Raw genomic sequence first — 144179 nt, forward strand, 5'->3', positions numbered from 1 at the left:
CACTTAACACTGTTTCATCATTGCAACAATCTTTACGCATTCTTAATATGTAATAGCATTTGCTTAATTTTTTGTTAAACATTTCTGTGTACTTTTTCCATGTTGGATGTTCATCCAGCCATAGTCCTAAAATTTTTATGTGGTTCTTTAGCTGAATTTGACTATTCTATAATGTAAACTTCATATTGGTCCTATTTTGTTTCTTATATGCTTGAAGTTAACCCATACTGTTTTTTTGTCATTAACAATCACACAGTTATCTTTAAACCATTTTCCACCACTTCTATTGTTTTATCAATTTTTGTTGCAGCTCATAACCATTCTTTCCTTTCACAAGGAAGCTGGTATCATCAGTAAATAATATAGTATCAGCTATTGAAAATTGATGTGGTATGTCATTAATATAAACAAAGAACAACAAGGAGCCCAATAATGAGCCCCAGGGCACCCCATAATTAACCTTTTTATATTCAGACTAGTACACGTTACCATCCTGAAAAATTCGCTCTCTTTGCTTCCTATCTGATAAATATGACTTGAACCACTCATCGGAAACACCTCAGACACCATAACTATATAGTTTAAAAAGTGGTAGATTATGATATATATGGTCAATAGCTTTGAAAAGTCCAAAAACAATCCACAAATTAGTTCACTGCCCTCAACAGCTCTGTAAACAAGTTTTAGGAAATTGAAGAGGGCTGTCTGTGTTGATTTGCCTTTCCTGAAACCATTCTGTGTATTTGCAAAGAACTTTGTTTTTGTTTAGAGAGTCTAGCAATCTATCATACATTATTCTTTCAGTTATTTTTGAAAATACAGATAATAATGATAATGGCCTAAAATGTCTAATTATTTACTCCTCAGTTTATTCTGAAATGTCAGATACAATGTCAGTTGCCATGGCTGCTATGTACTCACAAAGTGGCCTAGTCGTAACACAGTGGTGATGACAGTCTTTCACTATTCTTTCAACTCTCAGTAAAATCTGTCAATGGCTCCCACAGGAATACAGGGACCGCTGTTTTCTCTTAGTCCCCATGAACTGACTAATATTGGCTCCAGCTGCCAATCAGTTAGCAACTCTGTCAAATGCTAACTTCAGCTTCAACCTTAACTCTCCATCTGCAACTCCTGCTTGGTGTGTCCAAGCTGCAATTTTTGTTTGCTTTTCCTCTCACACTTCCCCTGCCTTAGCAGTGACGTAAGATGAAATGCTTCTCTCTTCTTCATTAGCTACAAAGAAGTAATGCTGTACCTTCCACTTTTGGCTATGTCCAAGGGCTATATAGAGGTAGGAGGTGCTCTTTTTAGTATGGGCTATGGATGAAGTAACACTGCTTCTCAGTTCTTTCCGAGTTCATCAATGGTGTGATGGATTCCCACCGTGAGCCTTCTCTCTTTGTCTCTCACCTCCCACACCCTCTGTATCACCAAGAATGCTAGCTTCAGCATTATTGTGTCGTAATAGTAGTTGGTTGTGATAATCTTTTTCACAGTAAACATTAATGCATTGACTTCCAGAGCCCACTGCCCCAGTAAAGATGTGGCCCTCCACTGTTAGACACTGTGTTTGTGTCTTTTATTGTGTGCAAATTGTCCAGCAGCCTGGGATCTCTGCACTGTCATGGCTTGACTAAAAAATGCTCCGTGGCTTAGCTTGTCTTGCTGCTCAGACACTTGTCTTTCATTTCTAGCTGTTACTATGTCTAAGAATTGGCTTTTTTCCTGTCGACTTGGCACTATGTTACAACATACAAAGTACAGTGTGCCATAGGTTTATCATTATCATCATCTGATCAGCACAATACAAAATAAATACTAACAACAAATAAAAAATACATTCATTCTCCTACACACACATTCTCACATTAAAATGAAGTTTTCAGAAACTTCTTACAATAAAGTCGTGTTTTGCAATATTTACATCAGTCTTACAGTATTGTTTATAATAGAGGGAAACATTCCACGTGGGAAAAACATATATAAAAAACAAAGATGCTGGGACTTACCAAACGAGAAAGCGCTGGTAGATAGACACAATAAAAAACACACAAACACACACACAAATTTCAAGCTTTCGCAACCCAAGGTTGCTTCATCAGGAAAGAGGGAAGGAGGGGGAAAGAAGGGAGAGGGTAAGGAGTCGTTCCAATCCTGGGAGCGGAAAGACTTACCTTGGGGGGAAAAAGGACAGGTATACACTTGCACACACACACATCCATCCGCACATATACAGGCACAGGCAGACATATGTAAATGCAAAGAGGTTGGGCAGAGATGTCAGTCGAGGCAGAATTACAGGAGCAAAGATGTTGTTGAATGACAGGTGATGTACGAGGGGTGGCAACTTGAAATTAGTGGAGGTTGAGGCCTGGTGGGTAACGGGAAGAGAGAATATATTGAAGGGCAAGTTCCCATCTCCGGAGTTCGGGATGGCCACAAACTGTGCCCACTGATAAGACTGCTCGAGTTTACCAAATGGTGCTGGGGAGAAATGCCAAAAAATATTACAGTATCATACTAAGTGACATTACTTGACAAGCTGAAACTGAGGAAAAATTGGCCCCATTTACAAATGAAAAAAAAAAAATTATTTCACCAAGATAACATGTTGTCTCGTACCTCAGCAGGTGACATGGCAAAAATTCACGAATTGTGATTTAAGCTTCTTGACTGCTGCCCTTAATCATCACATCTAGCCCCACAACTTCATATTTGTTTCCTTTGCTAAAAGATGAGTTCGGAGGGCAGAAATTTTCATCGAATGAAGAGTCCATCACCTTTGTACGCAACAATTTTGCAGAGAAAGACACTAATTATTATTTAGATGGGTTAAAGAGATGGGAGAATCACTGGGAGAATCAGATAGACTCACATGAAGATTATGTTGAAGAATAAAAATAAATCTGAAGAAAATATGTCTTTTTTTAGGTTGGAAACTTTTCAAACCATCCTAATGTATCTAACTTCAGCCTATCCATTTCCCTTGATAAATTTTCTAGCCTACCAACGCAATTAAAGGATCTAACATCTGACACACTGCCCAACAGGGTGCCAGCTTTGTTTTTCCTTATGAAAAGATCCTCCTGAGTAGTCTCTGCCTCTAGATCTGAATGGGGAACTATTTAACATCTAGAATATTCTACGATACCGTCGTAACTACTGAAAAGATTGCTGCCCCTCTTCAGAAACCATAGGTTAGTATGATCTCTCCACACTTACCCCAACAATATAGTTGTACCTGTCATATGGTTCTCTGCATCACTGAAGCATGAAAGCAACCATACATCTGCAAGTTTCATGATTCATGGGAGTATCATGTGTGGTACCAAACATTATTTGTCACTGGACTGAGGAAATATTGGTATGTAGCACACAGTATGTTATCTCGGATGGAGGGTCATCTACAGATGTAGAACTCATCGACAGATGTAGAAGTAACATCAGGAAGTGTGTTGGGACCCTTGCTGACTGTTGCATACTAATGACATGGCTGGCAGTTTTAATATTAATCCCAGACTTCTCGCAGATGATGCAATTATCTATAAAGGGGTTGTTCATGGATATTGTCTGAGTATTTTGGTGTAAGGAACCAGCAGTCTCCAATGGCTACTTGTAGAGTAATTTCATTTTGCGGATTTCTTACTCCCATTTATCCTTTTATCTGTACTGCACTGTAAATATCTGTTCAACAGTGGACATGTTGACAGTATGTGTTGTATGTCTTGTTTGGAAACAAACATGTTCCATTTGCTCACAGTTCTTGCTGTTGATACCAGTAATACCACTTTACTCTTCGCACTGAAGCTTGCATTCAGTGCTACTCAACTCTTGTTTCACATTTGTCTTTCTGGCAGTTTTAGCTGTTGATTAACAGTGATACACAACAGTACAATTAATATTACTCTTGAATTGTTGGCTAACTCATGGGTCCAATGAATGCAATTGAAAAGCAGCACAACAATACTATATTGAGCTGTTTCTGCAGCAACAGAAATCACATTCAAGTACTTTTGCATCTATCTCAGGGTTACTGTCTTGTGTGTTCTACATTTTTGTGATTCCATATTAAGGCTCTTTTTACTGTTGTGAAGGTAAAAAAAAAGTTAACTGGATAACAAACCAAATAAATTATGATTACATTATTGCTCTATAATAAGCCAGCAGAGATCTTACACAAAAAGTCAGAGAATATCGCTAAACTACCCCCAAGATTTTGTCACTTGAGTTTGGGTTCACCTCATATATACTTGCTCCTTGTGGTTTCAAAAAATTATCAATAATTCCTGATGCAGGACAAATTGCATAACTAACTTCTGCATTTCTCCCCCCAGGGGACTTCATCTAGAAGTAACGTGGGTGGCATCTGCGGGGCCCTGAGGTGAGTCTGACATTGCTTCCACTTATTTTTGTCTGGCTCCTTGTTTCTCCTTCCCTGTTGGCCTCCCTTGGCCAACTCTTGCTTTTTTGAGCCCATCAATATTAGGTTTCGAGGCTAGATGGCGTCTTTCCAATTTTCTTATTCCTATCTCTAACCCAACTCCTGAGAGGAGCCCACCCCTTAAGGAAAGTCAGCAATCCTGTATGCTGTGAGGGTAACACTGCAGGTTGAACAAGAGGCTAGCACCCTCTCTTCATAATAATAATAAAAAAAAAATAATAAAAAAACATGCTTTCAAGACTACAACTAAGCCTTGGAACATTACTGATAAAACTAGATGACGTCAATGGCAAAGAAACGGTATACGATTTGGAACGTGGAATGTAAGGAGTCAGTACAAGACAAGAGCTGTAATCAGTGTTGTCAAAGAAATTCAGAGGTACAAACTAGACCTAGTTGCACTGCAAGAAATCCGGTGAGAGGATGCTGGCAGCATAGATGTTGAAAGCTGTACTATTTTGTATGGAGTCTGCAAATAAGTTCATCTGTTAGACACTGGTTTCTGGGTCAGTAAGACTTTGGCCACTAATGTTTCAGAGTTTGTGTCAGTCAACCCAAGAATATCTGTTTCCAACAGTGGACGTAAAGCATGTTAAGGCAGCTTTTGTGAACTATCATGCTCCTACAGAAGACAGCAAAAGTGAAGTAAAAGACGCATTCTATGCACAGATAGAGGCAGTGATGGACGCTATACCAAATGGGCACCCGAGGATCCTCCTTGGTGATATGAATGCCAAGGTGGGAAAGAACAAATATTCCAAGACATACCAGGAAGGCACAGTCTACACGACCTAAGCAATGACAATGGGGTGAGGTTCATCAGCTTCACTACATCATCAGGGTTGTTCATCTCCATCACTAACTTCAGTGGAAAAACATACATAAGGGAAACTGGGTGTCACCAGATGGGATAACTATAAATCAAATAGACCATGCTATCATTGATCTACGAGCCAAGAGATGGGTGTTAGATGTTGAGACAGCACAGGGTGCCAAAGTTGGGAGTGGTCATTTCCTCGTCAGAGGCCTTTTAAATGTGCAGTGTAAAGGAAGAACAAGGCCTAAGTTAAAAAGACTTGAATGGTACCATGTGGAGAAACTAAAAGAGGAAGCAATGACGACCGAATACCAGGTACAACTTAATAACCACTTTGAAGCACTCACTGAAATGGATACGAATCAGGACCTTGAATTAATGTGGGGAAACATACAGAGCTCAGTTAGGGATACAGCAAAGGAAACACAGTGCGCAAGAAGATCTGGTTTGGAAAGGAATGTGCACATGCTCTGGAAAGGAGGAAGGAAGCCAGGAACAAGTTGCTGAAGCGGAGAAATCTGGCACAGGGCAAAGCTCAATTTGAGGTGGTCTGAAAGACTACACAAGCAACTCAGAGAAGAGCAAAGAGGAAATATAAGGGGTATCATCATTGAAGCAGAAACAGGCTTCAGAGGACAAAAGGCTAGGAAAATGTGTCCGAAGGTGAAGTACCTATGCAAAGGTCAACAGGCCAAGCAGAAATTTGTCAAACATTCCCACGATAAGATCCTGACGAAAGATAGCATTATAGCTGAGAGATGAAAAGAGTATTTTCGACAGCTGCTAAATTGTTATGAACCTGAACTGCAGTTTCATTCCCAGTACCCAACTACAGCCGATGCAGATTATCCTCCACCTACCCTGGATAAGATAAAAACCAGAATCACACACTTAAGCAGAATAAGAGTCCAGGTGAAGATGGAATACAGGCTGAAATGATCCTGGCAGGGGGAGAGAAACCTGCAGAAAGAATACACTGACTGATGCAGGTAAAATGGACCAAAGAAGAACTACCAGCAGAATGGAAAACAGCTCCAATTTGTCCAATACATAAGAAGGGCGACAAACTGAAATGGGACAACTATTGAGGAATCACCCTGCTTAATGTCTGCTATAAGATCCTGCCTAATTGACTCATAAATAGAATTCAGTCAGTGGCAGAATCGGTGATTTTGGAGTACCAGGGAGGTTTCCAGCCACGGCGGTCAACAGTAAATCACTTTTTCAATCTGTGGCAGCTCACTGAGAAATTGGGTGAATATGGTAAAGATGTGCATATTTTTCATTGATTTTAAGAAGGCCTATGATTTATACATTGCAAGAGCCTCCTCAGCTGTTTAAGGGAGTTTGGCATGGCAGAGAAACTCATCAATCTGATAAAGATCTGTCTGAGTGAAACATGTGCAAAGGTGAAGATGGGAAATCGCGTTAAGTGAGGAATTTGAAATTGTGGCAGCACTCAGGCAAGGAGATCGTTTGTCTCCTATCCTGTTCAACTTTGCCCTTGAGAAGATCGTACGTGAGACCTTCCAAGGGAATAAAGGGATTGAAATCAAAGGAAAGAGACTGACATACTTAGCCTATGCAGACAACATCTGTTTACCCTCTAGGTCTGGAGAGGAGTTGGAGCAAATGACCAGAGCACTAAAGGAGGCTGCAAGCAAATTTGGGCTAATCATAAACAAAGTACAAAAAATAAAGAGTACCTCATTATGACACGTGGTCAAAGCCAGACTTCTGGTCATCTACAATCACTGCTGGTGGGAGACCAGTCGTACAAGGGAGTGCATGAATTTAAATACCTAAAGGCACTTTTCACTGAGAAATCGTCATTTGTAGTGGAGATCAATGCGAGAATATAAGCAGGAAACCAATCTTGCCACGTCCTAGCACAACTGCTTCGGTCCAGATATATCTCCAGGCAGTCCAAGATTCGACTATACAAAACCCTGATCCAGCCTGTTGTTCTATATGAGACATGAAGTATCCAGAACCAGGACTTCCACAAGCTCCTCTATCCAGAAACAGGACTTCCACAAGCTCCTCATTTTTAAGATAAAAGTGCTTTGGAAAATCTTTGGTCTGGTTCTGGGTGCAGGCACAGGGGAATGGAGGATCAGACACAACCAAGAGCTTGAGGAACTATACCAGCAGCCCAACATAGCAGGAACTGTCAAAGCCAAACAAATGCAGTGGGCCGGCCATGTGGCCGGGATGGAAGATCACAGATCGCCTCGGAAGCTGCTGGATTTCACACCTACAGGAAAGGGATCCCCAGGGAGACCCAAGAGGTGTTGGAGGGATAGCCTTCATGATGATTTAAACCAAGCACGTGGGCAGATAGCAGGTAGCAGAATACAGTGGAGGAGGAAACTTGTAGCAGCATGCGGTCCACTGGACCTGATCATGTAGAAGAACTACTCCTGTATTTCAGGTCCATCTGCATGCCACTTTAGATCTGCTTCTATAAATCTGTGTAAACTTTGACCATTTACTTGCTATGTAATCCATAAATTCATGTTAGCCAGGGGGGACCTTGACTGCTTTAGATGATCTGGTGAGTAAAATACAATCAGGCTGAAAGACAAGACTTCATACAGGCTGCTAAAGACACTTAACAAGTTGAATCTTCACTAGCGTTTTTTTTTTTTTTTCTTTCTTTCACGATTAAAATAATATTTTTACTTCTAAAAGCTGTTTTAGCTTTTCAACAAGCTGATGTGTAATAGCAGAGTCTCTTTGCAGCAGGAATTCTAGAAATTCACATTTTATAGCAAACAGAATTTCTCTGTCTTCCACTAAAACAGTATTTGTCACTAATTATTTGATGGATCCTAAAAGGTCTTGGGACTTAATATCAAGCTTCATTATGCTTTGATTAAAATTACTTTGTGACTGATGTTTCAATAAGCCAAGCAGCGCGAGCCAGCTGCCATCCAATTGTAGCAATGCTTTGAGCACCACATGCTCACCATGTTGCAGTTAAGTGCAGCACCTTGAGAAGTGTGGCCGGCTGCACACCAACAACACTGCATGTGTCAGTACATATTGTGGGGCATTTCTTTAGATAAAACATCCATAGATAAGGAGAGACTGTATGACAACATTCAGCAATCATAACATTTCATTCCATGCCCCACTGTACATGACTAACATGCTTTCTCAAACTTGGAGCAAGGGTACTTTATTTGTCATTGTCAACTAAGCCTGCTGTCCAGGCAGAGTCCCACTAATTTCATCAAAATTTTCACATTAAACAGAAAAGGGCCAGGATAAAGTCTGCATGAGCCACACATCAAGCATTGTCTGGTAAAGATAAAAAATGATTCTTAAATTACTTGGGTTAGAGTGTTTGCAGTAGTTAATGGCAACTTCGATTTTTGCTGCAATGTTCCTTTTTTAGATTTCTACATCCAGTCTATAGATGCCGTTCACAGTCAGGCTAAACTGCTGATCTAAATCAGTAACGAACACGATGTATAGGTGGCGGCTCAAGATTTCGCCTTTCGAGGTCCTCTTACTATAAATCAGGGTTCATATAATTCATTATGTGCTCACTTTACAAGACAGAGCACTGGTGTGAAATCTGCTAAAGCACTCAAAGATAAATATTTTAGCCAAAGTAGACTTAGAAACAGTGATGCATCTGCTTTGTCATATGCACTTCCTACATCCAGGACGATAGTAGTAGTAAACCTTGAATAGCAAAGGCAATTTTGACATCCAATGTGAAAATGTTCCCTTTTCAAAAACAAAATTCTGTAGTTGTTGACAACATAATATAATTGGATGGAAAAAATCTACTCACCAAGCAGTGGCAGGAAAATACACACATGGGGGGGGGGGGGGGGGGGGGCAAAAAAAAAAAAAAAAAAGGGAGAAAGAAGGTTTTATGAGTGCAAGCTTTCAGAGCCAGTGGCTCCTCCTTCCAGCATAAGGGCTGAAGGGGAAGGAAGAAGATGAAGGAAAAGGACTGGAAAAGCTTTGTATAGTTGGTAACGGATCTTGTGTTCTACCCCTCACTTGAGGCAGTTTTATTACGCATCCAAATGTCTAAATCACAGACAAAGGCAATGTTAATGGTTGATATAATTAAGCAAGGCTTTGGTCTTTACCCAGATTGGATATCAGAGTAATTACATATGTGGTCCATTCAAATAGTGTGTTGTCTTATAACTAAATTTCATTGAAATGTTCTAACAGAATTCTCTGGTCATGGGCAATTTGCTTAACTGCTTAGCACAGTTTAATGACACTCAGAGTTATTTCAGGCTTCACCCAATTCTTTTGTAAAAGGTTCCAAACAGACACATTTTTGATGACCTGTTTGTTGATCCTTTGTGACATTGCCAACTAAGAGAGGTGGTGTGGAGGAGGGGGGGGGGGGCAGAGAGGTGGGACATGCCCCCCCCCCCCCCCCCCCCCACACACACACAAACTGAAGCACAGAGTGTTTATTCTCACACAGTTGTAGGAGTGAGTGGATAACCACCCTATCTCTGGGGTAAAAGTGATTTTTGTATGATCTAAAACATTTAAGTTTTTGTGGCATGACTTGTTTAAAAACTGACAAACTCATTTGTATCAAAATTGTCAATTTTAGAATCTTGCCTCCCACCCCCTGGATACATTTCTGGGGCATCCATGTATGGAGGTACACACAGTCCATTTAAAAATTAGTTTTACAAAACAAACCTTTAGTAATTGTGGAAAAAGTAAACAACTTATAGGAATGAAACTTCCTGGCAGATTAAAACTGCTCGACCGAGACTCGAACTCGGGACCTTTGCCTTTCGCGGGCAAGTGCTCTACCATCTGAGCTACCGAAGCAGGACTCACGCCCGGTACTCACAGCTTTACTTCTGCCAGTATCCATCCCCTACCTTCCAAACTTTACAGAAGCTCCCCTGCGAACCTTGCAGAACTAGTACTCCTGAAAGAAAGGATACTGCGGAGACATGGCTTAGCCATGTGTGAGTACTGGGCGTGAGTCGTGCTTCGGTATCTCAGTTGGTAGAGCAATTGCCCGCGAAAGGCAAAGGTCCCGAGTTCGAGTCTGGGTCGGGCACACAGTTTTAATCTGCCAGTAAGTTTCATATCAGCACACACTCCGCTGCAGAGTGAAAATCTCATTCTGGAAACTTAGAGGAATGTTTGATACAACATTGTCTTATCTGTAATCAGTTTCCCGCCAAATCCTAAAAGGGAAATCTTGATGTATAGCTTGTCTTATCTGCTGTGGCAGTTCGTTTCCCTGATCTGGAGGAACAGACACACTTGTCTTTAACATAATCCCTTACACAGAAGACCACTGGGGTTAAATCAGATGATTGTGGTGACCAAGATACTGCTCCACCCCCATTCAATCCAAGTCAGCATATTCCTACGGAGATACACAACAACGTCAATGACAGGCATTTCATAATACCTTCCACACTGCAGCATTAGACATATTTAATTATAATCTGGCACATCTCGCTGACTTACCCGTGCTACGAATATAAGACTAGTTCAATTGCTGCATCAGACAACTGGCTTACCTTGACACGGCATCTTATGTTACACACAGACAGTTCTGGTGAAATGACTGTGTCAATTAATAAATACCCTGTATGTTTGACTTCCTCTTTATACTGCTGTTGGAGAAATCTTATTAGAAAAATCTTCTAACCATTTGCTCATGCCAATTCTAAGGGCACATATATCTTGCGTTTCACTGAATATATGAGATACTGTCATGCATCTTGATATCTTTTTACAGTACTCTCTCCAACTGGGTTTTTTAGGTACCTAAAAGGAACACTCATACATTTTTGCCATTTTCCTAATTGAAATATTTTTCACATGTATTGTTTCATTCATATTTTGTATAAGCTAATCTTCATTGCGCTATCACACGCGAATATTCTGAACTGCTATAGGATGATGCTGGTTCTTACAGATTTTGAACAGTTGCCTGCAGGAAGAAGCTTCATTTAAAATGTTTATAATTTTTTCTTTCAGAACATGGTGTAATGAGATTTTACTACTAATTGAAATAAAACTGCACATCATATTTCTTTCAAACAGGCAAAACATTTTATTGTGTAACAACATAGTCTTAAATTCATAACAGTCACATGATTGACAATAAACAAATGCATGACAAATACATCATGAAACAATGTATTCAAATAATATAAATACAATAACTGAAAAATTAAACTTGTGTACTTTTTCTCATAAGGGCTACACATTTACCTAAGTTAAAGCCCATGAATGATACATTTGAACTTTGTTCTTAACACCAAACAAACATCACACTAACCAAAGAGCACCATGAAGAGTAAAACAAAATTTATTATTATTGCTAAGTAAGAGAATCTACTACTTCCTGGTGCGCAAAAAAAAAAAAATCTCAGCACACATTACAAGAACTCTTTAACAATTTTGAACAAAGCGCACAAATTTTTGAAGGGTTAATTATCATTTCTTATAAATAACTGGAAGACAAGGCACTGGCAAAAACTGTTCACTATATTATGCTCAAAATGCAGTAAAATAGCTGTGCAACATCTCTTGGAATAACTAAAATAACATTTTAAATACATATAAATTGTGTACAAAATATAAAATAGAATCATTACATACCACTATAAGGTGTTGACAAACAAAAAATTCTCTGCTTTATGGGCTCCCAGATTCATACATTTCAGATGAAGGCATTTCAATTCCTTCCTAAATTTCAGCCTAAGCCTTAACATCCCAAAGCTTACATGTTTTCAGGCATAATGCAATTGTCAACCTAAATGGATGATCAATAATATATGAAAATGTAATTTACATAATTTTTACACTATTTACACATAAATACCATATTTAGAGGAAAGTTATATGTACAATTCTTACACTGTACACATGAATCTATAACATGCACAGAAAGTGAGGGAAGCTTTCAGTGCATTGAGCATTTATATTTGAGGCGATCTCTTTTTGGACACACACACACACACACACACACACACACACACAGAAGGGCAGGGTACAGAAAAGTGAATTCATGAATTAAGAGGTTAACACTGTAAGGCAAATTAATTGAACGCACTTTCAAGCTTACTCTGTCAACGAACTCACTTCAGAAAACACACTTACACAGACAATGTGTAAACAGAATGCACAGGCAAGGATTAATAGTTTATGTATATTGCTGAGTCACACAAAGAAACACACATTATTTATGTAATTTGTGTAACTTGGATGCTTTTACTCGGATGAAAACAACCAACCCTAAAGATAACAACAGAAACAATGCACATACTATGTAACAATTCTTTTGTCCAGGACACATAGATACTGACACTAATTCAATGAACAAAGTTAAACTGTTCTTGAAAGTTAAGTGTAGAAACACTGTGGTAGTCCTGATATTAATTATAAGGCAGTCAGTATTAATTCTATCATTAAAACAATTATTTTAAAATATCTCTTAAATTCTTACATTTAACTGTAATACCACCACTACAGTAGCAGTGTCTTACACCTAACTGACATTAGAAAGTTAAAACTTTACATACACAATGGTAGCTTAATATTAACTTTATACCTAAAATCAGTCTTATTATTTGTGAAGTGTAAGAATGCATCAGATTTCAACAGCATGTCATATTACTTTATGAATGCAACATTCCACTTAAGACCCATGTGCATCACAAATGGACACAAATTGATGCAGCACATTCAGAAATTTGAATGAAAATATACTGAAAAGTAACAACCATGGGAATAATTCATATTTTCCAAAATTATTGGTCATAAATCTTCATTTATGGCAGTAATGTACTGTATTTTCACAATTATTGTACAATGATTAAAAAATCCTAACAGAAGATGAAGGGCTTTATATGTACTCCATCAATACACTGATTGACAGCAAAAAAATCCTTGTAAATTTTGAATTCTGGATGAATGCTATATGTCTGATCAGTAAGATACACCGGCAAGTGGAAGACATAATTATCAGTAAATTTTTATGCATGCTGCCATTATCTACATTTTCAGCAATAATACTTTTAACACAGGAAGACATCATTTGTAAACGTGCAATGGAATTAATGGGTCTCTGTCCTTAACTTTCTGGTTCCAAATTATAAAGCACCTGAAACCCTATAAATAACTATGTAGGTAAGTAATCAACAACATTTATGTTTAACTGCAATACAGTCATTACAAAATTATGTTATTCTTCATTACGATGACATTATGAATGGTTTTAGAATACAATATTTGTAACTGTTTCAGAAGAAAAATATGCACAGTGGAACATAAAGGCGGTACAACAAAAGTGATATAACATTAAGTTTAATTACTTGTATCTCAGTACATATATTTCCATTTCTAGAGTACTATATTAGACACATTCACAAAGCCCCTCCCCTATACACAAACAGCATCTCTTGGAATCTGGGAATTAACAACTTCATTTAAAACATCGGTAAGTCACTTCAACCTGAATATCAAATGTATAAATTATTTTAACAAATGCATGTAAAAATACAATTTATCTTAAAAGCAAATGAGAAGTATTCAATGATTTGAGAATGGATCAAAAAATACTACATATCATAAATGATGCTCTCAAGAAAGTGACATATGGTAATGAAATGTATAAGCAGCATTACCAAAAGTGCCTACGTTATTAATTGGTATGTACTGACCTTGACTAAGTCATCTGATGAAATGTGGATTAAATTTAAAAAAAAATTGAAAATCAATTATAACGAAACAATGTCAGCGTTCTATTATAAATTTCAAAGATTAATTACTCTCTTACTTGGGTACATAATTACCAATGGCATGTTATATGTACTGAAAATGGTGTTTCATTATGGTGTTTCATTATTGCCAAAAAGCAGCTTACCATAAATGTCTGACATCACAATGGGCTCAGATGTGACTTACTTCAAAAGTGGGCATATGTCTATGGTGGACAAGATGACAGTTTCGAGTGTTCTATGAATTAAACAGGTGAAAAACTCAGTCACCTGCTTTTATCTGCCACTCATTTAAGGCACAATTTAGTACCACGACAGGGATGCACAATTAGGTATATTTACTAATCTGAATCGCCATTATTTAAATTTCTTGAGGCTTAAATAGTTTATTCAGTGTTGTGCAAATAAACCAATCTGTTTCTACATTTGCTCCAGTCATAAATTACAACAATGTGTAAAAGTTACCATCCCAACAAAGTGGAAAATATTTCTTACACATTCATTACGGAATGTCCAAGTAAATGCATTGAACATGGAATGTTTTCCTCAATGTCAGTTCAGTTTATTCCGGGGATGGTTTATGATGAATGTGGAAGAAAAAATTTTTAATTGATTTGAACTATAAGCTTTTGCTGAGTCGTAATGTTTCTTGAAAGTGACCAGAGGGATCTGATAACTAACCAAAACAAGGATAGTCCAGCTGGATTTCTAGTCTGAAACAAATTATCAGAGGAATTAAATGCACACTGAATAAAGATGAATGGTTTTTAGTTTTTCATTTGCTTCAATCCTATACTAGACATTACTTTCAGATTTCCTAACAATGCTTATCTATCTTCTTGATCTTTACTTGTCAATTTTCACAGTTTTCCCTTTCACTATGTTGTAAAACATTTTGGTACCGCAGTACAACTACTGTTACATTCAGCAGGAACTATCTACAAAAATATCTTACAAATAATAATAATAATAATAATATTAATAATAATGTAGTCATAAAAATGACAAGAGGTGGCATTTAAACCACCTGCTATCAAAAATAGATTGTATGAAACTAAAAAATAAATGCCAACAATTGTAAAATTTAGAAACAAGACATTTCAAGTAGCAAATTACTATCCCGTGATACAGTATTAAAATTCATTTTTTTAGGATACAATTTAACTGAGTGAAACAAAAACAATTTCAATATTAAGTTTCAAATGTGGAATAAATTCAGCCATTTAGTTCAATTCTTTTAATTTAGTATGTATATCTGAATTCTAATTTAGCACAGAGGAGTAAAACTACTTGAAAACTAGCTCAGATAAAAATCAATATTATCTCTTAGAAACCAGATCTTTGAACACATTTCTTTGAGCTGATCTCCATAAAACACACTTAATATTACAAAAATAATAAAATTTAATTGACACAACTGACAAAGAGATGACAACCTAGATTATAATGGTTACATTTAATTCTAGTGCTGAAAAGTAAGGCATCTCATGAGTACATGTGAACAGTTCACAGTCTCTAAAGGCACTAATTAAGACCATTTTGTAAATAAGTTAAATGCTATTTCCTGTCAAGTAGTCATATTAAAAGGCATCACAACAGAACTGGTTATCGATACAGATGTTAGTTCTGATAATTTACACTAGCCATTTAATGTTTACAATTTTTGGCTTAAGCTTTGGTCTTTGAAAGTTATCGTTGAGCTCACAAAATAAGTTATTCATGAGCTAAACGAAGATTCTTACATACTCCAGTAAGGAGATTCTCAAAAATAGTATGTTGTAAGCTTAAAAATATTACAAAACATATTATGAAAACCTTCTACAAAAATTCAGTACAGAAATGTTCTTTTATGACAGCACTTAGTAAGGCACTTCATTTTTAAAGTATGTAACAACACTTGCTTACACGGTTTCTTTCCAACATAAAAAAATGAACATTTTTAATGCTTCAATATACAATATAAAGTAGTCCCATAATGAATATACAGTGCAGAAACTCGTATTATGCTCCCTGATAAAAACTAAGTTTCAGTGGAGCATAAGAGATTCCAAATTTCTATGTAGGATTGTATCCTTTACGGCATTAAACACAACCTTGATGTTTTCAGTGTCAACAGCTGTTGTAAAATGATGAAAAAGTGGCTTCCTTGGATCACGTTTCACATTAGAAAACATGTTTAGAATAAATGTCTGTACACTAACCAAATTATGTGGGTCTCCTACATACTGTGGAAAATGTTTTCTAATGTCCGTTTTTCTGGACTTCAGTTTTTCAATTAACAAATCTGTTTTATTCATGAATAAAATGATTGAGACACCACGAAATACAACATTGTTAACAATTGTATCAAAAATGTTTCGAGATTCTTCCAACCTATTTGTTTTCCTGCAAAAGAAGAAAAATTAAATCTGAATTAGTGACCAACATTCACTGAAGAGCTATATTTAAGTGTAGCAAAAATATAAATGAATCGTGTATAAATTAACACTGACAAGAAACATCACACAACAAATTCAAGTCATGTCATTACAAAAATTTAACAGATTATACTAGTTAAGATTTTTACTCAAAACTGAAATAGCAATAACAGTACAGATGTTGTCACAAAAAAGAATTTTTGTTACAACTATCTTTTACTCTAAGGCCAGACAAAGGTTCTTGCAATATTTCCTTCAGGACATTTTGTCACAGCATCACCCAACTGCATGTCAAAGAATGATGTATGTTACACATGATATTGGTATGAGCAGCAACACTATGTATTTCCTAAATCTATATGTAGAAGGGAAAACTGATAATACTTATGCAGTCACTTATTTTGAAGTCTACTTGACCCAGTAAAATCAGAGCCAAGAGGCTCATCTCTTGTATACAAACCGTCATTCTGCAATAAGTTACTTTAAAACAGTATTCAACTAAAAACAAAAGTTCAAGTTAGGTGTTACTAATTTTGTAATGATGATTAGAAACATAACATTGGCATTATTTGAAATATAAAATCTATTTTGGATGAGTAAAATTTATGCTGAGTAGTAATAACTGAAAATGAAGGAAGCAAATCTGTTTGGAACTAGTGAATTTTGCTTTTTATGATCCAATTCGAAGTATTTACACATCCATCATCAAACGGTTAATTTCATACATTACATAAGTTGTCAACTTAAACAATTTCTTTAGACAACATGAGGGGTTTAATTCTCAAAATCCATTCTCAAAATTATGCACAATTAAACGTTTCAGTTTCTGGGTGATACTGTTTTTGCATTGCGCATTGTGCCATGGCTACAACTAAAGGTAAATTAATAGTGGTATAACAAAAAAAAAAAAAGCATTCAATTTTTAGCATATCTGTAAAATGTGGCTACATTAGATGATAAGTGAATCACAAATACACAACATAGATTCCAGATCAGACTTGTGGTAAACTTCATGAAAGAGAAGGTGGAGATGAAATTGTGATGACTTAATTTACAGAACGATAAGAAATTAAAAAAGAAAGAAACATGCCGAAAAACAAATAGAACAATGGTCTGATTTATATACTGGACAATAAGGACGGGTTAGCCACTGAAAGGAAAATTTCCACAGGTAACATAAGATGTTCCACACTCCTCTTGGAAAGCAATGTTGTCCTGGATAACATGGAAATCACTGAGAAATTGTTTCAGGGATGGGTAGCTGTAGCAGCGGGGTAGTTAAAGAATGTTCTACAGTTTTCATAGGTACCAGTAAACACCCCCCCCCCTCTTAAAAAAATCGGTGTATAAAAATCATATCACTTTCATGACACCACATCTCCTGAATACAATGATATAATTTTGCAAGTACATTCAGTGACATGCGTGGATGCTGTATGCAAAATGAGCTGAAAATAGATTCAGTTGTATAGAAATAACAAATTAAAACATCATTTCTAATGCTGAAGTTTTACTGCATGGACAGGGAAAATGCATTACACACTTTTCCTTTCATTATTCTGTGTGGGTTGTCAGGGAAAACAAGTTTTGAAAAGGTTTGGTATTATACATGAAGTTTGTTGGAAGTCACCGAATGCTCTCATTCTCAAATACAGGATGAATATAGTCTGCCTCAAGACACGTACATGGTTTCTAACCCTAATACTTGAATTGCTGTGTTGAAAGTTTAACGTAAGATTATACTCCTAACGAGCTCATTATGATAGCATTAAATTTTTTTAAATTCAGTCAATTATACAAAATACTAAAAATTATGGTTTTGTTTACCCTGGAAAACATTACAGGGAACTGGGGAACATGAACTGGGATAGCAGTTTATTAATTTAGATTGCCAAGAAATTAGCTAAATCAGGTACTGTGCTACACTCATTACAAGTTTTAGTTAGCTGGGTAATATTATTGTAAAATAATCTGTGGATGTGTCAATTTAATATACAAACAAACACAACAAAAAGTAAAACAACATTAAAAGTTAATAAAACCATTCCTGTAGGCAATTACTAATACTAAATAGGTCTAACTTCACAGTGATTTACACACTGTGACAATGCTCTTTTCTAAACAGCCCAGTCACATTAATGTGACCACCACCTACGTTTGACATCAACGTGCAATAACCACTTACAGATGGCAGTACTAACAGTGGAGGGTATAAAACATGTCGGGAGGATGCAGAAAACAGTGCAGTCGTCATCACAATACAGAAACGCAGTGACTTACATGGTTTGGATAAAAACTGATGGCAACACTGTCATCACACAAATGATGTGTGTCACATGGCATGCCTGCTGTCTGTGGCTGATAGTAGAAGGTCCGTTGAAGTAATGCAGTGAGTGCTGGCAGCTGTTTAAATGGCTCTGAGCACTATGGGACTTAACATCTGAGGCCATCAGTCCCCTAGAACTTAGAACTACTTAAACCTAACTAACCTAAGGACATCAAACACATCCATGCCTGAGGCAGGATTCGAACGTGCAACCGTAGCGGTCGCACGGTTGCTGGCAGCTGTATTTGAGTCAGTTACTGTGTGTACTGTCTGAAAGCATGGAAGACCAGTTCAAAGACCTTAACAATATGTTTAGGAAATGCGAACTATATGCGTGGTTCATGATTGATGTGGCAGGTGCTCGAAGTGCAAAACGTTGCCTTCCGGCACTGTTTTCCATCATCCTTTAAGACAGTGCATGATGCCACATGACAAATCCTATGCAGAAGCTTCTGCATTAGTAGAGGTGGGAGATTATGGAACATCCAGCATATTCACCCAATATGAGTCTGTACAGTTATGGAATGTTTGCCAAAATGAAGGAACCTCTACGTGGCACACACTATAACACAAAAAAAAGACATCATCCCTGCCATTGGGCGACCGTGCAAGATGTCGTCAGAGATGGATGTGCCAAAGATGTACGATGCCTTCCATTTGTGTGGAAGGAGGTGATTGAGATGCAGTGTGATTATACTGAAGGCATGTAACAGTGAACGCCTGACAAAATGTGATTTGAATTATAACCGTGTTCCCATTATTTTTTATCCAACCATGTAACTGACATCCAAGAGGGCACAATCAGTGGCTTTTGGGCCAAAGGTGAAAGCATTTCCAAAATGGCTAAGTTTGCAAAGTGTTCATGAGCCACTGTGGTTAAAGTATACTGATGGCCTATCCCGAACCAGCACAGAGGCAACTGTGGTGTACCGCAAGCTATAGATGACAGGTGAACGATGGCTGCAGAGGTGTGTATGAGACAAAAGATGCAACTGCCAAGTAACTGATTCTCCAAGTGAACGAAATAGTACCAACAGTGTCTCCTCAAAAACTATATAGGGTAAGGGCCCCTGCAGAAGGCATCTGGTTAAGGCAGTCTTGTTGACTGCTGTTCATCAACAACAAAAGCAGGAATTTGCATTCCAATCTGCGACTGGACGTCCACTGAGTGGTGACAGTAGGCCTTTTCAGATGAATCACGTTTTATGCGCCATTGGAAAGGTGGTCATTGGTTTTGTTTTTGTTTTAAGTGCCCACATATCAACCTTAAAACACTAATACAAAAAGGAAGTTAAAAAGAGACAAAGTTAAGCCCAACTGACAGAAGAAAATAAGAGCTAAGAACAAGAACTTCCTCTTGGTGAAAGGTTCACAAAATACACTGTAGAGACAACAGAGGTCCCAAACCAAAGATTAAATGTCCTTTACCATATCACTTTGATGGATAACAAGTAAAATACGATCAGCAGCCCACATGTTGTTCACTGTAACGGCCAATAGCTCACACAGCAAACATACACTAGAAAGTAAACAGTTAAGAAACAGCATTCAGTCAGGAAATGGCAAATGACAATGAGCACAAACTAGTGTGGATCACCATTTAATAAATGGCAATGGCTACAAAGACTGTGTACAATACACAATGAAGCTAAATTGGTCTCCTTGTGGCGAGAGGAGGTCGGCTAAGTCGCTGGGAAAGGTTTAATTCCCCGAAGCTTTTTCCCATGAAGAGGAGACTAGTGGTGATGCCAAAGTGACACCACCTGCTGACAGACGGCAACATGGGGATCATCCGAAGGAATGGAAGAGCTAGCAGGCCAAGGGGGCAAGGACTGCAACTTTGGCAGCAACCTCATTTCCCATCAGATCAATGTGACCAGGAACCCAGGTGAACATCAGAGCAGCTCCCTCAACAGCGAGCAAGTGGAAGCTTTCTTGAACCTTTTGCACTAAGGGATGGACTGTGTACAGCACACACAGGATCTGAAGGGCACTGAGCAGAGTATACAACACAATTAAAAAGCCTGTGTCATTGGATATACTGGGCGGCGTGATAGAGGATGAAGAGCTCTATTGCATATATTGAGCAGCTTTCTGGAAGCCAGAAAATGGGTCAGTGCCAGTGACGAAGGCACACCCGACACCAGTCAGTCAGTCTTAGAGCCATCAGTATACACAAAGGAGCTATTGCTAAGTTGCGTGTGAAGGTTGAGACACTTACAGCAATAGACTGGATCCAGCGTAGAGTCCTTAGGAAGCAAATAATGTCCAAGATGGATACAGGCCACCGTATGAAGCCAAGGTGGTGAAGGGTTCACACCCTTTGGGAATGTGGCCGGTATCATGCAGTTAAGCTGCAGGAGCAGGAGCCGAAAGCTAACTGTGGGAAGTGAAAGAGAAGAAGGGCGCAGCCCATACTGAGGCGGTCAAGTGAGTTATTGAAAAATGAGGCGTAGCATGGGTGGTTGGGCATGGCAGACAAAAGGCATGTATGTTGGCTGAAGAGAACATCGCTCCGGTATGACAGTGGTAGTTCAGCAGCTTCTGCATACAGCCTTTCAATTGGGCTAGTGAAGAAAGGGCCATTGGCCAAGCGGCTTCCACAATGGTGGATTGTATAAAGACGGTGTAAGATGGATGGCCATATGGACGAATGAACAAAACACTCAGTTTAGTTTGGAAAAGACATGGAGTTAATACAAACGGAACAGGGTGGTCCAATGAACTCGCTAGAAAGTAGTGCTTAGGAGACGGTCACTAAGGGACCACCTATAGTATGCAGCCAGATAAGACATGTAGGAGGACCAACACAGAATGGGTGCTCCACAGAACTCACGGACTTCGAACGTGGTCAGGTGACTGCGTGTCACGTCTGTGCGCGAGATTTCCACACTCCTAAACATCCCTACGTCCACCATTTCCAACGTGATAGTGATGTGGAAACACGAAGGAACATGTACAGCACAAAAGCTTACAGACCAATCTCATCTGTTGACTGACAGACTGCCTACAGTTGAAGAGGGTCATAAAGTCTATTAGGCAGACATCTATCTAGACCATCACACAGGAATTCCAAACTGCATCAGGATCCACTGCAAGTACTATGTCAGTTAGGCAGAAAGTGAGAAAACTTCGATTTTATGGTCGAGCAGCTGCTCATAAGCCACACATCAAACCGGCAAATGCCAAACGAGGCCTTGTTTGGTGTAAGGAGCATAAACATTGGATGATTGAACAGTGAAAAAACCTTGCGTGGGGGTGATGAATCACGGTACACAATGTGACGATCTGGTGGCAGGGTGTGGGTATGACGAATGCCCGGTGAACGTCATCTGCCACTGTGTGTAGTGCCAACAGTAAAATTCGGACATGGTGGTGTTATGGAGTGGTGGTTTTCATGGAAGGGGCTTGCACCCCTTGTTGTTTTGCATGGCACTATCACAGCAATGCACAGCCTGTGGCAGAGTGGTTACGTGACAATAACATTCCTGTAATGACTGGCCCGCACATAGCCCTGACCTGAATCCTATTGAACACCTTTGGAATGTTTTGGAATGAGGACTTCATGCCAGGCCTCACCGACAGACATCGATTCCTATCCTCAGTGCAGCACTCCATGAAGAATGGGCTGCCATTCCCCAATAAACCTTCCAGCACCTGATTGAACATATGCTTGAGGGAGTGGAAGCTGTCATCAAGGCTAAGGGTGGGCCAACACCATTTTGAATTCCAGCATTACCAATGGAGGGTGCCACGAACTTTTAAGTCATATTCAGCCATTTGTTCGGATACTTTTGATCACATAGTGTAGCTTATGGGAGAAATGGTGCAGTAGCTAGAAGGAAGGTTTTCGTCCTTACCGAGCTTAAGTATAGGTGTGGCAGTGGCTTCACGCCAGTGTCTGGGACACATGCCACCTGCCTAAATGAGATTGTATGTATGAATCAGAAATTGCTTGCCTGAACAACATATGTGTTGCAACATCTGAATGTGAACATCAACCAGCCCTGCGGCCGGCAGAAGATCGAGATGAAGTGAGAGCATGATCTAGCTTGCTCATAATAAAGATGATGTTATAGGATTCATGATTCTGAGAGGATAAGGGTATCGCCCGAGCTGTCTCCACTCGCTTTCGAGGGAGGGAGATGGGGAGATAGTGGGTATAGTTCATAATCTCTACAGAATAGTGGCATGAGGTGTTGGAAATAGCAATAGGGTCCACAATGACATCATCTGCTAAGGTTAGGACGGGTATCAGGGAATGGACCTTGGTCCCAGAGAGCTGACTGGAGATTGCCCTAAACAACGGAAATGGGAGTGAAACTGTTAAAGGAATTAGTGAATTAAGCTAGATATTTTGCTATCCCAAAGAATGCGAAGACACTGCACATGAAAGTGTTGATGATGAATACAGTTTGCCATTGTAGGATGATGGTTAGAAATGCGGAGAGCACGTCTCTGTGTGCATGCCCGAGTCCACCGGGTGAACAAGATACAGAGCGGCAAGGATGAAGTGCGAAGTATGGAATGTTCTGTGGCAGTAAGGATAATGTTCATAAGGTACTCTACATGGTCATCACAAGTGGGGAAATGTTGTTTGTCAAAGATCACCAAGGAGGCGTGAAGCCTCCAGTTGGCCTTAGAAAACTAACAGCTGGGTGTACACGTAGGTGGGGTAGGAGTCATCAAGCGGGTAGCACGCAAGAAATGGTCACTTGAGCACATGTCACAGACAGAGAACAGACCACTCGAGATGATTTGGGCAAGCTGGGCACTGCAGAATGAGAGGTCCAGATGGGGACAGGTGTGTGTGTGTGTGTGTGTGTGTGTGTGTGTGTGTGTGTGTGTGTGTGTGTGTGTGTGTGTGTGTGTGTGTGTGTGTGTGTGGAGTCTTAAAGAAATGTGGGTGCTCCAGTGTTAAGGCAGATGAGTTTGAGTTGACTGAGGTCAGCCAAAAGGAAACCTCTTGGAAACATGCTGGAAGAGCACATTAAAGTCACTGAACAGAAAAAGGGGTGATGGAGTTGACCAACAAGCTGGAGGAAGTCTGCCTTGGTGACACTGAAGGATGGAGGGATGTAGACATTGCAAAGAGAAAAGGTGAAGCAAGGAAGGATAATGCTGACTGTAACAGCTTGCAGCCGAGTGTTCATTGAAATGATATGGCTATGACTCCCCCACAAGGTCAAAGTGTGCTGGAAGGAAACGCGAGAGGTCAAAGTGGTCGTGAAGACATAATTTTGTTTCTTGGAGGCAGAAACAAGTGGATGCTGCGATTTCATGAGCAGCTGTAATTTCTCCTTGTTGGATCTAATGCCGCAAATGTTCCATTGCAGAAGAGTCAGAAAGGGGAATGGGAAGGAAAGAACAAATGAAGAGAGTTTACCTTGGCAGCTGCCAAGTGCCAGCCTTTAAAGACTCACTACTACAGGGCACAGAGGCTGGAGGATGCTGTTCCATGAGATCTACCGAGGCATTGGCATACTACCTGAGTCACTCTGGGGATTCCAGAGCAGAAAAATGGTAGGCAGTACAGACTAGTGATACTGAGGTTGGTTGGGTAAAGAGTATCATGTGGCGACACCTTTGAAGATGATCTCCTAGCCTGTGAAAGAGAAGACCGTTTGCCTTTGATTGATTTCTTAGAGCCTCTGCAGTTGGACGGATGAAGACTCAGATGTCTGTCAGCTGGAAGGATGCAAAAAGTCTTCACTGGAGTAGCCTTTCTGTCCTTTCCGGCCTGCTAGTTGTGTAGCAGGTAATTTCGCCACCAGGGGCGAACATTTGGTAGCTTGTAAAATTTGAAATTTTCCCGGTGAATCAATTGTTCAAATAGATTTCGGGCTTGCAGCCGGTCGTCGTAAACTTCTTCGCACGATATTTCGGCTGGACAACTGCCAGCCATCTTCAGGTGAGCCGAACGAGGACTGACGAAGACGTTCTCCGTTCAGTCTTATATAGTACGCTGATAGTACTGCCGCGCATGCGTTGCAGTCGCGGAGACAGAAGAACCACACCGCCCAGCAACAGCGCCCTCGCTGGTGTAACTGCGAAACTCAGGTGCCGTCGGTATTGTCGCTGGCCGCAGGTATCGATGTCTTCTGGCGTCTTCGTCTCGAGAAAATTTCTGTGATGACGAGATTCCATTCATTATTCAATTGGTAACCACTGTCCCGGTTCAATAAATTTCCAGCACTGCGTATTTCAACGGATTCTTTAATAATGGAGTCCCAAAAAGTTGTTGCTGTGGCCAAAATCGAAGTTTTGTCGTACTCCATTGAATGGACGTTAGAAATACAATGTTCCGCAACTGCAGATTTACTGGGTTGCAGTAGACGGGTGCAACGTTGATGTTCTATACAACGCTCTTCCAAAGTACGTGTTGTCTGTCCTATATAGGTCATACCACATTGACACGGTATTTTGTAAATTCCCGCCTTCCGCAGCAACAGATCATCCTTCACCGAACCCAGCAAATCTGAAATCTTAGAAGGCGGACGAAAAACAACTTTCACATGAAAAGTATTTAGAATCCTTGCTATTTTAAAAGAGAGATTACCAACGAAGGGAAGAAACGCTAGAGACTTGGCTGGCGCACTCTCTTCTTTATCCACTTCCCGGTTCCTGGCTCTAGTTGCGAAGGCCCTGTTAATTTGCCGGGTCGAGTAACCATTGTCCCTGAACACCGTTCTTATATGTGCAAGTTCCTTAGGCAAATTTTCTGCATTCGACACCGTGTGTGCCCTGTGCACAAGGGTTTTAAGTACACTCATGGTTTGGGATGGGTGATGGCAACTGGAAGAATGCAGGTACAAATCAGTGTGAGTCGGCTTACGGTAAACAGAGTGTTCCAACGAGCCGTCACTCTTCCGTTTAACCAGAACATCCAGGAATGGAAGGACACCATCTTTCTCTAGTTCCATGGTAAATCGAATATTCTGATGAATGGAGTTAAGATGATGAAAAAACTTCATTAACTTTTCTTCTTCTTAAAGTGCATCCCCAACGCAATAATATAACCGCTCAAGAAAGGGCTGCACTACGGAACCTTCGAGAAGATCCAAAACTAGTGGTGCTGAACGCTGATAAAGGTAATTCTACCGTTTTGTTACCTCGTGGGTTGTATTTAGAGAAGATGTATAGTCTACTGAGTGATACCATGTACAGGAAGATTGATCATGACCCAACAGCACGTGTGCAACGGAAGACGTGTGCACTTTTAAACTCTTCATCGTTAGCTCCAGAGACCATCAAGCGGTTAAGACCACATGGCAACGTACCACCGAGACTGTATGGTCTTCCTAAAGTGCATAAAGAAGGTCTGCCTTTACGACCTATAGTGAGTAATATTGATGCACCCACATATGATTTAGCCAAACATCTAGCTTCCTTGCTGAGACCATTTGTGGGCAAATGTTCACATCATATACGGAACTCTGCTGATTTTATCGATAGACTGGGGTCTCTCCACTTAAGTAGTTCGGATCTTCTAGTGAGTTTTGATGTAGTTTCCCTTTTCACAAAAGTACCTCTTAGGGATTCCTTGTTTCTAATTGGTCAACAGTTTGAATCGTACATCACTGCATTGTTTCGACATGCTCTTTCCTCAACTTATTTTATGTTTAACCAGGAATTTTTTGAACAGTCTGACGGTGTCCCCATGGGCAGCCCTCTGTCCCCTCTGGTGGCTAACCTTTTCATGGAGGATTTTGAAGAGAGAGCACTTGAATCAGCGGTTTGTACACCAACTGTTTTCTGGAGGTACGTCGATGATACTTTCATAGTCTAGCCCCACGGAGAAGAAAAGTTAATGGAGTTTTTTCATCACCTTAACTCCATTCATCAGAATATTCGATTTACCATGGAACTAGAGAAAGATTGTGTCCTTCCATTCCTGGATGTTCTGGTTAAACGGAAGAGAGACGGCTCATTGGGACACACTGTTTACCGTAAGCCGACTCACACTGATTTGTACCTGCATTCTTCCAGTTGCCATCACCCATCCCAAACCATGAGTGTACTTAAAACCCTTGTGCACAGGGCACACACGGTGTCGGATGCAGAAAATTTGCCTAAGGAACTTGCACATATAAGAACGGTGTTCAGGGACAATGGTTACTCGACCCGGCAAATTAACAGGGCCTTCGCAACTAGAGCCAGGAACCGGGAAGTGGATAAAGAAGAGAGTGCGCCAGCCAAGTCTCTAGCGTTTCTTCCCTTCGTTGGTAATCTCTCTTTTAAAATAGCAAGGATTCTAAATACTTTTCATGTGAAAGTTGTTTTTCGTCCGCCTTCTAAGATTTCAGATTTGCTGGGTTCGGTGAAGGATGATCTGTTACTGCGGAAGGCGGGAATTTACAAAATACCGTGTCAATGTGGTATGACCTATATAGGACAGACAACACGTACAACATTAACGTTGCACCCGTCTACTGCAACCCAGTAAATCTGCAGTTGCGGAACATTGTATTTCTAACGGACATTCAATGGAGTACGACAAAACTTCGATTTTGGCCACAGCAACAACTTTTTGGGACTCCATTATTAAAGAATCCGTTGAAATACGCAGTGCTGGAAATTTATTGAACCGGGACAGTGGTTACCAATTGAATAATGCATGGAATCCCGTCATCACAGAAATTTTCTCGAGACGAAGACGCCAGAAGACATTGATACCTGCGGCCAGCGACAATACCGACGGCACCTGAGTTTCGCAGTTACACCAGCGAGGGCGCTGTTGCTGGGCGGTGTGGTTCTTCTGTCTCTGCGACTGCAACGCATGCGCAAGCCCGAAATCTATTTGAACATTTGGTAGCTTCTTGTGCAGAAGTAGGAGTAGGAAGAGGAGGACATGGGGATGCTATCGAGATACTGGGTGATTTTACAACTGCAATGCTGAACTGGAGGTCACAAGTACAAGTATGCATGACCATATCCTTCATGGGCTGAGTCATACCAGGAACTATACTGTAAGTGCCAGATGGTAAGATGAAAGGCTTTCGATTAGCCAATAACTTGCGAGTGACAGGGTAATATACTTTTTTTCTTCAACCCGTTCTGGACTGCCTGCTCATTTAGATACAATGGACATTCACAGGATGAGGTGGAAGGGTCGCTATTACAATTCATACAGCGGTGAGGAGGCGGTGGGCAATTGCCCCCTTAAGCATCCCTACCACGACAACACATTTGGCCATTTTGAGAGGACATGTGAGTGGGTTTGGGATATATGGTTGGACCATAATGACTTCATAGCCTGCTTTGATCGTTGGTTGAAGAATTAATCAAATGTGAGAAAACGAGTGAGTGTGGGCACATCTCTGATGGTGTGATCCTAACTAGCCCCTCCCTCCCCCCACTCAGAGGGAGGCTCACCTGCCTTAAGTGATTTTTCACACCTGAGGTCATAACTCCCATACTCCTGACAAAAGGGACCAATTGGCAGTTACCCCTCCCTGGGCCTGGACTGTACCGGGGGATACATGCAAACCCTACCCGTCGATCCAGTGCTGTGAATTATGCATTACGCAGTCACCTGTTACATGTGTAACATGTGGGCCGGTCTTCAGGAGTGCACAGGGAGGAGGAAGAAGAGGAGGAGGAGGAAGGAGGAGGAAGGAGGAGGAAGGAGAAGAAGAAGAAGAAGAAGAAGAAGAAACCTCAAATGCTGAAGTGGAGGAAGGGTAGGAGATGAAGAACGAAGGAAGAAAGAAAGAAAAATCAGATGAGGGACTGTTCTGAAGGCAAGCTGGAAGGGTCTCGAAACTTCAGAACACATTCCTCAAAATATCCCAGACATGCTCCCCAAGGGAGAAGATACATCTACATCTACATTTATACTCCACAAGCCACCCAACGATGTGTGGCGGAGGGCACTTTATACGCCACTGTCATTACCTCCCTTTCCTGTTCCAGTTTCGTATGGTTCGCAGGAAGAACGACTGCCGGAAAGCCTCCGTGCGCACTCAAATCTCTCTAATTTTACATTCGTGATCTCCTTGGGAGTAAGTAGGGGGAAACAATATATTTGATACCTCATCCAGAAACACACTCTCTCGAAACCTGGACAGCAAGCAACACCGTGACGAGAAGCGCCTCTCTTGCAGAGTCTGCCACTTGAGTTTGCTAAACATCTCCGTAACGCTATCACGATTACCAAATAACGCTGTCACAAAACACTCTGCCCTTCTTTGGATCTTCTCTATCTTGTCTGTCAACCCGACGTGGTACAGATCCCACACTGATGAGCAATACTCAATAGCAGGAAGATAGACATGAAGCATGGCAAGGGAAGAGGTGCTGCAAAGGCTGGGACACTTTGGCAGCCATGTACGAACTCACCAAAGAGTAGCGAGACCCCTGGAGGGATATGGCCATTGGCATGTACAATGTTGAAAGTCTGAAATCATACACACAGCAACAATTGCTGGAAGTGATCATGCCAGAGGAGGGATCGTTATGGTCTGGGGAATGTTTTCGTGGCATTCAATGGGTGATTGTCATTCTGGAAGGCACAATGGATCAAAACATGTATGCACATATCCATGGGGACTATGTCTGCCCTTATATGCAGTGTGTTCATCGACATGTCGATGTTGGCATATACCAGCAGAACAATGCTCTACATATGCAGATCGCTTCATGAGTGTGTGGTTAGAGAAGCACCTCAATAAGTTTACCTTACTCGACTGATCACCAAACTCCCTGCATTTAAACCCAATCAAGAATCTGTAGGACCATGTCAATCGGACCATTCGAACTTTGGATCCTCAACTGAGAAACCTAGCACAGATGGCCACGGCACTAGTCACCATGGCTCCACATGCCTGTCGGTACCTGCCAAATACTCAATGACACTCTTCCTGCACATTTCGCAGGCAGTTATTCGGGCTTCTGACGGGTGGCCACATTAATGTGACTGGGCGGTGTGTGTATAAACTTCCAAACACACTAGCTGATAATGCTAAAAATAATGTTTCAATCCTAATTTCCATCTCATAAGTTGCCACTGCAGTTACTTCACACACCCCTTTTAGCTAACATCAGTGCCAAACAAAGGACACACATGATCTTGTACACGTTTTGTTGATTGGTTTCAGGATGTCTGAACTTTATACTTGTCATGCTGCATCAAATAATGTAACTATTGTAAGGATCTGTATAATATGTGACTGGAGAAGTTTGTAGTAAATTGTTAAGACCACAGTATGAGAAAGAGCTTTTCCTATATGATATGATCGCCAAACACTCTTCTTAGTACTTCAAGAATGAGGTGTGGATTACAAAACACACACCCTCATCAGACAGACACTGACAGATACAGCCTCTACAGTGAAGTTCAGAGGAGAACTATCTCAGAGTTACAACATCAAAATTGGAGCACAACTCCCATTCTGTTTAATCTAGAGCCTGAGAAAGTCATCAAAACCTGGGAATGTACACTAAGGGATCAAACCAGTTACCATTGGAGTTGAGACCTAAAGAATCGAGATAATGTGCCTTGCTTTCACAGATGACATTGCAGTCTTAATCAACAGCTCTAAGGATGCTGTCACTGCTGTCCAAGCCTTGCATGAGACAGCGGTGAATTCAGGGTTACAAATATCGTTTGACAAGACCAAATACTTTGAGAACCGGCACTCCACTAACATACCTTTGATGATCATACATGGAACGAATGGGAGCATCAATCACATTCTTTACCTTGGTGAAAGGGTCCATCCCAATGGTAGAGAAAGCTCAACACAGCATACCATCTGTCCCACAATCTCTACAGTAAGAAGTGCATTTCTTTGATGAACATAAGAGGCACAATGAATGACCTGGAGAAGACGTATTCTCAGAAAAATTCATGGCCCAAGATTGCTCCCACATCAAACCTATCGACTGAAGCCTAATCCTGAACTGTATCAACAGTTAGAATTAGCCAACACCAGTATGCGACATAGGAGGCTCAACTTCTACGGCCACCCACAATGAATGAACAACAATAGGCTTACCAAGAAAATCTTCTCATTGGTTAAAAGCTAGAAGACTGGAAGCTTGTGGCTTAATGAAGTACTAAAAGACTTGGATTCAGCTGAGATCTCTGATCTTGAGGTAGAAGGTCATTCCAAATTTTGTGCTATGGTAGAGTCTTGGACCCATCGCCTAGAGTCCCTAAACATCGGAAGCCCTTTTCATGGGAGAGGAAGGAGAAATTATCGGCACGGCTCAAGACATATTGGGAACGGAAGGGAGCATCGAAGATTAACAAGTCATAAGCACTCCTTAGTGGGCTTAAATCAATAATAATAATAACCATTTATACTCCATTTAAAATTATTTTGTGATTGACAGATTGCAGTACTGGGGGACAGTGCTGCTGGTGCACAGCCAGCCACGCTTCCCAAGGTGCTGAATGTGTCTACAAAACAGTCAACACAGTGAGCACATGGTACACTGAATGATGGATGGCCCTTACTACTCAACTCACTGAAACATCAATCTAAGTATTTTTAATTGGTGTACATTACACCTACGTGATCTCTTATAATGATTATTAATTTATCTTTCATTTCTTTTTGGAGAGTAATGGGTTATCAGTGGCAACCTGCGGTAAAGTTAATCACCATAATGTTCGGATATGAGGCAAACAGAAACCATGTCACATAATTGAACACGCACGGGATTTGCCTAAGATAAATGTTTTTGCACTTTAAATTGTAACAAGATTTATAGTCCTTTCTTTTCTATCAAGTCAACTGTGACTGGCACATCGTACCGGGACATACCTGAACATTATCCGATTCCTCAGTCCCAACAGGACATGGGCAAAGAATTTATTTTCCAGCAGAATGGCACACCACTACATTATCATATGGAAGATGTCACATATTTCCATAGGAATGCGTGGACTTAAGACTGGATGTGATGGAACAATATCCTGGCCACAATGATCACCAGATTTAACCCAATGGTCTTCTGTGTATGGGATTACACTAAATACAGAATGCTTGTTCCTCTGCTTCTGGGAAACAGCAATTATCTGTGGCAACAGAAACAGTTGCCACAATACATCAATACCTACTTCACAAGATTTGGCAGGAAACTAATTAGAGGTGGGGCATTTGTCATGTAACAAAAAATAGCCACAGCGTACATTTTCCAATAAAACTTGATGATATATTGCATTCGGTGGTGTATCAAACAGTTTTGGAAGCTGTTTATCTTTTTCACAATTAAAAGATACTTTTGTACAACTAATTTATAAGTGTTCTGTATGTATGGATGCAGCAACTCAAGAAACTTCTTTTCCCCCACAGTGACTTACAATAACATGGCTGCCAGACCAACAGAAATGGCATTTTACATGACGGAGTACTGCAAGAGTGAGTCCCCAACTGCGGCGCACCGGAAATACAGGTCCACATAAAACAAGGCTCTATCTACCAGATGATTCAGTTATCAGTGGATGCAGAAGTTTAAGGAAACATGATGTCTTTGTAAACACACACGTATCAGGGCACAGCATATGAAGTGCAAAGCTGTGAGTACTTCATATGGTGCACGACAGAGTTTCTTTCCATGTGTATTGAGCTTAAATTGAAATTGGTTTATTGTAACTGAAAAATGAATGATTAATAAAAGAAGTACACAGAGTACTAGCCTGTCAATGTTCATTTCTTAGTTTAGGGTCATTCCATGTAAAGTCATCCAGTTCATCTCTCCCACCACCTCAGATTTGGATGAAACTTAACTCATTTATTCTCACTATGGAGATAAACAACCACAACAATTTTCAGCATTTTTATTTCTGTTTCTATTTCATGACACTTAAAAGTTTGGATACTTTGTCCTTTACAACACTGTTATGACATAAAATGACTTGTTAATATTTTGAAAGTGAATTACCATTTTATTTAATTTTCATCCAAACACATACAATTTCAGGTTTCACACACTATAATACAAGGATTGTATGAAAACCCCTCATCTATTTAAGTATAAGCATAAAGAAAGGCACAAATAAGGCAATAATATTTTATTTTCCAAAAAACATGGTTTGCCATTACATTGAATATCCCATAAATGAAGAGAGAGAACCTGTAAAAAAACTTTTATAAAATAATCATCAATGGTCAATCAAATGAAAAATAAAATTAATGGTTTTTCCTTTGTTAGTTTTTTGTTATGTAATAAATGATAGCTTTTAATTTTTCTTAAAATGCTAAAATAAACAATTGAAATTTCAAATGTCTTGAATAATGTACTTTGACCCAACTGAAATTTTAAGTTTTAAACTTATAGAAATATAGATGCAACCAACATCTTTTTAGAAACAGCTCAAGTTAATTCAACTTTCTGAGCAATACTAGACACAGTAAACTCTTTTTTCCTGAATGAAGCAGATACAGTAATCTAAAAATTGGAAAATACTTTCAGTTGATGTTTTAGGACATTCAATACCGAACACACTAGGAATGAAACCTGGGCAGATATTCTCCCATTTCAGACAACGGAATTATGGCTAATCTTCTGAAGGATACAGAAATTTTACAGTAACATCATGTTCTATTTCATTTAATTAAATGATTGTGTTAAAGTACCAAAGATTGGAAATATTTACAAGCTATATGTCTTGATGGAATATGGACTTGCTGACTGGTAACATAACCATAACAAGTTGCACTTAGGTACAAAGAAGAAACAAATTCAGTTGCTGACTATCCCCAGGTAAATGAATTGCTCTCACCAAAAATTTCAAAATACTTCCAATGTTTCTGAATACCAGCACATCAAGCGCAAAATATATTTAACAAAAAGAGTTCTAGCAGAACCAAGCCTGAATAACAGAAGAAACTAAAAACTGAAGTGCTAAATATTGTTTGTTACGCTGCTCATGCTGTACTGGTAGCGAATAGTGAGGGCAATTTACAAGGTTACTTCACCAATTTAATAACACAAAAGGAGTACAACAAGGAAATCTCATCTAAAAAAAACTAAAATTAATATCAAAAGCACCTGTAAAATGTAAATTAAAATTAGATAGTGTTGGTTGGTTGATTGATTGATTTGGGAGAGGGGACCAAACAGCGAGATCAGCGCTCCCATCGGATTAGGGAAGGAAGTGAGCCGTGCCCTTTCACAGGAAACATCCCAGCATTTACCTGATGCGATTTAGTGAAATGACATAAAAACTAAATCAGATAATGTGAAGAGGGTTTGAACCACAGTCCTCCCGAACGTGAGTCCAGTGTGCTAACCACTGTGCCACCCTGCTCAGTAGCAGATAGTGTGCCAATTGAACAAGTGATGAGCTTTAATTAACAAAGGACTGTTATCACTTGCTAAGAAGACTCAACCATGGAAATGGAAAATCAAGTGACAAAGGCAGTAAGGCTGGCCGGATGCCGGCAAAATACTGTATGGAGAAACAAATTTATGACAACTGAGGTGAAAATAAAAATACATATAAGCATGGTACGTCCTGATTTATCATACGCAGCAGGAACTACAGCAGAAACAATAAAGATAAAACAAAAGTTAACGGCAGTGGAAATTAAGGTGCTGAGACAGATCCAAGAAGTAATCATGTGCGGCAATAGGACAAATGTGTTGATAAGGGAATTGCGTGGGATACAAAATAAAAATAAATGTAATTGGAATCAAACAATGGAAAATCCACAATGGAATGTAACAATATTAGAGAAGGAAAGTTACTACTCACCATATAGTGGAGATGCTGAGTCGCAATAGGCTTTTGGCCATTAAGGCCTTTGTCAGCAATAAATACACACACACACACACACACACACACACACACACACACACACACTCGTCTTGCACACGTCTGCAGTCTCAGACAACTGAAACCGCAATTACTGAAAGTAATTGGAAGGATGATATGGAAATGATGGACCCTTCAAGACTAGCTACAATTTGTAAACATGGACGACCACAAGGGAAACAACTATCCTCATGACCACAAATGGGACAGCAGTTTGTCCAGTACATGGAGTAACACAGACAAACATGGCAAACTTAGTCAGAAGAAAAAGGAGAAAAGAAGAAGAAGAAGAAGAAAAAGAAGAAGAGGAAGAAGAAACTGCAAGAGGTTGGTTTTAGACAATTTATACAAATCTTACTCAAATTTTAAAAGTGAATATCTAAAACGTAAAGTAGATTTTTCTACATTTGGTTCACTTTGCCGAAAATGATGTGTTTTGCCAGGGGCTAACAGTATCCTCTCAGTATGTGCCTGCACCATTTATCACAACATAAATGTATCATTATTTCAAGAAAGCTGTAAACATCTCACAAAAATGGCAGTATATGAAAGCACAACCTCTGCATGTATCTACTGTGCTATAACATGAGTCCAAAACAAATGTGCTGAAGATGAAATCATCGATTTTCATTAACAGATTTTAACAGGCAAAACACAAACAATTACATACACAGAAACTTTACTGACTTTCTCATCTAAATTGGAAAAGGTTGCTCCACATTATATATTACCAATTCTCAATCAAAATATTGTACGACACTTGAAGACTCATCTGATGCAAAAGTCGCTGTACAGTATCAGTGGACTTTAGTGAAAATTACCCTTGTACTACCCAGGATGAAGCCCAATGATACCAATGAACATTCTTGCACTGCACCTGTCTCTACGGTCCACAAATCCAAGAAACTGTGTCTGAATTTGCCAAAGAAATATCCAAATGTTAAAATATCCAACATTTTGGAATGGATGTGCAGGCTAATAAAAGAATAAATTTAATTTTATAAAATTTAGGTCTTCATTAAAACAATTTTAATACCAGTGCTGAGTGGTCATTCTTCACAACTAGCCATGGAAGAACTGAATGTGAAGATGTAGAGACAGTTACCAGATTAGCACAAAAGGGGAATTTTACAAAGATCTCTAGGAAATCAAATACTATCTGCGTCAGACTTGTTCCAGTTTTGTAATATTAACATCATCAAAATTAAGTTTTATTTTATTTCTGAAGATTATGTAAATCTGAAACATTCTGAAGTTGCAGAACACTTTGCAGAATTTCAAACACTTCCCAGAACCAAAAGTTTCCTAACTTTCAGCCATAAGTGTAATTGGGCAATTTGGAAGCACGGAGGATCAGTAGTAATGTGAAGCCCACCTTGAAATAAAACTTAAGCATAAATTGGCATTCTTTGCAAAAGAAGAGAATTTGACCCCATCAAGATATATATTCCAATCTGTGGTACTTTAGGATAAACATTTAACCAAACCCAACATAATGTGTTGTTACTGTACAATTTATGCATCCTTCAAAATCTTCACCTGCATTGGCCCATTCCATTGGCCCAAATGAGATCGTATATGGCCCAGTTTCCATTCTTGATGTGCTTGCTGATGAACATCCTGAAACATCAAGAAAGAACTTGAAACAGTTTCCAGATGAGTGTACGTGCTTTATTTAGAAAACAATTAATGTTATTTAATTATGCTACTGTATCTAACATTGTTTGAAAAGTTCAATTAACTTGAGCTGTTTTTAAATACTGTTGGTTGCACCTGTGTCTTAGTTTACCCACTTAAAAATTTTTAGTTAGGTGGAAGTATACAAAAAAAACCTTGAAACTTCAATGCTCTATTTTAAGTTCTCAAGAAAAAAATCAAAAAGTAGTACCATATTTGTTATGAAAACATAAGCAGCCATTTCATAACTTAAAATGGTCGACTACCGAATGAAGTTGAAGTCGAGAATACTCTGAGCCTACTCAATTACATCAGAGGCACAGTTAGAAACAATCACCTCCCCTTTTGAAGGGGATGCTCAAACGGCTGAAAAGTGAAGTTCCTTTGTGATATTACCATGACATACAAAACATAAAATGTGATCTACATCTTGTGCTTTATCTGCTAAAATATCCGATAATTCAAATGGCAAACATACATTAAAACGTAAACAGTTATAAAATCGGCAATGGATCAGAAAACAGCGCACAGTCAGTGGATGCTTGCAGTAAGCACAGAGTGGTGTGGGGTCTCCACTTAACCAATGATGGTGACTGATACGACAGTGCCCAGCAAACAGGTGAGCCAAATGTATCTCCTCACAATGAAAAGAAGTCATCCAAGCTGTTAGGAAATGTTTTAATTTCCTGGAATTTGTTCCCTTATAGAGAAGACCAGTCATCACGCCAGAGAGACACAATGGTCCTACATGCATCAACACAGAGATCATCTGAAGAGACAGAATAGCTAAAAGGTCAAGGTAGGTTGACTGTAGCCTTGGCAGCAGCATTGACAGCTTCACTCCCCAACTCTCCGACGTGACCAAGGACACACAAACATCACTCTGCCTCCATCATCAGCAAGGGAGTGGAGGCATTCATGGATTCGTTGTACTAAGGGATGGTACATGTATAGCGCAAAAATGTTCTGGAGGCTACTAAGTGAATTGGAACATAATACACAATTGAGAAGCCTGTGTCATCAGATGCACTGGGTGGCCTGATAGATGGTGGAAATCTCTGCAGTAAAAATCAAGCACTCTTCTAGTAACTGGTATCTAAAATGCTTGTTGTCAATGACAAAGGTGTATCCAACACCACAGTCAGTCTTTACAGCCACTTTTGTACACGAAGGTGCAACTCCAAGTTGCACGCAATGTTCGAAAAACTACAGCAATGGACTAATCTAGAGCGCTGTTCTTGGGAAGCAAACTAAGTACAAGATGAATGCGAACCTCTGCATGGTGAAGGGGTCTCACTCATCAGGAATGTGGCAGGTATTGTAAGGTTAAGCATCTGAAGCAATATACGAAAGTGAACTGCGAGAAGCAACAAAGAAGTTACTCTTACCCTGTATTGGCAGTCAAGGGACTCATAAAAAAGGACACACAGGATGGATGATTGAGCATGGAGGACAGATGGCACATGTATCTGCTGACAACAACATCATGCTGGTATGACAGAGGTAGTTCAGCAGCATCTGCATAGACTCAATGACACATACATAGTCCACTTTTGATCATAGAAGGGATTTGTCCGATCTGTTCCCCATGAAGTACTGCTTAAAACACACAGTATATTTAGGTATTGTGTACAGAATGCTGCCAGATAAGATATGTGAGAGGACCAATGGAGTTTCCTAACAAGTGTGGTTTCAGCAAACAGAAGTGCAACTGGACCAATATGTTTAGACAATAGAAGACACATCTACTCCTTACGTTGTCAGAAGTTCAAGCAGACAGATTTTTCAGTGGAGAAGTGGAAGCTGTTGTCAACGCTCCACGAGTAAAGACGGTCAAGACATCACTGAAGTCATTGCTCAAGTAAACAGGTCGATTGAGAGCTGCAGTAGATAGCAAACTCGTTGACAAAAAGAGCCCGAGATGTCTGATGGGACAGTCCACTTTAGTGTTTATTACTAAGGCAAATACGGATCACAGAACCCTGAGGCATCCCATCCTCCTGAATGAAAGAATTTAACAAAACTGAACCCACACGTACATTGAAAATCCGGTCCTCTAAAAACTCCCGAGTACAATGAGGCAGGCAGCTTCGGAAGCTCCATGTGTGCATTGTACGGAGGATGCCTGTCCTCCAGCAGGTATCTTAAGCCTTCTCCAAATCAAAAAACTAACTAGTCTGGCATTTCTGCAAAAATTGTTAACAGGATGATGGGATGATCAACCAGAAAGCAGTGCTTATGAAACTGACATTGCTCATTTGTTAGCAAATTCCAGGGCTCATGCTACTATACCATGTGACAACTGATCATCATTTCATGACTTTGCAGACACTATTGTTGAGGGAAATTTAATGGTAGCTAGATGGAAGGCATTTATCCTTACCAGGCTTGGATATGGAGATCATAGTAATGAATCGTATGTTGAGATGCGATTATACGTACAAAGGAGAAAATGCTTGCCATCAACAGAGAGGTGCTGTAACATCTGAACATGAATATTGTCTGGTCCTGGAGTGGAGGATCACAATGAGGTGGGAGCATGTTGAAGCTCCCTCATAGTAAAAATGGTATTTGTGATTCTGAGAGGGGAAAGATATCTCCCAATCCTTCTCTGCTCGTTTCTGAGGTAGGGAGACGGGATGGTAATGGGCAGGGTTCAAGATTTCTGCAAAGTACAAATCCAAGGTGTCGGAAATATCAATAGGGTCCACAATGACATAATTTGCTACAGTCTGGCCACAACATTTGCTACAGTCTGGCCACAAATCGAGAGATGTACCTTGTTTCCAGAAATCCAACTTAGGTTACCCACAACAGAAGAGAGAGTAAAATGGTTAGAAGAATAAGCCAACAAGCTTTTTTGCTATCTCTGACAAAGTGACAACACTCTGCATACAATTGTTCATAATGAATACAGTTCTCCTCTGTGTGATGGCGTTCAAAGATGCGTGTGTGTGTGTGTGTGTGTGTGTGTGTGTGTGTGTGTGTGTGCAAAGCCCATCGCGGCATTCCTCAGTCCACCAGGGGATTGTGATATGTTGAGGTAGAGAATAGGATCAAGAGAGCGAACATTCTGAGGCAGTAAGGACAATATTCGTACGTGATCGTCCCTGCCGCGGAAATGTCATTTATCGAAGGTTGCCAGTGAAGAGCAGAGCCTCCAGCCAGCTCTAGCATGCTGACAGCTGGTCTTGCACACAAATGGGACACACTTTAGCAGATGGATTATGCACAGATAATGGTCACTGACATATGGGTTTGAGAGGATGGACCACTCTAGATTGTGGGCAAGTTGTGCATTTCAGAATGAGAGATCCACGTGTGTGAAAGTTTGTGTGGAATCTGAAAGAAATGTGGATTCACCAGTGTTGAGAAAATGAGAGTACACTGGTTGAGAGTATCTGACAGGAAAGAGCTTCTCATACAGGTTCTCAGAGAGCCCCAAATGGTATGGTGGGCAATAAAATTGCCGAGTAGAAGAAAGTGTTGAGAGAGCTGAGTGATAAGCAGCAGTGTGTGTAGTGTGGTGAGATCGGATGACGAGTGTATGTAGATATTACAAAGGGAAAAGGTATAACTGGGGAGATAAAGACAAAATGGCAACAGCTTGTAACTGGGTGTTCAAAGAAATGGTTTGACTATGGATGTCATCCAGAATGAACATCATGACTCTCCCATGAACTGCAGTTCCTTCCTCTGAAGGAAACTCAGAACATAACTGGAGTGAAGTGTAAGAGGACAAAGTGGTCTTGAGGGTGTAATTTCGTTTCTTAGAAGCACAAATCAACTGGGCACTGCGATTGTAAAAGGAGTTGTAAGTCTGCTATGTGTGATCTGATGCCACAAATGTTCCATTGGAAAACAGCCAAGTTAGATGATAGGAGATATTTCTCTCCTAAGGGACAATTAGTTCGGTCATTGCAAGGTGCCAGATTTTGGCTGCATACTTCTACAGGGTCCTGAGGCTGGAGAATCCTGTTCCATTATTTTTTCAGAGGAACTAGTAACCTTCTAGGTGGAGAATCTGTTGGTGATTCACACGTGTGAAATGGAGGTGTGGCGGATGGATATGTTGTGCGGTGTCAACATTAGAGAGGATCTCTGATTTGGAGACGGGGAAGAACATTTTATCTTTGTTCAACTTCTTAGTACCTTTGCGTTTGTCAGATGTGGACCCAGATGTTTGCTCACTTGAGGTGCGCAAAAATTATCTCAAGATTATTTCTTTTTCAATTTTGGTTGTTCTGGTCGCACCACACCACAGGTGACTTCACTTGTGTGGGCAAAGGTTCTTTCGTGTGTTGAGCAGCTTTAGTGGATGGAGATGAGAATGCACCTTAGCACCAGGCAATTTCACAACTGTAGCACGAACTGGAGTTGAAGGGTACCTTATTGTTCCCCTGAATCTCCTGAATGGCTTGCTCATTGAGGTACAAAGGGCATTCGCAGGATAAAGTGGCACAATTGCCAGGGCAGTTGATGCAGCAGGGAAAAGGTGGTGGGCAGTCTCCCTCGTGGACATCCTTGCTAAAGTTAAACATTTGGCTGTGTTTTTACAGGACATGCAAGATTGGTTATAAGCTGACATTGTAGGGTCAGATGATGATGATGATGACTTCATAGCCCACCTTGATCTTCGATGGGAGCTCTAAGAAAGAGTGCTGGTAGGCACTAATTCTGCATCAACCCTATTCATAACCTTGTGGACTGTTGTTGTTATGCCCTGATCAGAGAGATAATGTTATGTATCTCCCTCAGTCACACCATCAAGCAGCCAGTGTCTATAACACCATGTGAAAAATTCAGTGTTCGATAGACCTTTACATGAATAGATTATCCATGAAGGAGCGCTGCTTTAAGCAGTTTTTGAGCTTGAAAGGCATTGTCTGTCTAGAAGCAAAGATAGATTGTGTACGCAAGTGCAGGACTTTGGTGGGTCTGCAATTGTATCCACACCTTGCTGAATGATGAACAGGTTCACTGCAGCAAAGTTCTGACCTCCTTCTGAGCTTGACACCATGAGGTGGTGGGGTGCAACTAGAAAATTCATAGGGTCTTCGACCTCATTCCATTTCCATTTAATAGACAGAAGCATGGGTGAATCCCCCATGACTATCAGTGCCTCTGATGGTGCGCTCCTTTCTTCTGGGAGGGTCCCACAGAGGGAGAACATACTCATCTCAAGTTTACTGTTGCCATCTCCGGTCACACCTCCTGAACTCCAGACAGGGAGAAAAGTATGCATGAGCTGTACCTCTTGATCTGCATGCTGGGAGTTACGCATTACCCAGTTGCCCTTTATGTATCAAAGTCATGAGCCAGTCTTCAGGCGTACACACAGGGAGCAAAAAAGGCAAACAGGGAGCTCACAAACACCAATGCGGAGGAAGAACAGGAGAGGTTGGAAAAAGAAAAGAGAGAGACAAAAATGAAATCCACCTAAGTCTTCCGATACTTTCACAAGTTTCAGTTTCCTTACTGTACACTAGACATGGTCCCTACGGGAGGGGAGAAAGAATAGGAGGAGGATGGACATGCAACATGGAAAAAGGTAGGTATATTGCAATGACAGAGGCCCAATGTGTGCCACACACATACAAGAGAGTTGTGAGTTTCCTAGTGTATTTAGCTGGGGAAGGCAGATGAGAGGAAGGAGAGACTTGGACAGGGGAGAAGAGGGTTTGGGTGCAGGATAAGTGGAGTTAGGGTCTTGGGAAAGGGGAGATGTAGGTGCAGGGTGGGGTAAGTGGAGACTGAAGCCAAGAGGATTACAAGAACAAAGGATGTGTTGCACGGGTGATTCCAATCTACGTAGCTCAGCAAAAATCGTGCTTTGGGAAAGGGAGAGATCCAGATCGCATAGGTAACGAAGCAGCTATTAAAATCGAAACATGCTGAGCACTGTGTTCAGTGACTGAGTGGCCGACTCTGCTTTGTTCACAGTTTGGTCATGGCCATTCATTCGGGTGGAAATTCTCATAACTGCAGCAGATCTACTAAATGATGTGGCTGCTTTCACAGGTGGCACTGCCTCTGATGGAATACAATAAGCCCATGCTGGAACTGGGGTAGGTTGTGCTGGGTAGGTGTATTCTACAGGTCCTGCACCTGGGCCTTCCACATGGATATAGCACATGTGAAAGGGGCTGGGAGAGTGTGTGATGGACTAGGATATTGTATAGATTGGGTGGGCAGCAGACTACCACTTTAAGAGGATTGGAAAAGCATTATAACATTCCTTATTTCCTGGCAGAGGACATGGTCAGTTGTCAGGAGTTGCTCCTTTGCAGCTCGTTCTTGGGGACAACAGAAGGATTAAGGATGCCTGAGGCAGGAGATGGGAATCAGATTGCAGATTAGGTTTCGGGGATAGAGTGTCTGGGATGAGCTTAGTGAAACCTTAAGCATACTGGGCAAGGAATTTCTCATCACTGCAGATATGCCATCCACAGGTTGAAAGACTATATGAGAGCAGTTTTCTGGGGAGGAAAGGGATGACAGCTATCAAAATGCAAGTATCATTGATGGTTAGTGGCCTTGCTATGAATAGAAGTATGTATGGAGTCATCACAGAAGTAGAGGTCAACATCAGAAAGATGACATGTTGGACTGAGGAGGATTAGCTGCAGCGAATGGATGAGAAGTTGTTGAGGCTGGGAGGAATGAGGACAGTGTGTCTTTGACTGGCTAAAGATCATCATGATATCATCAATGAACCTCAACCACACAGGGCTTTGTCAGCACATTCTGCCCGAACTTTCCATACCATATTTATAAAATATAACTAAAGGAACTGCTGACCTGTCATTAACAACATGGTTCTCTATTTCAAGAAGTAATTTAATTATTTATGCATCAGGCTGCCACAGTGAGTCAACAATTTGTACAGCACATGAATAATAGACGGGGTCTTTGTTTTAATTAACTTTAAACAACTAAATATCTCGAAAATGGCACATTATACAAAAGAAATGTTTGAGGTTAAAAGTTGATATTAGTAAAGAGGACATCTGCCTGTGCTGCAACTAGCCTACCTCCTAACTAACCCGGAGTTGGTGCGATCAACTTTGTATTTTCAAATTGAACCCCCCCCCCTTTTCCCCATTTTATTGCATATTTTGATTATACGCCAAAAATTATGTTAATTTAACTTATACAATTGTTTCCCATTCATGATAGATGGTACTGTAATCAACAGGCATCAAGTGTGCCTGTTTTTGGAACCAATGCATTTGAGTCTACATTTCATTTATGATGTAAATGTAAACCTATGTTCACTTTAGTGATGCAAAGTTGATTGTACACTACAATATGGTCAGCTGTTTTAATGCCTGGTTAGAAACTACATTTAGTGTGATCCTGTCACAATGACATAGATGTCCTGGTTTTCTGTGCCAATTGGGAGTCCGACCCCAAACAGTAGGGGTAGTTAAGAGGTGGCCAATTGTAGCATAGACAGATGTCCCCTTTGCTGATACTAACTTTTCACCTAGGACATTTTTCTCCCCCCGTAGGATCATCATTTTTGAGATATACAGTTGTTTCACATTAAAACAAACACCTTCATAATTCTAATGATAAAAATGTTATGTGGATTTATGAAATGTCTTTCTTCTTAACATTAAGAAATTTCCTCAGTTCATACTCACTGAATGTGAGTAGTAAAATCCAACAGAAATGACAAGTATGGTGTTAAAAGAAAAAAAAATTAAAACAAAAGATAAGTTGTTGACTGGCCAGATAAAGGGTGAGAAACAAAGCAATAATACCAAAAAGAAGACGAGATGGAAGGAGGGATGAGAAAAGCATAAATTGTTTACAACACGGCAGAGATACTTGTTCCCTGTTGGACAGCTGAGATATGCTGGGAGGGAAGTTACAATGATGGCAACAATTGAAGCTTTGGGTAAGTTGCAGATTAATTTGTTCCCTAGTTGTATGGCTTAAATGGAAATTGAGATGAAGAAAGACTTAATTTTACGCAAAAGTATGGCCAAGGTACTGGGTATATCTGATCTGGAACTGCAGTTACGGAATGATGATAAATCTGATGTGTGTGAAGGAGAGGTACTGAGGATACCAGAGACTACGAAATGAAAGAAGCGAACAAAGTGTGTGAAAACTGAACCGCATATCAAGTCGCACACAACATCAGAATAGGAAAGACTGATTTCATTTAACACTTGAATGTTGCAGGCATCTTTGGCAAGTATTCATAGTTTGCTCGAGTCATCTACAGTTTTCACTATATTAAAGCAGTAAAGATTTCACAGGACTAAGGACTGGACTACTTTTTGTTTAATCTGAAGAAAAAATATTTTCCTACATTTCTGGATTGTATGTAGGCAGGAAAGAGTTTTCCAGTATACTGCAACAGTTTGTTCTTCACAATTTAGATGCTCATCCAAGATTATGCCGTGGCCTTTTACCGTTTTTTTTTTTAATGTTAACTGGGTGCAGGTGAGGAGTGATGAAGGAACTGTTTCACAAAAAATGTCTGCTGATCAACTTTCTGTGTGATATGAGTATGACCTGTCACCTCCTAGGATTCAGTTGAAAATCCAGATTTTGTGACCTTTGTGATACTGAAGAAAAACCATCACTGTATGTAAGTGGTTGTTAAAAGAGTGAAGAATTGAAGACATTTCACTGATATACAGCAGATATCAGTTTTCTATCCAAACTGACACAATGTTTGAAGCACTAGGATGACATTCTAAAAAAGTGTCAAAGTTTCTGTAGCAGATTTTGATTTCGTGCCTACCCTGTGAATCCCTACAGGTAAATATCAAAATGCTTCCTCCAATCTCAAAAAAGCATTGATAAGATGATGATGATGATGAGTGTGAATACCTATTCTTATTAGTCAACAGATCTGAAAAATTATTTATTCGCCAACTCAAGTCCATTAAGAACACTTAGTAAAGAGCAATAAGAATTGAAATCTCCAAATCTTTTAGTTTGTATTTCTTTTAGGTCTGTACAAAATAATAATACTGCATCCTCCAGCTTCCTGAGAAGCAATATTCATTTCTGTAGTTCCTGATAGTTAAGGACACATTAGGCATCTTTGACTGGTTTTTTAATGTGCTACTCTTTTGTAATGTTATTTCACATTGATTTTAAACAGTTAAAAAAATTATGTAAATAACCTTTTAGCTGGTCACTGTGCTTGACTGTATCTCACTGAACTTTCACACAGTACATGTTATGCCCTGTCATACTCTTCTTAGTTGATCTGAGGGACAATGGTATAAGATTAAAACTAGTGGTATATTGAAATTGTATAACTTGCTTCTTCAACAGTGAAAGAACAAAATGCAATGAACAAATAGTTTATAGTGAGATACAATCAGCAAAATATTACTTGTACAGTATAAAAGAGAGAAACCAAGGAAGTCTGGAATTCAAAAATCAAAATTCAACAGCATAAAAATTTAAAGAGAGATTTGAAAGATAAAATGCATACTTGTGTAGGACTTCATATCACCGGGAGAGCCAAATCCTCCTCATTTATGACTGAAAATTGTACTAGTAGCAGAGCTTGAAGTATTCGATACAAAATGACAAATATAAGAAGTTCATCTAATTCACACTAGCATGTATCCAAAACCATAAGAGTGCTTATCTCTAAGCTCACCTATCTTCCAACAGAACTTGGTCAAATTCTGATGATGATACTAGAAAGAGTATTGATGTGACACAGTCAAAACACTGAAACCATTTTTGTCTTTGAGATCGCTGGCCCCCAACATCAACAAATTGGAATGGAATGTTATTGATCAGAACTACAAACTCTGAGATTCCTTTGGTTGCTTTACGACAATGCAAGATGTCTTGATGTGTGGGTACATAATCCTGAAAAAATAAGAAATAAAAACATATATAAACTAACAGTTGGCTGAAATACAGATGGAACAGAATTTATTTGGTAAAGTAACAGTCAACCAACAATTTTCTAGAGGAACTGACTTTTACACAAATGCTTGTCATTATTAAAGAAACAATACCACATAACTGAATTTTCCGATTTTCCTGGTTTCGGTCAGTTGGAAAACTTGCCTGCTTTTACCACAGAATGATGAAATTTCACTTCTTTACAATAAAAATGAAGCTGGAAGAATACTATGTACACCACACAAGTAGTTTTTTTTTGTAAATTCTGTGAAAATGCAAAAGAATAAAATTTTGCGTAACACCAATGTCAGAAGCATTGAGAGGCTTTTGCCTATAGGGAGGATGCAACATCCGTAGACTATAACAAAATGCCGGAGGAGCTGCAGAGAGTAAAAAGTTCTTGGCTTATTTGCCACATCAAATTCGGATAAAATCACAGGCTTTTGTTGATCGCCTCCATCATTATCATTGTCATCACCAGGGACTAAATTTGACTGGAGTGAAACAGGCAAGGCTCCCACTTTTACAATCTGAGGAAGGCATGAGATTGGCTGGATTATGTCATGACAACAACGTGGAGATAGCACATACGGAAGTGGGCCTCTCTACGTCCATAAATTGCTTGCAGCACCATCCACGACAACAAGTGGTAGACTTCCTCTTTGCTTTTCCTTTATCAACTGCAAGCTTCCATGCATTGCTAAGTGAACAGCAAGTACATCTACCTACGTTGTTTTCACACAGTCTAATTTTAACTGCTGCCCTGACCACAGAGTCCCAGTAGTTCAATTCATGAGCAAGTATTCTTATTTGTTCGAACCAAATTTTGTGTTTATTTAACTGGCTGTGATTGGTCACCACAGATTTTTCCAAATACATGTATTTAAGATGACACAGCAATGGTTAATAGTCCCTACAGAGTGGCACAGTAACTTTTGCCACAACTGGAAAGACTATTACAAATTTCTGGCACTCTCAGGTCGAGATTATCTCCAACGGGTTGCAATATTTCTTTAAGTTTCTTGGCTGTTTAGAACTCTACCTATCTCAGTAGCTGTTGTGCCATTGAATGGAAACTGTGGTACATGCTGGTCTTCTCGGCTTGTTTGAAAGGTGTCATGCCTTAGTTTCCTCGACAGCACTGACCTAATATAACTGGCAGAATACCGTTCCTTCTGAATACTGTTGTCATGTGGTTCATCTTGAGCCGATATGATCCTAGTCTGAAATAATCCTGCCTAAGCTATGCAGCATAGCTAGCTCTCTTTTGAATTGGATGATGGGAGGTACACTCATTGGGATACAGGTCTGTATGCAACAGTTCTCTATGCAGAATGCCAAATTGTCCATCAGCTATTTGTTTGATTAGTACACCTAGGAAAGTAACTTTCCACCCTTTTCCACCTTCAGTGTAAATCTTATGATTTATATCTATCATTCAAATAGTCAATGAACTGCTGCAGCACCTCACTGCCATGTGATCAAATTAAAAATGTTTTATAAACATATCGAAGGAAAAAAAAAAAAGGAAAAAAAAAAAAAGGATGGACAGAAGGGAGCATTTTTTCAATGCTTGTTCTTCAAAATCCTCCAAGAATCCTTGGGATTTTATCCAAATTTGAGGCAACAAGTAAAGCACGAACTTTTTATGCAAGGACACTGTCACAAAAGACATCATAGCCAGGTCTGCTGAGAATTGATGACTGGGTACTGACTGGCAGCTGTCAACAACTTTCAAAACAAATCTTCACTTCCTCATGTCACTGTCAAGTGAGCCACAATTTATTTCCCAGTGTACATATCATATAGTGAAATGCTGTTCATACTTATTAATGAAGGCCTTGACTTTACAACTGCTTTCTAACATGGTATTGTTTCTTAAATAACAAATTCTGCAATTATTTTCCTCTAAGTGACAAAATGCCAATTTCAAAGACTTTATTGTTCTCTGTAAATGGCCAGTTTACTCACCATTCTTGCTATCCTCTCCAAATTATCAAAGAAGTACTGAACAGAATCGCTCTGGAAAGAAGCAGAGGAATATCAGCTAATTACTCCGAAACAGGTAGCACTTCTAAATACAAAAAAGTGGTATTGTATAAGAATCAATCTGATACAGCCAGTGTTGGACAACATACATGCTGACAGTTTCCATGCATCTAAATGCACCTGCAACAGTGTTGTAACAACTAACTACAATTATTTCACAGTGTAAGGAGAGCTTAAACAAGCCAATTGGTAAACATGAACAGCTAATTCTGGGATTTCAGACACTCAGACTCTTCCACAGTGAAAAACCTAGTATTTTGACCAATGTCTCCAACATTTCAACACTTCAATTCAAACCAAGAACTTGTTAGCTGCGGTACATCGCATCATTCTAGATACGAACCATCTTCCCAATATCTATACTCGTTTACATCTGGATCATTCCATGACAATTAACCAATTCTGCCTAATTTTTAGAACTTTTTGTCTTACATTTCTCTAAATTTTTTTTAATGCAACCCATATAGTTAAAAAATACTGCAAATTTGAGAACTTGTTAGCTGCGGTACATCGCATCATTCTAGATACGAACCATCTTCCCAATATCTATACTCGTTTACATCTGGATCATTCCATAACAATTAACCAATCCTGCCTAATTTTTAGAACTTTTTGTCTTACATTTCTCTAAATTTTTTTTTAATGCAACCCATATAGTTAAAAAATACTGCAAATTTGAAGAGCTTTTGATCATGCCAATGTTTCATTTTTGAGAAAAACTGGTCAAATTTTCCAAACATTTTGAAGAATTAATTGGAGTATAGCTCCTAAAATACTACAGCTACAGGTAACTGGTGCCTTTTTAAAGCTGTGCTTCACTTTGACATGCAACAACAATACTGTAAGGTTAATTTTCCAAAAATCTCAAGTTTTTTTAAATCTCAAATCATTCATTTTATTTTTCCCTTAAAAATATGTGTCTGTCACCTGTTTCTGACTGTTAATAATAAAATTTGAAGTGGAGAAAGGATGTATTGAATGGGAAGTTAATTTTTAAGTGCAGTACAACACTACAACAATTTTTCTTAGCAGTTCATACTCCAAGAAACAGTCAACTAACTCTTATTGAGTAGCGTTTTACTGGCGTAGAACTAACTTGAGGAAAAGGAAGAGTTGTCACATATACTGAGACAGAAGAAAAGTTAAAAACCATTGAAACAAGTAGATTTATTATGAATAAGCACACAGAAGTTTGTGCTTGTGAATTAATAATGAAAATAGTCAACTTTTAATTGTAACTGTATACAGATCCATCATACGAAATTTTACACTCTTTTGGAGGCTTACGGATTTCTTACTATTCTCTGCGCCAGACAGCAACATGCTGTTCTTAATCTGTTGTGATTTCAGTACACATTTTGTAAAGAAATCTTATAGGGAAAATGATTTGGAAAATTTATTTAGTCCAACAATTTGACTTCAGTAATTAATTTTCCAACACAGCTTGTAAAGAAACTAGGACTCTGATAATGTTTTCTTTGATGTAGCTCAAAGCATGAAAAGAACCATACATAAAGTAACAAATGTTCTGTCTGATCACAATGCACAGTTAGTTAGGATAAATATGGTACTGCCTTACTGTACAGATATTACTCAGCAGAAATTTAACACTATTTTACAAGAAATGCTACAAGGACAGAAGGGCGTTATCAAGGATATTGAAAATGAACTCCCAACATGGTATGATTACCTTACAAGGAAGTATCACCACTGAACATATTTTAAGGAGAAAAAAGCACTCTCACAATGTATCAGTCCTAGCAATGGATTCTGTGTGAAAATTTGGCCTGTTATGACTTTCGGACTGTGCAGCTTTTAAATTTGATGAATACAGGTTGTTTGTTATTCACTCCATCCCACTGCAGCCTCTTAATTACCCATGTGCGAAGTAATGTACAGCAGAGTGTTAACCAGAGCCCTCCTATTAATGGGATGTTAATGGCAAGGGAAGATGAAGGAAGAGTGGGTCACTTCTGCTGAATGTGTTTTGAAATCTTGTTCACGAACACATAGTTTTACAGGAAAATAATACGTAATATGCGAACTCTCACACATGCACATTCAATATTACTTTGCCTGAAGATCAAAACGAATAAACCTAAGAAACCAAAGAATAATTTTGAAATAGTTGATGATTTTTGATGTACAATTTAATCATGTCAATCACATTGAAGAATATTGCATCTCCTGCAAATGTACTTCTCTTTAACAGTGTCAGATTTCCCATCCAAAGATAATAATTCACAACAGTGATGTTAATAATTTAATAGTACTATGCTACTTCTTTAATGATGCACTCATTCATTTTGTTAATTTGAGCTTCACTTGCAAAACACAACATATAAGTGTTCAAAGTAGAGAGATCTCTGGTACCAACTACACTGAGGTGACGAAAGTCATGGGATAACGATATCCAAATATACATATGGCTGTAGTAACGCATACACAAGGTACAAAATGGCTGTACATTGGAGCACTTGTCATTTGTAATCGGCGATTTCTGTGAAAAGATTATGGCCATACAATGGGAGTTAACAGACTGAAGGCAGAATTGTAGTTGGAGCTAAGTACATGGGACGTTCCATTTTGGAAAGCATTAGAGAATTCAATATGCCAAAATCCAGTGTAAAAAGTGTGTGGAAAATACTAAATTTCAGACATTACTTCTCACCACGGACAATGTAGTGGTCGACAGCCTTGACTTAACAACCAAGAGCAGTGGAGTTTATGTAGAGTTGTAAGTGCTAACAGACAAGGGACACTGTGTGAAATAACTGCAGAAATCAATTTGGTACATCCAACAAATGTACCTGTTTGGGCAGTGTGGCGAAATTTGGCATTAATGGGTTATGGTAGCAGGTGATTGATACAAGTGCCTTTGCTAACTGCACAACATCGCCTGCAGCATCTCTCCTGGGCTCATGACCATACCAGTTGGTACCTACACGACTGGAAAATCGTGGCATGGTCAGATGAGTCCCAATTTCAGTTGGTAACAGCCGATCGCAGGGTCGAGTATTATTCATGGACTTTGTGTTCCCAAGTAATGCTGGAATTCTTATGGATAACAATACACCATGTCACCAGTCCACAATTCTTTATAACTGGTTTGAAAAACATTCTGTATGGTTTGAACATATGATCTGGCCACACATCAAACATTTATGAGACATGATTGAGAGGTCAGTCATACACAAAATCATGCACCAGCAATGCTTTTGCAATTATGGTTAACTATAGAGGCAGCATGCCTCAATATCTCTGCAGAGGATTTTCATCGACTTGTTGAGTCCATGCCACATCAAGTCGCAGCATTATGTTGGGCAAAAGGAGGTCCGAGTCGATATTAGGGTGCATCCCACGACTTATCATCTCAATGTAATTGTTGGAAACCGCACACCACGATGCCTATGAACAAAACACTATCACTTGTTTGTTCACTGACATAGGAACATGAACCTCTTACTCGCTCTGCTGTAGAGCATTTCACACTTGGGCTTTAGGTCGCCGCATTGCGTTTGAGTGAGTGGCAAACTACTGGTGAGTGTGAAATTTAAGAGCTGTATACTCAGTCAGCCATAACTGCATACTTTCAGAATTATTAACCAATTTTTGTGCGAGATTGATTGCTGGGGCTGGTATCTCGACATGTGCGTTTTTCTCCTTAAAATATGAGGTTCAGTTGGTGATGTTTCCTTGTTAGGAGACCACCAGAGGAAATATGACCACCTAAAATTAACACTGGAAATCTCCATGACACAGGAGAAGAGAAAGACCCAAACTAAACTGGGAAACTGGAGTGAGGCATGCAATGCAGAATAGAGCTATGTACGAAGAAGATTGGCAAGATAGGTTATGAAAACCTAGGTGCAAGAGACACCACATGGTGTATGAAACTCGCAAGAAGGAGAAGTTTACAATGATAATCTGGGATGATATTTACTGGTCGACAATTATTAAACTACATGCAATTAAATCATCATAATTTCTGAACAGTTTGTGTTAGGACATCCAAACTTCATGTTTGATCGCGTGGCATGACAGAAACTAGTATGCGCATTCAAGGTTTGGTTTGGAAATGAAGCTCACTATCTTTTGGAAGAGTTCGTCAATAAGCAAAATTGGCTCGTTTGGGGGACTGACAAACAGTATTTTGCAAGCAAGAAGCCTCTTAACCTTCAATGGGTGACTGTGTGATGTGCAATGTCCAGTCATGGAATAATATTCATTGATGGTATGGTGTCTACCAAACTGTACATAAAACTTTTGGAAGATGATTTCATACCAATTGTCCAAAGTGACACTGATTTTGACAAGACGTGGTTCATGCAAGATGGAGCTCAACCCCATCGAAGGAGGAGTGTTGGATGCCCTGGAAGAGCACTTTGGGAACCACATTCTGGTCCTGGGGTACCCAAAGGCCACTGGCATGGGCCTTGATTGGCCGCCATATTCTCCGGTGCTGAAGAACATATGCAACTTCTTTTTGTGGGGCTTTATTAAAGACAAGGTGTACAGCAATAATCCCAAAACCATTGCTGAGCTGAAAACAGCCTGGACAACATTGATGTTCCGACACTTCAGCAGGTCATGCAAAATTTCGCTATCCGCCTGCACCGCATGATCGCCAATGATGGCCAGCATAGTGAACGTGCCATAATCCAAATCCGAATATTTATGACGATGTTTACATGTTGAATAAATTGTGTGGACTCATAGTTTTTAGTAACTTACTTTTTTTCACATAGTTCAATAATTGTGATCCCATATAATGAACCAAATGCCAACATAAAATTTAATTTAGTTTACGATAAATACATATCATTATCTGAAAATAGTTGTTCTCATAAACAAATCGCCAATGTAAAAAAGAACATGGATCAATAGAAGGTCTAAAGTATCTTTTGAAGGGAAAATAGAAATTTGCCTATTGTCAAGAACAAGTAACAATCCCAGTAGTTGCTAAACCACCCCAAATTACTACAAAAAGTTTTTTAAAAACTAAAAGAATGCATATTATGTCAGAAATCAGTATTTCAACAACAAACTTAAATCAATAATGAAAATAGCAAAATGAAAAAGGACGATAGGCCAGAGAATAGGATAACATCACTATTGACTTAAACTGAAGGGCTATAAATGAAAAGTCACAGGTAGCGGCCCTGTTTAATATTCATTTCTTAAAAGTAGTAGGAAATTTAAGAACAAGTAACTCAGGAGAGAAATCAAAGCAGTTTGTTGAAAAAGCAATATTCAATTCTTAAAAGTAGTAGAAAATTTAAGAACAAACAATTCAAGATAGAAATCATATTTATGTCTTGCCCACTTTTCTCATTCTAAAATTAAGAAAATTTCATTTTGAAAAAAAAAAAGCTACCTTCATCTCCCATAAAATAGTGCAGTCTCTTCTAAAATGCATAATCTATAACTAAATCAGGACATTTTTTCAGAGGGATTCAATATAATTTGTAAACAACTCTATAAGGAAGGTAATACAGATATCAATAACTGCCGACAGTTTCATTACTGACATTTTCCAAAATATTTGAGGAGATGTATTCTAGAATAGCATTCCACCTGAGCAATAGTAACATCCTCAGCAAGTCACAGTTTGGATTAAAGAAGAGTTCTCTGCTGAAAATGCTAGCTGGAAGTTCACTCCTCAAATTTTACAGGCATTCAATAACAAAACAGCATTGGTTGGTATTTTCTATGACCTAAGGCATCTGACAGTGTGAATCACAATTTTCTTCTAAATAAATTGAGGTTTTATAGAATTCAGCCAACCAAAAGATAATTATACATAATCAAAAGAAGGCAAAAAGCTATATTTAATGATTCAACCAATGTAAATAGAGGAGATTCATCTGACCAGGGAAAAATCACATAGGGGGTTTCACTAGTCCCAATCTTTAAGTCCATTATTGTATCCCTATTATATCAATTACTACCTGTCTAATATACAAGTAGTTCTTTCTGCAGATAACACTAGCACTGTAACCAATCCAAATACATATGCAACAAGATAACAAGTAAATAATGTTCTTAGAAGTATTATTGAATGGTTTTCTGCAAATGGCCCCACTCTCAATTTGAAAAGGCACAACATAATAAGTTCTGCACATTTAGAGGTACTACACCAATGATAAAAGCAAGGAAATAGTAACTAGGGAGGGAACTTCTAAATTTTTAGGCATCCAGGCTAATGAGAATTTAGACGAAAAAACACATTCTAGAACTCCCAAAGTATAAGGAGTGTTCGAATGAAAAGATACGAGAAGCTGTAACATCCAAACCTACTGAAATTTGTATACACCACTTTGGGACTATAGTGAGGCATCTAGGGACAAGAATGTCACTTTCGGCACGGTTGTGTACATGCTCGGGCACATGGTGCAGGAAAGAACAAGGCAGTTGTATGTTCCATCCATTTGATGCAGCAGTGCGTGTGATGACACCATGGGTCACACTGCAAAATTCAATTTAACGACTGAGGAGCAGCAAGGTGTTATCAGATTTCTGACTGCAGAAGGGGTTAAACCAACCAATATTCATAGCCAGATGGTGGTTGTATACGTGGGAGCCTGTGTGTCCAACATGTCAGTGAGAAAAAGGAGTGCCCATTTTTGTGATGTGTTTGAGTGAGGATGCAACACTACGCCAGGCAAACTATGGCTGAACTCATTGTCAAGGTGCACAACCTGGTAAGAAGTGATCAGCGTGTCACAATACGAAAGCTGATAGAGGTGGTGGGGGCCAGTGTCTGAACAGTGTGGGAAACTGTGCACAAGTTGCATTACCGGAATGTGAAGGCGCAATGGGTTCCAGAACAGTTCAGCGAACCACAAAAGCAACACTTGTTCCAGTATCTTCAAGATACCGCTTTCCTGGAGCGGACTGCTGCTGGACATACGAGCTGGTGCCGTTGTTTCAAGCCAGAGACAAAGCAGGACAGCATACAATGGAAGCATGTGTTGTCACCTCGTCCTAAGAAATTCAGAGCTGTGCCCTCAGCAGGCAAGGTGATGCTCATCATCTTTTTCAATGTTTGAGATACAATACTCATTGAAATCCTTGAACACAGAAAAACCATTAACAGTAATGTGTACTGAGAGACACTCCATAGCCTATGCCAGTCCATCAAGAGCAAACATCCTGAGCTCGTGGAGAGAGTGATTCTGTTCCACAATAATGAGTCTCTACACATCTCCAAGGTCACACAAAGTGTAATGGCCAAGATGAAGCAGTAGGATAATTGTGCTCAAGCCTCTAGTGATTACTTTTGACTAAAGACTTAATTTATACCCACCGTTTCGTGGACGTCTTTTCTTTTGAACACCTGTCATAACTTAGTTCAGCCATATTAGCACTCTGAATTGCTGCAAATTTTTGGGAGAGACAAATCAGTAAGTTACGGTATTCTGCGTATTTTCATATGGATCAATGTTTTGGGTAATTCACCTTTAATCCATGAGTGGGTGCACATATGTATAAAGTGCATGCCAATGACAAGTAACACTTTCTTGTACCATTCCACTGTTTTTTACAACTGCAAGTCTGTACCTATTCCTTCATCATTGCTTCAGCTAACACAGCAATAAATGGTATTGTAATATGTCCAAATGAGCAGCACTAATATAAAATAATAGCGGCGAGAAAAACTTTACTATCCAAGCGAGAAAATGACCCAGATTCTGAGCTAGCAGCACAATCTCACAATGAAGCTGTTGTCTAAGACATAATTACTAAATGTTTGGCAGGGAGCTGATGGAACTAGGCTGTTTAATGCTCCGAAGGGGTCATTGCTGTGGGGTAACACTTGCACATGGGAACTGAGCAAGAAAATGCAAGTTTATTTTATTATTGTTTAACTACACTCTCATAAGTTTATGTTGTTGTTGAATTAAAATATGATTAAATGGAGATTTTGCTCATACATGTTTACCTTGGTCACATAAAGACAGCTAATCTTTAGTGCACACAAAGTACGCCACACGTCAACTCATGTTATGTAAATCAACATAGCCACTCGACGATTATGAAAGTCTTCATTGCTTAAAATAATGCTGTCAAAATAAAGTGGTGCTCCCCATGATCACCTTGCCGACATCTGCCTATGGGGTTATGCACACTGACTTCTTCTACAACACTGTATATTTATTCCCTCATGAAGTCTGTTATAAATAACCCACTACAGTTCAAAAGAAACAATGATGTATGTAATTACAATAACAGATAAAAAATAGTCATTCACTGTTCTGAATTAGGGTTGTGCTTAGCACAAAAAGGTGTTTACAATACTGCCACAAAATTTTTTGTCTCTTACTCAAGGGCACAGAAAGCCTGACCAACAGCAGTGATAAAATCGAAAACAAATGTAAAGAGTTCCTCCTTGAGAACTACTCTTCTGTACAAAAATTCCTGTTTCTGCCATGTGTAGAAGGTGGGTAGGAAATAAATAAAACTTTGTGAATTGTCATTATGTTCAAATATTTACATATGAATGTGTAGCGTGAATGTAAAACAATTTGTTCCATATCATTACAATTAGTAGTACAAACCAGACATGGAATATGGAACTAACTAACAAGAGAAAGTTTATTCCACCTTTTATTCTACTATGAGGCAAAAGTTTTTGTATTATAGTGTTTACAGATATTGCTAATTAATTGGTTTATGCACTTATTGACAATATTAATTTTTAATTACATGCAGCACAGAAATACAAGAAAAATGAAACAGGGCTACTATCACAATTCAGTAATTCAAAAATAATCCCACGAGCTCACAATGTGCTCTCTCATTCCAGCGACTGATTTTTCAGGTTGCAATTAAGTCTTACTTCTTGAATGGTAAATCAAGCACACAAACCAATTTTAAACAACATGCTTTCTTAGATGGTTCAGGCATAATTGAAAATGGATTTGTTACAACTATCTTAAGCAAATTATGCCAGTTGGTGGTACATTGCGTAAAATCTTGGAATGGGCAATAATTCTACAAAATTAAAGTTTCGTGTCATTAGCCCTAAGAGGTCTACACAGTTTTTTTTAATCCTTACCAAAACAATGAAATCTTAGAAGCATTACCTGACTGACACGAGAAGGGTTGAACCCTGTATGTTAACATCAAGAATCTCTACAATGACAGTTGACTAGATACCATATCATGACTTATTTGAGAGACTTCACTTATAGCTCAAGTGAGTACTTTTGATTTCCTTGTGTACCTTCTTTATTTGTTGTTATTCTCCATTTCAGAAAAATATTAAAACTTTTCTAAAAAAGAAAATGGTGTTCATTAAAAATGATTATTACACACGTGATTCTGTTTCAGGTAACTTTTACTGCTTGAATATTTTATCAGGTTTCAACTCAAGGATTATCTAGCACTAAAGCATGTGTCTGGAAGCAAAGATCACAGGACTGAATCCTGGACAGACCAAAGATTTTTCAGTCTGTCTTTAACCTAGAATTCACCTCTCAGTGATATTAAGATTTGTCAGAATCAACTGGCACTTCGTGTTGTGGGTGTCTAAAATGAGGTCTCATGCAAAAGTTTGTATCTCATGATGGCACCATAAGTAAAGACAGTTCCTACAAGACACAGTAACGAATCAGAGAAGTTGGCATAGACACGCCCCAAAATGTTTCCTTATGCTGACACTGCCAAAAGTGGAAGTTATTTATGTCTGAGCAAAGTGCCACTTGGCCCTATCACTACATAATCCGCAATCAATTTACTACACCAGTCTCGCCATCATAGACCTGACTATATGAGAATAGAAAAGTTATTCTGAGCTTATTATCAGTTAAAGACTATTGTACTCTGACATGTAATTATCATTATGTAATTAAGTGCCAAATATTAATAAGTGTCAGTGACAGCACCATTTCATGTCATCTGTATGAACACTAATTGTTTCTAAAGTTAAGTACCATGTTCAAGTTTTAATAAATTACTAATAATTTGCATGGGTGGTGTATTATCTGCTCCCCATTAAACTGTAAGTCCCTCTCACCAGTTAAAGTAGCTTACGAACATGCAAGTCGCTGAAGTGGTGCCCAATTGAAGGATTTGCATCAGGCTACTGAGTCACATGAAATTATTACTATAATAAACATGTAACCCATTTCTCAATAACCTTACTACCACAGCTCAGTTTTGGAGGAAAGTAGTAACTTCATGATTTGATGCAAAAAAGTTTTAGTTCTGAAGTATGTAATATGTTGTTGTTGCTGTGGTCTTCAGTCCTGAGACTGGTTTGATGCAGCTCTCCATGGTACTCTATCCTGTGCAAGCTTCTTCATCTCCCAGTACCTACTGCAACCTACATCCTTCTGAATCTGCTTAGTGTAGTCATCTCTTGGTCTCCCTCTACGATTTTTACCCTCCACGCTGCCCTCCAATACGAAATTGGTGATCCCTTGATGCCTCAGAACATGTCCTACCAACCGATCCCTTCTTCTGGTCAAGTTGTGCCACAAACTTCTCTTCTCCCCAATCCGATTCTATACTTCCTCATTAGTTATGTGATCTACTCATCTAATCTTCAGCATTCTTCTGTAGCACCACATTTCGAAAGCTTCTATTCTCTTCTTGTCCAAACTATTTATCGTCCATGTTTCACATCCATACATGGCCACACTCCATACAAATACTCTCAGAAACGACTTCCTGACGCTTAACAAATTTCTGTTCTTTAGAAATGCTTTCCTTGCCATTGCCAGTCTACATTTTATATCCTCTCTACTTCGACCATCATTAGTTATTTTGCTGCCCAAATAGCAAAACTCCCTTACTACTTTAAGCATTTCATTTCCTAATCTAATTCCCTCAGCATCACCCGACTTAATTCGACTACTTTCTGTTATCCTCGTTTTGCTTTTTTTGATGATCATCTTATACCCTCCTTTCAAGACACTGTCCATTCTGTTCAGCTGCTCTATCAAGTCATTTGCTGTGTCTGATAGAATTACAATGACATCAGCGATCCTCAAAGTTTATTTTTCTTCTCCATGGTTTTAATTCCTACTCCAAATTTTTATTTTGTTTCCTTTACTGATTGCTCAATATACAGATTGAATAACATCGGGGAGAGGCTACAACCCTGTCTCACTCCCTTCCCAACCACTGCTTCCTTTTCATGTCCCTCGACTCTTACAACTGCCCTCTGCCTTCTGTACAAATTGTAAATAGCCTTTCACTCCCTGTATTTTACCCCTGCCACCTTCAAAATTTGAAAGAGAGTATTCCAGTCAACATTGTCAAAAGCTTTCTCTATGTTTACAAATTCTAGAAACATAGGTTTGCCCTTCCTTAATCGAGCTTCTAAGATAAGTCGTAGAGTCAGTATTGCCTCACGTGTTCCAACATTTCTACGGAATCCAAATCGATCTTCCCCGAGGTCGGCTTCTACTAGTTTTTCCATTCGTCTGTAAAAATTCACGTTAGTATTTCGTAGCTGTGACTTATTAAACTGATAGTTCGGTAATTTTCACATTTGTCAACACCTGCTTTCTTTGGGATTGGAATTATTATATTCTTCTTGAAGTCTGAGGGTATTTCGCCTGTCTCATACATCTTGCTCACCAGATGGTAGAGTTTTGTCAGGACTGGCTCTCCCAAGGCCGTCAGTAGTTCCAAAGGAATGTTGTCTACTCCGGTGGCCTTGTTTTGACTCAGGTCTTTCAGTGCTCTGTCAGACTCTTCACGCAGTATCGTATCTCCCATTTCATCTTCATCCACATCCTCTCCATTTCCATAACATTGTCCTCAAGTACATCACCCTTGTATAGACCCTCTATATACTCCTTCCACCTTTCTGCTTTCCCTTCTTTGATTAGAACTGGGTTTCCATCTGAGCTCTTAATATTTATATAAGTGGCCCTCTTGTCTCCAAAGGTCTCTTTAATTTTCCTGTAGGCAGTATCTATCTTACCCCTAGTGAGATAAGCCTCTACATCCTTACATTTGTCCTCTAGCCATCCCTGCTTAGCCATTTTGCACTTCCTGTCGATGTCATTTTTGAGACGTTTGTATTCCTTTTTGCCTGCTTCATTTACTGCATTTTTATATTTTCTCCTTTCCTCAATTAAATTCAATATTTCTTTTGTTACCCAAGGACTTCTACTAGCCCTCGTCTTTTTACCTACTTGATCCTCTACTGCCTTCACTACTTCATCCCTCAAAGCTACCCATTCTTCTTCTACTGTATTTCTTTCCCCCATTCCTGTCAACTGCTCCCTTCTGCTCTCCTTGAAACTCCGTACAACCTCTGGTTCTTTTAGTTTATCCAGGTCCCATCTCCTTAAATTCCCATCTTTTTGCAGTTTCTTCAGTTTTAATCTACAGATCATAACCAATAGATTGTGGTCAGAGTCCACATCTGCCCCTGGAAATGTCTTACAATTTAAAACTTGGTTCCTAAATCTCTGTCGTACCATTATATAATCTATCTGAAACCTGTCAGTATCTCCAGGCTTATTCCATGTATACAGCCTTCTTTTATGATTCTTGAACCAAGTGTAAGCTATGATTAAGTTGTGTTCTGTGCAAAATTCTACAAGGCAGCTTCCTCTTTCATTTCTTTGCCCCTTTCCATATTCACCTACTACGTTTCCTTCTCTCCATTTTCCTACTACCGAATCCCAGTCACCCATGACTATTAAATTTTCGTCACCCTTCACTATCTGAATAACTTCTTTTATTTCATCATACATTTCTTCAATTTCTTCGTCATCTGCAGAGCTAGTTGGCATATAAACTTGTACTACTGTAGTAGGCGTGGGCTTCGTATCTATCTTGGCCACAATAATGCGTTCAGTATGTTGTTTGTAGTAGCTTACCCACATTCCTACTTTCCTATTCATTATTAAACCTACTCCTGCATTACCCCTATTTGATTTTGTGTTTATACCCTGTAGTCACCTGACCAGAAGTCTTGTTCCTCCTGCCACCGAACTTCACTAATTCCCACTATATCTAACCTCAACCTATCCATTTCTCTTTTTAAATTTTCTAACCTACCTGCCCGATTAAGGGATCTGACATTCCACGCTCCGATCCGTAGAACGCCAGTTTTCTTTCTCCTGCTAATGACATCCTCTTGAGTAGTCCCCGCCCGGAGATCCAAATGGGGGACTATTTTACCTCCAGAATATTTTACCCAAGAGGACGCCATCATCATTTAATCATACAGTAAAGCTGCATGCTCTCGGGAAAAATTATGGCTGTAGTTTCCCCTTGCTTTCAGCCGATCGCAATACCAGCACAGCACATTGTCTCCAAAGACCTTGCAATGTACCTGACTGATTTAATTCACATTTTTACACAATACTCTAACTTACATTTGAACAAACAAGTGCTATATATTTCTTTAATCAACAATTTGCAAGTTTTCTATTAAAACTGACTCTGAGAAAGAAAATGTTGGTCTGTGAAAAATTGTGCAGTTTTGTTTTCGTCTTGCAGGAAGTTTCAACAGAAAAACTATATATTAGGAAACTTGTATCTGTGCTTATCAAAAGGTCAACAGGCAAATACATTTGGATTTACTTACAAAAAGAGTGGTCTTACCATGGTCAATTTTATATATACTTTCACTAGTAGTTTAGAAAATAAGTTCATATTCCCACCATACACATTAAAAAAGTGAAAAGTGTATATTCTGAACTTTTGTAGTTTTGTTATTTATAAATAATTAAAGAAAACCTTAAATACAAGAAAAACCAAAATCACAGGACTTTGTTTCATTCATATTATATATGATTTATTATAGTTTCAAGTGATACAATTGAAATGGGCGAAGCTGCGAGGAGGAGCCGAAATTTGCATTCTGACATTTCCCCGGGAGACCACAGTTAGGACATACGACGTCTGATAAAGAATCATGGGATTTTTTTTTTTTGCGAACACGTGATGGATTTGAATCTAGTGCACTTGCACGAGTCATGCATGCATGCATTTTTTCCCGCCTGATGATAGAATCTGCTGCTGGTAAGCAACAGTTGTGTCAGGTAGTATGTAGTGCTCACATTGGTTTATTGTAAAAGAAATGATGTAACAACTGGAGCAGCACTACTGCACCAATTTTTCCAGGAAACTGGGCTACAGCCAAGTGGAAGGTTCAGATGGCTTTTGGTAGTTATGTTATGGGCATCGAACAGATTAAGGAGACGTTCAATAGGTTTAATGATGTCTGCACATTGGTAGATAGTGAGACATGCTTTGGTCAGCCGTCCACATGCCAAAATGACAAGGTCATTGCCAAAGTGAGCACTGTGACGCTATGAGATCATCGTGTGACTATCAGAAAATTGTGAAAGAGGTGGGCATCAGCACTTTTTCGGCACATTTCACTGTGACCAAAGATTTGGCCGTGAGGAGAATGTCAGCAAATTGATGGAGCAAACAACTTCGTATAGAAGTTTCACAGCACATTCTAGTCTCCACAAAAAGTGACGCCGACTTTCTGAACACCATAACCACTGGTGACGAGACCTGGGTGTACAGGCATGGCCCAGAAACCAAATTCCAGTCATCACAATTGAAGCATTCCTTATCACCAACACCAAAGCAGGCCCGTCAAGTGCACAATAATGCCAAATTTTTGCTGACTGCTTCGTTTGACTCCTGCGGTGTGGTGCACCAATAGTACGCACCACAGGGTCAAACTATCACCAAGGAGAAGTACAGGGATGTCCTCCTGTCACTTATGTGATGCTGTGCAGAACAAGAGACCGAACTTGCAGTCAACAGGAAATTGCCGCCTCCATCACGACAATGATCCAGCACGTTTCTCGCACTTGATTCAGACCTTTTTGGCAAAAAGCAAATGCTAGTGCTTCAACAGGCTTCTTACTCTCCTGATACAGCTCCCTGCGACTTCTGGTTGTTCCCCAAACTCAAGAAGCCACTGAAAGGAATGCGATTTTAGACAAGAGAGGGCATTATGCAGCAACAACAGCCAAGCTAAGCTCCATTCTGAAACAGACTTTATTATTTTGCTTCCAACAATGGCAGTGCTGCTGGGGGAAATGCATGGAGTGCCGGAGTCCCAAGGGAACTACTTTAAGGGTGATTAGGTGTCCAATGCTCCAGGTAAGCCTGTCTTCCCCCTCCCCCCGCATCAGTCAAAGGCCAGATACTTTTCTAACAGACCTCTTATACCTAATTACCACACATATTTAGCAATTGTGAAGCACTGCTGGATTCACTGGATGTATTATGTCAGACTAAAACTTAAAACAAGGGCTTTACAATAACTTCTGATTCATCTTCCTAGCATCTCTAGAACAATTTCTTTTGCATTGCACTCACAGAAAAACGAAATATTTTCACTTCTTGAAGTTTACAGGAAGGCAAAGTTCGCATAAAGAGTGTATGAAATTTTGTTTCATTTTTTTGTGTGCAAAAAGCAATGTATGCATCATGAACATATGAAAATTTGTACTTTTTGTCATCTCTATAGACATGTGGAAGGAGTATATAGATGGTCTATACAGGGGCGATGTTCTTGAGGACAATATTATGGAAATGGAAAGGAGGTAGATGAAGATGAAATGGGAGATATAATACTGCGTGAAGAGTTTGACAGAGCACTGAAAGACCTAAGTCAAAACAAGGCCCCGAGAGTAGACAACAAATCCATTAGAACACTGACAGCCTTGGGAGAGCCAGTCCTGACAAAACTCTACTATCTGGTGAGCAAGATGTATCAGACAGGCGAAATTCCCCCAGACTTCAAGAAGAATATAACTCAAATCCCAAAGAAAGCAGGTGCTGACAGATGTGAAAATTACCAAACCATCAGTTTAATAAGTCACAGCTGCAAAAATACTAACGCGAATTCTTTACAGACGAATGGAAGAACTGGTAGAAGTTGACTTGGGGGAAGATCAGTTTGGATTCCGTAGAAATGTTGGAACACTTGAGGCAATACTGACCCTATGACTTATCTTAGAAGAAAGATTAAGGAAGGCAAACCTACGTTTCTAGAATTTGTAAACATAGAGAAAGCTTTTGACAATGTTGACTGGAATACTCTCTTTCAAATTCTGAAGGTGGCAGGGGTAAAATACAGGGAGTGAAAGGCTATTTACAATTTGTACAGAAGGCAGAGGGCAGTTGTAAGAGTCGAGGGACATGAAAAGGAAGCAGTGGTTGGGAAGGGAGTGAGACAGGGTTGTAGCCTCTCCCCGATGTTATTCAATCTGTATATTGAGCAATCAGTAAAGGAAACAAAATAAAAATTTGGAGTAGGAATTAAAACCATGGAGAAGAAAAATAAACTTTGAGGATCGCTGATGTCATTGTAATTCTATCAGACACAGCAAATGACTTGATAGAGCAGCTGAACGGAATGGACAGTGTCTTGAAAGGAGGGTATAAGATGATCATCAAAAAAAGCAAAACGAGGATAACAGAAAGTAGTCGAATTAAGTCGGGTGATGCTGAGGGAATTAGATTAGGAAATGAAATGCTTAAAGTAGTAAAGGAGTTTTGCTATTTGGGGAGCAAAATAACTCATGATGGTCGAAGTAGAGAGGATATAAAATGTAGACTAGCAATGGCAAGGAAAGCATTTCTAAAGAACAGAAATTTGTTAAGCGTCAGGAAGTCGTTTCTGAGAGTATTTGTATGGAGTGTGGCCATGTATGGATGTGAAACATGGACGATAAATAGTTTGGACATGAAGAGAATAGAAGCTTTCGAAATGTGGTGCTACAGATGAATGCTGAAGATAAGATGGGTAGATCACATAACTAATGAGGAGGTATTGAATAGGATTGGGGAGAAGAGAAGTTTGTGGCACAACTTGACCAGAAGAAGGGATCGGTTGGTAGGACATGTTCTGAGGCATCAAGGGATCACCAATTTCGTATTGGAGGGCAGCGTGGAGGGTAAAAATCGTAGAGGGAGACCAAGAGATGACTACACTAAGCAGATTCAGAAGGATGTAGGCTGCAGTAGGTACTGGGAGATGATGAAGCTTGCACAGGATAGAGTAGCATGGAGAGCTGCAACAAACCAGTCTCAGGACTGAAGACCACAACAACAACCACAACCACCACAACAACAACAACAACAACAACAACGTAGACACACAGATCCTAACATCTGCCTGGAGCAATTTAGGGAAAACATGGAAAACCCAATTCAGGACGGCCAGATGAGGGGTGAACTGTCGCCCTCTCGAATGTGACAACACTACATCTACATCCATACTCCTCAAGCCACCTGACGGTGTGTGGCTGAGGGTACCCTGAGTACCTCTATCGGTTCTCCCTTCTATTCCAGTCTCGTATTGTTCGTGGAAAGAAGGATTGTCGGTATGCTTCTGTGTGGGCTCTAATCTCTCCGATTTTATCCTCATGGTCTCTTCGCGAGATATACGTAGGAGGGAGCAATATACTGCTTGACTCTTCGGTGAAGGTATGTTCTCAAAACTTTAACAAAAGCCCGTACCGAGCTACTGAGAGTCTCTCCTGCAGAGTCTTCCACTGGAGTTTATCTACCATCTCAGTAACGCTTTCGTGATTACTAAATGATCCTGTAACGAAGCTCGCAGCTCTCCGTTGGATCTTCTCTATGTCTTCTATCAACCCTATCTGGTACGGATCCCACACTGCTGAGCAGTATACAAGCAATGGGCGACCAAGCGTACTGCAACCTACTTCCTTTGTTTTCGGATTGCATTTCCTTAGGATTCTTCCAATGAATCACAGTCTGGCATCTGCTTTACAGACAATCAACTTTATACGATCATTCCAATTTAAATCACTCCTAATGCATACTCCCAGATAATTTATGGAATTAACTGCTTCCAGTTGCTGACCTGCTATTTTGTAGCTAAATGATAAGGGATCTATCTTTCTATGTACTTGCAGCACATTACACTTGTCTACATTGAGATTCAATTGCCATTCCCTGCACCATGCGTCAATTCGCTGCAGATCTTCCTGCATTTCAGTACAATTTTCCATTGTTACAACCTCTCAATACACCACAGCATCATCTGCAAAAAGGCTCAGTGAACTTCCGATGACATCCACAAAATCATTTATGTATATTGTGAATAGCAACAGTCCTATCACACTCTCCTGCGGCACACCTGAAATCACTCTTACTTCGGAAGTCTTCTCTCCATTGAGAATGACATGCTGCGTTCTATTATCTAGGAACTCTTCAATCCAATCACACAATTGTTCTGATAGTCCATATGCTCTTACTTTGTTCATTAAACGACTGTAGGGAACTGTATCGAACGCCTTGCGGAAGTCTGTGCTGACCACTGAGCTGCCTCATACAGTTCCTTAAAATATATGATGCACTCTTCCAATATGGCGCATACTGACTGGCATGTGTCGTAGCTGCATACTGCAGAGTCCTCTCATTACAGAAGGAATCTTTATGTCCAAGAGAAATGTATAATACATAAGTGTTATGAGGATTGTAACAATATAGCTACACCACAGATAGCTTTTACCAACCAGTTTGTTGTTCCTCAGTTTTAGCAGATTCTCCTCACAAAAAGGCATAAACTTAAGCCTAAAAAATTGCTGCACGAAAGAGGACTCTACTTGCACAACAGGAGGTATTGTGCAAATCCTGTAGCAAATGCCAGTTAGTTGCCCGAAATTCTCACATGCCTACAAAACCAACAAAATATCACCTTCTATCCCAGATATTTAAGGCCAGGCCTGCGTAAAATTTGTGCTCCTGTGCTATTCAGAAGAGATGTGCAAGTAACACAGTTACATGTCTAAGGCTGCGGCAAGCAGAAAAAGGTGCAGGATGTGCTCATAAATCAGAGTAACTACTTCTAGGAGGTAAACGTATCCATTCACACAGTGCATTACAAGCATGCAATGTTGTGATTATTAAACACTAAGCTCAGACTTCAAATAACATGAAAAAATAAATCAACTTACACTTCACAAGAAAATGCTCATAAAAATATACCTCTACTAATCTTCAAAAGCTTCTATTTCTTAAAAGTGGACAAAGATTAAAGGATACCATAAAATTAAATACTTAGTAAAAATCTAAAACGTGCAATAAATACAAAATCGTGATATTAAAACTACTACAAACATCAACTTTATACTTTTTAAAGTACCTCTCATTAATTTTAGAAACAGTCCAACTCAGTTGACATTGTATTATTCAGTATTTGAGTACTGTTAGGATGCTGTAATAGAATGTTACTATTAATTCAGACCAAACAAGCACAGTAGCAAAAAATTTGTTTATTTTTTAGTTCATTAAAATGGGTGGCAAGAAGTAAACTAGTACTATCGCTAATGACACATTTGCTTACACGTCGGCACTAGAACAGAAATGGGGTGGTGCAATAAGAAATAATCAATAATATTTATTTATAATTATGATAAAAACTTTACTTTACTTCTGGTAATTGTGGCACTTGATGCTGTGTATCTAATACAAAGAAATACAAATAATTTTCCAGTCTCTTGCAGTCTACGAAACAGTCAATATGACTGACTGTCATTGTGCACACTCTTGGTTGACTTCATCTAGTTCTCCACAAATAACAAACACTAAGTTGGGATGTAGTCTTCAGAATGCAACTCGTGGAACTGCGCTCTGTAATGTAACTGCAAAAATTGTACTGAGCTGGCTGTCTATGCCTGTAGGCAGAATGATCTGCACTCCAGCAGCACTACGAGGAACCGTAGTAATCCCTCGATCTCAGCTCTGTCTTTGGTGGCTAACAACACTATCAGCGGATGAGTACGAAGTTCTGATGGAAGCGGCAGCACAAGTGAGCCCCATTCGGAGGATGCTGTTTGGAACTGAGAGGCGCCAGGCAAGTGGTTCTTCTTGTGTGGTGGCCACTTCTCATGATATTTGCTGTGTACTTTTGAACTTAGTACACAAGTACAAGGATTGTCCGTAAAATAAGGTTCCCATGGCGCTACAGTCCCGAAAAGTGCTGTTACGGTGGATCCCACGATTCTGTAGTGTATCTTGGTTCCCCCACTCCAAATCTCCTGCCTAGCGAGCTGCCTGCGGAGCTCAGTCTTTGCTTGGCAGCCGTACGTGATGGATCTCCCTCCCGCTTCGCCTGCCAGGTGTGAGCTGCTTTCGGTGATCTGTTTCCTGTCTGCAAAAAACATTTTGCTGGCAGAAATCCACTCTCAGCTATGCGAAATCTATGGAGACAAGTGTATGAGCATACAACACGTGCGCAAATGGTGCAGAGAGTTCAAGAACAGGCGTACTGACATCCATGATGAGGAGCGTTCTGGACGGCCACCCATTTCCGACGAAACAATTGCAAAAGTGGAGGCAGCGGTGCTCTCAAGATCAAAGAGTGATGGTTCATGAGCTCTACGAAATGATCCCTGATATCAGCAAAATCTCTATTGACAAGATTTTGACAAAGCACCTAGGATACGCTAAGGTTTGAGCGAAGTGGTTGCCAAGAATGCTGACTCAAGACCAGAAACATCAACTCGTTGAAGAGGTCCAAGAACTACTTCAAGATCATGGAACTCATGGCGAGGAATACCGCAACTCCATCGTCACTGGAGACAAAACTTGGGTGCACTACCGCACACCCAAAACCAAAGAACAGTCCAAACAATGGAAGCACCTACAGTCGCCGAGATCCCGAAAATTCAAACAAACGTAAAGTGTCGGCAGCAAAGTGATGCCAACAGTGTTTTGGGACAGGAAGGGGGTATTGTTGTGCGAGTTCTTGCCCACCGGTACAACAGTCAGCACTGCCGGGTACTGAAAGACACTGCAAAAATTGCGCCGTGCCATTCAAAACAAGAGGGGTATGCTGTCCAAGAGGGTGTGTTTGCATCAGGATAATGCTCGACCGCACACTGCTACAGGCAACAATGAGCTCATCGCAAAATTTGGATGGGGTATTGTCAAAAACCCACCCTACAGCCCGGACTTAGCCCCCAAGTGACTACCATCTCTTCCCCGACATGAAGAAACACCTGGGTGGCACGCATTTCAATGACAGAGAAGAGCTGGAAGAAGTGGTTCTCAGGTATCTGCGCGGCTTGACGGCAGCTTCTTTCTTTTTTACTGTGGCATTCAATAGTTCATACACCGCATGCAAAAATGTATTGACCTCAGTGGCTACTATGTAGGAAAATAGGTTAAAGTCTTCACTTTCCAAAAATGTACACATTCATGAAATAAACGTGTTTTACACTGTGAAAAAAAAATTGGGAACATTATTTTACAGGCACCTCTCATACATACTGAATATATAAAATAGGGCTGATCCGTGTCAAGTGAAAAAATCTAGAAAGATACTTGCAGCTCAACACTTTTCATTTTTGATTACATATGTGGTGGTGGTGTAGCAGCTAAAGCACTAGACTATGGTCCTGGAGGTCCCGAGTTCCATCTCGGATAGGGATGGGAAGACTTCCTTGCTCCAGTCCCTCCAAAACAGTGCCAGGTCCACTCTGTCTGCTATAAAATAAGTAACAGGTATATTCTGAGTGGATGAAATGCAGCCAGGGAGATGTGTCTGCCAAACTCGCATCGTGGCAAAGAAAAGGCAAGCACCTGTCTCCAGTGGCCCAGGAGAAGGACTGAACAGCTCCACAGTGACACATGAAATAAACATAACTTAGGCTCCTATGAAACTGCAGAAACACTTCAAATCCACTATCTCTCATAAACACAAGTGGTATACTGGTTGGGTATAATGTCTATATAATTACTTTACCAGTCTAATCAATACTGATCACAAATGATACTTTATCATTTGACACACTGTCAAGCCTAAGTCTTGTTTCATCAACTGACAGAAAGTAGCATTTATCCTATGATCAACTTTGGCTTTTTCTTCTTTTTAAAAATATAAATTAAATGCCACACATTTTCTTTGTAATATTTGAATAAATCACTTGGCGTTAAAATTTGGCTTTCTACGGAATGCTGAAGTCTAGGTCAAGATGCTAAACATTTAACTGCAACTACAATTCAAACAGTGCAATTTCAGAGATTAATTCAAATAATTCCATTCTGTACTAACATTAAAATCCATATACTGCTAGCACAGCCAACCAACATTTCTTAATAATGTTTAATAGCAAACCTGTTAATTACATTTAGAAATGGGGAATCCACTGAATTATATCTTTTTAAAATTTTCCACTGTCATATGTAGTGTGCAAATATAATGAAATGTTCAACTATTCATGATCATATGTGATAGTAAGACTAGCTTCAAGACATTTGGATCTTATAAAAAAAAAAAAAAACTGTATCCCAATTCCATGATCATCATTTTTCAATCTATTTTTGTATTTTTTCATATTTACAGCACTGCAGAAAACAGGTGGTTATAAATTATTTCGTAACTTTTAATGCTTCTTTGCTGATGGAGACTTGGTAGCAAACGAAGTAAAAAAGTCTGCAATATTCCATTTCTTTAAAATTCTTTCCACGGCTCCCCCTGTAGACATTTACTGCTAAAGTTTTGAGAACTCACATGTGTTGTGCACCTCTAGTGTACAGGCCAGGTGCTCTGTTACTGAGCACTACTTCTCCACAGGACGTAGCATGAATAATGACTGGACCACAGTGTTCTGACATGCCAATACATACTGGGATTACATCCTAAAGGAATTGGAGATCTCCCTTATTTATAAGGACATCTGTAGTATCCTGCCCACTCATCTACTATAGGATGAATGGGAAGCTGATTTCACAAATTACTAGACAACAATTCTAGAAAATTATATTAATGGAATTTATTACGGTAAGTTAAATTGACAATGCTTAACATTGTGCATTGACAAAGATGTGCCGCAAGCAAATGGTGACATTTAAATAATAAATTTCTTTTGGTATATACAATTTCAATGCAAGCAAAACAAAACAGTTCATAAGTCACTGCTATAGTGTTTGAATGATGGCTCGTCATCCACTCCAGCTGTGGCGCTTATATTCTCTCCGCCCCTGTCTTGGTGTTGTCCTAGTCAGTGTACAATGCCTGACATCGTCTTACAGTCCTCTCTGCTGTAACGTACCAGGCCGATGTGCCAGCACTTGATTTTACACCAGAACACCACCAGTTACTGCTAAGTGAATTCTGAACATGGCAGTGACCTACTGATTGATCGTTACAACCTGTGCTCTGATGCTTCACTTCCTGCTCTAACTTGTCAACTAAGCCACACCCAGCTGCCAAAGGCCTGACCGCAACAGCTGGTGGATGCACATGTGTAACATAGAACACACAAAAAGATATTCAGTCATTAGAAACACTTGCGGATGGCACGAAGTCAATTTTTCAGACTATTGTGTCATACAGGTATGCCAAACGCACACTCGGAAAGCTGATGATCATACACCAGCTTGATAATGCTCATAAACCACCTATTTTTATTCCAATGCCAACTACCTATTCAGTTAATGATGCACCACAAAATACACAATCACATCTATACTCGAGTCACTGTGTCATGCCACTGCAGAAAATAAAAATTAAGATGCGACTACAGAATGTGTGTCATCTGCTAAAACAACTGACAAAGTAGACAGCAAACATAGATGTAAACAGTTAAAAAAATGGACCACGTCAGAAAGTGGTGCACCCTCAAGGGTTGAGAGCAGTAGGTACAGAGTGGGGCACGGTCATCACTTAATAAATGGTGGTGACTAAAATGACAGTGTCCTATACACAGCTGAGCTAAAATGATTTTCTTGTGACGTGAGTGCTGAGAGAAAGTTGGTCACGCTACTGTGAAAGGTTTAATGTCCCGGAGTGTGTTCCTCTAGAAAGAAGACCATTGTGCACTCCAAATCAATACTACATGTCAACAGACAGCAACAAGGAGATCATCCGAGGGAACAGAATGACTAGCAGGCCGAGGGAGGAGAGCTGCAGCCTTTGCAGTAGCATCAGCAGCTTCGTTCCCTGGCAAGCTGAGATGACTAGGAACCCACAGAAACATCACGTTGGCTCCCAGCACAGTGAGTGGAGACATTCTTGGATCCATAATAAAAAAAGGGTGAACTGGGTACGGCGCACGAAGGCTCAGAGAAAATCTGAGCACGACACAATTGAGAAGGCCATGTTGTCGGATGTACTGGGTGGCCAGGTGAAGGGTGTAGAGCTCCACAATAAAAATCGAGCACTGGTCACGAAACCGATAGTGAAAAGGATTATCGGTAAGCACAGAAGCACACCCGACACCACGATTGGTCGGTGTAAACGAAGACAGTGTCCCCAAGCCGCTTGCTAAGTGCAAGAAACTTGCTACAATACACCAGGCCAGTAGTAGTGTCCTTCGGAAGCAAATGAAGTCCTAAGTGAACACATACCTTGGCACGAAGCCAGGAACTCCTGGAGGCAACACAGGTGACAGGCACAGCCCATACTGGCAGTCAAGGGAGTCATCAAAAATGCGAGCATAGGATGGATAACCGGGAATAGAAGACAGATGGCTCGTATAACGACCGAGGAGAATATTCCACAGGTATGGCATTATTATGTCAGCAGTTACAGCATGAAGACTCTCAATGGGGCTATAGCCCACGTCACTTAGGGTAGTGCTTCTTCACACAGAGCCAGAGCATTAAGGAAGAATGTAAGGATGAGGACCGTGCAAGAGGAGCAGCAGAGAGCAGGTAAAAGTCAACATTGCCAAACTGCACTGCTGTGGACAACAGTCAGGCTCATTTGCCTACGGTACATCATATTATACGTTCAAATCTATGGGGGGAACAGTAAATATTAAAAACAAATTCTATCAATTGTCATGAGAGAAATATTAATTCACGTCTTGAAGATGTTGCATCCACTGCCGCCATGGATTTACTGTGTGTGGCGTTGGGAGACAAGAACAGCTGACACAGCTTTGTGAAGACCTGAAGTACAGACTACAGGCCTAGTATAGGAGGCACCAGTGGCTAAAAATCCATAATTCAGTCTCAAATAGAGGGGGGGACTGGTTTAAATGGAGGAGGGTGGTCAATCCACTCCCTACGTGGCACCACATAAAACACCGAGGGAGCGAGTGCAACGAGCTGGCAGGTAAGAAACTTGGGAAGACTACCAGAGGTTCCTATCAAACGCGAGTCCCAAAAATTTCGATGTGTGAAGGAACAAAAGAAGGAATGGGCCGAGATGTAAGGATGGGGGACGAAATTCCCACCACCACAAGTTCATACAAACAGTCTTCTCAGCAGAAAAGCTCCACGAGTAAACATGATCCAAGGCGCTGCTCAAGTAGACAGTTTAAACGAGAGCTGCAATAGATCGAAAAGTCATCAACGAAAAGAGAGCCTGAAATACCTGGTGGGAGACAATCCACAACAGAGTTAATGGCTATAGCAAATGAGATGATGCTGAGCACAGAACCCTGAGGCACCATATTCTCTTGAGTAAAAGTGTCCGACAGAGCTGCCCACATGTGCCTTAAAAATGCAGTCTTTTAAAAATTCCCGGACAAAAAGGGGGAGGCGACCCTGGAAGCACCACTCTTACATAAGCACCACTTGCCATACACCTTCTCCAAATCAAAAAACATGGCACTTTCACAAAAACAATGTTCGTAATGAGTTGACAAGGTGATGATCAACTGCAGAGTGGTGCCTGTGGAATCCACGTTGGGCATTAGGGGGGAGATTCCAAGACTTAAGCCATCACACCGGCCCCCATTAATCATATATTTATCACCTTGCATATGCTACTGGTGACAGAAAATGGGTGTAGCTATGGGTATGTCAATGGCCTCACGCCAGTGACTGGGAAATACGCCACCTGCCGAAATGTTGTTATAACTATGGAGCAGAAAGCATAGGCCCTCAGCAGATAGATGCAACATCAGAATTTGAATGTCGTCCGATCCTGGTGCAGATGGCTGGGACAAAGAAAGTGCATGTTGAAGCTCCCTCATGGAAAAAGTAGTATTGTAAAATTCATGATTCTGGGAGGAGAAAGATATCATACTTGCCACTGCTGCCCATTTCATTTGGTAGTGGACATTTTTGAAATGTTTGCAAAATATCAAACCAAAGTGTTGGAGGTATCAAGATGGTCTACAATAACATTGTTTGCTTTGGTCAAACTAGGAAGCAGGGAATGAACCACTGTTCCTAAACGCCAATGGAGATTACCCCAAACAGCAGAAGAGGGTGTAAAACTCTTAAAAGGGCTCTGGAAAGGAAGCCAACTAGGTTTTTGCCATCCCTGCAAATGTGTTGACACTGCGCACATGACTGTGTACAACGCATACAGTTCGCAATTTTGGGATGGCGTTTATAAATGCGGGCAGCTCATCTCCGCATACATATTGCGTTGTGACATATCTCGGCCCACCTGTGAGGAAGAGGAACGAGGCATGGAAGATTCTGCAGCAATAGGGGTAGCTTTTGTAAGGTATTCTACCTGGTCATCGATGTGGGAATGAGGCATGGAAGATTCTGCAGCAATAGGGGTAGCATTTGTAAGGTATTCTACCTGGTCATCGATGCGGGAATGTTGATCAAACATGGCCTGTGAGGAATAGAGCTGCCAGTAAGCTTCAGAGAATTGCCAGTTGGTTGAAAACACAGATGGGATAGGCGATAGCAAATGAATGACACAGGGGAATTGGTCACTTGAGTGTGTGTCAAAGAGAACAGACCACTAGAAATGACAAACAAGCTGAGCAGTACAGATCGAAGGTCCAAGTGGGAAAAAGAGTGTGGAGTCAGAGAGAAATGTGGGTACCCATGTTCATTGAGTTGGATGAAGATATCCACTAAGAGAGAGCCTCTCAGACGGGTGTGGAGAGCTCCAAAGGGATGGTTGGCACTGAAGTCACTGAGCAGCAACAAAGGAGGAGGAAGTTGTGCAGTAAGTTGCAAAAAGTCTGCCCTGGAGACAGAGGAAGACGAGGGTGAGCAACAGTTTGAAGCTGGGTGTGCAAGGAAATGGCGTGACTATAGACATCATCCTCAATGAGCAACATGACTCTCTCATGAGACAGAGTCCTCACCATAGGGGTGTGACCAAAACTGACTGAAGTGAAGCGTAGGAGATGAAAGCGATTGTGAGGACATAAATTTGTTTCCTGGAGACAAAACAACTGGACAGTAAAGCAGTATGATCACAACAGGAGCTATAATTCAATCATATTGGATCTGATGCCACCAATGTTCTATTGGAGAACAACCATTTTTGACGATAGACAGAAGATGGGTCAAAAAAGGGGACAATCACGGCAGTGGCTTCCAAGTGCCAGAATTTGAACATGCAGAATGACCAGGTTCAGAGGTTGGAGGATCCTGGTCCAACAGTTCCGCAGAGATGTCGGTACTTGCCTTGGGTTGGCCAACGAACTGGCTGTTGGCAAAGTACCCAGGCAAAATAGCGATCGGCCAGGTGAGGGTATTGGGTCGTGACACAGCTGAAGAAGAATGCTGAGATGGAGAAGGGGAAGAATGTCTACCTTTGTTCAACTTCTTAGAGCCTTGGCATCTGTCAGGCACAGACACAGGCATTAGCTGGCTAGATGCACGCAAAAAGTCATTGCAGGAGTACTCCTCTTTGGATTTCCTCACTTCTGTTTGTGAGGCATGTAATTTCACTAGTTCAGGCAGAAGTTTATTGGTACAGTGTGCACCTGGAGGAGGTGAAGATGATCTGCAGAGCCATGTCCACCTTAGGTCGAGGTGTAGCATGAACTGTACTGTAATTGCCAGAGGGTAGTGTACAAAGATTGTGGTAGTCAAAATTTTCCGAGCAATGTGAGTAGGAACCTTTGAAATTTCACCTGGATCTTCTGAATTGGACAGTCACAGAAACAAAAATGCTGCATTTTCATAAGACTCACAGGTGTGGTTGTAGCGCTGACATTTATAGCAACTTATGGGGTTCAGGATATATGGTCTGACATTAAATGCTTCATAGCCAGCTGTAATTTTTGATTGAACTACCACTTATGGTCAAATGTGTGGAATATGGTGTGGGTTGGCACTAATTCTTTATCAACTCTTTTCATGGCATGGTGAATTCAACCACTACCTTGACAGCGAGATAGGCTGTTATTTAAGCCTCAGGTAGGCTATCAAGCAGCTGAGTGTATATAACACCAGGGGCGAAATTCAGAGCACAGTCTACCTCTAATAGGATAGCTGTGGAGAAGCTTTGCATTAACCAGTTTCTGTGCGTGAAGAAGCTCTACCTGTCTCCAGAAGTAAGGTCCCATTATGCAACCAAGAGTAGAATTTCACATGACCGGCTGGAGGATTCACACTCAGCACGGAAAGGAAAGTAGTGCTGCAAAGGCTGGGGCCCCATTGTAGACTAGCACATACCAAAGAGTGGTGAGCCCCATCGGGGGATAACAACTTGGGAGAGTTCATCAGAGATGGCGGTATCATCAGGAGTGCCCCAGGGAAGAGTGATATAGGACCACTGTTATTTCCTATATACACAAACGATCTGGCAGAAAGGAAAAGCAGCAGTCTCCAGCTGTTTGCCAATGATGCTGTTGTGTATGGAAGGATGCCATTGTTGAGTGACTGTACAAGGATACAGGACAACTGATAAAATTTCTAGTTGGTGTGATGAATGGCAGCCACCTCTAAATGTAGAAAAATGTAAGCTAATGCAGATAAGTAGAAGAAACCAACCCATAATGTTCAAATACAGTATTTGTAGTGTACGGCTTAGCACCGTCACATCGATAAAATATCTACAAGTAATGTTGCAAAGCAATGTGAAATGGAATGAGCAAGTAAGGACTGAAGTAGGGAAAATGAATGGCGACTTTGGTTCACCAGGAGAATTTTAGGAATGTGGTTCATCTGTAAAGGAGACAGCATATAAGATACTAATGTGACCCATTCTTGAGTACTGTTCAACTGTTTTGGATCCATACCAACCAGTCTGGCTCACCAACATGTTACAACATATATTTAAATTTGGGAACACTTCTCTAAAATCTACACAGAGTTATACTGAACACTGTTCTCATTCTATACTTCTGTGAAAGAAACGCTGTGTTCCTCAATGGCAAGTTACACCAGAAATTATGCCAGAAGCAAACAGCGAAGGAAAAGTAGATTTTAGTTAATGTTTTTGAGATTTCCATCTCCAAAAACTCATATTATCTGTAATCCAAAAGTTGCACAGCTTTGATGTGTAAGAGGATCTGGAACATGTGACTTCTACTCCAGGTTCTTAATGACATCAAGAATTCAGGCATAAATTTCGACTACTGTTTTTCATTTACTTATTTATTTATGTTTGCGGATTATTCCCAATTAGTTTTTGGCTTGTGCAGTACAGAATTCCTTGTCATTCAGTGAAAATCCATTGAGTCAGCTATTAATTTCCAACAAAATGTATTCACCTTCAAGTATTAAAGTCTCTTCATTATGTTCCATTATAATACTTGCACAATCAAAAAATAAAACTATTTATGTTCTTAGATATTTGATGGTAGCTCATTTACATACAACAAAAATGACCGCGACAAAATGTCTGTAGCACACTTTTTACTTGTTATTCCCGATTCTGAAGATGCTATTTCATTGTGTACACCCCCTGAATTTCTTAATGCGACACTCTGCATGCTTTTAGTTAGATGGGATGGAAACCAGCTACCAGTAAGATATTTGATACCATGATATTTGAGTAGCAGGGTACCGTAAACTGAACAATCAAAAGATTGTGACAATTCACAGGAAACACCAGCTGCCAAAGTTTTGTATAATTTGATTTAAAAAAAAACACATTATGCACAGAAATGCTTTTCAAATTCAAATAAAGACTGAACATCTTTATTTTTGAGGGAGATATGTTACTGTTTCCTGTAAATCAGAGAGAGGTAAGCAATGGGGCGGGTCAGAAACAATTAATGGCTATCTTACTTCATTTCTTGTGAAAGAGTGACAATGGTATTGTCTGGAAATATCCCCCACGATATTGAATTCTTTCTCTTTTTGGGTCATCAGTCTTATACCAAGTGGGCTACTGCGACTTCTCATTTGCCAAGCTCTCACATTAGCCTTTCCATCCAATGTTTTCAATTATTAGTTGAATATATTACAATCTCTATCGACCTCTACTGTGATTTCCCTCTACAGCCCCCTCTAGCACAATGGAAGTTATTCCCTGATGTCCTAACACATGCCTCCTCTTCTCAATTTCTTCCCCGCCAATTCTGTGGATAAGCCCCACATTTCTTATCATATCAATCTGCCTAACCTCCAACATCCTTCTACAGGACCACATCTAATGTGCTTTGATTCTCTTCTTTTCTGGTTTTGCATATGTGACTGAATAAATCAATTACATGAGACGAATAGGATGTCTCAAGTGTAGTACAAAGCCAGCAGCCATTTCAGCTTTTCTACTGCTCACAGGTTGGCAACACATCAGTTTGGGATGATACTACCACATAATCAATGAGGGGGGCGAGGCAATGAATTTCTAGAGCTGAAATAGAAACCATTCTCTTCTTCGCTGTTGTTCTCGAGTATGTCGCGAATTACTTGGTTATGGTTAGACAACAATATTATGAAAAGGTCAGATTGCTACTCACCATATTGCAGAGATGGTGAGCCACAGACAGGCACAACAGAAAGACTACTAAACATGTAAGCTTTTAGCCGGAGAGCCTTCTGAAACACACACACACACACACACAAACACACACACACACACACACACACACACACACAGAGAGAGAGAGAGAGAGAGAGAGAGAGAGAGAGAGAGAGAGAGAGAGAGAGAGAGAGAGAGAGAGAGAGAGAGAGAGAGAGAGAGAGAGAGAGGAGGGGGGGGGGGGGAGAGAACCACTGTCTTTGGCTGCCAGACTGTGTGTATGTTGGTCTATTTTACTACTTCATCCATTAAATTCTCCACATCAATCTTCTGAGATAATGCCAGCAAGCAGTTACTAAACACGTTGACAACCCAAATGCTATAATTTATTAACTGGCCATTTCCTTAAATAATTACTCCTCACATTTGGCTTCACACAGAAATCCTAAAGGTTTTTAGTGCATTAAATACTGACCCAAAATAGTGTATACAAAACAAGAAATCTATTACTAGAACCTTCTCTCAGCTTACTTAACTGAATTTTTACTTTTTGGCAGTTCCATAGTTTGTATAAAAGCCGCAACTTTGGAGTCAAAAGATTCAGCACAAGCGCCCCAGCATTCAATATACGCAAAATAATGGTTCATATTGCAAATATTTCTTATTCGTTATATGTATTATACTGTCTGTGGCAGGAAATATTCAACAACAAATCTGAATACATAATGGTATGTGGTGGTGATGTGTGTAGTTCTTATAGGTGTTGGTATTTGATTTCTCCCGTGGAGAAAAAAAATCTCCTAGAGTTTCTAAAGGTTCATTTTCTCCAAGTGCAACGGAAGAAATAAAAGCTCAGCTACACAATAGTGTCAGCACAAGGATATGCCCTCACCAAGGTGCTGGAGAGCATGTGTTATACAATGCTGAATGCCCATTCTTCTCCTCTATTAAGGACATTGAATTCTTGTGAAAGTTTTTACTTCTTTTATGAGGAACAACATGAGAAAATTGCGTCCAGAGGGAGTTTTAAAACATATTTTAACTTTTCTATGCCAGAAAAATTTCTAAAACTAACATCTACATAGGCCTACTATCTTACAGATAGAATATCAAATAGGAGGTTTTGGTTGCCCACCAACAGCAAGATAATTTACAGTAGCCCAATGTTTTTGGGTTGTGTACTTCAGAGCTTGTCTATTTAGTTTGTATCATCCACATATTCTCCAAACGGGCATGAACAGCAGTGTGGTGAAACTGTTTGTCATGCAGTTCATGAAGGATTTTCTCAGAAAATAAAATTTTTCAGATAATCCTTATTCTTATTCCATTCTCAATGGAACTTCGTCTTTCATAAAGCTAACACTTTAAGAACAGGACTGCTATAGCAACAATCTCAGTCATGTTACCATGGAATGGACCTATAGTTCCAGTGGCGGGCTGGGCGTGGCAGCTTCAAGGGCCTACCACAACCAAAAACATTACACAATTTTGTAAACATCTCTATGGAAACACCTCAGTGTTGTCAAAACTCTGTAGATGGCTGCTGTTTTCGCATACAGCCATTAACACTCGGCAGTTAAAAGCTGGCAACAGTAGTGCGGGCTGTCAGGGTTCTACTTACACTGTCTTGATATAATGTAGGCTATTTCTAATACAGATATCAACAATAAAGTAATAGAGAACATGATGTTCAAGAAAATGAGGCAATTTTATGAAGAACAACTGAAGGGCACAGGTTATTTGCACAGAACACACTTAGATGAACACAAATTGTATATTTGGCAAGCACTGCTACTATCTGAGAGTAAAAATTTATTACTTAATGCAAGTTAGAAATGCAACAGAACCAACGTATAGGAAAGTCATTTTGTCATTCCATGGAGCATGTCTACACATATAATAACAGCAATCTTCTCAGACACTCATAAAGGATTGGATACCATTCTTGAATCGACCTTGTCACAAAGTTACATGTACAACTGATGCCTTACAGCATCACCTTCAACAACATACTATTCGGAGGCTCTATCACATTATATGTTAACTAACCAGTCATACACAATAAACCTCTTATAGTGACTATCTTCTCATCCAACTGTAGGTTATGTTGTACAGAACATGCAAATCCATAAACATTAATCACGAAGAGGTTTCACAAGCTGTATCCTCTCACATATTTCTCTGGTTTTCTGCCACTAAGGGTAATGACCATTTAAGTATCATTAGCATGTACATGGTTACAATTTTTACACAGGATATCAGTGAGTCATATGTCACTCATTTTAATTCATATCACATGTTTGTTGAAAACAAAGAGGGTGAGAAAGACTGTGCCTCTATTAATAGAAAGACCAATTTTGCATCTGTGGCAATTTGTTGGTCATGAATTACTGTCCAAATTATATACAAGGCAATGGGAGGTTTACAAAAAGCCTTCTCAATGACAGTTACATTACAGTGTAAAGTCTCTTAATTATCAAAATTATCAAGTCCCTCTCGCTTCTCTAGTCAGCACGGGTATGAACAATTAGTTTGATGATACACATAATCATTGCTATAATACAAATTAAATAATAGATTGATCATTCTCAGTACCATAACTGAACTGCACACAGCATTTCTATTCTTCATGAAGTATTCAAAGACACTAAGTTCTTTTCTTTAAAAGGAGTAAGGAAAAGTGAGTACAAATACCAATGCCACACCCACTCACGGGCAGTACAATGGGAAAAAATGTTACATGAACTTCAACAAGCTAGATTTTGTTTCTCATTCAATATCAAAATGGACATAAAATTGAATTTACTGATAGCCCCAAGCTAGTAATGCAGGTAAAGATATGAGAAAAATAGTAAGTACACTTTAATATTTATGTCTATGGGAACAAAGTACTTGTCACACAACTGCACAAACATTACGCTGACATTAGCTCCTACCAGTCATTACTTCCACTTCACAATCACCCAATGCTATGACTTTATTATAATGTAAACAATGGAAAAATCTCCTGGGTTAACAAGCTCTCACTACTGGGATGATTAAAACATGCAGTTACCAAATAAAAAAGGTAATAATAATTAGAACACGATATACTTACAAGCTGGAATTCGCTTCTTCTATCGTAGGCATGCCTTATTCCAGCGTCCTTCCACAAGTTACTTAGGGACGATGCGTACTGTAAAAACAATCTAGCATCTAGAATCATGCTGTTTTCGAAACTCAAGACGTGTTTTCCACTTTCACTGTTTTCTGGCTTCTCCCATGGAATTTGTAATTTGTCTCTCGCATCAACTAAAACTTTCATACCTTTCACAATGTTAAGATATATCACTTGTTGATATTCTTTAATAAGTTCAGGTTCGAACTTTACCCCATGGATGATCCGCATTTGTTTAAGAAAAGTTGACTTCCCACTTTCACCAGCACCTAACAGCAGCAGCTTCACTTGCCGTCGGAACGTCTGCTTGTCTTTTTCAATAAGTCTGTCAATTTCTTGGCTCTTGTGTCGCTGTTCTATTTCTTCAGGACTAAATTTAAACTGCAGACAGCAAGCACACGACCGCACACCGGCCGCCATCTTGCCTAACACTGTTACTCAACAGATCACCCAGCATTCACAGAAACTGTTTAGCTTCATGACGTCACAAGACCGACGTACCATTGGACGCCAAAAGTCCAGTGTCAATGAATAGCGAATTGTTGTGGTGAAATTATAATGATTTCACCTAACAACGAAAGCGCTGACGCCCAAACTTCAACATGAATGAAAATAATCAACGCCTATATGTTAATTAATTATAATAGACATAAAAGAATTAAAACACAACGCTTTCTATGGAACATCATCCCCACACGGCAAACTGACATGGTATTTACGCTTATTTTATTGTTCGAAAATGGTATTCATGTTTCATATTTACCATTCGCAACTATTATAAATTCCGACTTTTAGATCAGCGTAAATTTGTAATTGTGACAGCTGAAGCACTAACAGAATGGGGATTATTTCTCCTTAGGAAATAATTTCCTATAACAATTGGAAGAATTTGACTAAACATTTCAAAACGTAAGTCGATAAATTCACGATATGGCTGTTATGGCGCGACAAAAACTTATTATTAGTTACCTCCAGTTACGAGAAACAAATTCTCATAAAGGAATCATGACGACAACACGTAAAAAGTATCCTTCACGTCAACCGCATTGCGTAAAATAATTATCTTCGTATTAGCTCTTTTTATGCAGCATACCATAAAAGATTAATCTTTTAGCTAGAAATAATAATAATAATAATGTTGATGTAGCTGTGTATTTACGCAGGGCATGAGCAAGGTTTTTCTCGTGGATTCAGTGAGCAATACTTAAACTCTTGTTAGCGGTACTGCTGAACTTCTGTCTTTGGATAAAATGTTCCTGCTACAGGAAAACAAATTTTCAAATGAAATAACTGCAATTAATTTTACTCCCGATGGATTAGCAGTAAGTATGGTAAGCTATTGGGTGGAGGTGGGGAAGGAGAGTAGAGCAGATTATTGGTCAAAATTTTCGTTTAATCATTCAATTACATTTCAGTCTTCTACTGCGCAGCTTCGTGTCAGGACTGATTAAACTATGTCGCAGATTAAATTAATACCTCACCGGAGTTTGTGTCAGCTATAGACTAGTGGAATTAAAATCACCCATGATGTTAGCTGATGGATCTTGTCAAAAATCACCCTCTAGGACGATGGCTTAAATGCATCGTTATTGGAATCTATTGAGTACTATGCCCTTGGCAATAGTTTAACCTCTCAGTCTCTGTGTCCCCTGTAGGAGACAAAAAACATATGCTATTAAAAAAATTGTGGTGACAAAATTCAACCAAATTTCAAAGTGTTAGCCATTTCAACGCGTAAACGGAAGGTGGCAGCACATGTTGGAACTGAAACAAGTCACACAGCTTGCCTTCTGTTTGCTCTACAGCAGTGCCAAAATGGCTCACAGAAGAGGAAGGCATTTTGTTGGTGCTCAAGAATGTAAGTAGTTTTTATCAGTCATAGTTCACTAATTAAGACGATACTTTCAATGCAGTTACGATGTTTAATATTCAAACTAAAAACATTACAGTAAAAGAACATAAAAATAAATTTAGCATACACATACCATGCTGCAAATTTTGGATGTCCCCTGTAGGGGACAATTCGACTCAGCACTATAAAAAGTCATGTTTATTTTTCTTAAATTAGAAACGTATTGGTCGAGGTTTCTTGCATTTTCATTCTACTTTGTAACACTTTTTCATCATAAAACGTAGAACAATTCTAGAATTAAAGCAAGCAGTTAAAATTTCTGTAAATTTAGTGTTCTTCTTTCCTTTAAAATTAGAAGTAATTTGAGGCTTTTGTTAGTGAAGTTTTAAATGAAGATGATAGTGAGATAGGAGTCTCTGATGACAATGATGATACAGGTGGAGATTTGGAGATCACTGATACTGCTCTCAGGAATGAAAATATTGATAGCAGGGAAGGAGAGGAAGATGGACAAGAAAAGTATGGTAATTCCACTGCTTCTAAACCATTCTACCAATATCAGAACATTCTGGAAGAAAACTTTAAACTTTGCTCCACTCCCAGCAGCACTTCAATAAATGCAACAAGTAGTAATTCACACGCGTTTCAAACTTCAACAATATGCAAATAAATATCTCCTTGAATATATCTTTGTTACACTGACTGACTGTAGTAACAGAAGATATTTAAAAGAAACTCGTAAACCTCTAAAGTGTGTACTTGTAGAAATGGAAAAAATTATTCTGCAACAATAATGGTGTCATTTCTCAAATATCCCAGGATCAGGATGTATTGAGGCAATAAAGCTAGAGTTAAATGCTACTGCAGAAAACATCTTCCATGGCAGGTATTTCTTCATAAGCAAGCACCTCAAACTTATTTATGACAATGAAGTTGGCACAAACCAACAAAGAAAGGGACAATTTCCGAAAACCCATTTATCAGTATGATCTGAATAAATGTAGATTAAATCAAAGACGTCCAAAAGTTAGAGTGAGTGAGCAGATGATTTCTTTCTGGAGCTGTATATCAGTTTGGCAGGTTATCAAAACAAAAGATACCCCTGTGTTTTAAACAATTTTGTCTTAGCTGCCCCTGAAAAACAACAACTGAATCTCCTTATTCATCTAGGAAAAGGTGACCTGACCTTAGGTCACCATTATGAAAATTTTAAAGTGTGTGGAAAAGCCGTTTTAAAAATTTTGGAATCTACATGTAAAACAATATATATGGATAGATACTTTATGTCTGAACTTCTGTTGAATATGCTACACAGTGAAACTGAGTGTCAGGGTATTCCATAAAAGTAAAATTCTTCAGCTATCAAAAGATGTGTGCAACAAAGAGATTCTGAATATAGAAAGGAGTTCAGTGCATCTGTTGGGCAGAAATGATGGTTTGATAATCGGGGCAATGACATCCAGCAAGGAAGGAGTCAATTATGTTGGCAAGTGCCAGCACTGGTACCAAAAAGAAAAGAAATACAAAGAAGTAAAAGGTACTCATATCATATAAGCATACATCACAAGTATGGGCATTGTTGACTTCTTAGATAGGCTGATTAGTCTGTGTAGAACAACAGCAAGAAGAAGGAAATTGACTCTACAAGTGACTATGCATTTCATCAATTTTGCAATCTGTGCTTCATAGATAGAGTAAACATGTGACCAGAACCCCTAAAAGCCCCCAACCAAGAAATTTTAGACTGTCTAAAGTTGAGAGGAATATATGAAGAATCTCTCTGCCATACTGTCCAAAACGATTTGTCATCCAAGGCTGATCCAAGCTGTGAACCTCCAGCACCAAAAGACTACACAGATGGAAGACCATAGTTCCTCAGTCACTAGATATTCTATGATAAATGTATGGTTTACATCTCTCACAATTCCCCAAACCTGTCATTTTACAGAATGTTCACCACATATATGTTGTTGTATCTGCAAAGTGTTTTTGTGTTTGCAAGATGCACACGACTGTTTCAAACTGTATCAGGAGCTTTGATTATGGTTGGTTAAAAATGTGAAAAAGTTATGTTATATATACTCAGTTCATAATTATGGACTTTGTAAGTAGGCTGTTTAGATTTTTATATTGGTAACGCCATGTAGCGCTCTGTATGAAAATCACTGGCTGTGCTATGTGCAGTCTGTGGCTAGTTTGCATTGTTGTCTGCCAATGTAGTGTTGGGCAGCTGGATATCAACAGTGTGTAGCGTTGCGCAGTTGGAGGTGAGCTGCCAGCAGTGGTGGATGTGGGGAGAGAGATGGCGGAGTTTTGAAATTTGTAAGACTGGGTCTCATGATCTGCTACATATATTATAACTTTTGATGACTATTAAGGTAAATACATTGTTTGTTCTCTATCAAAATCTTTCATTTGCTAACTATGGCTGTCAGTAGTTAGTGCCTTCAGTAGTTTGAATCTTTTATTTAGCTGGCAGTACTGGCGCTCGCTGTATTGCAGTAGTTCGAGTAACGAAGATTTTTGGTGAGGTAAGTGATTTGCGAAAGGTATAGGTTAATGTTAGTCAGGGCCATTCTTTTGTAGGGATTTTTAAAAGTCAGATTGCATTGCGCTAAAAAATATTGTGTGTCAGTTTAAGCACAGTCATGTACAATTTTTCTAAGGGGACGTTTCATAGGAGAACTTATGAGAACTTATTTCAACAGAAATTACGAATGCATTGTTATAGTGAACAGATAACACAGTGTTGTTATTTGTACATTCTTGCTTGTTAGTTGCACGATTACGTAACGACTATAAGGCTCACATACTTAGAACATTTACCAGTACTGCTAATGAGATTTTGATGCAACATTTTGGTTTACTTGAAAATACATTCTGGATGTAAAGTACTTTCTGTGAGATACCAGATGACACAGTGGTTAGTTTATGTGACAGCTACAAGATTTTATCACGACGCTACTAATGAGTGACAATTTACAATGTTGCTTTTGAGGTGTTTCTGTTTTATATCTGCACAGTTTTTCTGATTTATTCTGGAAAGTGAAACATGTTTTAGTAGTAACTTTTGCGGTATTGCTACAATGAGACAGCCTTTTCTGTAGCACAACAATATGTTACAGCATAGTACTTTCTTCATCGCGGCAATAGGCGTAATAACTAAGATATCTATACGTAAAGCATTTCACTTTCGTTTATGATGAGGTAAGTACATTGAGTTAAGCAGAACTTTGCTTACAGAGGACGATGACTACGACACTTCCACAGAATTATCTTACAGCAAGACGCACATTTAGCGCTACAGTACACGTATTTGAGTGATTAATTTTGTACTTAAAACATTTATTTTTAAAGATATTTGAAGTACAATGATACAAAGGTTTTCCGTGATACATTTCATTCCAATGCTGTAATCTGTAACACCTGAGGGTATAATTACATTAATCCTCAGGGGGTACACGCTTACTTTGTGTACCATGTGTTTGGCAAGCACAAGGAGCCCTAGCTAATATGGTATTTGCTTATACAACTTTACACATCGGTACCATATTTCTCTAACACATAAATTACACAGCTATCTGATCATTTAACTGAGAGAGACAAACATTTATTTTACTACATCAGTGACAGATATTTACGTAATTACACCGTTGGATAACTTCACACTTATGAAATTGTATTTTGTCTGTACTTTGTGAATTGTTCATATTTTGTGATACTATGAGAGCTTTGAATGATGTATTTGGTATGGGATCATGATTTTTAAAGTACGTTTGAGGTAGATGACACTTTTAACATGAGCAGAGAATTTTTTTAGGTTTTGAAATTATTGCAGAAAGCTACGACGCTTTTGAGATTTGACTGAGGCGTTATGATGTTATTATTACGACGACAACGTATATTATGCTGTTGAGTAATGTTTATTATGATATGTATTTATTATGATGAAATACTGAAGAAGTGTGGAGGAATATGTATATGTGTAATAAGGTAAGTAATAATGAGTAGTGGTTAGGGACTCTGACTTGTGAAAAAGGATGTTGGAAACCAAGAATAATACTTTAAGAGTTATGAAATATGTGTAAATGCGTGAATGTATCACAATGCCGACGAAAATTTTTTGAACACTGTTATATTTATATGATTTTGTTTCTACACATTTGTAATGCAATTTTTCGACCTGTGAAATTTTTATATGAGTGTGTCACTGTAGCGGAAACTGATGTAAATATTTCGGTAAGGAAGGTAGGTTACCTTGACGTAATGCGTTTTGGGCGCCCAGCTGAGAGATAGTCGTCTGACAAAAGAAAGCCATTAGGTGGAGAAAAAAAAAGAGAGGCCATTATCCTCGCTATTGACATTTCTTTGTCGAAAGCATCGTGAATTCGACACGCTGAAACTTGAAAACATATGATTACACTGTGGAGCTTTTGATTTATGATATTTACTTAAATGCCTATTGAAATGATGAGAAACATTTTACATCTATTTCTTTTCTAGTTGAGAGATTGCTCATTTTGTTTAACATCTGGTTTCCAGCTGTGTTGCAGCATTGGTTTTATAAAATAAAATTAAGTGCATTTGCTAATGTGAACACTTTCTGTCACCAGATCTATTAAATAATAATTTTATGATCCATATTCTTCGAAAAAGGAGCACTTGGAATGGAAAGAACAATAAGAAGGGATTAATAACAGTAACTGTATACATAATTTGCGTTTCAACTACTTGGTAATTTTTTTGGTAGAGTAAGTTATCGCGATGCATCACTCTAGTGTTGAGATGTGACATATTAAACATGGCCATCTTTACTGTAATATTTTTTCTGCTTGAGCTTTGTCATGTTTAGATATAAGTTATTGCATTTGCTGCTGCTGTTTTCCAGGCATAGTGTTACTGAATTTGACTTTGTATTACTCTGTTAAGCCAGTTTTACTACAGATTTATTTTTCTTGTTTGCTGTGTATTGCCTTATATTACTTGTAATATTGCAATTGCTTTGCTAATTTCTATAATACTGCTTGCTTTGCAAATCTGCATTTTTTGTCATTGCTGTTTGTGTTAATTGTTTTGTGCTGCTGCACTGCCTCGTTCCTTAGTTTAGCATCTGAGCTCAGTAGATTTAAGTTAGCTTAAGAGGGGGTAGACTATATGAGAGAACGAGTTGAATTGGATGAAATGCATTGAGAAGCTATAAGATAATAGTTTGTTCAAAAAGGGATTCTGAAAGAGGATATGAACAAAAAAGTAGGATTTAGGGACAACAGGTTTAGGTAGGATTTTCATGGAAAATAAATAATGAGGTACGTAATATGTGAACATATAAATACAGAAAGCAAGCTTTGATTGGATTTTTTTTGGTGGAAACAAATGTTGAAATAAGACAAAAGATCTATGGAATGAAGTTTTGGGTTGGACTGCAGTACCAAATGTTACACTGAAAACAAACCCTGCCCTTTCCTCTTGTGTTATCCCACTATGTGTTTGTGTACCCTTGGGTATTTGTGTTCTTCCTGTCTTTGTGTGTTTATCTGATGAGAGTCACGTTGTAGAATTTTTCTGATAATATGCTATTTACTTTGTAAAGATGTTTAGACATTATTTATCTGTTCTGTTTTGTTGCTCATATGTGAAGTTGATGTTTCAAAACTTATTCTGGTCTTTATCTATTTACGTATGTCATAATTCCTGTAACACTGATGCATATGTTTATTTCTATTCTTTGGTAAAGCCTGTATTACTACAAATGTTATCTGTATTATTATGTTTTAATGATATATTTTGTATCTTTGTTATTGTATTCTCATGTTATAATATTGTAATTGACACCAGTTCAGCAAATTCAGTAACTTGTAAGCATTCATTTCACTGCACACATTTCTGTTGGTCATAGTATATGCACAATACGTAAAAAAAAATTTACTGTGATGAACAATCACAATTGTCTTTATGGACTGTGAGAAAATTTTAGCTTTTGGGCAACATTGTATCAATAAGTGTGTTCATTTGATTTCTTTGTTATTGTAATTATGAATTGTTTTTCAAATCTGTATTGGCCACTGCCCAAAACAATTTGTAAAATTTTTTGTGGGGAGCATGGGGGCTATGTAAGTAGAGTGTTTAGGTTTTTATATTGGTAACGCCATGTAGCGCTCTGTATGAAAATCACTGGCTGTGCTATGTGCAGTCTGTGGCTAGTTTGCATTGTTGTCTGCCATTGTAGTGTTGGGCAGCTGGATGTGAACAGCGTGTAGCGTTGTGCAGTTGGAGGTGAGCTGCCAGCAGTGGTGGATGTGGGGAGAGAGATGGCGGAGTTTTGAAATTTGTAAGACTGGATGTCATGATCTGCTATATTTATTATGACTTTTGATGACTATTAAGGTAAATACATTGTTTGTTCTCTATCAAAATCTTTCATTTGCTAACTATGGCTGTCAGTAGTTAGTGCCTTCAGCAGTTTGAATCTTTTATTTAGCTGGCAGTACTGGCGCTCGCTGTATTGCAGTAGTTCGAGTAACGAAGATTTTTGGTGAGGTAAGTGATTTGCGAAAGGTATAGGTTAATGTTAGTCAGGCCATTCTTTTGTAGGTATTTTTGAAAGTCAGATTGCATTGCGCTAAAAATATTGTGTGTCAGTTTAAGCACAGTCATGTATAATTTTTCTAAAGTCTTTGATTTAAGTAATGCTATTTTTGTTACATGTCAAAATTTTTTGTAACTAGATCTTTATCTCTATGTATGAGTGTAGGAAGGAAACTCCACTCAAATATCCATGGACGCTTTACTTGATGTACAGTCAGTTTATACTATCATTAACACAAATAAATAAAGGGAAATTAACATAAAGTGTAGTACTAAATATATTGCCCATACTGAGTATTGTGGTACCTAATGTCCTGATGTCTCCTATAGGAGACATAAGTTGTTATAAACACTAAAGAGGTAGGATTTATTAAAATCATTTATGGAGCCTTTTTAGAAAATTATTACTCATAAAATGAAACAAAATACAAACACACTGAAAAAAAATTCCCAAGACTGAGGAGGCTAATTGCAAATAGGAAGATAGACTTGATAACGACTGATATTTTGAGATTTTCCACAAGAGATAATTTTAGAGTATTATTCAAAAACATATATAGTGCCATTAATTCTAGCTTCTGCATCATGTACTGAGCTTTTTAGCTGTCTATTGAACTCAGGCACTCCTTATTCACATTTGCTCTATTCCTAACACCATCAGGTAAATTTTAGATATTGCTCTCATGTAAATTGTCTTTCTCTTCTTCATCCTTGTGGTCACTGACAGTAATGTATCGATGGGCACACTAGTGCAGATAATGATCTATGTCAAGGTCACTGCCCCCGACTTGGAAAATTGTGAGTGGTAAATTCAAGGTCACAATTTAACTTGATACCTGTCATGTGACAAGACAACCCCCTACCCGTCTGTCCAAACCAATTGTATTACATGAATTAGTTGAGAAAATGAAGGTCACCTAGCCACAGAAGCTCACTTTCTTGGCCACCCTTTATCCATTGATCTAAGCCCATAGGAGACTTAAAAAGGGCAGGAAAGGAAACCCCTTTTCCTTTCTCTCAATCACTAATTATGCAAGTCTTGTCATTTGAGCTCTCGCTACACTGTAGTGAAAGGATCACCAAGAATTGCCAGTAGCAGAGTTATGCTACTTAAAAAAATCCATCAAATATTATCTTAATTTATGGTCTACAATGAGGTAAGACACTTTGATATTACAGTGTGTGACTAAATATTTCAGGGATGTTATGACATTTTCTCGAAGCACTCTAACATATGATCATGTTCTATTGCTGTTTACAACTTAGGAGCAGTTACTACATTTACTGGTGTGTCCCTCCTCCCTAATATTTTAATATCCACTTTTCAAGGTAGTAAGCCAATGTCACACACAAATACAGAACCTGTAATGTTTAGCAGTTACCACAGAGCATTATTAACAAAATAAACTCTTTGTATGTTTCACTATAAGGAACTCACACTAGAACATTAAAAAATACTGACATCATAGTGCATTAAAAACAATAACGGCACTATAATGCTGCCTTATGGGAGTCAGAGACTGTAGGATTATTGTAGACTCGTAAATAATGATGGAAAATCCAAATATACATACACATGCATGATATTGATACATTACCCTCAAATCCCTGCAACCAAAACCAACATTGGATAGGAATGGTAGAGACATACACTTTATTTAAAATAAACTGAAAGTGTGTGGTGGAGTCCTGGATGTAATCGTTTTTGTGATCATGTGAGACTCTTCAGATAGCCATCTCAGGACCCAATGCTGCAACTGCTTACTGCTGCTGGACACTGACCACCCATGTCAGAAGCTGCAGCATTGATAAGAGTCAGCAGATCACGACCAGCAGATCGCAGACGTCACATGCTGACCATCAACCATCAGAATCACTCACATGCCTGAAAGATAATACTATTGGAGAGTGACAGTGATGGAGACGGTCTCTAGGCCACACTTTGTTGCATCAGCATGTGCCTCAGTGACTGCTAGAGGAGAACCATCCATGAATTACAGGGCCCAAATGAACAGTTGACTAAAGTGAACAGAAAGTCCAAGGGACAACTTCAAAGGAACAAATGTTCCCTTTGTTATGGTTATTGTCAGTATAGTTTTCAGGAGAGGTCATTCGCCATTCTGTTTGGTCAGCTGGTCTCGTTCCTAGGAATAATCTTTCACTGTTCACTATGGCTGGTCTTGTTCCTGCCTTGATCTCGTTCAGGCAGTCTCATGCCTTGATCCAATTCCTCCATTCCTCGTCCCCATTTCAGTCTCATTTGGCCTGCTTTGTTCTTTTTTGTGTAGTGACTAATTTCTTGTTCCATGTTAAATTTCTTATAATTAATTGTTATGTACAATATAAGTTTTATGTAATACATACTGCGTGATTGTAATTAAAGTTCCAGCTTCAAAATGCCATAAGAAAAGAACCACTGCGCAGAATGATGTCACCACTGAACGGAAGAAGAATGGGGAAACGTCGTGGAAACAAAAAAAATAACGAAAGTTTTACCACTAGATGACGCCGTAAACGACAAATATGCAAAATAAAAGACGTGGGGTATACGACTGTCCCTCAGCTTATGTCTGAACTGTTCGGCATGACTATCTCAAGGCATGATTGCAGACTGCTGGTAAAGCTCTCTTACAAGAAGGTGACTTGGCAGCAGTAGCTCTACAGAAGTTCCCGACATACAAAGAAATGAAAATAGACATTTCTCTGTTGTCTGCCATGACTATAGAGTAAATGCTTGCGAAATTCGAAAAGACAGGTTCTTTTCAATTACAGTGTGTCAGAAGACAGAGAACAGTTGAATTGATGTTAGTAGAAGCTTTGATTAAAAGAAAATGTGAGAATATTTTTCACTGTACTTCAGGGACATTGCAGCTTCTTTTCAACATCTCCACAAAGGACAGCAATTCTCGAAGAAATAGTGCGAAAACGACTGCCGCGTTCAGTGACTACTTGATGAAATTTCCCGTTAAGGAGTGCCAGTACAGAGCTGTAATTGTATGTTATTCTAGTTTGGTAGCAGAGAAACTTTGAACAGAACCCTCTGTTATTTATGGAGGAGAAGAGTTCAAAAGTATATGTGGAGCTTTAAGTTTCCTCGATCACGTAATAGATAATAATTTTTGTGATACATTGAGCGAAACTGTGAAACTCTTGAAAGCGGTAATTACAATTACAATGACCAAGTCAAAAGCGTTATTGTTCATCACCAAAACACATCAAAACTTTCTTGCGGAATACCGAGAAATACTATCAGCACTCTCAAAGCCCTCTAGTGAAGGATATCGTTTTAGGTATTCCTGAATTTGCAAGTATAGGCCTATAGGAAAGAATAATTTATCTCTTGTACAAGTGTTCATCACTACATCAAAATGCACAGATATAATCGGACAATGTTAACACCGGCTCTGCTGAGAAAGGTTAGTAAGGCAGGCCTACTGTTTTTTGCTGACAATGAGTAGCAATTCATTTGTCAACCCCTGTCGATAGCACAGGTTCTTGATTTAATTATCATTTCATGCTAGAGCGCTGCATGGTCACCAATGGTATCTGTTCTTTCGAACATGTCTGAAGGAACAGATACCATCTTCATATTGAGAGAGTTAGATCCATCCGCTGATAGTTCCTTCAGTCACCACAGACGGCGCTCATACCGGAACTACTTCTCTGTTTTCGCCAACGAGATTGCAAATGCGAGATTATCTAAACGGTCGCGGATAAATGTTCATCATTTCTTCCGTGTAACACTTTCAGTCTACAATTCCAGCCTACGCTGATCATCCATTGTTGCCTTAATAGCGAGTTGGTTGGTTGGTTGATATGGGGAAGGGGACCAAACGGCGAAGCCATCGGCCCCAACAGATTACCGAGGAATGGAGAAGGAAGTCGGTCGTACCCTTTCAAAGGAACCATACCGGAATTTGTTTGAAGCGATTTAGGGAAATCAGGGAAAACCCAAATCAGCATGGGTGGACGTGGGTTTGAACCGTCGTCCTCCCGAATGAGAGTCTTGTGTGCTATCCATTGCGCCACCTCGCTTGGTATTAACAAGTTACTATTTACGAGTGAGCATCAGATAATTAAACGCCGAATGTCTTGCGAAATGCAGATTCAAATACTAATCTTAATAACTGTCTACAGAACACTGTAGATTAGATAGTTAACTTTTAACGTATTAGGGTAGTTACTGGTCGGAACTAGTGGTGCAAAGCAACGCATCTATCAAAACTTCACACTGCGTGGCGTCCCTCCTACGAGTCGTCAGACGATTTGTCTCTGATGCTTCGGCAGCTATCTGCGGCGTCGTGTTTACAACATGTTGCTGGAGTTAGCGGGAAGAAATATTTCCCATCACATCTCTCATGTGTCACCCAGTGTCGACGGAAAGCGCCAGTTTATTTCCTTTACTTTTCAAAGTGGAATTTTACGTGCCCATTCGACAGATCGGTGACAAATTAGTCTAGTGCGATATTCGTTGTTTCGATGTGTGTTATCAGAGATAACCGATACTCCAGCATCCACTGAGCAGCGCTGCTGCATGGGGGCAGAAATCAGCGCTGATCAGGGCGGTGCTGTCGCTACTGGAATACTGTTTTACTGTCCCTGTTTAAACATATTAATAAAACGAAAATTATACTAGACTAATATGGAACCGCTGTGTAAGCTTAAATATGATTTAGTTTGTAATGAGAAACAAACTGACGCTTTTCGTCGACACTGAGCGTCGCATGAAAGACGTGATGAGCAGTATTTGTCACATACGACGCAGAGCGTGCAAGCCAACTGCGTTGTACAGCAAGGAATATTCTGTAGTAGTAGGTTCGCCACTTGATTCCTTGGATTTTGGCGCTGGACTTGCTTTAGCGAATCTAACAGGTGCTTTATATCTTGACTTTCAAAAATCTTTCGATAGAGTTTGCCACCGACGCCCAGCAAACAAAACACATGCTCAAGGGATGTACATACAGGTCTAAAACTGGACTGAAGACGTCCTAGAAAAACATTTTTCTGTACGTCATTCTTAATGGAAAGCTATCGTTGGCTGACAGATGAAACAGCCTCAGAACCTTAATGAAGTACGATATGGTGATGTATGAAGGATATTAAAGAAACATGTGAAATACTTTTAGAAGGAAGAAAGGAAGATTACACTTTAACAACCCGTTAGAGGCGGAGCACAAGCTCAGATTACGAAAGCATAGGGAAGGAAACCGAGCGTGCCCTTTTCAAAGAATCATCCCTGCATCTGCTTGAAGCGATTTAGGAAAATCACGGAAAAGTTGAATCTTGATGACGGTATGGGATTTGAACCATCGTCCTCGCGAATGCGACTCAGTGCGCTAACCAGTGCTCCATCTCCTTGAGTCGGATACTTTGGGACGTGGTAGTCTAGTCAACAAGGGTCCAGAAACACATACTTTCTGAGATCTATTCACAGGAAGGGCACAATGTGGCGCGGCTACATCACACTTGTTCATAGGAGATGCTCTGCGCAACGTCCATTACAGGGCAATACATCATTCTGCCCTTCAGAGTGAAGAATCTCGTACTCGTTTTGCTGTTGTATCTGCTGACATGCATAATCTTATAATGCATTAGCTTATAATGTCTGCACATTCGGTTCTTTCAAGGTTTCCACAGCGTAAGTTTAGGCAACGATGGCTGGGAAACGGGGAGGCCAAAGACTGGGGTCTCCCCAAGAAATGGAGTGCCTCTGGAATGTCAGTATCAGATATCCACACGCATTACTGAACGGACCATATCTCTAGCCTTTGCTGATATGGCACTTTTCCAACAAGTTCGGCAACACCTGGACGAGAAAGTCCTGATAATGAGTTCCTTTTAATATCTGTGGTAGCACATTTTGTCTTTCTGAACATGTCACCAAGAACGCCTGCCCATACATTAAATGAACTGCCCTCTTTCTGCAATTTGGTGTGTCACAAACTGATTTGCGCCACCTGTTTCCGCAGCAACCGACCACGTGCATCTACACTGACGGAAAAAATCGCAACACAAAAAAATTATTGGTGCAGAGTAATGAAATCGGCCGCGGTCCGTTAGTAAACGTCGGACCCGCGTGTCGCCACTATCAATGATTGCAGACCGAGCGCCGCCACACGGCAGGTCTAGAGAGACTTCCTAGCACTCGCCCCAGTTGTACAGCCGACTTTGCTAGCGATGGTTCACTGACTTCTACGCTCTCATTTGCCGAGACGATAGTTAGCATAGCCTTCAGCTACGTTATTTGCTACGACCTGGCAAGGCGCCAGTATCCGTACTATTGCTGTTGTGAATCATGTACCATAAAGACCGACGTTCTCCATTAATGGATTAAAGTTAAGTATTCCACCAGCTACGTCCGTTTTTCTCAATTCTAATTCCCTTGTCATGTTCCAGACCTCACGCCAGCCTGCGTGAGCTGAGACGCGTGCATTTCGGCCTCCTTTACTAACACGGTTGGGTCTCCTGCCAACCACAACACACCCCACTTGACCATCCACTTGTTGAAAGACACATATAGCTGTCCAAAACATAGTATAAATTCCTTGTCTTTAATGTTCATTTCTTCATATGGAGTGTGGTTTCCAACGGAAATTCATACAAGTATTGAGTTGCAACAAAATACATAACATGATCGCTTATGCCTATCGCTGGTACTCCATCCATCGCTTATGCTACGAACATATATTTCTTAAGTTTTAAAACGTCATAAAATTTTCATTAACTGGATTCTGTTGCTACAGTTTGTTTGTAGCTTCAGCTTATCTTCGTTCAAATCACATATACTAATTAGTTACATATACATTATCATGATACAATGCAAGCATATGGTACACTTACGCTTCATGTTATAGACAGGCTTTTATCATTTAGGGGAGCTCATTTCTTCCTTAGGTAGAGGAGGGAGAAAAACATTGGAAAGATAACTAAAACATTACGCATTGCTGGCATAATTACGCTTGGCGCTGCCTCCTTTGTTTGGGAGGGTAGAAAGGAAATACTCATCTATTGGTTCAAGGATTTATGAGGATATGTTACTCATACAGACATGGACTAGTTGCCAAGAAACTTTTGTTTCACGGAAATAATGTGTACTGACTAATCATTCACGTAGTATCATGTTATCTCGGCATGTGCTAGTGCTATTTACTTCAGTTCACATGTAGCTTAGTATGAAATATGAAGATGTTTTCTCCATAGTAGACTCGTCGTTCTCAAATACCTGGAAATGTCATCATTCAAGCTTTCATGTGATACGACAAAAATTAATTGGTTCTTCTAAAATCTCGTGCTTAAATGTTTACGTGTACTCTAGCGAATAAGTACTGGTAATTGTCACGGAGATACACTGCGACGATGCATATTTCATTTTTCATTTGCGCTATGGCCTTTGTATAAATATCCTTGTTACTAAATTGTACCTGCTACTCTCGACGTAATTCTCTTTTTCTGCGCCATGACGGTGCGCTGGTCGCTGCAAGAAAAAAACTTACAAGTAATTGCATTACGTAGCTCGGTGGCCACTGATACATTAGGTTATTGCATACGTCCGCAGATATTTCCACACTTTATTTAAATTTATAGACATTCCTTTATTCTGTTACCCATTATGATCATTTACTGTGCAAAGAAAGTTATATGACATTTTTATGGTATTTTGTCGTTTGATCTTAGCTTACACGGCTCGTATAATTTTTCATAATACTTCATTTTGCTTGTAAATATGTTGTATATAGCTTAGTATTTAATTGAATCTCTGTGTACATATATCAATAGGTTCCTTAGTTCTTAGGCAGTAGACGTATTTGCGTAGTATTTCCATTTACTTTTGTATTTAAGTTAGGTACTTGTACATATTGCATTCCTATTTGGTTGCGCCTTCTGCCAGACTGTCGCGCATGTCACAGGTCAGTGCCTCCTCTTCTACTACTGACGTCAGCGCGTATTGTTGAGCGCGGACAGCGAGCCATGAGCTAATTTTGTTTATACCATTGCTTCGCATTAAGCGGTGTATTATTTCTCATTGCTGTTAATTTTATGCCTACGTGTACAAATCAAAATAATTACTTATACCTATATGCATTACTTTATCTTGAAATTTTTCGGCCATGTTATATGAATGTGCAAAAAAAATCAAATTTCACAAAAATGTTAAAAATTTCATATGCTAATTATTATACTTAACAACTGTAATTCACGCGATTTCAAAGCCCGTTTTACGTCTATTATGATATGCAAACTATTGTATTGCAAGTCTTTATGTTTAACTGACAATATGCATCACCCTGAAAAATTCCTGTAAATTTTTCACAATAAAATTCAAGCAAGAGAATAATAAAAGGTTTCTATCTACATCAACAGAGGCGCTACCAAGCCTGATCATGCAAGAAAGTTGCGTAGACGTCCTGTCTTTGCTGCTTCGAACAAAACAGCTTACTATCGAAAATTTTACGTAACCTGCGTCCAATTCTTGTTACTTTCCAAAATTTCTCCTCAGTTTTTGCCTTTTTGCTTTAATTGCTCCCTGTCGTGATTCATGTAAACTGAAAATACAGACAATTAGTTTTTTGATTCATAACAAAGTCATAAAATTTCTTACTATAACAACAGTTAACAGTTAACAGGTCGACAGTTGTGTTGTAAATAAAAATAAATAAAAAATGTAATATGAAAACATTTAAAATGGATAATGCAATTGAGTTTATTAGAAATGTTCTGTGCTTATGCGAATTTTTAGGCTATCGGACTTCTTTTCTTACTTTTCAATTGTAGATGCAGGCAGCCGACTCCAAGTACACCAGTGAGTGTCATAATTAAGAACATCCTCCTTACTTGGTTTCACTTCACTTTAATAAAAAATACTTATTATTGGTACAAAACACTTGTAGCCCGTCATCCTCCTCACAGCACTTCTTAACAGAAGTTCTACATGCAAGAGAGTGAGAAACAAAATCATGTACAAAAAAATGAATGATGTTTTTTTTTTCATTTGTATGCGCCTTACCGCGCACTCATAATTAACGCCTTTGCCAATGCTTACGGTCGATCGGTGTTTCATTTTTTGTTTTTAATAAATTTGAACCTTACGATATCCTGGGGGTCTTTCATCATGTACCTACACACTCTCGGAGCTTCGCAGAATGAATTACGACCAGAACAAGGTTCCAAATACTGGGACTGTGTCATTAACGAATCTATCGAGATTCGGGTACGGGGGCTGCTGATCAATCGAGATAGCAGTTACATCCTCAGTAAGGCCTGGGAACCTGCTTTCAATCTGATTAAAAGGAGAAAGAAGACATCCCATCACGAGCTGAGTTCTAGAAGCAGCAGAGATACTAAGAAGACGCCGCCGGCACGCGCCCCATGGCGTGGACCGCGAACGGAACGGATGCTGCACGCTCCCCGCTTGCGGAACACGTGAAAAAGGGGGGGGGGGGGGGGCGAGGATATACAAGCCCGGCGCCGGCGCTTCGTCGGTCGGTTCGTCAGAACATCTGATGATGGCAACGTGGTCGTTGGCGAAATGTTTTGCCCGTTGGACACTAACATCTGGCTCTTCACCCCCATGAATTAAATAATAGTGACCTACCACAATTCCATAGGGATTGTTATCAGCTTCCACTTTCTGATAACGAAAACTCATAGCACTATGTCTTGTAAACGACGTTTCATTAGTAAATAAAATCTTAACGGTAAACAGTGGAGCCTCACCTCACTTTCGCATGAGCTGTTGACAGAAGCACTGTTTGCCACAGTAGTTGAACGGACTTAGGGTCGGGACGCGCTGGAGATAGTATGGATACGGTAACTTTCATGCGGTACCACGCAGACAATAGGATGATTATGTCTTTCGCTGCTATTAATTGTTGGACACAGGTTCTGGGATTTTCATACGCTAAATGTAGCATATCTTTCCCCGTTTCTGGCGCCCAGACTGAACGAGTTGTTTCACTGTTTACGTTTTGCTACCTAGAGACCTATGTCCCTACGACCCTAGAAACATTGGCCGAACAGTTTATCAAATGGTACTCCGCATATTCCTGTGAAGCTAGTGAGAATGGAGCAAGCATGTATGGACGGGTCGAGAGCAGCAGTATTTTTCTGAGGGATCGCATCAGAAACGTTCGAGACTTATACAGGGCGCAGACGGCTGTATTCTCTCATGTGTTGTATCTAATGTCATCACAAAGAAACTGTTAAGGGGACGTAGGCAACAGGAGTGGGCTGGAATACAGATGGATGGTAATTTTAACTGTCTAGCTTACGGAGATATAGTTCTACTAAGTGAATGAAACCATGAGTTGAAAGAAATGTGCCAGAAAATGGACAACTACGCACAGAAGGTTGGGCTAAAGGTGTGTCAAGACAAAATGGAGTTCATGAATTTAGGAGTAAGACAACAGCAGGAAGAATTTCTTGAGATAGATGGCATGAGGTTCAGGAGAGATCACCAGTTCAGATACTTGGGATGTTGGTTTGCCAGTGATAACAACAAAAGAAGGCACAACAAGGAAAGGATAGCAGTAGAGGTGAAATGCAGCTATTCCCTCAGGGGAGAAGCTCAGTTAAAAATCAATATTAGATGACAATATATAAGGCAGTTCTTTGCCCAGCAGTCATGTACGATTCAGAAACCTGGACCATGACTAAACGAGAAAAGAAAGAGCTACTAATATTTCGACGAAGGATCATGGGCAAGATATGGTGACCGATCTTAGGTAAGGGAGAATGGAGGAGGAGGGAAGTAGAACGAGGAAATCCATCTCTTGATGCAAGGACCAACAATCCCACAGAAGCTGTAGAGCAGAAGAATACAGCGGACAGGCGATGTTGGCCGTATGCCAGAAGAAAGACATGTTAATACGGCACTTAAAGAGAAACAGAACTCCAGACACGATACGATATTGCATTGCCTGTGTTATTCTGAATTACGATACAAAGCTCCTTTGGACTTGCATGCATGGCGAAAAAAACAGGCAGTGCGGCAACTACAGTCATTATAAAATACATTAAAGGTGTTCGCAATTGCGAATATCGATAACTACCAGCTGTAGAACAGAATGACAACACTGACAATTTGTGCCGGACCGGGGCTCGAACCTGGATTTCCCGTTTATCGCGGGCGGTCGCCTAACCATTTGGCTATCCGTGCACGACTCACAGCCAGACCCCTGTCGTCAACCATGCGTCTACAACCTGTACTCTTGCATCCATTGTGTATATTTCCCCACAGGTAGACATTTTACTTGAAAGTCGCTGGCATGCATGTATGCATATCCAAAGGAACTTTGCACCGTAATTCAGAACAACATAGGCGCTGCAACATCGTACTTATACGCCGACCCTGGACAAGCGACTTTCAGGTAAAATGTCTCACCTGTACGGGAATACACATAATGGAGGTACGAGTACAGATGCATGACTGACGACATACGGAAGTTTTGGTATGGCCGTCAGTGGTGCACGGATAGCCAAATAGTCAGGCAATCACTCACGATAAGCAGCAAACCCGGGTTCGAGTCCTGGTCTAGCACAAATTTTCACTGTCGTCATTCCATTCCAATTGTGAATACATTTAATGTAAAACACCAGACACGTCATAGGAGCCACTGTCGAAGGACCTGTGGAACCTGTTTGAAGGTCACTTTTGCATGTTTTTCTTGAGTAATTCGAAGACTACGGTCTCTAGCGAAAACAAATCCCAGTACAAAATTTAACTACTTTAAATTTCCCACGTAAAGGTCCTGTTCAATTTTTTTCTGTAGTTCGTAAGCAGCGAACGAGAGAATATGAAAATCTTGCCTGTGATATTTGAAGGTGTTGCGGGTTGCATACAACCCATAGATAGAACAGCTGAATCATCTAGTATGTACTGGCAACAGGAAGCTCTAAATTGAAGAACCTGCTGGGATTCTATGTGCCACGCCGACTTAAAGAAAGAAACCACATCACTAAGTAATCGAATTTTGTTGCTGCTGCAGCTGATGATGATAATTACGATATTTACTCTGCGACGTGGATACTTTTCAATGTGGATCGCAAGCTGCTTTCCTTTGCTAGACCATACCAGAAAATTGCATCCGCTATACCACTCGTGGAGCAGCAGGCTCCAATCGTTAACAAGTGGTTGAAAAGAGAGAAAAATGCACTGAGCCGTTAGTGCGCGCAAATAGCACAATAATGGTCAACACCCTGAGTTGCGACTAATTTCCTGTATAATAACACAACAACACTACTGAAAATGTAGTGCAACAGAACTCGAACCACACAAGTGACTGCAGACTTCCTGATGCTAAGATTCATGAGTACCTAGAGTACTATGATACAGCAGTACATCAAAATACTGCAACCAAGGCTGTTTGCTCTAACGTCACTGAGGAGAAGGCGCATCGGATATAGTCACTGACTGCACTCCAAAAGTAGTAGTAGTTCCGCCTGAGGTCCTGTGATTCAGACTGTCAGTGCTGCTTTTCTAGTGAAAACTGAATTTCTGGTGAAGTACATAACAGCAGGCACAATTGTGCTGTCACTAATTGGAAAAAAATGGTCTATAAAACGAGGTTATTATGTGTCATCGTTTTCAAAAAATACAAAATCCGCTGAGGATTGCGCCACATCAGCAACAGAAAATAAAATAAGGACCTCAGAAGACAATTAGTAACAACAAAGAAAAGGTTAAATGGCTGTGTCATGTCTTAAGAAGTAACAAACTGAAATATAAGACTGTTAGTCAAAGCGTTTCCGATCACTGGAGTTTCGATCTCTGCTAAGAAAGGGAAAGTGTGTTACCTCGAGTACTATCTCCCGCTTTCTGAAAACGTCAGTGGAAGCAGAAACATATCGCTGAATTTTCTTCACAGTGACTATAGCATCATCAGAAGAAATAGCGTTTCCATTACTGGTGAGGAGTATTTTCTATACTAAGATCTAATGTCCCTCGGCGAGGGAAATAAAGTTTCTAAGACCGCTATACTAAGATCTACTGTCCCTTGGCGATGGAAATAATTTAAGTTTCTAAGATATTGCTGTCTAAAAAAAAAACGGTCACACAGGTCACACATTTTGATACTCGCAGACTCACTCATCAAAACCTATAGATGAATTATCTATATACATGTCGGCCCAGTAGGTGAAGCGGGAGGTCGCGGGATCGAATCCTAGTAGGACCACGGATATTTGAGTCTTAGTTTTAACCTAGACTTCACATCTCAACTATTTAAGGAGTCACCACAAACAACACGTGGTTCGGATTCCACGTTTAACTGTAGTTTCCCCTTCCCCAGTTGGATAACTGGGGTAGTTTAGGGACACGCAAGAAGCCGAAGTGGCGTCCTATAGAAAGACTTGCACCAGGCCACTGAGCAACACGAAATTATGATAATTATCTATATACATAAGTTTATGTGGAACCTTCAGAGCGCAAATCCTACTGGCACTTGTCCGTTTTTGTTTTTTTAATCTGAACAAACATCCACAAAAATATTCTTAAAAATTCTCCCATTTTCTGCTGGTCACAGTACTGCCTTATATATTGTCATCTAATATTGACTTTGAGCTGAGCTTCTCCCTGAGGGAATAGCTGCATTTCATCTCTACTGCTATTCTTTCCTTGTTGTGCCTTCTTTTGTTGTTATCACTGGCAAACCAACATCCCAAGTATCTAAACTGGTGATCTCTCCTGAACCTCATGCCATCTATCTCACAAAATATTTGACATTTCCTTTTAGCATCCCGTAAGAAGGACACTTTTAGCTCATTTGGCTGTTCTCAGACAACGCAGATGCACACATGGAGAGCAGGGTCCTTCGAAATTATTGAAAAATGCAGAAATACTTGTAGGCTATCCATACTTGGTGCAAAGAGTGGCAGCTGAGCCTCAACACACAGGGTCGGATAAAAATATGGAAATACCAAAAACACTACAAATTACCATGACTAGAGCGGTGTAGGAAACCCGTTGACATTCCAAACAGCTTCCAGTCGTTTCGGAATGGATACAAACAGGTCCTGTATGGTCTTCAAGGAAATTTTGTACCATTCTTCCTGCAAAACAGTGGCAAGTTGAGCTAACACTGATGTAAATGTATAACGAGGCAGTGTTAATGTCCATGTACTTAGAGTGTTGTCAGATCTGACGTGCGTATTTATTAATTTCGTAATAGTTTATTTAGGATGGTAAATTCACGATTAAATTGTTTTTCTGAAAGTAAGAAGATAAAATAAATCATTTCTTTATGGTCTGAGCTCCTCCTTAACTTGATATTAATTGTTGTTACGAAAAGTATAACATCGTACATAAGGAAGAAGGAAGTTATTAGGTCTGAGAGAGGCCAAGCTTTTGGCCTTGTCGTTTCCGTCTGGTGAGCGCGTTTTCTACAAGGGAAAAACCGAAGAAAGTGGGCCCAGCGGATAGCGCTGAGATAAGGGTAACAGGTGGTCCCGACGCGTTCCGTTTTGGAGAACACCTTTTTCGTGGAAGAAAAGGGTGCTGAGGCAGCCTGGGTAGTGAGGGTAGCCAGTCAGCAGTGATAGCAGGAAGTCGTCTTTTGGTGCGCTCCGCAAGACATAACTATTTGTGCTAATTTAGGCACATGTTATTGGCAGAGAAAGTTTATTAACGCTTCTACATTAAGAACTCGTCTCTGATAACTATTAGCCATGGTTGCAAGATTTACCAGCCTTAATTATGGCGTTCCAACGTTTGTACAATTTGGCTTCAAGCAGGCTTAACAATGGTAGCCATTATAACCATAGTCGTGAAAAATTTGCAGATGTGTTTTTAGGGTCGTGTCCTCAACTGCATTGTTCATAACAAAGCAACTACACTTAAAACTTCCGGGCTGACAGGCCGTGGTCGTTGTATAAAACTCTCAGCTGACGTTTTGTCTCCGACTGCGGGAGACATCCTCCGAGGCTAAGCGGCGAACTGCGAAGAGAAGTCGAGGAAGCGCTGACTATATCGGCATTGCAGAGGGCGCCACTGTCCACCACGTGGCGTCGGCTCTGAGACTGTCTCTGGTAATATCAACATTCTCAATTGGAAGTAATCGATCGTCACGTTTACGGTGCAACGCTGACATCCAAATTTTATCCAGTTTAAACCTTCCTCTTTCCTGTTAAAATTATTACGGTGTTTATCAATCTCGATAGCCTCTTTATACATGCGCGTATAATAATTACCACCGAGCGAGGTGGCGCAGTGGTTAGACACTGGACTCGTATTCGGGAGGACGACGGTTCAATCCCGCGTCCGGCCATCCTGATTTAGGTTTTCCGTGATTTCCCTAAATCACTCCAGGGAAATGCCGGGATGGTTCCTCTGAAAGGGCACGGCCGACTTCCTTCCCCATCCTTCCCTAATCCGACGAGACCGACGACCACGCTGTCTGGTCTCCTTCCCCAAGTAACCAACCAACGTATAATAATTCGAGGTTTTAGATATGACTATCGTCTCGCTGAATTTTATTTCATGATTACTTTCCTGGTAAACATGTTCTGCTACGTCCGATTTATCCGTGTGACCCAAGCAGCAATTCCTCTTATGTTCAACCAGGCGGGTGTTCACACTTCTCTTTGCGGTATCGATATAAACCTGTCCAAAACTACAAGGGCTTTTACATACCCCTGGTGTAGCCAAGGGACTGCGTACATCTTTTGCCGATCGTAAATATTCTTTTATTTTCCTGGTGGGTGCGATCTGTGATCTTACTAATGAACGAAAGAAAAACATTGCAGCTGGGCGACTGTTGTTCGTCGTTGCTCCTAATTCTGCCTAGAGCGAAGTGTTCGATCTATTTCCTTAGTAGAATAGCCATCCTTCACGAAAGTCGACCATAGATGTTCAAATGACTCTGAGCACTATGGGACTTAACTTCAGAGGTCATCAGTGCCCTAGAACTTAGTACTACTTAAACCTAACTAACCTATGGACATCACACACATCCATGCCCGAGGCAGGATTCGAACCTGCGACCGTACCGGTAGCGCGGTTCCGGACTGTAGCGCCTAGAGCCGCTCGGCCACCCTGGCCGGCCGACCATAGATGTTCTATCTCATCTTTTAAATAAACAGGTTCACAAATTTTGTACCCTCTGTCTACCAAGGTTTTTATTACACCTCTATTTTGTCTAGGGCGGTGGTTTGAATCTTTATGCAAATAACGATTAGTATGTGTGGCCTTTCTATACATCTTATGGACCAACTTTCCGTCCCGTCGTTTAATCGCAGACACATCCAGAAAATTCAATTGCCCATTACTCTACGTCTCCATACTAAATTAGATTTTCGGATTAATACTGTTTGGACGCGTCAGGAAGACATCCAACTCCTCTGCTCCGTGTGTCCATACTACGAAAATGTCATCGACATAGCGATACCATCTGACTGGTCTCTTACTGGCAGTCTGCAACGCCCGTTGTTCAAACGTGTCCATAAACAAGTTAGCCACAGTAGTACCAAGAGGACTGCCCACAGCCACCCCGTCAATCTGTTCATAAAAGTCACTAATGTACTGAAAGTAGGTTGTGGTGAGGTAGTGTCGGAATAATGCCAAAATATCGGTAGGAAAAATATCCGCTATGCACGAGACAGCTTCGTTTACCGGAATCATGGTAAATAACATCAAAACTGTGGAGGATATCATCCGGGCCCACGCTCATTTCCTTTAACTTGTCAATGAAACAAGCTGAATTTTTTATATGTCTGTCAGTGCTACCAACATAAGGTGCAGCAATGAGGCAAGATGTCAGTCCAACTCGTGGGTGGGAGCGCCTTATAAGCACTGACAATTGGCCTCGACGGAACCTCAGGTTTATGCACTTTGGCTAATCCACAAAGACTAGGTGGGTGCGCTTCTGTTTTACAAAGCAGCTCCTTATCGTCGGAGGAGAATGAAGACGCTTTCACCAGACGATTGGTCATTTTTAAAATCTTCATAGTCGGATCCATCTGTAGTTTTTTTAATGGGAGGGAACCAAAATATCATTGATCTTTCCTTGATAGTCCTCACTCTTCAATATGGCGGTGGCATTTCCCTTATCTGTAGTAAGAACAATAATGTTTTTACCTGCTTTTATATCCCTCAGCGCTTTCCTTTGTGCCTGTGATAAATTACTATTAGGTTGCTTACATGTACGTAAAATCCTAACTACTTCCATCCTAATTACATCAGCGGATTGCTGTGGAAGCCGACGGATACCTGCTTCTATATTTGCTACAGTATCCTCTGTGGGTAGTTTTTGGGGCGTCACAGCAAAATTGCCTCCTTTGGCTAGTACAGAAATTTCAACTTCCGACAAATTTTTATCGGACAGGTTAATAACCGTTCGACAATTGTCCTCACCTGAACCTCCCGAAATGTTCTTCTGCAAGTTAGCGAACTTCTTCTTCTGTCTTTTTACTGATATTTCTGCATTAACTTCCATAGTTTTTAATGTTAGACCGTCAATCTTATTCCAATCACCACACTGCATAGCTTTACCAATAACCAAGTGGAGATGAAAACGTTTACTGCTGGTTTCCGCCAGTGCTCGTCGCGTTTGATGAATCCTCTACCTTAACATTGTAGATTCCATGCGGTTGTAAATACGATGAGCCTGCACCGTAATAGGAAGCTGTGGCGCGTGGGGTAGCCGCGCGATCTTGGGCGCCTTGTCACTGTTCGCGTGGCTGTCCCCGTCGGAGGTTCGAGTCCTCCCTCGGCCATAGGTGTCTGTGTGTGTGTGTTGTCCTTAGCGTAAGTTAGTTTAAGTTAGATTAATTAGTGTGTAAGCCTAGTTACCGATGACCTCAGTATTTTGGTCCCATAGAACCTTACCAGAAATTTCCAAAATAGGAAGGTGAGGGTACACAATTGTTGTGCTTTCTTCTTGCGCATTCCTTCGAATCGTCGAACCCTGACATATCCTCCCCGTAGAGGCATTTGATCATAGAATATAGGCTTTCATGGCCCGTATTGTCTTCACTTCAAAGTTCCAGGCTGATAGGGCGTGGTCGATATATAAAACTCTCCCCTGACGTTTCGTCTCCGACCGCAGGAGACATCCTCCGAGGTCAGGGGAGAGTTTTATATATAGACCACGGCCTATCAGCCCGGAAGTTTTAAGTGAAGACAATACCGGCAGTGAAAGCCTACATTGTATGTTCATAGCAAGCTACACTCTATTTGCTTCTTGTTCTTGTAAAAGGAGAACTAGGTTTAATTCAACATGTACTGTTAACAAGTGTGTTTTTGGTCAGTACAGACATTTAATTTATATACCTGTGACTGTTTAGTTTCAAATACCCAGTCCATTTCCCTTAAATCTTAAATCCTACATCAAACTTTATCAACACCGAGTGTAAAAGCATTAACAGTAATTTTTGTGTGTTATAGACAGTTCACTGACACGAAGTCTGAGTCGCTTTGTTGCAGCAGCTGAGTAAAATTTGTTCGCATAAAATACACTCCTGGAAATTGAAATAAGAACACCGTGAATTCATTGTCCCAGGAAGGGGAAACTTTATTGACACATTCCTGGGGTCAGATACATCATATGATCACGCTGACAGAACCACAGGCACATAGACACAGGCAACAGAGCATGCACAATGTCGGCACTAGTACAGTGTATATCCACCTTTCGCAGCAATGCAGGCTGCTATTCTCCCATGGAGACGATCAGAGAGATGCTGGATGTAGTCCTGTGGAACGGCTTGCCATGCCATTTCCACCTGGCGCCTCAGTTGGACCAGCGTTCGTGTTGGACGTGCAGACCGCGTGAGACGACGCTTCATCCAGTCCCAAACATGCTCAATGGGGGACAGATCCGGAGATCTTGCTGGCCAGGGTAGTTGACTTACACCTTCCAGAGCACGTTGGGTGGCACGGGATACATGCGGACGTGCATTGTCCTGTTGGAACAGCAAGTTCCCTTGTCGGTCTAGGAATGGTAGAACGATGGGTTCGATGACGGTTTGGATGTACTGTGCACTATTCAGTGTCCCCTCGACGATCACCAGAGGTGTACGGCCAGTGTAGGAGATCGCTCCCCACACCATGATGCCGGGTGTTGGCCCTGTGTGCCTCGGTCGTATGCAGTCCTGATTGTGGCGCTCACCTGCACGGCACCAAACACGCATACGACCATCATTGGCACCAAGGCAGAAGCGACTCTCTTCGCTGAAGACGACACGTCTCCATTCGTCCCTCCATTCACGCCTGTCGCGACACCACTGGAGGCGGGCTGCACGATGTTGGGGCGTGAGCGGAAGACGGCCTAACGGTGTGCGGGACCGTAGCCCAGCTTCATGGAGACGGTTGCGAATGGTCCTCGCCGATACCCCAGGAGCAACAGTGTCCCTAATTTGCTGGGAAGTGGCGGTGCGGTCCCCTACGGCACTGCGTAGGATCCTACGGTCTTGGCGTGCATCAGTTCGTCGCTGCGGTCCGGTCCCAGGTCGACGGGCACGTGCACCTTCCGCCGACCACTGGCGACAACGTCGATGTACTGTGGAGACCTCACGCCCCACGTGTTGAGCAATTCGGCGGTACATTCACCCGGCCTCCCGCATACCCACTATACGCCCTCGCTCAAAGACCGTCAACTGCACATACGGTTCACGTCCACGCTGTCGCGGCATGCTACCAGTGTTAAAGACTGCGATGGAGCTCCGTATGCCACGGCAAACTGGTTGACACTGACGACGGCGGTGCACAAATGCAGCGCAGCTAGCGCCATTCGACGGCCAACACCGCGGTTCCTGGTGTGTCCGCTGTGCCGTGCGTGTGATCATTGCTTGTACAGCCCTCTCGCAGTGTCCGGAGCAAGTATGGTGGGTCTGACACACCGGTGTCAATGTGTTCTTTTTTCCATTTCCAGGAGTGTAGCTTTTTAAAGCTTCACGAGTATATTAACTTTACTCATCTTTATTCAAATGACAAATATTAAGTCTAAATGTATTTTGGACTTAAAGTAACGAAAGGAAGTAAATAGTTATCTTCTCAGTTTCATTCTGGTTCTGAATAGCAAGTTCTAAAGTTATTTAAACATAAATTAAATAACTGTTACAAGTTCAACGAATAGATTTAACTTTCTAAATTTGTTCCGTCAGGTCGTGTTGACCATAAATATCATATTGTAGAGTTAAATTGCAGGAGACTCTGCTGAAGGTGAGTTTAATCACGATTCCTGTTCCAGTGGTGAATTTAGTCAGTAGGTTTAGTGGTAAACATAAATTATCAACGTGATAAATCAAGGTAATCAGTGCAGCGCAATGAATACTTTGTTGCTAAATACAACGTTCCAATAGTTTGTCAACTAAAGAAAGAAATTGTCTAGCCAAATTAAAAACCGAGTGAGGTGGCGCAGTGGCTAGCACACTGGAGTCGCATTCGGGAGGGCGACGGTTCAATCCCGCGTCCGGCCATCCTGATTTACGTTTTCCGTGATTTCCCTAAATCGCTCCAGGCAAATGCCGGGATGGTTCCTTTGAAAGAGCACGGCCGACTTCCTTCCCTGTACTTCCCCAATCCGATGAGACCGGTGACCTCGCTGTCTGGTCTCCTCCCCGAAACAAACCAACCCAAATTAAAATTCAGTCAGGTAAATTCGCAGTCACGATTAGTCAAAGAGTGCGTTAGACTAATATGATGTTCAAACTGTTAACGTTCTTACGTGGATTTTCGAGTCTGGTTTTAGAGACGACAGAAGACAGATAAAGTCGTAACAAGGTCATGCTGCTTCACTCTCGTACAAACAGACGTAAAGAGAATACTATATCTGAGAGTAGGAAAGAGGGCGATAGGATCCTTATAGAGGGATAGAGGTCACGCACCCATGTCTCAAAAATAGACCACAAAGGCTCAATAGTATTGAGACCTGATGAATTTGGTGATCAGGACAGATACGACAATTCACCCTCATGCTCACAAAACTATTCATGGACGACGCGAATTGTGTGAACGGCGACCCTGTCGTTTTGGAATGTAGCATCACCAATCAGGAACAAACATTGTTCCACAGGATGGACTTCATCAGCCAAAATGGCCACATAATCCTTGGTAGTAATGTGACCTTGCAGAGGAAGGATCCCGTGGAATATACGACATGGGTGCCCCAATCATAATGACACATATTTCACTCTTGAGATGTAAACTCGATAAGAAGTTGGAAACAGTGTGAAACCCAATTCATCCGACAAAATGACATCTCCCATTGAAATTTTCACTCTGCAGTGGAGTGTGCGCTGATATGAAACTTCCTGACACATTAAAGCTGATTGCTTGACCGAGATTCGAAGTTGGGACCTTTGCCTTTCGCGGGCAAGTGTTCTACCATCTGAGCTATCCAAGCACGACTCACACCCCGTTCTCACAGCTTTACTTCCGCCAGTACCTCGTCTCCTACCTTCCAACGTTGCCCGCGAAAGGCAAAGGTCCCGAGTTCGAGTCTCGGTGCGACACACAGTTTTAATCTGTCAGGAAGTTTCATATAAGCGTAAACTCCGCTGCAGAGTGAAAATCTTATTCTGGAAACATCCCCCAGGCTGTGGCTAAGCCATGTCTCTGCTGTATCTTTTCTTCCAGGAGTGCAAGTTTCGCAGGAGAGTTTCTGTGAAGTTTGGAAGGTAGGAGACGAGGTACTGGCGGAAGTAAAGCTGTGAGGGCGGGGCGTGAGTCATGCCTCGATAGCTCAGATGGTAGAGCACTTGCCCGCGAAAGACAAAGGTCGTCCCAATTTCGAGTCTTGGTCCGGCACACAGATTTAATCTGCCAGGAAGTTTGACATCTCCCATTGCTGCATAGCCCAGGTTTTATAGTTTCGTACCATGTTTTCTTGTTACAGCCATTGGCATCAATGGATGAGTAGTTTTGGATTATTCCAGCTCGCTCTTCAGTTCCCTGGTCAATTACCTATTGTTATCGTGCTGATAGGGCCGCGAGTGCGATATTCAATTTCTCAGTGACCTTTGCGCCTGTCGTTCTCTTACTTTTCGTCACAACCAACCCTCTTCAATGACTATTCGTCGCAGTCAAAAAATATATACTTTCGCCCGCTTTGTGACTTAGTGGATAATGTTTACCCTGTTTCTCTCTATACGGTATAAATCTCCAATACGTGCCTCTTGAAACACCAAACACTTGGGGTACCTTGGTTACGGAAACACCCACCATACGAGCGCCAACAATTTGCCCACGTTTGAATTCACTTATCTCCGACATCGTGCTCTCACAATTATACGGAACAATGCTCTGATCACGATTGACACTTGCATCGTGTTCAGAAAGCTGCACAGGTGCCGTTCGTGGTCAAATACAACAGCGGAACCTGTATGCTTGCCTAGCACCTGCGTTTATGCCCAAGCATGCATTTCTTGACGTTCTACCATATTTTTGTCCACCTCGTGCAAATAAGTGAAAGCATTGCGTATAAACAGACAGAAAGAACTGAATCACTTCATTACACGATCGTCTGTAAGTCACAGGACTCAATTACAGATATCATGGAAATACTATCTGATCAAAAGTATCCAGACGTATCCAGTTGCCTATTAATGGACATTAATCTGGGATGTATCCACCTTTGGCCTTAATGACTACTTCAACTTTTCTGAGGAAACTCAAAGAAAGGTGTCTGAATGTCCGTGGGGGGATGGCAGCCCATTCTCCCTCAAGAACCGAAACCAGAGGAGGTAATGGTTCTGGACGCTGGCATCTGGAGCGAAGTCAACGTTCTAACTCATCCCACAGGTGGTCCACTGGGTTCAGGTGTGGACTCAAGGCAGGCCAGTCCAATTCAGGTACATTATCGTCAATTAATTATTGCCTCACAGATGCTGCCTTATGACATAGTGCATTGTCAAGCCGTGTTTGCACTACACCTGATGACAGTTAACGTTGTTCAGGCATTCGTCAGCTCTAAACCCTTCGATCTGACTGTCAGACAGTATACCGTAAGTCATTATTCCAACAATTCGTTGCAGTCAACCACTCTCCAGTAGCCACCACCTCAAGTGTGCTGAGAACTGACTACAGAAATGCACTGACAATAGTCATGGGATACTTCATAATATCCTGTCGGACCTGCTTTTGCCCATATTAGTACAGCAATTCGACGTGGCATGCACTCAATAAATACACTCCTGGAAATTGAAATAAGAACACCGTGAATTCATTGTCCCAGGAAGGGGAAACTTTATTGACACATTCCTGGGGTCAGATGCATCACATGATCACACTGACAGAACCACAGGCACATAGACACAGGCAACAGAGCATGCACAATGTCGGCACTAGTACAGTGTATATGCACCTTTCGCAGCAATGCAGGCTGCTATTCTCCCATGGAGACGATCGTAGAGATGCTGGATGTAGTCCTGTGGAACGGCTTGCCATGCCATTTCCACCTGGCGCCTCAGTTGCACCAGCGTTCGTGCTGGACGTGCAGACCGCGTGAGACGACGCTTCATCCAGTCCCAAACATGCTCAATGGGGGACAGATCCGGAGATCTTGCTGGCCAGGGTAGTTGACTTACACCTTCCAGAGCACGTTGGGTGGCACGGGATACATGCGGACGTGCATTGTCCTGTTGGAACAGCAAGTTCCCTTGTCGGTCTAGGAATGGTAGAACGATGGGTTCGATGACGGTTTGGATGTACTGTGCACTATTCAGTGTCCCCTCGACGATCACCAGAGGTGTACGGCCAGTGTAGGAGATCGCTCCCCACACCATGATGCCAGGTGTTGGCCCTGTGTGCCTCGGTCGTATGCAGTCCTGATTGTGGCGCTCACCTGCACGGCACCAAACACGCATACGACCATCATTGGCACCAAGGCAGAAGCGACTCTCTTCGCTGAAGACGACACGTCTCCATTCGTCCCTCCATTCACGCCTGTCGCGACACCACTGGAGGCGGGCTGCACGATGTTGGGGCGTGAGCGGAAGACGGCCTAACGGTGTGCGGGACCGTAGCCCAGCTTCATGGAGACGGTTGCGAATGGTCCTCGCCGATACCCCAGGAGCAACAGTGTCCCTAATTTGCTGGGAAGTGGCGGTGCGGTCCCCTACGGCACTGCGTAGGATCCTACGGTCTTGGCGTGCATCAGTTCGTCGCTGCGGTCCGGTCCCAGGTCGACGGGCACGTGCACCTTCCGCCGACCACTGGCGACAACATCGATGTACTGTGGAGACCTCACGCCCCACGTGTTGAGCAATTCGGCGGTACGTCCACCCGGCCTCCCGCATGCCCACTATACGCCCTCGCTCAAAGTCCGTCAACTGCACATACGGTTCACGTCCACGCTGTCGCGGCATGCTACCAGTGTTAAAGACTGCGATGGAGCTCCGTATACCACGGCAAACTGGCTGACACTGACGGCGGCGGTGTACAAATGCAGCGCAGCTAGCGCCATTCGACGGCCAACACCGTGGTTCCTGGTGTGTCCGCTGTGCCGTGCGTGTGATCATTGCTTGTACAGCCCTCTCGCAGTGTGTGGAGCAAGTATGGTGGGTCTGACACACCGGTGTCAATGTGTTCTTTTTTCCATTTCCAGGAGTGTAGTTGGAAGTCCACTGCAGAAATACAGAGCCACGCTGTCTCAATAGCTGTCCATAACTGTGAAAGTATTGCCAGGGCAGAGTTTTTTGCAAGAACTGATCTCTCGATTATGCCCCATAAATGTTCGATGGGATTCATGTTGGACGATATGAATAGCCAAATTATTCGCCGAACTATCCAGATCATTCATCGAACAAGCCACAGACAACTATGACCCATTGACATGACTGTCATCCATAAAAATACCATCCTTGTTTGGGAACATGAAGTCCATGAATGGCTGCAAATGGTCTTCAAGTCTTCAAGCAGACCAAAATAACCATTTCCAGTCAATGATCCATTCCGTATAAACGCAGCCCACATCATTATGGACCCACCACCAGTTTGCACAGTGCCTTGTTGACAACTTAGGTCCGTGGCTTCGTGGGTCTGCGCCACTCTCGAACTCTACCATTAGCTCTTACCGACTGAAATCGGGTCTCACCTGACCAAGCCACGGTTTTCCAGTCGTCTAGGGCCCAGCCGATATGAACATGAGTCCAGGACAGGCGCTGCAGGCGATGCCGTGTTGTTAGCAAAGGTAGTCACCAGAGCCCATTAACGCCAAATTTCGCCGCACTGTACTAACGGATAAGTTTGTCGTACGTCCCACATTGATTTCTGCGGTTCTTTCGTCCAGTGTTGTTTGTTCGTTACCACTGACAACTCTATGCAAACGCCGCTGCTCTCGATTGCTAAGAGTAGGCCGTCGGCCACTGCGTTACATCTGGTGAGGCGAAATGCCTCAAATGAGGTATTATTGGCACACTCTTGACAGTCTGGATCTCGGAATGTTTACTTCCCTAACGCTTTCCGAAGTGGAATATCCACTGCTTCTATTTCCGACTACCATTCCGCCTTCAGCGTCTGTTAATTCCCGTCGTGGGGCCATAATCATACGGGAAACCTTTTCATATCTATCACATGAATTCATACGGCAGATCCGCCAATGCACTGCCTTTTTATACCTTGTGCAGCGATACTACCGGCATCAGTATATTTGCATATCGCTATCCCTTGACTTGTGGCAACTCAGTTCATGTGGCTAATGAGGAACTGGTTGACCATTGTACGCCATACCTTTTTAACTTCCTAAGCACAGTCACTGTGCTGACTGGGCAGCTGATAGCACATTGGAGGTGATTTCATGTGATTTTTTTACAATTACCTTCCATTATGTTCGGCGATTTCTGTCCGTCAGGACACGAAATCTGCCTAGTATTGGTTTATCTGAGGTTGATCCTTCGCGTTTCCACTTCACAGACACAACATCAACAGTCGTCTTGAGCAACTATACGAGGGTTGAAACGTCCTTGAAGGATCTGTTAGTAAGATGACATCCAATAACCAGTCCACGTTCGAAGCCACTGAGCTATCCTGCCTGACTGACCCATTCTGCTGTTACTACTCCTCTGCTGACGACACAGTACTCCCACGCCTCCTTTGATGCTGACGGGTCCGCCGCTCATGACATTTAGTGGTCAAGTCCCCGTTACAAAGAGTTATCCGGATACTTTTGATAAAATAATGTTTAATACTAACTGACCAGAGTGGTTTAAGGTAAAACGCTCACATAAATCTAGTCGTGTGGAAGACAGAACTCGCAATGAGATTTATCGGAAGAGTCCTACAGATGTACAACTCACAGGGATTTTGCTTATGAAAGTTTGATACGACCAATTCTTGAGTATTGTTATTCGGACTCAGACCCTACCTAAGTTGGATTTTCAGAAGCAAAGGGAAGATTCAGACAAGAGCCACACTTTTATTTGTGGGCTTGTTTAATCAACATTAGAGCACATAAATGGTCAACAAATCACAGTGGTAAGCGCTACAAGCAAAGTACTGGGTTTCACGGAGAGCATTGCTCTCAAAATTCAATGGACACACATTGCAGTGGGAGTCAAGAAGCATATTACAACCACCAACACGTTACTTGCTTAAACATACTACTTTATCACAGTGATACTGTGTCTCGTTGCGAGTACAGTTTCATAGACTCATGACAATGTCGCACCGCTAGGATACTGTACCGAAATGCAGGAGTACCTACAGAGGATTTGCACGTGGTGCAGGGGCTGGAACCTGAGACTCACCGCAAACAAATGTAATATGTTGCACATACATAGCCAGAAATACTTGCCACTGTATGATTACACGAGCAATCACTGGAAGCAGTCACAGTCACTAAATATCTGAGAGTATGCGTACGGATGGATCTGAAGTGGAATGACAACATAAAACTGATTGTAGGAAAGAGACTGGAAGAAGCCTCAGGAAGTGTAATCCACCGACAAATGAAGTAGCTGACAGCAGTCTCGTCAGCCCGATACTTGGGTATTGCTCGTCAGCCTGGTACCCGTCTCACTCAGGATTGATAGAGGAAAAGGGGAGATTCAAAGAAGAGCAACTCTTTTCGTCTCATACGTGTAAACGCGGAGTTGTGCATTAGAGTGCGGTTTACTTTTAAGATTTCGTGAGCATACCATCCCAGAGGACTCACTCAATATATAATGAAGTTGTGCATTAGAGTGCGGCTTACTTTTAAGATTTCGTGAGCATACCATCCCACAGGACTCACTCAATATATAATGAAGAGCCAAAGAAACTGGAACATCTGCATAATATCGTGTAGGGCTCCTGCGAGCACTCAGAAGTTCCCGCGACACGATGTGGCATGGATTCGACTAACGTCTGAAGTAGTGCAGGAGGGAGCTGATACCATGAATCCTGCAGGGTTGCTCATAAACATAAAAGAGCATGAAAAGATGGAGATCTCTTCTGAGCACCACTTTGCAAGGCATCCCAGATATGCTCAATAATGTTCATGGTTGGGGAGTTCGGTGGCAGCGGAAGTGTTTAAACTCAGAAGAGTGTTCCTGGAGCCACACTGTAGCAATTCTGGACGTGTGGGATGTCGCATTGTCCTGCTGGAATTGCCCATGTCCGTCGGAATGCACAATGGACGTGAATAGATGTCGATGATAAGGCAGGATGTTTACGTACGTGTCACCTGTCATAGTCGTGTCTGGACGTTTCAGGGGTTCCATATCACTCCAACTGCACACGCCCCACACCATTACAGGTTCTCCACCAGCTTGAACAGTCCCTAGCTGACATGCAGGGTCCATGGATTCACGAGCTTGTCTCAATACCTGTACACGTCCATCCGCTCGATACAATCTGAAACGAGACTCGTCCGACCAGGCAACATGTTTCCAGTCATCAACAGTGCAATGTCGATGTTGACGGGCCCAGACGAGGCGTAAGGCTTTGTGTCGTGCATTCATCAAGGGTACACGAGTGTGCCTTTGGCTCCGAAAGCCCATATCCATGATTTTTCGTTGAATGGTTCGCACACTGACACTTACTGATGGCCCAGTATTGAAATCTGCAGCAATTTGCGGAAGGATTGCACTTCTGTCACGTTGAACGATTATCTTCAGTCATCGTTGGTTCCGTTCTTGCAGGATCCTTTCCCAGCCGCAGCGATCTTGCTGTTGAGAATTATCTTTTCTTCTCATTTTCACAAAATTCTAAAAAAAGATATACGTTGTACGGCACGAAATTGTGTGACGGTCCAGAACCGTTTATGACTGTAAACGATGTTTGCTTTGAAACAGACACGATCAGAAAACCATGCACATGCAAAAATTCTGCGTTCTTTACTATTGCTGTATGTCGCAATAATCATTGTGTTCCATGTTTTCTGATTCATTCAGTGCTCCATTGGTTACACATTATACTTGTCACAAATGTAGATACGAGTACGATAATATAAGTAAAATGATATTCCCGTTTGACTGAATGTTACTGTGTACCCTTTTTTCATTTCCAAACTTTTTACAGTAATTTCTTCCATCTTTTTCTTGACAAACGTTATTGAAAATAATAAATGAGTAATTAAATATTGGTTTCTTCCACAGTCATAATAAATCTCTTGTCAGAATTATGCGGGAGTAGGAAAATTTAAGCTGCGAGATTCGATCCAATGACTTCGCGCTTTTGAAACGAAGCGCTTACTAGCTCGGCTTCGAACCCTCCAATACAAAAAGCCATAAAAACTATATAAGCACAGGTAGAATTTTCAAACTCGATTTTCTCATATACGGTTGAGTTGCGTCGGAGTCCGAGTCATGCCCTATGCATCCTGTCAGTATGAATCGAGCTGGTTAGGGGAAGTTCGTACGGTACTCTTGTTACAGCTTAACGTGCACACAACGTCATTAGGCGGTACACACTTTCACCATGGACAGTGTTCGTCATTGTATTCGCTTCTTTGTGTATGCTTAACTCAATACGATACACGATTTTGGAAGGTCACTTACCGAAAGAAGTATTTTGATAATCAATGAAAAATATGTATTTGAGTGCGTTCAGTACTTTTCGGGATGTGATGTCGTACGTTTGAGGTTATTTTCCAGACGGGAAAATATCACTTGTATCAAAAAATTATCATAGTTCTGGCCCTGATTAAAGGGCAAATTTTTGACATTCGTAGAGGCTCTTTAGAGATATCATATCTTTTATGTGATTTTTCAGGGAGATAGATATATTAGAGCGGTTTTCTATGATTGCGAAAAGGGGAGCGCTGTGGCGGCTGCCGGGAACAGTACTTTTCGCAACGACATCACATTTTGAACCCTAAACGTTAGATGTCAAACTATACTCATGTTTATTGCTCAACAGGTGATTCACACGCTAAGCGTGCCTTTCGCCACCCGGTTCGCTGCGCCCTACCCTTGCTCTGTTTAACCGCGCCAGATCACGGCGGACAACAGCACTTCCTGCCAGTGCACGCAGTCCGCTCGCTGTCTGAGCCCTTGCTACGTCGCCATCTCACTCGACTGGAAAACAACGTAAGGCATGACGGCAAGCGTGCGCTAGAAAGTGCACCGGGTGTATCGTGAAATGTGACAATTTAATAGGCATACAATCTCTGCTGCGAATCAGCCACAGGTGGCACCTAACGTTTGTAATGTCTTACGTCAGTGCCACACAGAAGTGATGTCGTGTCCATGCATAGAAATACTAAATGCTCAACGACTCCCCATTCTATAGATCACACCATTCAACAACGTTTGTAGTAAGGCCTCCCTTTGCTGGACAAGTGCTCTCTAGAAGTCAGCGATAATTCGTGGTGACGATTTTAGGTTCAAAAATGGCTCTGAGCACTATGGGACTTAACATCGGAGGTCATCAGTCCCCTAGAACTTAGAACTACTTAAACCTAACTAACCTAAGGACATCACACACATTCATGCTCGAGGCATGATTCGAACCTGCGACCGTAGCGGTCGCGCGGTTCCAGACTGTAGCGCCTAGAACCGCTCGGCCACATCGGCCGGCTGACGATTTTAGGACTGCAATCCTTCGTCCTAGAGTATTCCATGCATGTCCAGTCGGAATTGAGACTGGGGTGCGAACTGACTACACACGCAGGGCCGGTTCGAGAACTTTTTCTTTTCGTTCCAAGACACAGGCTGGATACCTGTAAAAGCTTTTGTAAAAACAGCTGCATATGGAGACTTCTTTTCCGGTGAAATTACTTTAGCACTGTCTAGGCATCATTAAACTTTCTTCTAAAAGTATCGCTGTCACGGTGGGTGGCTCCCCAACTATTTATAGGCACTGATATAGGCATGCGTATTAAAAATTTAGAAATATGTAAACAGACGGAATACGGAGCTGCGGTCAGCAACGCCTATAAAGGGTATTACAAAAAGGTACGGCCAAACTTTCAGGAAACATTCCACACAAATAAAGAAAAGATGTTGTGTGGACATGTGTCCGGAAACGCTTGATTTACATGTTAGAGCTCATTTTAGTTTCGTCAGTATGTACTGTACTTCCTCGATTCACCGCCAGTTGGCCCAATTGAAGGAATGTAATGTTGACTTCGGTGCTTGTGTTGGCATGCGACTCATTGCTCTACAGTACTAGCATCAAGCACATCATTACGTAGTATCAACAGGTTAGTGTTCAGCACGAACGTGGTTTTGCAGTCAGTGCAATGTTTACAAATGCGGAGTTGGCAGATGCCCATTTGATGTATGGATTAGCACGGGACACCTGCAATGGACGAGGCAATTCTTCGTGCAGTTGACGATAACCCTCATGTCAGCGTCACAGAAGTTGCTGCTGTACAATGTAAAGTTGACCACGTCACTGTATGGAGAGTGCTACGGGAGAACCAGTTGTTTCCGTACCATGTGCAGCGTGTGCAGTCACTATCAGCAGCTGATTGGCCTCCACGGGCACACTTCTGCGAATGGTCATCCAACAATGTGTCAATCCTCGTTTCAGTGCAAATGTTTTCTTTACGGATGAGGCTTCATTCCAACGTGATCAAATTGTAAATTTTCACAATCAACATGTGTGGGCTGACGAGAACCCGCACGCAATTGTGCAATCACGTCATCAACACAGATTTTCTGTGAATGTTTAGGCAGGCTTTGTTGGTGCTGCCTTGTTTGGGCCCCATGTTCTTCCACCTACGCTCAATGGAGCACGTTATCGTGATTTCATACGGAATACTATACCTGTGCTGCTAGAACATGTGCCTTTACAAGTACGACACAACATGTGGTTCATGCACGATGGAGCTCCTGTACATTTCAGTCCAAGTGTTCATACGCTTGTCAACAACAGATGTGGTGACCGATGGATTGGCAGAGGCGGACCAATTCCATGGCCTCCACGCTCTCCTGACCTCAGCCCTCTTGACTTTCATTTATGGGGGCATTTGAAAGCTCTTGTCTACGCAACCCCGGTACCAAATGTAGAGACTCTTCGTGCTCGTATTGTGGACGGCTGTGATACAATACGCCATTCTCCAGGGCTGCATCAGGAATTCCATGCGACGGAGGGTGGATGCATGTATCCTCGCTAACGGAGGACATTTTGAACATTTCCTGTAACAAAGTGTTCGAAGACACGCTGGTACGTTCTGTTGCTGTGTGTTTCCATTCCATGATTAATGTGATTTGAAGAGAAGTAATAAAATGAGCTCTAACATGGTACGTAAGCGTTTCCGGACAGATGTCCACATAGCATATTTTATTTCTTTGTGTGTGAGGACTGTTTCCTGAAAGTTTGGCCGTACCTTTTTGTAACACCCTGTATAAGACAAGTGCCCGGCGCAGTTGTTAGATCGGTTACTGCTGCTACAATGGCAGGTTATCAAAATTTGAGTTTTAACGTGGTGTTATAGTCGGCCCATGAGCGATGGGACGCAGCATCTCCGAGGTATCAATGAAATGCGGATTCTCCCGTAAGACCACTTCAAGAGTGTAAAACATCAAATCTCCTACGTCGCTGCTGCTGGGAAAAGATCTTGCAAGAACGGAACCAACGACGAATGAAGATAATCGTTCAACGTGACATAAGTGCAATCCTTCCGCAAATTGCTGCAGATTTCATTACTGGACCATCATCGTGCCAACCATTCAACGAAATATAATCGATATGAGCTTTCGGAGCCAAAGGTCCAATTGCGTACACATGATGACTGCATGACACAAAGCTTCACACCTCACCTGGGCCGGCCGCGGTGGTCTAGCGGTTCTAGGCGCGCAGTTTGGAACCGCGCGACTGCTACGGTCGCAGGTTCGAATCCTGCCTCGGGCATGGATGTGTATGATGTCCTTAGGTTAGTTAGGTTTAAGTAGTTCTAAGTTCTAGGGGATTGATGACCACAGTAGTTAAGTCCCATAGTGCTCAGAGCCATTTGAATCATTTTTGAGCCTCACCTGGGCCCGTCAGTATCTACACTGGACTGTTGATGACTGAAAACAAGTTGTCTGGTCGGACGAGTCTCGTTTCAAATCGCATCGAGCAGATGGACGTGTACGGATATGGAGACAATCTCATGACTCCATGGACCTTGCATGTCAGCTGGTGGAGGCACTGCAATGGTGTGGTGCGTCTGCAGTTGGAGTGATATGGGAGTCCTGGTACGTCTAGATACGACTCAGACAGATGACACGAACGTAAGCATCCTGTCTGATCACTTGCATTCATTCTTGTCCATTGTGCACTCCGATGGACTTGGGCAATACCAGCAGGACAATGCGACACCCCACACGTCCAGAATTGCTTAAGTGTGGGTCCACATCTAGGATGTTTTGCAACGTGCTGGAGATCTCCATCCCCTAGTACGCTTACGGATTTATGGACAGCCCTGAAGGGTTCATGATGTCAATTCCTTCCAGGACTACTTCAGAGATTTGTCGAATCCATGCCATGTCGTGTTGCGGCACTTCTGCGTGCTCGCGGGGGCCCTACACTATAATAGGCTGATGTACTAGTTTGGTGGGTCTTCAGTGTACATCCTGTATGCCGACTAGCTTGCCATGCCTCATCACGATAAGCTTGGTCATAGGGCCTGGTTGCCTCATACATTTGATCAGTACGATCAGGAACAGGCGACCTGTCAAGCTGCACGCTAGTAATAGCCGTGACCTCATGGCGCAGGTGAGTGACGTGTACGTTTGCGCCACTTGGCGATATCGTCATCTGGCACTTGCTTTATGTGTTCTGACTCGCCCCGAATAGCTTCTCTTGTGGTACCTGATTCAGGTGATGTCTCAGCTTCATCTCGCTGTATCGCATCTTTCCATTTGGTGTTTAATTTTTTATTGACATGTTTGTCCTTTTCATCTGACCACTTCGCAAATTCATTACAAAATATTTTTCCTTGAGCGTCTAGGCACTATCGTAACACTTTTTTCAGGTTCATGCACTACATTTTGAACCCTCCGAGACAGTTGTTGCACTGTTCTTTTAATTGTATCCTGAGCTGTCTCCAGTGACTGAACAGCACATGTTGATTTCTTTACGGCTTCGAATATGCCTTCATAAGATTTCTTTAGGTCTGAAATTTCAGTGGCAGCATTTAACGAAACCGAATCTAATTGGCTTTGCTAATTGTATTTATTTGCCTGGTACACTCTCTGTCTCGCGCATCCAGTTACGTTGCCCATTCTTTGTCATTTTCTTCCATTGGTGTGGCTAATTCTTCGTCACGCTCCGTAAATGTGGTACTCACATAAGCAGAAATTCATGTGTTTGAGTTTTTGTTCGACTCTGTAGTGTTTATCTGCGTGGCGAACTCCTTATCGCCTTTCTCCATTTGCATTTCTAATTTGATCACGAGCATTTATCACGGGTGCAATTTTCTTAAACAATTCTACAAACGGATCTACATTTTTCTCTGGTTTCTGGAATTTCCTCATTATGTGATGATTGCAAATTTAACTCGAGTTCGGAAATGGCGGCATTCGTGTGCTCTGCTGTAGTATCGGCGTTACTGCTGCCGTCGACAACAGATTCTGGATTTATTTCGTCAACATTGTCCACCTTCACTGTTCTCCAAATCTTAAGCGTGCTACATTAATAAATGTTATAAAACAGAAAATAAATCTTAAAACCAAGCGCAGCAAATTATCTTAACATTAAAGTATGCAAGATGGATATTACTACATAAAACAGCAGAATGACATCATCAATCCATCTTGCGTCTATGCTGCTCAAATGCTGTCATCTTGGTCATGATCACTCGCAACAATGTAACTTCTAGATTTTAGAATTTTTCAAAACTGGATGGTTAATAATTAGACAAATGTCACGATCGGTTCAACGCTATGTTCGAAAAAAATCTTGAGAAGCAAAATGCAAGCAACCAAGCAATAGTATTCCTTATCTCCAATTTTTCTACCTGTGATGTATCGCTGCTTCCTGTTACATTAAAGACTCCTTTTAAATGTAGTAGATTCATTTTTTTAGTATAGCTGCTCTCTCTTAGTAATTCCTCTTCAGCCAACATGGATTTTTGCTCCAGAATTGATTTTGAACATGCAACAGAGAACACAGCTTGTAATTACAAACAGCAATGGAATTTTATATATCAGGGCCCACGCAGGGCACAAAATGTGGGATTGCCTTCTGTCTCGCAGTGAGATTTTCAATTGATAGTTTCTCAAAGGGGCTATTTTAGATAGCAGTTCATGAAAGAAAGTGATTTTATTTAAGTTGACTGTTGCGACATGGAGGCAAGCCACGTTCGTGATAGATAATAATCTCCTTTACCGGTATCATATGGAACCGCTCACTGTAATTTCTGTTACTCTGAATTTTACCTGTTTTATTCCTTCATCTTATTATTTTCCTTATAACAGTGGCCACTTCAGGCCAATCAATAGGTTAGTAAGCGTGAAGAGGCAACCGACCACCCCCCCCCCCCCCCCCGCCCCCCCACACACACACACAAAGCTCTCACGATAAAATGTTAATTATGGCAAGGGAAATGATTGGAAAAATATCTCAGGACGTTTCTAACTTACGATAAAGAAGTAGCTAACGAAAGATCGAGAATATTGTTTGGTCGTTCACCCTCGAATAATAAGCCTCCAACATTCCCTAACTCGCCAGTGAAAAAACATTCAGAACACATTACAGATTGTAAGTATGAAGAAGAAACAGGGCAGCAGGGCTTTTTTAAATAATTAACTCGACTAATTAAAGTGAGATAAGTAATTATGAAGCCAGCAAACTATGACCGAATCGAAATTACATGTTGTTGGTACAAGCTCACAAGGCAAAAAGACAAAATGGTCGTCAGGTGACAAGTGATGTAGCCTCTATCATTTTTTCCTCAGTGACATTACGTTACCATCTTCCTCATATCTAGCGGCTTTGCTAAGCATAAATGTTGATTATAATTACAAAAGTGCTCGCTGTTTTATTGACAAGCAATACATTTTATCAGATACATATACCATATTTATGAATAAATTGCCTTTTCTCTATAATGAATTATTTCGAACATCAGTTATATAAGAGAAAACGCTTTAACGACATTCCCAGTAAAACAACGGAGTATTGCAGAAGCGTGTGCAGAGATGAAGTGCTGCTTGTTAGGCATAGTGAACGGTAGGGGACATAAAGTTTTGGTGCACACAGGCGCTCCTGTGTCAGTCGCTAGTCTGGTCTTCTTATGTAGGATAGACTGAAGTCTCCATTGTGTAGATTACATGGAGTAGGTGACAATGACGTGAACCACTCAGTTTTAGTGTTAGAACTAGAAGTTTTCAGAAGTATTTGGAAGTGTTTCCATGTGTTGCTGAAGGGAACTGAGCGATTCTGGAAGACGACGTCCTAGATAAACATCATGCAGAAACTGACCTTCGCCAGTATACATTTGAAATCGGGGGGACATTGTTTCACTGGGTGCAACGACTACAAGTGGGACAACATTGCAAAGTTTACTAATCGTTGAGATGCTACTAAATGAACTGCGGACATGTACGCTAAAGATCATTTTGCATGATAATACACCTCAAGGTACAGGGAAATTAGTCTTAACCAAAGGAAGCGTTATGTATTGTACAATCATTAGAGTTGGGTAACTCACATTGTTTTCTACTCAAAAGTGTAGTACACATCGAGGAAATAGATGGAGATTTTATGGTTCCTTCTAGTCTTGATAATTTTGGAATGGATAAGGTGAGTCTGCAGTAGATGGTTACCGACTGCTAATGTAGATGTCCTATAGGAGGAGTATATAGATATGTGAAGTGAGAACCTTAGTTGCAGCACACCGTCGATGCATGTGCTTTACATCAGAAGTGATAGGAAAGCAGTAGAAACATTTTTACTGCAATTTAAAGACTTATTTAATACAAAAGGTCCGCTACCAGAAAAACCAGTCACACAGTACAGAATACTAACTGGCAACAATTTGCCAGTATGCAGAAAACTGTACAGTGTCGCAAGATGTCTGCAATCATTGAAGGAAGAGTTCATTGATCAGCATTTGGCTGATGGGATTCTTGAACATAGTGAGAGTCAATGGGAGACAGCCATTGTATTTCTCCTGAAAAAATCACAAGACGACACTTAAAAAACGTAGATTTTGTTGTGCCTATTGATATCTTAACGCGAGAACTTGTATCAATGTATTTCCATAAGGAACATAACATAAATTCTTGAAAAGCTGGGGCAGTCTAAATAGTTTTCAACAATGGATTTGAAAAATGACTATCACCAACTGGAGGTGATGATGGAGGACTGGCCAAAGAGAGCTTTTAGGGTCCAATGGGGCCATTACCAGGACCGCTGAATGCCCTTCAGAATTAAAAATGCACTGACTACTTTTCAGAGACTATAGGATTGGATACTTGGAGGGTTAACACTAAAATCATGAATGGTGCATCTGGCTGACATCATAGTGTTTTCAACAGACATGGAGAAGCATGTATGATGATTGGAGGAGGTATTCAAGAGACTGTGCACAGCACTTTTATTGCAGAGTATTGATAAGTTTCATTTTACAGCAACAGAAGGCATGTGGTCAATTTGTTCCCTTGGCATTTCATGAAATATTGTGTGAGAAATGCGTCCAGTTCAATACTTCTCTGTAATTGTTCAGTGCAGAAACTTCCTACTATTTCATTACCTCCACTGTCATTTAGAATGCACGTTCTCAGATTTGTCTGCTCCATCTGGATACTGTAAGTACACCTGATGACCAGTTTGGTACACATGATTTGTCAAATGCACTTGTGTGTTATGAAAGTGTACCTACCACCTACGTTAAATTTCAATATATATGGATCCATCTTTTTAATATGACTATGTACAATGTTTAGAAGCTCATTATCATGCTTCTAAATTGGTTTCATGGTTATTGTTCCACGTATGGTTCAGTTACACTGCTCGATTATTTGTGGAAGAATATCCATCCATTTGTATTATCCATGAAGATAAAAATGCATCCACATAAGGGGTTTTTACAGTTCTCTTCAAACATTGCATCACATTTCCTTTCATCTAGGAGAATATTGAATAGTGTTGTGTATCATACTGCTCCGATATTGTCTTAAAATGTCTATCCTGTAACTGACCACCATGAACAGTTTGAAGGTTTACTAGACAACAATTCGTCCACATCTGCACCAACTGGATCATCGTCAGTGTAACTGCCTTCCCTGTTTTCGTTTTAATAGATACGTCCAAAGCAACTTTAAATTCTTATCAAAGAGCATAAAAATATATTTGAAGCTTTAGTTTCCTTCATCTCTAGTAGATCAGTCAGCCCTAAGTCATCTAAGGCTTACGCTGTCTATTGCCTATGCAAGAATGTTTTGTGTGCTGCTTTGTGTAGTTATCGAACAACCATCTACATAATCTCTGTGCTCTGAAATCATTGACAAGGCTTCGTTAATATGAGCAGTATTTCCTGCAGTGGCCATTGATGTGAGCAGTATTAATCGTTCTACTAACTGACTGCAGTCACGATATGTTTACTGCAGAGACCAAATGTCTGCTGAATGTCAACAACAGCACCACCACCACTATGTTCACTTAATGTTGGTTTAATAATATTTTTATATAATTTACTGTTTAGGCTTTTTATTGATCGTACTGGGGAATTGTTTTTTCTATCTACATTAGCCATACATAATATTTCTGCACACGTTTTTGATTCTTTCATTAAATAGTCATTATGTTTATAAGATTTGTAGAATATTAGATTCAACAAAGTAGGTATTCTTTCAAATTATCTGTTTCCAATCGATGTTTTGTGCTTGTTTACACTTATAGGTAACCCTACCAACACATGTGCTTTTTTTCCTGCTGACTCCGTATGTTCCATGTACCTCGGTATTGCTATGATGTTAATGAACTCGCCAGTCATATCATCTTGTACACCGTTGCATTACTGGTCATTTTCGAGAGTTATTCAGTAGTTTAAGCGGCAAGCTTACATATTTCTCTGGTCTCTCTCCAAGTGACACGCTCTTAGCAATCGCAATTTCTGTCGAACTGCCTTATGTGACTCAGGACTTTGTGTTTTGTCATTATAGCCGATAGATGTTGTGCACTAAACAGACTTTGTGACAGTGTGCAACTTATATTCTCTCAAACTATCTGATTTTCTTTTTTCATCTCTGTTACTACATTTTCTAGTACCACAACCCTTGCAGCTAACATTTTTGTTATACTCCAAAAATTCCCGAATTTTTTGTTAATTATTTTATGGTTTTTGCCAGGACGTTTATATCCCAGAGGGTTTTGTTGATCATTTCAATTTTCGCAACAATATATAAGTTTCAATATATAAGGATGTTCTACCTGTGAACCCGCTCAGTCTGAATGTGGGACATGTGTGGAAATTTGTCCATAGTGTAATGTATTATGACGTAACGTATTATGGCGTAATTACTAACATGTATTAAGTTCTTCCACAGCTTTTCATAGCTGATTTCATGCTTTGTATCAGTAGTTTAAGATTTTTGTGTACATATTTAAGAATATTCAGTAATAATTGAACTCTGAGGGCCATATACATTCACTTGCAAGGATGCTCCATACAACCATATTTATCCATTGGGTGCTATAATACATGTACATTTAGTTACAAGTATGTGTTGTACAACTGACTTTGTCTGTTACGTGCTATACACTGACATCATAGTTATTGTTACATTACTTTAAAAAAAAACTGAACATATCGTTCTGAATTCCATGAACGTCATGTCAGTTTCTTTGTCTGCTTGATAAATGTCTGAAATCATAATAAAGTTTGTGTCATACCTCACCAGCTGTTTTAGAATTCACAATTACGTTTGGCTGAAATGAAAGACACAAATATTTTTGTATCTGTTTCTGGTTTCCACAGCAAATCATCAAATATAAATGCACTATGTGAGTTTGCCCTTTCTGGTGATGGAGCAGCATCACTTCCTTGGAGTGTCTTGTATGTTACACCATCTGGTGATCTCTCGTAATAGCTGTTAGAGGGGTTGAAATAATGTTTTTGATAGTAACTATTCATATTCAAAGTGAACTCCATTGAGATATGTAAGTAGTGATATGAGAGCTTTCATCTTACCCATATGTTAAGGACTGACAATAATTGTTTGTGTGCTGTCAAGCAGGATTGGACAATTCTTCATTTTTTCTGTAGTATGGAGGACAGGCAGTTATTAAAAGTCCAGTCATCTAGTCGTGGTATTGATTACTTGATTACATTTGGGATCAAGGAATTTTGTAGGAAGAAACAATAGTGAAAACATGACTTACACCTTTTTTTCATTGTGCATAGACACATCATAAATTGATTGTAGGTGAATATATGAACTTGCTTAAATATGATGGTAGTTCTGTGCCAACATCTGGCATGGAGGAGTCATACATATTATTACATACAGATGCACAGCTTGCATCAAAATGCTGGCTAACGAAGAGGTATATTCTGACGTGCTTCTGTAAATGCTTGTATTTTCTGTCTATATATACATCTTCATTTTTCATGGGAAGTCGTCACTGCAGACAATACGATCGTGTACTACCACTAAGGGAGTTTGAGTGCTTCTGCTGAACATGGCTGCAATTAACATTGAATTATTGCATAGATTAGGGATCCTGAATTTTCCTGGCTTAGCTGTACGGGGAAGAGAGAGAAGGGGTAGCTAAGAGGAAGAGGAGAGGGGAGGAGAGAGTGGGTGGGTTGGCCTTGATGGGGAGGCGTCATCGCTCATGACACTGGTACGGAAGCATTCCTATTGTCTCCACCAGAACTATCCTTTCTCCACTACTTATGTGCTGCTGTGAGTAACGGTCTTTTGCGAGGTACCAAAGGCAAAATTTTAGGTACCAAAGGCAAAATTTTCATTGCATGCTGTTCTTTTCGCAATATTAAGTCAGAAAATGGTTGACATGGACCTGCGTTTACTAACAGCACCAGTCCCTGCTGAATATGAAACCGATTATTATTGACTAGGTATGACACCTGTCTCCCATTTCTGTCAGTTAGATCTTTTATACAACTCTGTACTTAAGCCATTATACATGGCTGTAAGTGTTCTGGTAGATACATGCACAGATCATGTCGACACACCAACAAACTCGGCAACTTCATTGAAGATGTTGTTGCGGACATGTCCAAAGACGAAATCTTTTTCTTACTGTTATGTCGCTCTACACGCCGACCCATCTTGCTGAGCTGTTTCCTTGATTTCTGGAGTCGTGGCACTCAGTGTTACTTGGCTGTTAGCACTGACAGCTCTAGGCAAATGCCGCTGCTCTCGATCGTTAAGTGAAGGTCGTCGGCCACAGCGTTGTTCGTCGCGAGAGGTAATGCCTGAAATTTGGTATTCTCGGCACACCCTTCACCCTGTAGAACTCGAAATATTGAATTCCACATATTGATTCCCGAAATGGAATATCCCCTGCTTACAGCTGCAATTAACATTCCGCCTTCAGCGTCTGTTAATTCCCGTCGTGCGGCCATAATTCGTCGATAGCGTTTTCAGATGGCTCACACAAGTACAAATGACACCTCCGCCAATGCACTGCTCTTTTACACCTTGTGTATGCGATGCTATCGCCACCTCTATAGGTGCACATCACTGTCAGTTTCATCTGAGTATAATGTTACCCCTCGCGAGAATATTGGTGCCACCACGGTTTCTTTGCAAAACTGACAGGATAATAAGATGGAAAGAATCACTCTCCAGGCTAAACCCATCTCTTACGTGCAGTTTGTTACTGTTCGCTCCTTCCTCAGATCCACTTTTAACGAACCATAGGTGTTAAGATTTTTGTAACAATAACCATGAAATATATGAAATGTTTAAACATAGCAGTAACAATTTGCTTGCTTCAGTGCTTACCACATTGCTGTAGCACAACTCCCACGAAGTTGGAATTCAGATAAATATAACTTTAAAAAAACATGTCCCCATAATTTGAGACGTACTTTTGTAATGCAGTGTTTTAGAAACTATAATAGCAATAAATGTTTTACAAGTTTAGCAGCTTCATTATTTATACGTCGTAAACTCGAAATGTACAATCACCATTATCAGTATTTCTCATAGCACTAAGATTTTAAACAAATGTCTGCAGACAATGGCTATGTGAACATGTAAATGAATGCTGCATCATTCAGTGATTTTCCACTTCTGTCTTGCCTTACTCAGTTCCATATGGTTTTCCGGCTCCGTCTTTGAACTCACGAACAACGTCAGATTTATTGTTCACAGCAGGTGTGGTCAGTCTGTGAATGGTAGCCTTTTCAGCCTGGAAACGTTTTCTGCTGCCAGTCAGGTAGAAACCAAACCACATGGGAGAGCTTTTGTGAGAAGGGTATGCGTATGTCATCAAGCACACACAGCAGCCTAGAAGCGGGCAATACGCAGTCCAATGGGATGGGAGTTTTGGGGGCCAATACTGCTGAGAGTTCTCCAGAAGATGCATATTCCCGCTGATTGACTCAATATTTGTCTTCTCTTAATGTATTTATGTCAAATGAAGAGAGTATTCCTGAGTTTTAACGAAATTTACGTAATACACTCCTGGAAATGGAAAAAAGAACACATTGACACCGGTGTGTCAGACCCACCATACTTGCTCCAGACACTGCGAGAGGACTGTACAAGCAATGATCACACTCACGGCACAGCGGACACACCAGGAACCGCGGTGTTGGCCGTCGAATGGCGCTAGCTGCGCAGCATTTGTGCACCGCCGCCGTCAGTGTCAGCCAGTTTGCCGTGGCATACGGAGCTCCATCGCAGTCTTTAACACTGGTAGCATGCCGCGACAGCGTGGACGTGAACCGTATGTGCAGTTGACGGACTTTGAGCGAGGGCGTATAGTGGGCATGCGGGAAGCCGGGTGGACGTACCGCCGAATTGCTCAATACGTGGGGCGTGAGGTCTTCACAGTACATCGATGTTGTCGCCAGTGGTCGGCGGAAGGTGCACGTGCCCGTCGACCTGGGACCGGACCGCAGCGACGCACGGATGCACGCCAAGACCGTAGGATCCTACGCAGTGCCGTAGGGGACCGCACCGCCACTTCCCAGCAAATTAGGGACACTGTTGCTCCTGGGGTATCGGCGAGGACCATTCGCAACCGTCTCCATGAAGCTGGGCTACGGTCCCGCACACCGTTAGGCCGTCTTCCGCTCACGCCCCAACATCGTGCAGCCCGCCTCCAGTGGTGTCGCGACAGGCGTGAATGGAGGGACGAATAGAGACGTGTCGTCTTCAGTGATGAGAGTCGCTTCTGCCTTGGTGCCAATGATGGTCGTATGCGTGTTTGGCGCCGTGCAGGTGAGCGCCATAATCAGGACTGCATACGACCGAGGCACACAGGGCCAACACCCGGCATCATGGTGTGAGGAGCGATCTCCTACACTGGCCGTACACCTCTGGTGATCGTCGAGGGGACACTGAATTGTGCACGGTACATCCAAACCGTCATCGAACCCATCGTTCTACCATTCCTAGACCGGCAAGGGAACTTGCTGTTCCAACAGGACAATGCACGTCCTCATGTATCCCGTGCCACCCAACGTGCTCTAGAAGGTGTAAGTCAACTACCCTGGCGAGCAAGATCTCCGGATCTGTCCCCCATTGAGCATGTTTGGGATTGGATGAAGCGTCGTCTCACGCGGTCTGCACGTCCAGCACGAACGCTGGTCCAACTGAGGCGCCAGGTGGAAATGGCATGGCAAGCCGTTCCACAGGACTACATCCAGCATCTCTCTGATCGTCTCCATGGGAGAATAGCAGCCTGCATTGCTGCGAAAGGTGGATATACACTGTACTAGTGCCGACATTGTGCATGCTCTGTTGCCTGTGTCTATGTGCCTGTGGTTCTGTCAGTGTGATCATGTGATGTATCTGACCCCAGGAATGTGTCAATAAAGTTTCCCCTTCCTGGGACAATGAATTCACGGTGTTCTTATTTCAATTTCCAGGAGTGTAGATTTAGCCGGAACGTGCCGCAAAAAATCTCAGCAACCTGAGATAATTCATCTCCCTTATACAATCTTTTGCTTTCTTTCTCATTTTGAATTTCAGGTTCATCGGTTTCGACGATACAGGACGAAGAAGATTTCATAGAAAGAGTAATTAGTAACGTTATAAAAATCGTAGCTATTTAATGTCAAAACAGGTGCCAGTAGTTTCTAAAATAAACTCCGTAACATAATATCTTAAAAATTCAAATTACTCAGTTTACACATATTCCAGTTTGCTCAGTCATATAATGCTAATAAATCAGCTTTCAAATGTTCACGTGTGTGTGAGTTCTTCAGGGACCTAACTGCAGAGGTCATCGGTCCCTAGACTTACACACTAATTTAAACTAAGCTATGCTAAGAACATCACACACAGCCATGCCTGAGGGAGGACTTGAACCTCCGGTGGGAGGGAGTCAGTTTTCAGTTTCGTGAAATGACACCAGCTAATAAACCCAAGTACAAAACAAATGTGAACTCTGTCATTCGACAGACGAACAAAAACAAAGTTTTTTAATTCACATTACAAAGTTTATTTACAATGAATATTTTGATCGTATTTGTACAATTAAGAGCAAAGGATATCTTGACAAGGCAACTGACACCATCTTGTCGCTGGCTGTGAGCTAAAGGATGGCGTTGTCCGCCTCTCCGAAGGTCCATCTCAAATGAAAAAGACAGTACAGAGTTCTCACGATTCCCGTCAACCCCACGTAAAAAAGAAGAAACGAATCTGCAAGAATGTATTGAAATACGAATATCTAGGTATACTGCTGTCCATTAAAATTGCCAGTATCAAGAGGGAGAACAAATAAGAAATTTTACATATTGTATCTATACAGTACAATAGGAAGAGTTCATGATTAAGTCCGTCGGTGTGAAATACGAGTATGCATGCAATACACAGAGCTGCTTGCTCTGGCGGTAACAGTGGCTCAAGTCCGGCTGTGCATTTGTGGGATGTTGGCCGTTTTGCATACGCATCTCTGTTGACCTATAGAGAAGGGAAGCACCCCATATTATCACGCAATTTAATTACAGGAAGTAATAATGTCATGCAAATGGAAACGTCTTAATGAATGACAATTAATAGGGTGGCCCAATGGAACAATATGGCTAACAGGCCATGCACGTAGACATGTTAATGACAGGAGGGATGATCTATTCTATAACAGAAACAACTGGTCATTATAACAATAAGATTTATCATCGCAAAGTAAAACATATGAGTTAATCACTGAGATAAACAACCGAAAGAAATACGCTCTACAGTCTGGAACCCCGCGACCGCTACGGTCGCAGGTTCGAATCCTGCCTCGGGCATGGATGTGTGTGATGTCCTTAGGTTAGTTAGGTTTAAGTAGTTCTAAGTTCTAGGGGACTGATGACCTCAGAAGTAAAGTCTCAGAGTGGTCAGAGCCATTTTTGCCATTTTTGAAATACGCTCATGCACAAAAAAAAAACCGAATACCTTGTATGACGAGAGATAGGACGTTCATATTCACAGGAGATGTACATCAGCATGTTCTGCAAAAATTACCAGTACTTCAGTCCCTCGGTTCAGCATGTGTCCTGTGGCCTAGTAGGCACCGACCCGCCATGGACCCTAATAACTTGTTCCGTGCGTGATGGAATCGACACGTGTAAGGCGCAAATGGCGTCTTGTGGTATAGTCATACACGCTGCGTTCACCTGGTTCCAAAGTTCATCGACGGTGGTTGGCACTGAGTCACAACACTGCAGCAGTCATTTCACCATAACCCACACATTTTCGATTGGCGACAAGTCTGGTGATCAGGCCAAGGGAACAGGCTTACATCCTATGACATCAAGAAGGTACCATGTCCGTGCAGCAAAATATGGTCGTGCATTGTTTTGCTGAAAAATTACGACTGGGGTCTTGTGCACAAAGGGTGTGGCTGCAGGTCGCTGGATGTCATTCACAATGGTCACACTGGTCACAGTGGCCTCGACACGCCCCAAGTGTGATTTGAGATTGTACCTACTAGCACTCTACATCTTAAGACCTTGAGTTGGCGCTGTAAGTCTCGTGTGAATGCAGCCACTATGATGCACTCCCCTTCTCTGCGGCGAACCAAACAGCGGCCATCATTTCCATATAAACAGAACCTGAATTCGTCCGAAAACACTATCTGATGCCATTCATGTCCCCAGTGACGTCAATCCATACACCATTGTCGTCTAGCATGTTTCTGCACATTCGTCAAAGGTAGGCGGAGAAGTGGACAACACGCACGTAACCCATGTCGTAATAAACACAGAAGGACTTTCACCCCCGATAGTTTACGGTGTGTTACACTGTTCCACTGTTGCGCCAGAGCCGAGGAGGAAGAAGATCTGTCCTGCAATGCCATTAGGATGAGATGTCGATCTTCTCAGGGTGTGGTCTAGGTGGTGTCACTTGACCTATCTCGTCGTGTTTTACAATCTTCCGTGAAGCATTCTGCACACACCCTTTGCACTGTCGAAACTATTCATCCCACAAGAGCACCAATTTCCCGGATGGATGCATCACATTCTCTCATGACAATAATGTGCCCTCTTTCAGACTCACTGACTTGACGGTACGGTTCGGTCACACGTCTGCAGGGCATCCTGCACGTCTGCTCAAGTCACAATAATCCATTACATTCTGTCTATAGGAACACCGAGAGAGAAATAGAGCAAATTAAATTATTTACATATTAAATCATGACATGGGCAGTAGCAAACATTTCTTGACTATGAATAAATGACGCAGATAACGAATAACCAGGTAACCAGAAAGTATGGATCCAGGGTATCTCAAGCGTTCCTAAAACATTTTTTTTTAATTATTAGAACAGTCAAGAAATATCAGCCTAACCTAATGCCATGTAAGTTCAACAATGGGCTAGACAGCGAGTCAAAAATAAAAATTTAAAACACCTACCATGAATCTCGAACAGGTGACAGTAAACCAAACATAAATGGTTAATATTTGGATAAAGGGTCACAATCCATTCACAATGCCTAAAAATTAATAAAATTGTGTGGAAAGCATCAACAAGAACCCAATTAGTGCTAAAAACAGTATACAGACGATAATTGATGGGGATATTTGTATGAAAGTGGCATACCATAAATACAGCAGACTGTAATGCATGGAGATGCAGGCGGGAATGTGCTCACATTCGTAAACAAAAAGTATCGGGATCCTCCCCCATATAGCGTAACAGACACTTACAGGTGAGAAAGAATCATGAGCGTAAGTGATCTTCATCGCATTAGGTGGGGCAGATATTTCTTGACGTTTCTTATACACTGAGATGACAGAGGTCATGGGATAGCGATATACCCATATACAGATGGTGGTAATGTCGTACACAAGATATAAAACGAAAATACATTGGCAGACCTGTCATTTTTTTTGTACTCTGATGAATATGTGGAAAACACTGATAAGGAGATGGGACAGGATGATAGGACATCTGCTAAGACATGAGGGAATGACTTCCATGGTACTAGAGGGAGCTGTAGAGGGCAAAAACTGTAGAGGAAGACAGAGATTGGAATACGTCAAGCAAATAATTGAGGACGTAGGTTGCAAGTGCTACTCTGATAAGAAGAGGTTAGCACAGGAAAGGAATTCGTGGCGGGCCGCATCAAACCAGTCAGTAGATTGATGACAAAAAAAAAAAAAAAGATTCATGTCAAAAGGTGTCCAACGTGATTGCAGCCGCACGAAAGGAATGAATAGACTTTGGGTGCTGAATGGTAGTTGGAGCTAGACACTTGGAACATTCCATTTCGGAAATCGTTTGAGAATTTAATATTCCGAGATTCACAGTGTCAAGAGTGTGCTGAGAATACAAAATTTCAGGTATTATCCCTCACCATGGACAACACAGTGGCCGACGACCTTCACTTAATGACAGAGAGCAGCGGCGTTTGCGTACAGGTTGGTACCTAGACGGCTGGAAAATCGTGGAATGGTCAGATGAGTTTCTATTTCAGTTGGTAGTAGCCAACGGCAGGGTCCGAGTGCGTCGTAGACCCCACAAAGCCATGGACCAAAGTTGACAACGAGGCACTGTGCAAGCTGGTGGTTTTTCCATAATGGTGTGGGCTGTGTTTTCATGGAATGGAGTGGGTCCAGTGGTCCATCTGAACCGATCATTGACTGGAAATGGTTATGCTCGGCTACTCGGAGATCATCTGCAGCCGTTCATGGACTTCATGTACCCAAACAATGACGCCATGTCACCGGGCGACAATTGTTCGCGATTGGTTTGAAGAACATTCTGGACAACTTGGGTGAACGATTTGGCTACCCAGATCGCCCGACACGAATCTCATCGAATATTTATGGGAAGTAACTGAGAGGTCAGTTCGTGCACAACATCCTGTACCGGCAACGCTTCCGCAGGTATTAGAGACGGCTATAAAGGCAGGAGGGTTCAGTATTTCTTTAGGGAACTTCCAACGACTTGTTGTGTTCATGCGCACTACACCGGGCAAAAGAAGGTCCGACACGCTGTTTGGAGGTTACCGATGAGTTTTGTTATGTCATTGTAGTTAAAAAAATGGCGTGCTTCAGGGACCGTGGACCCACACTTCCTGCTTACCTGATGGTTCTCTAATTCTGTCATTTACTTGTAAGCAAGGAATGTTCAGACCTATCCATGTTGCAAGTTTAATGTCATGATTTAACGTGTTAGTAACTGACCAGAATCGTAGCTAACCTGAATGATGTGGCTTCTAGGCTATGATAATGGTCGTTAAATAAATTAACTACAAGAGTAGCCAAGAGGTTATTATTGAAGACATTCAGTTGAACTGAGCTAGGATGCTCTTTCTTATCGGAGCAGCGTCCGGCGACATCAGAGTTAAAAGTCAGTCCTCCCAATGTCAACTCTACGCTAGAGTACATCAGTTGTAGTGGCTCGTGACTGATTTGTGCCATTCCTTTGGCAATCTACGGACAAATGTTCTCAATAGGTGGGACACCTGGGGAACGTCCTGACCAAGGGTAGTAGACAAACACCATCCGTATCGAGGTAGGTCAGGAGAGCCCGGGCAACATGGGTCCAGCGTTCATACCATGCCAGGAATGTCACAGCTGCTATCGAAATAATTTGTTATGTGATCCAGAGATGCTGACGAGTGCAGTCTGGTAACAATTGTTATCCTCGGCACCTTCACACACACAGATACAATTAACGTGTTGGTTAACGCCCAACTGGGACTCGTCTGAAAAAGATGACGTAGTGCAGCTCCTCTGACCTAGTTTTGTTATTATGCGCAGCACTGTCGGCGTGCCACTCTCTACCGTCCGGACAACCGAAGCCGTAACAATGGTTGTCATGCTGTTGGTGCAGGACCGTTCCAGACGTCGTTGTTCTGTCTGTGTGGATACTGGTCTTGTTGCTCACAAGCCTATTTCCTGACTGAATGTAATATAACGCGGCTGTGCAGTCAGGCACAACCCATCTGTGATTGCATGTTACATAAATGGAAGGAGGGGACTGCGGCTGGTCGATGACTTGGTGAAAACAGATGTTGTTGCGATGGGTTGTCACACATGAACAGCTGATAATTGAGATGATTACTGTATGAACAAAATGTAAGAATTGCAATACACAGGGTGTAACAAATATGTATGGCCCAAATTGCAGGATACATTTCTCACACATAGACGAAGACATTTATGTCTGGAAACGCTTTGTTTCCACGTTACAGCTCATTTTCTCCAACTTATTAATCATAGGAAACACAAGAACAGAACGTCAGAATCACGGGGAAAGACACTCTAAGTGACGTTTGGTTACGTTGTGTACGGCCAGGATTTTGTTTTCCATGACCCCGGTGCCACGCGACGTATGTCATTGCTTGTTTACAAGAAACATCAACTGTTCCAGATTGAGATTTTCACCCTGCAGCGGAGTGTGCGCTCGGGTACTTTGAGTTTCGCGGGCAGTTGCTCTACAAACTGAGCTACCCAAGCTAGCAAGCTGAGGTCATCAGTCGCCTAGAACTTAGAACTAATTAAACCTAACTAACCTAAGGCATCACACACATCGATGCCCGAGGCAGGATTCGAATCTGCGACCGTAGCGGTCGCTCGGCTCCAGACTGTAGCGCCTAGAACCGCACGGCCACTCCGGCCGGCAGTTTCATATCAGTGCACACTCCGTTGCATAGTGAAAATCTCATTCTGGAAGCATCCCCCAGGCTGTGACTAAGCCATATCTCCGCAATATCCTTCCCTCCAGGAGTGCTAGCTCTGCAAGGTCTGCAGAAGAGCTTCTGTGAAGTTTGGAAGGCACGAGACGAGGTACTGGCAGAATTGAAGCTGTGGGGACGGGTCGTGAGTCGTGCTGGGGTAGCTCAGTTGGTAGACCACTTGCCCGCGACGGGCAAAGGTCCCGAGTCCGAGTCTCGATCCAGCACACAGTTTTAATCTGCTAGGAAGTTTCAACTGTTCCAGATGTTCAGTACGATCGTTGCAAGTACACGGGTTACTACGTCGAGTTAATCACTGACTTGGCCCATGCAATGGCAGTGTACACAAATGCAAAGATGGCAGATGCCCATTTTGATGTATGGGTCAGCTGACGGAAATGGGGCTTTCGCTGAGCGTTTGTACCGGGTGAGATAGCCAGGATGAAGGTGCCGCTCTGACAGGAAAACGTTTGAAGCCATTGATCGTCGACATAGGGAACATGGGGCACTTAAGCCAGAGCCTAGCGACCGGGAAAGGCCAACAATGACGAGGACATCGTAACGGGAGGGGGCAATTCTTCGTGCAGTTGACGACGACCCTAGTGGCACTACAAGACATGTAGCCGCAACACTGAATGTTGACCTTATGGCTGTCTGGCGAGTGTTACACGAGGACCAGCCGTAACCATGCCATTTACAGCGTGTGCATGTACTATCAGCAGCTGATTTTCCTGCACAGGTACTCTTGTATGAATAGTTTATTCAATAAAGCATCAACCCTAATTTTAGTGTATCGATGGTGTTCACAGATAAGGCGTCGTTTCAACGAGATCAGGTAGTAAATTTTCACGATCGGCATGTATGAGCAGACGTCAGTCCTCACGCAACTGTTGAAGCAAGTCATCAACAAAGATTTTCTGTCAGTGTTTGGGCGGCTTTGTTGGTGACAGTTTGATAGGGCCTCACTTTCTTCCAGCCACGCTCGACGGATAAAGTTATCGTAACTTGTAGAGAATGTTCTACCCGATCTGTTAGCAGATGTGCCTTTAGCTGTGCGACAATACATGTACTTCATGCACGATGGAGCACCTTCTTATTTTAGAGTTAATGGCCGTCGGTTTCGAAATATTCGGTGACAGGTGGAAAGGTAGAAATGGATCAACTGTTTAGCCTCCACGCTCTCCGGACTGAAACCCATCGGACTACTATTTGTGAGGTATTTGAGAGCTCTTGCTTGTGGAACCCCAGCACAAGATGTTCAGAATCTCCGTGCCTCTATTATGGTAGGCTGCGAAACCATACGCATTACTCAAGGTATGCATCAACGCATCTGAGATTCACTAGGACTGCAGGTTGATGCAAGTATCAACGCCCACGAAGGGCATATTGAAGGTCTCCTGTGAGAAAGAGTTGCATGTGGTATGTTGGAGCTTTCTGTTCGAGTGTTTCCCATGAGTTATGAGTTGTGACGGGGAAACAAAGAGTTTCCACAATCATGTTCATATAAAAAAGTTTCTCTGCCTACGTGTGAGGAATGTGTCCTGCCATTTGGGCTGTACATTTTTCTTACAGCCTATATTTACAGTCGAAATGAAAACTTATCTTTTATTTTACAACTTCTTCTTTGCTGTGACTATGAGTCAGAGCGTAGGTACAGTTACACATACTGATAGAAGCAGCCTAGCACTTGTGATGAAATGTACTGTCGTTGGTAATACAACTCGGAGTACTGTTCAGTAGAAACTCTTTCTAGTACCACTGTACGTTCGATACAAACTCTCTCTCGTAGCACTGTTCAAAAACAAAGTTCGCAAACATATGCAACGACTGGAGGATTAACTTGAAGAGTCTAACTGGTTGTCTCTGACTCTGTTGTCACCGGACTCTGTACTCATCTCACTGCTCGCTGTGGATCAGGCGTTGACTGGAACGTAGCCTGGCGTAGAACTGACCTTGTGTCAGTGTGTCCATCTGTTTCAAGACAGACCACTGACAGTGGTGTGGAGAAATTCTGTGGGGGTGTCTTGCTACTTCCGTCTCACTGGTGTGGCCAGCGGTGCTATGACAGCAAGGAGCATCTTTGTGGCGTCGACAGTAGGCGCCAGCGCTATGCCTATCGACAACACCATTAATATCTAATAGCCATAAATTTATGGAATAATTTTATCACGCTACCAGTTTCGGTGCCTCATTGGCGTCATCTTCAGACGACAACGTTAGATGTGTCAAGTGTTCACGTGTGATATCTACATAAACCAGTTTGATATAGTGGTTCATTTAGTAGCCACAAGCAACTGGATGGCTTATCTCGTTCCGTGTATAGAGGACTGGAGATAGTGGCAAGCAATTAGGCAGCCTAATAATATTACTCCAAAAATTTACGGCTGTTCGATATCTGTTTCTTGCTAGCAAACGAACACTATATGTTTCCTAACTGGCGCTAGTCGCATGGGGCTGTTGAGATCCTGCATGGTGTTGAGTATGGTCCTGATTGAGACTCACTGCGTACTTTTTCCTTATGTACAGAATGTAGATGGCTTTACTTCTACGTACTTTGTGCGATTCATTGAAATGCATGCTGTGGATAAACTTCGTCTGGCATCTTAAAGGAAGGTAATGATGTTGGATCTGGGTTGTAGCACCTTAGCTGAATGTTTCCTCTGTCCTGCTATCGCGTCCATAGTTTTGAAATGAGACTACAAACAACATTCAATTCCCAGCCCTAGACTTGTTGGTTGTGGCTGATGTATAATCCACCAGTGACTTGGCCATGCGCTATATCTGACGTTCCGTTCTACAGTTGGATTGAACCTACCAGTACCAGACGTCGGCTTTGACCAACGAAGTAATGACGTGATACGGGAGGCCATACGTGAGCAAATACTCTAATCCTAAGGGCCCGGGATCGGTCCCCGGCTGGGTCGGAGACTTTCTCCGCTCAGAGACTGGGTGTTGTGTTGTCCTGATCTTCATCATTTCATCCCCATCGACGCGGAAGTCGCCGAAGTGGCGTCAAATCGAAAGACTTGCACCTGGCGAACGGTCTACCCGACGGGACGCCCTCGTCACACTGCACATGACTTTGGTGATATTTCAATGAGAGGTAGTACAATGTCAGTAGCAACTGATGCAACGCCTCGTTAATAGGAGCAACAATGGAGGATAACATTTTACGTGAAAGTGGGGAAAACGCAAACAAAAATGTTTGAAAGTTCTAAGAAAGTTTACGTAGATGATATTCTGGATCAAAAGTAGTGATAAATGTAAGACAATGGATATAACAGGGAGAAAGAACGCAGCAATATCCGACATCCATACAAGTATTTAGTAGGAATACTAAAATGCTGAAGTGGTACGACATTTAAAATCAGTATCGTGGAAAGCGAATGGAGGACTTTGGTTTGCTTAAAAGGCTCTGGGAAAATGCAACGCATTTTTAAAGGAAATGGATGGGGTTGTTTGGGGGAAGAGACCAAACTACGAGGTCATCAGTCTCATTGGACTAGAGAAGGACGAGAAAGGAAGTCGGCCGTGCCTTTTCTAAGGAACCATCCCAGCATTTGCCTGGAGTGATTTAGGAAAATCACGGAAAACCTAAATCAGGATGGCCGGAGACGGGATTGAACCGTCGTCCCCCCGAATGCGAATCCAGGGTGCTAACCACTGCGCCACCTAGCTTGGTAAAGGAAATGCAATATGAGACGCTAGTGCGAGCAGATTTGTAGTATTGTGGGAAAACCGACATTTCATTCGTTGAGAAGGTGACTGACATATTGTAGGGTATTATTTATTTATTTTTGACTCAACCGGTTACGGCCTTCAAAGGCCATCTTCATATACGTACTACGGGCGGCATTTGGTGATTTGCCCATCAAATGGCGCCCATAGCATCTGAAGATTGCCTTTGGAGGACGAAACGTGTTATGGTTGTGTCACAAAAAAGTGATCGATTCAAAAATAAAGAATAATACCTTACTATAGTCCTTATCAAATGGACATGTTGGCAAGCATAGATCAAATTTAAAGACATGCTGCTAGGAAAGTAAAAGATCGAGGTAGCGCATACGAAATGCTCCGATAAGTCATGTGGGAATCCTTGCAGAAACACATTCGGTTCTCGGAAACCATGTTTGGTAAATTTAGAGCATTTGTATTCGAAGAAAACTACGCGACCAATCTGCTAGTATCATCGTACATCTCGCGTAGGAATCACGAGTATATGATAATAGAGATTAGGGTACGCACAGAGTCATATAGACGGACATTTTTCCGGCACTCAGTACGCGAA

General features: G+C 41.0%; 1 protein-coding gene across 2 annotated transcripts; it reads right to left on the reverse strand.

The window, feature by feature from the left end:
- Positions 1–11316: 11316 nt before the first annotated feature.
- On the reverse strand, positions 11317–82381 carry LOC126354411 (guanine nucleotide-binding protein subunit alpha homolog). Of its 2 annotated transcripts, XR_007565321.1 has the most exons (5): positions 81794–82289; positions 48069–48119; positions 45841–46058; positions 33007–36143; positions 16331–16396 (listed from the first exon to the last, which is right to left on the reverse strand). XR_007565321.1 is itself a non-coding variant. In XM_050004029.1 (4 exons), the coding sequence occupies exons 1-4, from the start codon at positions 82271–82273 to the stop codon at positions 16039–16041; spliced, it is 1107 nt and encodes a 368-aa protein (XP_049859986.1). In that variant the 5' UTR covers positions 82274–82381; the 3' UTR covers positions 11317–16038. The 2 variants fall into 2 exon arrangements, 1 of the variants encoding a protein (XP_049859986.1); XM_050004029.1 differs by lacking the exon at positions 33007–36143 and having other exon boundaries at positions 11317–16396; positions 81794–82381.
- Between the last annotated feature and the right edge of the window lie 61798 nt (positions 82382–144179).

This window comes from Schistocerca gregaria, chromosome 3, assembly GCF_023897955.1.
Source record: "Schistocerca gregaria isolate iqSchGreg1 chromosome 3, iqSchGreg1.2, whole genome shotgun sequence".
In the NCBI taxonomy this organism is placed as follows: Eukaryota; Metazoa; Arthropoda; class Insecta; order Orthoptera; family Acrididae; genus Schistocerca; species Schistocerca gregaria.

Bases quoted from the DNA above. Each gene is read 5' to 3' on its own strand.
- LOC126354411 (XM_050004029.1), bottom strand. From the start codon at position 82,273: ATGGCGGCCGGTGTGCGGTCGTGTGCTTGCTGTCTGCAGTTTAAATTT. The intron at 46,059-48,068 runs GTGAGTAAACTG...TTATTTTTTCAG, and splicing joins TGGAGAGGATAGCAAGAATG to GATTATGTACCCACACATCA. The intron at 16,397-45,840 runs GTGAGCTTAGAG...CTTCTTTTGCAG, and splicing joins CAAGTTCTGTTGGAAGATAG to GAAAACAAATAGGTTGGAAG.